This window comes from Gymnogyps californianus, chromosome 10 (assembly GCF_018139145.2).
Source record: "Gymnogyps californianus isolate 813 chromosome 10, ASM1813914v2, whole genome shotgun sequence".
NCBI classification, from domain to species: Eukaryota; Metazoa; Chordata; class Aves; order Accipitriformes; family Cathartidae; genus Gymnogyps; species Gymnogyps californianus.
Genome location: NC_059480.1, coordinates 28,525,861 through 28,670,039, shown reverse-complemented (window position 1 = coordinate 28,670,039; position 144,179 = coordinate 28,525,861). Strand labels below are relative to the sequence as shown.

Here is a 144,179-nt window from a genome sequence, read left to right as displayed (position 1 = left end):
TTTAAATTCTTCACAAAACAGAGTGCCTGTTCTCTAGTCAGGGAAACTTGGTCTGCCCAGCATCAGCAAGACTCAAGCGCTGAGGAAACGCTCCTGCCAGATCTCCTAAATTTTGGTTCTTTATCAGCAGGCCAGACAGGACGCTAACGGATGGGATACATACCAGGAAATAACATGTTTCAATGGAAGTGTGCCTGGAACACACGATTTCAGTGAAATCTTCTTGCATCCTAGTGATCTTTCACCAGAATTTATACAGTTCCATGAAATGTTTAAATTCCAGTGAACTGGCAAATTGCAATTATAAAAAATTTGACTGAAGTTTTTCCAAACAGCTAACACAACTGAACTGCTTATTCTTGGGTATGCATGCAGTGCACATAGGCTTGAAAAGTCTATAAATGAGACAGAGGAAAGGGGGCATACACGTATATACACAAAAAGTGATGCAAATTTTGGCTGTTCTTTCTACATAAAAGGTCACTTCAGATAGCCAATCCAGCTGGCCAAGTGCCACGTGAAGTATTGTAACAGGCAAGAGTAGGCAAGGAATGCAGCCAGCTTCCTCCACATAGCAGATGCCGAGCAGAACTTGCACAGCTGCCTCCGAGTTATTCTTTAAAGCATGCTGTCAAGTCACTAAAGATCCAAGAGGATGAGGAACTAAAGCCAACTCCCCCTACAACACCATCAACTGACACCAGCCAAAAACAGAGCACAACATATGTAAGAAAATCTGCAGCCTCATCATGTTCTGTAGGTAACAGTATTAGTGTTGTTGGGAGTTTTTCAAACTTAAGTATGGACGAGCTTCAGCTACAGCAATAATCCAGTTCACACTGATAACTTGTGTGAGATCACCTATGTTAGATGCTGTCATTGAGTAAGATCACATCAGCAAATGTAATTCATCTATGCTGAAGCATGATGTGCGCACAATTAAAAACATCAGTCATGATCTCTCTAAAATATCCACATTAGGCAAACTTTTAGGTATCAGTCTCTTGGGAGCAAAAACGCAGCAAGAACTATTTAACACTTCTATTTGGTGGGGGGAGGTCAGCAAAAGTACACCTCTAAGCACTGCAATCACGCAAGCACTTATCTGTTACTTGCACATCCAAGTAACCAAACATGAGCCGATAACCAGCCCATAACTGAACGCAGCTGTCCGTCAAAAGCTGGTAATTGTGGCCCATCCCGCTCCTCAGCTCAGTACAAAGAAACCACAAATCCTTGAACCTAGTGTAAACATAATTCCCCAAAGTGTTTCCAGTACAATATAAGTAAACTGATATCTGTCAACATTTGATTTAAAAACCAGAAGCAAGCAGAATGATACAAAAGTATCATCCCTTATCAATGAGGTGACTTATCAGTAAGAATTACTTTGGTACTCTGCATATACATTAAATCATCCATCAACTGATTACTTGACAACTGAGAACAACCTTTCCTTTGTAAATGGAAAATAGGAAAGCCTACTTTTATAGCATTTATTAGAAGCAACTCAATTGTATTTGCTTTAGTATTCCGGGTTTTTTAATTTGAGGCATTATCATAATACTACCAGTTCTTAAAAAGTGATGGTATTTTAACTGCGATTTATATAGGGTTTTCTGTAATTTGCAAGGGTATTCTAGGATCTTGTAAATGACCTGAATTGTTCAGGAAAATATCACCCTTTCAATATTTTGGGAATTGTGGAGAAACTATTTAAAAAATTGTTTTAAATTTATTCAAATGTATTATTAATTTGATATTAAAAATAAACAAGTAATAGTTTATTACTAGAATGAGCAGTAAGGTATCCTTTTAATCAGGCTAAGAGATTTATAAGACTAGGGTTATTACTGACGAAAATGGACAGCTACTAATTTCGTAATTCTTGCACTGTGACACTGTATATTCACATTAACATGCCCTATTTGTCAGCATATTTGAATCTCATTAGGAAGAGAGCCTAATTAATGCTTCATAAATAAAATATATTCTGTCAGATGAGCAGAGATCACTGAGACAAAAACTCCCACAAAAAAAGGGTCTGTCCCAGCTGTCATTGATTGAGTTTCCAAAACAAAACATATTTGGGCTCCAACATTTCAAAAACTTCTATGTGCTGACTTTTCATGGGGAACTGTCTCACTTGCTGACTGGGGTACTGCAGGTCAGCATGTACTTCAGACACGGATGGAGACACCCCATATGAGAAATTTAGCAACACCTTGCTCTAAAGACTTGATCCTGAACAAATGTCACTTTAAGACTAACGAGAATTCTGACCAAATAATGAATCTATGATTCAGCTCTGAGAATGGGGAAAAAAGATGACTGAATTCCTCTGTCAGAGAATGCAAAAACGTATCTAGGTACTCAATATCCATAGAGCATCAGCAATGACAAGGAAAATGCAAAGAACTGAACAAATAAAAATTAGATTTGTGGTAAGTTCTGAAACGAGTACTGCAGGGATAATAGAAACAGCAGGAACTACAGTGGTAATTCAGCAAAGGCCCAGAGGGATGTGAATTCTTCAGAAGAGACAAAGACAGGTGAGATGTGATAAAGTTACTCTCCATGTTAACAATGTGATATACTGCCAAGAAATGACAAATGATTACCAGACTCAGGTGAAATCAAAGTAACTTAGATGATGGATGGGAAAAGAGGTTTTGCTGCAATATGGCAATTGTCCCTCTGCAGTGCTGTGATCACCCACATTCAAGAACAACTAACTCCCATGGGAACACACGCAGAAGGGCTAATAGGATGGTCAGGTGCATGGAAAGCCTACTTTATGAATGATGACTAGAGAAGCTTGCCTTGCTAAGCCTACCAAGATTAAGGCTGAAATGAGGTATGATTGCTAAAATGCACATTAGAGGAACATGGTGCTAAATACTTCTCTATAAGATAAAAAAAGATGGAAGCACACAGACAAAGGAGTGAATTAAACTGTGTATAAATTTGTGTCAGAAGTTAGAAGGTTTGTAACTATTACAGCAATCAGCCTCTGGTTCTTGGAAGCTCTACAACAGTCTTTCATTCACTATGAGAGAATACAGGAATCAAAAAAGCTTTGCGGATTTTGAGACAAGGCTAGGTACGTTTGTGAAAGATATGACACGGTGCCTGTAAGAGCAGAGTACTGACCCACTTCTGAGCTCCTGTGAGGCATGCCATGTAACCTGTAGAAGCTGCATGTACACAATTCATTACAATACCCATGAACTGCAAGGACTAGAAGGCACTGCTCTCTGGATTCCACCAGAACCCTACGAAAAAGGTGTTAAGAAAACATATCATACTCTGCACGTGAACAGACAGTGGAAAAGCAGGACTATGCTTTGTATGCTAAAGTCATCAGTTGGCATGATCTTGCATCTTTTATTCATCTAAGGGGCTTCAAGGCAGTTCCACTTCTCTTACCGGGCAGAATACCAAGTCCTCAGTTAGCTTTCCAATGTCCTAAAAAAAGTCTGTGATGGAAAAATCCTGATTTCATTTGGCAAAAGTGACTTTTCTTCTATCTGATCACAAATCACATTATTTTGAAAGCCTGCTACTTCACTATCACAATATTTAGTGTTCACTTTCTTACTGATTTCAGTGGCAGAAGGACCAGGTGGTTATTTTTCATCTTGTTTTTATTCAGCTTTCACTATTAAATGCAATGATTTCTTTCATAAAAACATGAATTTTATTACAACAAAAAAACAAATCACAGAAAAATCTTATTAACTCTTCTGCGTTATGGAACATAACAGCTTAGCGAGAATACACATCTGCCTGAAAGTTCAGAAAGCAGTAGGTAAAGCAGATACGCTTGTATGAATAGCAGGTCCATTAGAACAATATCAGATATAATTTTATAAGTTTATTAAAAATATAATCCTATTCACTGGGCAATTCTGGTTAATTACATTTATTCATTAAAAACTCACATTAAATGTGTTCTGAAGTTGCATGTGTTTGCATACATAGCACTGAGCTTTGCCAAAAAAAAAAAAAAATCAGCTGTAAGGGATGCTCTTACAGTTATGAACCTAACAGGTATTACACTAGATCTGTTCTGACTTCCAAATTATAGCCATGTTTATTCTAATAAGCAGGAGCACATTAGAAACTTCCCACTGTATGAACAGTGTGCAAACAGACGAATATTTATTACAGCTAATACAGTCATCAAGAAAGACAAACAACCTTTGACAGATCACTGTCACAGTAACATCTACTTCCTCCCCCCGGAGACACTACCTTAATGTGTGATGTTGGAGGAGATGGATTAACACAATGAAAGTCCACAGCATCTGAAGTCATACAAGAAGTATTCTAGCAGAGACATTAAGAGTATCTTCGGGCTCAAGATGCCTCCCATGTGAGTTCATCAGATGATCAGAAATAAATGATTAATGGAACACTGGAAGAACTAACATTAGACTTTCAATTCTGATGTACAAGGGGCAGAAAATTTTCTGTGTGGGTTTTTTGGAGGGAAAGCAAGTGAAATATTGATAGCTTGAACTGGTTTATGTTCATTTTACAAGCAAGCTGTAAAAATAATCTAGTTACAAAGATAGGCTTGGCCCTCTTTTTCCCCAGAGAAAGCTTTTTTACAAACTCATTGTTTAATGAAAAAGGTATGCAATTTGGAAATTATTTTTGAGTCAAATGGAATATTATCTGAAAAGCACTGGCCCAGATTCAGTGCCAGCATGAAAAGAAGACTTACAAATCAATTTTCAAGCAGACAGCATTTTTGAAGTTATTTATCCGTCTACTAAAACAAGCTTGCTTCTGACCTTTCTCATACAGCCTAGCCTGGATGGAACCTAACTGTGAAAAATGATGCCATGAACTTTTAATTTAAAGATTAAAACAGCTGACGCAAAAAGCAAAATAGCTTCATTATTTGGGGACATAAATCATGAATAAATAAAAGATGAGAAAGTAAATCCAATCCTGAAACATTCCTGGCTTAATTCAGCATTTCTGTTTCTCCAGCAATAACTTACAGGAGAAAAAGAATGAGCAATGTCTGGGAATTACTATGTGCTCAGCATTTTGAAAGTCCAGTTACACATGCAGTCTCACTGGCCCTCCTAGGCAAAACGATGTCTGGAAAGATGAGTCATGTGGAAGTGATGGTGGTGGGGTCAAAAAAACTAATGTCAAGAGAAGATAATCCCCAAGTCTTCTCTCAGTGTAGAGTAAAATAAGGGAAGATAGGGTAGCGCTTTGAATTGGAGAGATCTGTTCACTGACATCACCAATCGGACTGTGTCCTGTAAGAACATGCCAGTCAATTATGGTGACATTTTCAGTGAAAATAGCTTGGCTGGGAACGATGACAGAAGGTGGCCCCCCCCGCATCCTTAGACCAGGCCAGAAGTCCCCTAGATCTGTGTCAGACTAAGGCTGCAGATGTAAAGATCATTCCAGTAAATCACAACTCATCACTAATTTTGGGGTGAATTTATTCAAAGATGGCAAATACTCGTAACTTTTACAGGCCAAGCCAAATATTTTGCCCAGATCCGCCATGGCTCTTGCGGTAACTCTGCCGCTCTGGCTGTGACTTTCACCCTGAATTTTCTGCCTTCTCTCAAATGCAGACTCCCCTACATTGTAAGTTCATCTTACACACAGAAGAGCAGAAGAAGGAGATGTACAGCAGGAAATGTTAGTAACAGAAATTCTAAGATAAAGCAAGCCGCCCCTTTTCGCAACAGTTTTTCCTTAAACTCACCCTGCTGCTATGCGTGAAAATTATAATCAATTTGTTCTTACAAGAAAAGCCAGTTGAAACCTTACAACATAAATCTTCTTAAAGCTAACATGAATCTTTTCTATCAGTTACAGTGGACTTTAGAATTACAGAAGTGTTGAACTAAGAATAGAACAGACGCTAGAATAATGCTACTTAGCTCTTACATCAGTATAGGAAAGGCATACCAAGTGACAGATTTTTACCTAAAAAAAGTGTGCTAGGTTTATTTAAACTAAAGTAAGAAACTGTTTGACCAATCTGCAAAGATCCACAGGAGTCAGCAGAACTGCAGTGATTAAAATCAGCAAAGGATCTGTCCCAGTTGTCGTGGTTTAACCCCAGCTGGCAACTAAACCCCAGACAGTCACTCGCTCCTTCCCCCCCAGTGGGATGGGGGAGAGAATCAGAAGGCTGAAAGTGAGAAAACTCATGGGTTGAGATCAAGACAGCTTAATAAGTAAAGCAAAAGCCGCGCCCGCCAGCAAAGCAAAACAAGGAATTCATTCACTGCTTCCCATCACAGGCAGGTGTTCAGCCATCTCCACGAAAGCAGGGCTCCATCACGCGTAACGGTGACTTGGGAAGACAAAACGCCGTAACTCTGAACGTCCCTTCTTCCTTCCCCAGCTTTATATGCTGAGCATGACGTCCTATGGTATGGAATGTCCCTTTGGGCAGTTGGGGTCAGCTGTCCCGGCTGTGTCCCCTCCCAACTCCTTGTGCACCCCCAGCCTGCTCGCTGGTGGGGTGGGGTGAGAAGCAGAAAAGGCCCTGACTCTGTGCAAGCCCTGCTCAGCAATAACGAAAACATGTCTGCATTATCAACACTGTTTTCAGCACAAATCCAAAACATAGCCCCATACTAGCTACTGTGAAGAAAATGAACTCTACCCCAGCCAAAACCAGCACACCAGTGTGTATGTGTGGTTGGGTGCACACATTTGAATGTTTGCTTACATGCCCACCCAAAAGATTTTATGTTCCTCATTGCACACCAAGCTGTGTTTTAGCAGGGAAGTTATCTATATGAAAGAGGAAGAGATGGAAACACAGAATTGTGGCTAAAATTGTTTTTAGGGTGTACCAGTATTATTTTAAGATCTACGAGCTAAGAAAGCTGCAGGACACAAGAAGGATACAACATTGCGCAATACACGCAGGTATCTGCTTTGTTTCATCTACTACCTTTTTTCTTCACAAAAACAATCCTTTAATAAAAGAACACAGAGAGAGCACAGCTCATGCACAGTGTTGCAGCTCTGCAAGTTGGGACTAGTTCTGGGGTCTTTAGTCAGACTGAAGACCTCAAAAGAACTCAGGATTAAATTAAATTTTCAGCAATGGCTCAATAACTTCTGCAGCCTTCTGAGAACAGCCTCTGAGAAGCCTTCTCAGAATCAAGCAGAAATACAGGGTTAGATTCTACCTTAAGCACATACCCAGAATAACTACGGAGAACCTGTTGCAGTTATTTCAGAATTACACCACGGCAAAATACAACTACATTCTGGCCTATCTGCAGTGCAATGGAGTATAAATTCAGCATTCAGCCATTTACGTAAAATGTCTGGTTCCTTCCTTGGCAGAACAATCTAATGAAGTACAAAATTAATGGATGACAGTAGCTCAAGTCCTGCCACTGGAGTTTATGCTGCCCACAGATTACTCAACATAATTACATCTCTAAGAATCACAGTTTATTTTCTGATGTAAAATTTCATGGTAAACTTATTCATAAGAGAGTGAAGCAGTCCTGAAGTAGATGCTGATAGCATCTGATGGGGTGATGAAGGGCCTTTCCCAACCCAAATTAATTGGTATTCTTTTATCTGTTACTTCCTTTTGATCTTAGTGCTGAGAAGCTGTGCACTATTCAAGCCTGAGCAAGGCACAGCTCAGTGCCCATCCACACATTATTTTCTCACTCAAATTTCACTGAAATTATTCTGAGTCATCAAACACACTCCTGGTACCAAAATCATCCATTCTGTTTTAACAGGTACTCCACTTTTCTTATTTAATACTTGTATTTAGGTAGCAATTCAAGGTCAAACAGGTCAAAATAAAGTTGTGCTCTGTGCTGCACTAATACAGTCATTCAGCAAAAGTGCTGGGCTGCAGTTTGGGCTTCAAAATTCATTGATAAAAAATACTTTATTGCTAGCTATTAGTAACTGGAGCAGTATCCCTGGGAATTAGCTATTTACTTACCATCCCTACAAAACAACATACAACAGCATATCTGAAGTGTGATTTGCCAGCAATAGGAAAGTATTAAGAACTCCTTCGGAGAGTACTCTCCAGACATTCTGCCCCCCAGCACTTTGCAGACACTCCTCAGTACCTTTCAGGTCTAACACTAAGCCTAGTGTTACTTGGCAATAAGAAGACCTAACAGCTTTATATATACTTGAGAGCTGCTGAAAGATTTTCATAATCCTTTCAGTGAAGTTGGTGAAGAAATAATGAAGATGGGCTGTGGCGCTGTGTGAGAGGTGAGGGATTTAAACACTGCGATAAAGTCTTCAAAAATATAGGCCATTCACACATAGTATTGGTACAAGCGATGTGATGCCTAAATACATAGAAAAAGTGTATTAGCAGGTCAAAGATATTAGGGTAAGATGGTGTATCTCTTACTACAGGAGAAGCAAGAGACAATTAGAGCTCATCCTGTGCCACCATAGAAGGCAGTCTGTCAATAACGTAATTCTTCAGTGTTTTTGATAGGAGTGTTACTGTGCTGCAAAGTATCTGCTGGGAAAAAGACATCAGAGGAGACTCTGTTCCAGTTTGTTTGTTGTTTTCATATACACAAAATAAATCCTAAAAAATCACAGGCACATTTGAAACTCTTCTTGTATAATTTCCGCAGTTGTTCTCTTCTTTTTTTGATCAATAGCTTTGAATATACTAAACACCCCAAAGCTCATACTAGCAAGTGTTTATACGCACACACAGCCATTGCAAAGCTGTCCCTCCCTGGCAAAACCAGCTGTAAAGATCATCATTACTGCCTCTGCTATCCCACGTTCTGGAAAAAATAGGCAGAAAATTAGAGGAGAATTGTCTCATGGGGAGAGGTGAGGTACAGGTGACATGCAGTCAGTCCCACAGTAACTGTGCATTTATATCATTCTTAATGGTCTTATATTGTTTGAATGCAATTACTACACAGTTTTAAGCAGGTCAAAGTGGCTTTTCCTTTAATACCATTCTTGAAAAGATCTGAGTCAGTAATTATCCTTCTAGAAGAGAATAATAATAATAGGGAAGGTTATTATTTTCATTTGTATAGAATAAGTGCTGTATAGACAGAGAAAGACAGCCTAAAATAAGAGTAAGATTTAACAGGCAGTTAGAATGAATGGGGTGCCAGGAAAGACGAGGCAGTTTCAGAGATACATTTTCATACAATCTACACGTACAGAGATTCTGTCCAAACACACAAGGAAATTCTCCCATTTTACACGCAATGAAAATGTGTCATCAAGAAAGTGTGCAAAAGACTTGAACTTTTGGCTCTATGCAGATGTACGAAAAATGGTTGATTCAATTGAATTTTCATTATTTCAAAGACAGCAAATTAACTCCAAACCCAGAAACTTTCCCTGAGAATAACTGTTTGTCATTGTTTTGCAAAGAAAATGAAGGTCAGAAAAAATGTGTTGGGATGTCATCCTTTATATTGTGTAATTACTGCAAGTATTTCCCAGCCAGGAGTTTTGGGGTAAGATTATCCCATGCCCTCCTTCTTTCCCTGTCTACAATGGGAAGAAATAGAATTTTCAGAGTAGCCAAAACAGAGTTACCTATTGTCATTTCAGAAGCTTTATGGATTTAAAAAAAAAGCGTTTATTTTATCAATAATAAGCTTGTACTACTCTAAAACAAGTCTGTCAATAAGAAAAAAGGGCAAGTTTTACTGCAATATTGGTGAAACATGCACCTTAATTGTATGATCACAGCAGCAACTTACTGTGGTGTAAGGCAACTATTGAATACAAGTGCAGTAACGCAGTCAGAAGCAGACAATAAATATTGGTCTATGTAAATGTTATGAAGATATTTAAGAGAAACAAGACATTCAAGAAGCAAAAAAGAAACAAAAGGACTAAGACAAATTCCAGAACCAACTATATCATAATTTGAAAGAATAAAAACTAGTGTATTTTCAAAGTCAGAGAAAATGGCAGATGTTTTCCCAAAGCAACTGGAAGTTGCAAAACAAGTCACAGTTAAAACAACAGAAGGAACATCTATAGTGAAAATGAACGAACACTTGTCTAACCTTAGGGCTTAAAGAAAACTCTTTGCCTGCTAGAAGAGTAATGATCCATCTTGTCTATTTAATGAAAGGCATATGCATCAGCATGATGTACATGTGAAAAGGATTGACATCAATGAGAAAGTCACACTGTTCCCTTGATAGCAGCTGTCTTAAGATCTGCACATTGTGAGGAAACTGCTGCACAGTCATGCTTCCCATCCTTACAGCCTGTACCCTTCCATCTCACTACCCAGAGTGAAAAATCAAATTTTCCTGAACATACTAAGAAAAAATGAAAGATCCTTCACTTATTTACTGTCTTCCTAGAAAAAAAAACCCTGCCTTTATAAAACTGCATTCTCCAAACCCAAGAATAAACTTACGATCCTTGTATCGTGGATAGGAAACACTGAAGTAATTATCATGGATATTTTTTCCTTTCCTCTTCTGTTCACAAGCTGTATGGGAGCAAATTGTATTGTCTCTTCCTAAATCACTACAAACACACAAAGTAGGGCTTATATCTGTGTAAGCATAATATGGGGGCACATTTTTACTTCTACTTAACTTTCTCCCCACTGATTTTCCCATATTGCCTCATTTTTTCTTATCTGTTTTGTAAGTAATAGGGCACTAAGATATTCCTGAATTCCAGAGCTTCCACCCACTTGGAATACAAATATTTGCAAAAATCAAATTATCATAATGCTTAGTAAAGCATGTCTCCTAAAAGGAGCTCAACACACATACACTTTTTGTATCTAAGAGAAAAGCAGGTACAAGGCCTCCTGAACTCCTTTATTGTTTTGGTGTGCTCCTGAGCACAAATACTCCCATTTACTAACACAGTAATTCCATTCAGAAAAGTACAATCAGAAAGATGTCTCCAGGGTTTTGCAGTACCTGGCTTTGCATAGTGCTGGTTACTGGTTGACACTAACCATTATTTACGCTAATAAACATTTATTTTAATTAAATCCCTTAATTTGCAGTTTATGGTAAGTTGTCTTTAGGAAAAAACCCAAAAGAATAGCACTGTTTTGACTTTGCTTCGCTAGGAAAAAAAATTACCACAGGTGCTTTGTGGTTCTACTGTAACAAAGCTACTTACACTGTCACCCTTCTGCCAAAGGGAGTCTGTCCTGGAAATTTTCTGCAAATAACCTGATATGCGAGAGGAGAGGGAACTGCAGAGCAGAGCAGAATGGCAACCTCTAACAACTGCTAAATGTGATGTATGTTCCAGATCATCTGACAGGGAGAGGCCGAAATGCGAAGAGACCCCTTCATGTCCTGCATTGCATCTGCACGCAGTCCAGAGATACACTTCATTCTACACTCTGTAAGACATCTTCACTGCTTTCAGTGTAGGGAGCACTTAGAGTATCATGTCTTCAGTCAGAAATGTACCTCCCAGAAGGGGTTTTACTGCAGTGTTTGGTAGCTGGTGCTTAGAACTGTTCTGAGAGGTTACTCTTCAAAGAATCACAGCACTTTTTTTTGAGAAGCATGCTTTTCAGATCTTCTGCAACCGACACTAAGCTCAGGAGCCTCCATCTATTAATAATCACTTAGTTTTCAGCCGGTAGAGTCTGATAAAATTATGTGAAGTTCATCAGCTTGTTCTGAACACAATCTTTAAAAGCATTAAGGAAAAATTCAGCTGTTCATTCCCAAAAGCCATCTTTTGAAAGCAGGCAATTCTTATCCTCACTTGGGAAAACATAGCTACAAAGAGTTAAACTGAATTTACACTTAAGGCTGCAAGAGTATGAGCTCCTACTAGAAAACACAAGCGATGCTAGCCTGTGTTAGCATCACAGTGCTCTTTTTCTGCAGGGTGGGCAAAACACAGTTGCAGAGTTGGTATTAGTTTTGTGACAAGGAGACAAAAGGTGTAATTTCCTACATCAGCTGAGTGTTAACAGCTGCTCCTCTACAGAATTCTTATTAGTCAATTTTACGTCTCAGTTTCTTCATTCTGGAATGAAACACAAAAATTTGAGAAGCTTCCAAAAAAAGTGGTTATAGAATCCACGAATCTACTGCTTGCTTTATTCAATGGGTAGGGATTGTCATGCAAAATGCAAGAAGGGTAGCAACTGAGAAGAAAGTGAGATGTCTGATTTTTTATGCTGAATAATCAGTAGCATCCCCCATGGTTTCCTACTTATGCCTTTGTCCCATTTGAGTTTTTATCCACCATGATGTTTGAACAATAGAAGTCAATGTGGACCTATATTACCACAGAGATAAAAGTTTCCACACATTAATTTTTGACATTTCTCCCACAATCCACCATTTACGCCAGAGAAGAAATCTAAGAAATATAATTTACATTATGCACAGTTTGCCGATCAAATGAGATCATTCCACTTTTTAGTACCAAGCAGAACATGCATCAATAAAAGCCATGCTATTACCCACTTCCTTGCTTCCCTCAAACGCCATGGGCAATGACTCACTGTTGATCTAAAAATAACTTTTCAACAAAACGTAGGAATCCAGCTGCTTATTTACATGCAACCCCATATTTTTCAGTTTCTGTTTGAATAAAAATGATATGCTGAGTGATCTAATAAAAAATTGTGTAGGACCTGAAACAAAGGAACCTTCCCAAACTCTCAAATCTTGGACCTTCAGTAACCACACAGACACACGGGTCTACAGCCTTGGTAACATGACAGTACTAGCTGCAGTCCTAGGTGTATTTCTCAGTTTAACTCACAGTTTCTTATCTTTTTTTTTTCTTCTGAGGTCTTACAAGGGAGAGACTGTATATTCACTATCCACTTCTCGCAGTGTGAAATACCTGTTGTTCCTGACAGTCATGCATTGCTTTTATGCAGACTATGTAAGGGTAATTAGAAGTGTCCTTTCTTTTTCTTATAAAATCAAGCCATAATCTGTTGCAAATTAGGTAGATTCATCAGCCAGTGAGACTTAGGCTATTTTATATACACATATGTAATCTCCTTCCCTGCAACTTTGGTTTTGGCTATTTGTGTATTGTGGATACACAATTCAGCTACAGTAAAAAGTTGGTAGCGGCATGAATGGTTTAAGTGAGCTGAGAGGAAAAGAAGAGCCAAACCTACACATAAAAGATCTGAGGTTTTGGACACAACTGGTTCCAATGCATTTGGTTAGTAATTTAAATCCTATTAACATACCAAAACATATTCAAGGCTAGCACAAGACCCTATCTTTTCCTCTCCTTTGCATTTCACAGCTGCTCTGCACTTCAAGGTAGAACCTTAAGGTCCTTTGAAAGAAACAGGACTGCTATATCCAGCTGCGTGGTCTCATTTGAAAACAACAATGACTGAAAGTACAAGGTCCCCTGCTCTATTATGCAGAAAGCTCTTGTGCCTTATGCACTAGGTACAAGTTGTATGGTACAGTTGGTTAACTGCATACATACAGGTGACAAATGCAGCTTACTCTCACATCCTTGTATCTGGTCTAGGTATACGGCTGCTAAATTCAGTTATTCCAATACTGTTTCCTACAGGAAACTAAGTGCTAAGCTTCTCATCAGCATCACTACAACATTATTTAATCCTATCTTTGACCCATTGATTTTATTAGTAAGAATAAACTAAAATCATACTGTGCAGAATTCTGTCTCCTTTGAATCCAATTTTAGAAGTTGTGGACCATCTGGAGGAATAAAACATGAATTCAGGTCCTTGAGTTTTAGAGAAACAATATGCCTCGTGTGTTCAACAGTGCAGCTAGAAAGAGGCAAGCAAGCAGTGTCCCCCAGTGTTCAAGAATGCAAAAACAAGGTGCAGAACAGCCACAACAGCTCAAGCAGCAGTCTCAAACTGAGGGTACACCATTGTTACTATCCTGTAACAGACAGCATCGGCTTCAGAGGGAAAACAAGGCTTGGGACGGCAAGGACAGCGAATGGCATGTTCTAGTGCCACTCAGAATGAAGGCAACAAATTGTAGAGCTGTCGTGCACATGTAGGCACTGCTACCAAGGAAAACAGACACAGACAGTATGGATAGTGGGTGACTAAAGCCACAGTTTCTGTAAAGAATCCCTTATAAAAGGAAACTGCGATCAAAAGTAAACATTTCAGGCTCAGTTCACTGAATGATAAAGCATTAAACACTTTCTCTCACCTCTGACAAGTCACACCTTTCTGCTCAATTCAGGAGACCTCACAGCACCTTAACAAGCATGAAACTTTCCCCCTATTAATGACAAGGACATAGCAAATGAAAAGAGTATTTGTGGTCTTCTCCTATAACGTAACTCATTTAGAAAGCCTCAGAACTGACTAAAGCTCGAAACTAGTATTCAGAATAAGCTGACTGTTCTACAATAGGACAACATGAATGAATTTTCATTACTTATTCTCATTCTCAAATCTATCTGAACATCTGTATTTTGTTGGGATTTCAAATGTGATTGTTCAGACAGGATTAGAGAAGAATTTACTGCATGTGAGAGGAGGTTCTGGTATGATAAAAGAAAGAAAATCAAAGCTTTACAGTGTCTCTTATGACGCCATTTAAGAATTTTAACTTTCATTCTACTCATACGCACCTTATTTGTTGCTTTTTATAACTGGCTCAGGGATGCATAGTTCATAGCTCTCTTCTCATTTTCACTTGTGTAAAATTTCACTGACTTCAGACAGCAAGGTTGATTTCATATGCTGAAAAGAAAGCCCAGTATATTTCTAAGTAGGGCTTAAAACAGAGCAATTAAAGAAACATTAATCTTCATCGCATACAGTTACCTCTATGCCAAAGAGCTGGAGATCACGTGAGAGTTAGATATAAGCATATTTTACTTCTGCTTTGTTCAGTCATGATCTATCTAGTTTAGTTTCTCTTGACAATACTGAGCAGTTTTGTTCTATTTTTATCTTCTCAAACATAGGATAATGTCCCTAAAAGCAGAGTGAGAACATCAAAACTTTTGTAGCCAAAGTTCACCCACTGGAATCAAGGAACCCGATCTTTGTAAAAAGCTCCTCAGTACATGCAGTAATGCCAGAAAATGGCTTTTAGACTTGCTATCTTGCAATACTAATGCATGAAGCAATCAATTAGAAACCTGTAACCTGTCAAGAGATATAATGCTGTTAAAAGATTTCAGGGAAGTGGAGCCACGATGCCTGAAGCCAAAGAAAGGTTTCCTCTCAGGAAACAGTTTGAGATATTCTTGAAATAATTATAACAGAATTTGGAAGAGGCAATGAGCTTTTTCAAAATAGGGAAATCCTTACTCCTTAAATTAAATGAATTTACTTAGGAAATTAAAAACCAGGCAAAAATTAAGGATGGACAGAAGAATTTGGCAAGTTGTCATTGGGAATACTGAAGGATTTTCCTTTATGAAGTGTAACCTTGAACTACTCTGGATTTTCTATTAAGCCATTACTCTTCTACAAGTTTTGGCACTACAGAGCTCTCTCTTTTCCAGCACAGGGAGAAGGGATACAGGTGAATGGTGTACATTCAGGACAGTGGCTGAGGTGTGAGAAGATGAACAACAGGCCATTTTTCAATTTGTTTCGACTGCTTTCCTAGTTTGGTAGCTGGTGAGCATCAGGTATTGCAACATTTGTCCTTTTCTTTACCCATTGCCAGGACTACTGGCACAGAATATGGGCTCATTTTCCAACCTGCTTTTCTGGTTTTTTTAATCTCCCTTAATTACCTGTAAATTTATACTGCCAATATAACTTTTCCACTCTAAATGTCTCTGAGTTCTGACTTAGCTGCTTTCAGCAGAAAGCCTGGCACCAGAAGTATGTTAGATAACTGCATGTACATAGAAAAATAAATAGATATGACTCACAAAACAAAACAGCTCTTGCTCACATGCCCTGTGCTAAAAAAGCCAAGTTCTGGTCTTAGTCACCCCTTCACAGGGGTGACAGAAACCCCAGCTAAGGTCTTATACCACCACTGGATACAATGGAGTTCACATCCATTTTCATGATTAAATGGTAACATTGGGCTGAACAGATCTGGCTAAGTAAGTGAAGAGTGAGAGTTAGGTGCATTTCTTCGCTAGAGACGGCTTTTTCTTAAATGAAATCCTCCAGCCATGACTGAGGTCTGAAGCTGGTAACTACCTTGGAAAACAAACGCTCCTAATAGTCACGTTAACAAAACATTCCTAATTGAGACATGTTAATTTTCCAAGCGAAGACTTCCAGTTGACCACAGTCATCTGACATCCTGAATGCAGTTCAATCTCTCCACTTAAAAAATCCTTTCACGTGATACAGCCAAGACAAATGGAACAACTGTCTGTGAAGTCATGTGAATGCCACAAAGCCTAGATGCATATTCAATGAAGAAGCTTTACTTCAAAGGGCTGAACAGTAGGAACGACTTTGAAAAATTACAAGTAGCAATTGAGCTAAAAAAGCTCCTCAGGTCAACTGGCTGGCCTAAACACATTGCTATTTCCACACAAACAATGCGATATGGATAAAAGCGACTTTCACATTGCACTGTGTAAGTTGTTGATGGGAAAATACAGAAACCCCCTCTCTCCGAAGGAGTGCAAAAAGTCGCACATGATGGATTAGTAAAAGTTGGCTGGAGAAAAGGTGATTTTACCACATACTTCTTGTCTTATGTTTGGCTTTATATAATGAAATAAAAATGACATTTTGACACAGTATGAGGTAAAATGCCTTCTTTCTCAGTGTCCACTCAATTTAAGTATTTCCTCTGTGCATTTTCCAGAGTGGGTGTTTGATCATGTTTTTCCTGCAGATTTTCCTGCTGTTTAACAGTGAATAATCAACTGGCATGCCACAAAAGTAGAGCAGCAATCACAGCAAAGACTAATGATGCTCTAAGGACTGCTAATAAATATACACAGTATGAAAAAACTGCTTTGAACTGGAAGAAACTAGGCTAAGTACTGATCAGTTCCTGTGGGTTTCAGACAACTATTTTTTTCAGATATAATGCCACCAGTATTCATGACAGGACACAGAGAAAGGGCCTGACAGCAGAATATTTTTTCTCATGTACCACCAGCAGCCATAATTCTTATTATGTTAGTGATAAAAACATGACAAAAAGTATCATCTTCATCACAGAGAAAGAGTATACAAGTATTTCTCACAAAATCATATCATCATTTCAATCTATGCATGTGAAAGAGAAGAAATTTAACATTTAACATAGAGGAATATAATTTCTATAAAAAACCAAGTTCATACTATGACTTAGAGCAGAAAAACACAGGCAAATAGGGAAAAAAGCTACAATAAAACCAAAAAGTTTCATGCAGAAACTTACATATTCCTTACAAGTGGTATTGACTTGAGCTTAAAACATTCAAGGGTGAAACTTAGTGTGCAAATTATTTTTGAAGCCTCAGAGAGGTTTAAATAAATGCCCCTAAATGTCAACATTAAGGGGCATTTTAAGAATAACTAGGCTTTTCTCCATAAGGGGAAAATGATCCTGGGAAAAAGATCCCCACTCTGTCCGTGGTTATTATTAATCAAATCCAGATTCTTTATGTGCTTAAAGTCAAGCACATGACAAAATCAAGCAGCATCTAGCTGCTTTGTTGGAACCATGCAGAATGCCCAGCACCTTTCGGCACGAAGTCCTCAAAAGTTTTATGGTTCTCGTAAGAGTACAGATTAAGCTCTGTACTCCGTGGAAAAGGAGGAATGGTAATTATAGGCAATTTTAACCTCACCAACACACTGAGTGAGCAAATGAGCAAAACTTTACTGGTTACTTCTGCAGTATGAGGGAGTAAAACTAGGGAAGTGAGTTCATAAAAACACAAGAAAACAGAAAGTACAAAAAGCATTAAAATTTTTTGCCCTAATGTTAATACAATTCAAATTCCATTTTAAGTTATTTTTAAAATTCTGTAAGCACTGTAGCACTGTACTAATTAACAATGAAGAGTGTGAACTCTTGGGTTCCAGTTCAGGAAGTCATGTAAGCAAGCTCATGAAAGCAACCTAAGTAAGTCAATGTATCTCTGAATGAGCTACATGTACATTTGTGGAATCAATGTCACAACCTCCAAACTTTTTGTTATTCAACTGCATTTGCATTGGATAGATGGAATTTATGAATTTTTCTTATCACTAGAGGGAGCTACTTTCCCATATTAATACACTAATAGCCAAATGCAAACACCTGATAGGAAAAATTGGATCATCTTTGCACAAATTGCAAGTCACGCTGTCTGGTTCACACGGTTCACCAGAGCCGGGGTTAACTTGCAAGTTCAAGGATAAAGTTTATGTTCACTGACTTTGAAAAGAGGCTTTAGGAAGGTAAAAGCTGTGGGGTTTTTTTTATGTCTCTCACATCTTTCCTGTTTAGTTTAGTTTAGCAGTGAGCAATGTACCATGGCTGTCTGTCCTTACGTGTCACAGATTATTCTCATGTGTGCTGTGCCCAGATACTACAGGGGACAGCATATAATGACAAAACGTAAAGAAATTGGCCAGTTATTTATTGCTAAACACATAAAACTACATCTTCCTAATTACTCTCATTTTCTGTAGCTCACAGTTTTGGGTTAGATTTCTCCCTTCCCTCTTGTACACAAGAACCATGCTTAAACTCAGATCCCTCTCCATGTCTATTGTAGCAAGAAGCCAAAGCAGCTAAGGGTGAATCATTGCTTTTCTACAGGCAATAATGAAATGCATTGGTGGTTTCCATCACTGCACACAGGAGAAGCAGCAAAACAAATACACAAGTTAAATTCAGCAAGGCTGTCATCCGCTGCTTTATTAAAGATGCTTTAACAGGGCATAGTTTCTTTGCCCAGGAAGATGCTTCTGTGACCTCCAAACATGTAATTAAGATGAGTGGCAAAAGAAAGAACTTCTATACTTATTTCTCAACCTGTAGCCTAAGGCCTGGCTCCAGCTGTTCTGATGTGGGTTACCCCTGAGGTCAGAGTCAGTTTGTCATCACCATATGGGGTTTAGTCCACATTGTGTGCATGCAGTATCTTCACTGATACGTTGATGACATTCAGACAATCACTGAACTTTACCCTTAACTCTCACTCCTGTACTTGAACTTTCAAAGCAACAAAAATCAAGCTTATACAAGGTGGGTATAGGGTGAAAAACTGATCTAATTCCTCAGAGCCTCATTATACAAAATTAGGTAGCAGGGAAAATCACTCAACATGGAATGGGAAGATTAGGGACCACACATAATGCTTTTTTTGAGGAGTCTAACGCTAGCCATTTTTTCATCTCGTTATAACAAGGATGAGTAACTGGAAGATGCAATGCCTATACCCTCCCTTTCAATTACTTTATCAGTAAAAATGTGACACTCAACATGTTCTCTGCATCCACAGATAAGCAGATCATCTATTCAGGTTCCAGCTCACCCAAGGAAATCAAGAGGAAAGGCTGAGTTACTTCCTATCCCCTACATCTCAGAGGTGATATTATGATACACTTATTGTGGTATATTTACTTAGATTGCAGGTTATCTTGAGTAATGGATCTCATGTTTTCTTTTACCTTATTTACAAAACAGACCAGCAGACTAGCTCTGCCTAGGCCCCGTGGTTGCGTGACATGGTGGTAAATTGCTGGGGAACCTACTAACTTAGGTTTTGTTTGCATCGCAACACATAACTTCCAGAAGTGTAGCAAGACTAAGTCTGGTGCTTGGCCCCTCTGTGCTTAGATCAGTGAACCACTTTCTGTCTCCCTAATCCTGCCAACAGTACGTATATATACTTCAGGGATCTGTGGAGTTACAACTTTTTTTCTCAGTTCTGGTGCTGCTACTGAGTTGGCTTGAGTGGGTTTGCAGGGCTGTGAGAGGAGAATTTGTCTGAAGGCATGTTTTCTTTTGTTTCATTGTGGCACTCTTACTGCTCACCCCATAGCAAGAGCAAAACAAAACCAATTTGTGAAGTCAATTCTTAAAAAATCATCTCTGCCAAATCAGAGATGCCTGTATTGTGCAAGTTCTGAAGGCAGTTGGGGGAGTTCAGCAATATAAAAAAGTATTTGTTTTAAATGCACTCCCCTTTGTTTCAAGAGAACAATGTCAATAAGGATCTCTCTTCCCTCCCCATCCACAAAGGCTCTGACAAGGGAAAGCAGCTTCTCATCGGCTTTGGGGCTCAGCAGGAGATCAGAGATGCCCAGGGGATGTATGTCTCAAATCAAGGTGTCCCAGAGATGTCTGTGAGACCACTTAAAGTCTTTCAGTTCCTAAAGCAAACTACAACTGCCAGAACTTCTAGATGGACTCCCTCCTCTTGGGAACCCAGAACAGAGGGTGTTTTGTGGCAAAATCAAGTATGAACAAGAACTGAAATAAGCCTGGATAGTACAAGAAATTTGTTTAACATCAACATTTTCTGTGCATTTTTTGTATGTTTCTCTTGGTGCGTTTTCATTCTTCTGGATAAGCAGATGGGAAAGGTAATTTTCTGGGCCTTTTTTCAGCAATACACTGATCTTTGTCTGATGGAGTCTCTTCTACCTTTTGGCACAATATCCACTATTTACTAGTATGTTTTTTTCTCATCTTTTTAGAGAAGCTTCACATGCTACAGGCATAAACCTTAAGCCTGAGCTGAACCTCTTGTGAGAATGGGAAGAAGAACGGAGAATGATAGCTTTTAAACCTGGATTTGCGTATTTCCTGGCCTTAAGGCTCTCAGGCATATCACATAGCTTCCTCTAGCTGCCTTTGTGCTCTTCTGAGTCCCAAGGAGGAATAAACACAACACTCTGGCCATCCCTGCTCCCACCTCCTGCCATGGTACTATAAAGAACCTCTCTGTGTGGTGGGATTAACACATGGGATACATAAAATGCTTGGATCCAGGTTGGATCTGGGGTCACAATTCTTGCTCTTAGAAGCTTACATTTTTTTAGGTTGGCGAGTTGTTGATGGCAATAGATAATAAGTGTTAACCATAAAACCATAACAGCAAGGAAATGGTGCCTAAAAGCAGAAGGTTTTTGGTTTGGATGTCCTGAAGCTTTCATTCAGAGATTGTCTTGTCTGACAGGTTAAATCTACTGACATGATCTCTATCAAAATATTTAACAGCTGTTTGCCTCATGTCACCTTTTCCTCACCAAAAGAGTACATGCTGTCACATTAAGATTCTTCCTAACGAAAACATCAGTTGCAAATTGCAGAAGTTAAAAGACACAACTGCAACACGAAAGTTAAAGGCAGATCAAATATCTTCCCTCTCAACACCACTTTGAATAGAGCAGAGCTTTTCCTGCCTCTTCTGTGATTACACAGGTAATTACTGATAATCCTGCTTGTGTCTTCATGTTCATTACAGAACATCAGATGCTATACATCATACATAAGTCTGCTGGTGTCTTTGTAGCCAGGAGATTTCCATGTGACCACCAACACTGAGAGATTTTTTTGACACAGCTAAATATGAATTAAATACTTTTCATATGGGAAGAAATCTAGATATTCTTACACTTTATCAGTCATGCAGGTAAAGACTGATAACCTCTATGAGGCCTTACATTCCATAACACATAGTAGTTTCTTATTGCATGGAAGGAACTGAATGCTGTCAGAAAGGACTCAGCATAAGCAGCAACATGGAGACAATGGTCTTAATAAGGAGGAGAAAACACACTTCTTTCTAAAATATCCCCTGACCTCTGGAGAGATGAAGTACTTCCCACTGTGATTCAGTCAGCATTTTTCTTGTCTAATCTCAACTTTATGAGCTTACATAGGCTTTCTTAATGATTCAGTGTGTTTATTATTTTTAACAAGGACTCTTATGGTCTCTCATCTACTTTTAGGCCACCATGTCACTTTTTTTACACTTCGTTATGGAAACAAGCAATTGTTTCTAATAAAACCCCGGAAATTTCTGCATGTGCTTTAACCTAGCCTTAAAAGAATGCTAAAGCACTGACAAGGACTAGAAGAGATTTAAAAGGACGACAAAAGATTCAAAGACTCTGCATCTTTGATCTCAAATGATATTCTAAGCCATGTTATTAAATTAAGTCTAACTTAAATGCCAAGTACATGAAATGCTTTAATTGGATCAAGGTTAATATATATGAAAAACATCTCCTAGAACTTTTTTTTAAACTGTGTGTTCTATCAGAAATAAATAAAATTCACCCAGACTCTAACTTAATAATTCTTCCTCATCTGCAGTAATCAATTAACAGTCAGTAAAGTTATCTAAATTCTTTGTAGACCATCAGTGGTTCATAGGCACTTCCAGGTGGTCTGTGGAGTTCTCTTGTCAAGTATTTGTCAGTCTTCAGTCAGTGTTTGCTGTAAAAAAGGCAATCCCTAAGAGCTTTCAGGAGTTTTTTGGAACACTTAAGATCTCCCTGCTTGTCTGCTCTACGTCCTTCTCTCTTGTGTATTTCTCACCTGGGAATTTAATTACAATAAAATTTGCTGTTGCAGAAGTAGCATTGCACAGAATAGTATCACTATGTACAGATGGGAGCAGCTGGAGCTGAAAACAGCAACAGAAGGACTCAGTGTTAATAAGCATAAATCCTGAAAGAAGAAATAAATAGCACAGACAGAATGTGTGGGAGAGAATACTGCACGCCCATAATTTCAGGCAGGAGCCAGCTTATTTTACTCCTTCTCTTTAAGGTCATGATCCATTGCAACTTAATACTATGTTGCCACCAGAAAGGGGAAAAGATAAAAAGCAGGAAAGTGCCACTTAAGGAGAGAAATATATATCCAAAATCCTTTCCCATTCTTGTCAGAATAGGAGGGACTGCAGTATAAAGGTTGCAGATAGCTTATGATCAGCATGATCATAGCATTGTAGTGAATTTTCCCTAGAGGGGCAGTCTTGTAAAAAAGAAATCTCAGGTGAATTTCCATGTGGAAATCGATTCAGGCATAAGGTGGACACGTCCAGAAAAGTGGCTGCTTTCCACTTCCTTCTTCACCTCACAATGTACAATAAATATATCCCTGCTCTTTCCTCAGTGTGCACTTGGGGGCTCCTCAGGTATACATACACTCACCTCTGCTGAACACAGCAGAAAGCAAAAGTGTAAGCAATTTTCAAAGCTGCTAAACTGAATTACATTCTCATGAAATTTAAACATAAACAAGTCTGGTAAGAATAACTTTTAACTATAACGCTAGTTCAAACAGTGACACCCCTTATACATTTTCCAGCACTTCATCCACACAAAGATCACTGCTGCCAGCTGTCTCAAAAAAAGAAGGAAAAAAACCCTTAGCCTGTCAGAGGGGTAAGGACAAACTTCTCATTCTCTCCAACAGTCCCAGCTACTCTTGGACTGCACAAACACATCCTTCAAATTGTCCACAACCTTGCAAAGGAGAAAGGAGATAAATCAAGCAGAGAGAAAGAGCAAACAGGGTTACACGCTATTGAAAGTGTATTTACCTCTGTATTTATATAGAGATCTATAATGGCATGTAAAGGCAAAATGTAAATGGAAAGGAGAATTGAGTAAGAAGGACCCAGCATGTGGGAGTCAGGAGGTGGCAGAAAGATGAACACAGATGAGAGACACTGCTGGAGAGACTATCATGGGAAACAGGAGAAGAAAAAACAGTTAACAGACAGATGGCAAGAGAAGAGGTAAGATGTGGCTGCAACATGTAACCAGTGAAGAGACAAAAGTAATGTCCCATTGCCAAATGTCATAACAGACACCTTACATTATGATCTGCAGTACCCTCCAGGATGAAAGCCTACCATTGTTGAGCGATGAGACAGGAAGCAGAGACGGCTGCTCATCTATGCATCTCTGCTAGTAGATGGTAACATGTCCACCATTGCGGCCGGGGGCTCTTTGATGCTCTAGCTGGATGGTTTCATTCACTTCCTTGCATTAATTCCCACAGCCCTTCTGGGTACTCGCAGGAGGTCCTAGTGACTAGGTGACATAATTATAATCCTTCTCTTCCACAGACATTTGCTGTACCAGCCAGAAAGTAAGATTTAATTCTCTTTTTGACCTCTCCAAAGACAGATTCTGCCTGTCTTTCATATGAGTTTCAAGCCCTAGTGTCTGAGGAATAAAAGTAACGTAAGCTGAGTGGTCAGTATTCCCTGAAATACCTTCATACTGTTTCATAGTGTCTCAAGAGTTACATGGACTTGCGTATTTAGGTTTAAACAGAACACATCTTTAACTGTGGTGCGTGCACACATTGTATCCCGAGTAATTTTCATGACAGAGTATCACTCGTTTTTTCTCACCGAATTCTGTGGGAGTCTGACTGAATCAGACATGAATAAGGACTGAATCAAAACCTCAGGACCTGGTTCACTGGAGACTTAAAATGCAGAAGTAGCATCCCCGAGTTCACTTCCAGGGTTCAAAAAAAATCTAAAATTAAACATTAACGCTTTCAGTGGAAGTTCACGCAACTGACTCACTCAAGTAGGTCTTCTCATCTTCCAGCATCCAAATTAGAAAAACTGTGGTGACTGCAGCCTACATAGAGACTGTTCCCCTGGCTTTGAAACAGTACTATTAGTCCTGTAAGTACAGCATCTTCAAACTCAGTGTGAATTGCAAAATCACCTGAGTCCCCAGACAGTCTGTCCAATTCACTGCAATTATCTCTACTAGCCATACCAAGGTCTACACTGTATCCATGTATGTTTAAATCAGTTGGAATCACAGGAATATTCTCAATTACATGACTTTTAATTTGATAGCTCTGGAAAATCTATTTGAAAACAAAAGCCCTGGTACCACGCTACAAAGAATCTCTGGATTGCTAGAACTCTGTCTTTCAAGACTGTATGTAACACCAGCTCATCTGAGAAAATGTCCTCAGATTCTAGTCATCTTTCATAGAACAGAATTTATGCTGATTGCCACTTCCCTGTAACTCTACAGGCATACCAATTAATATGTTAGCAGTTCAAATATGCAACTTCCATTTGCAGCAACATTACTGAAGATCTATGCTCCTGTACCTTTCCCATCAAAAGGTATCCCCACTGGATATCAGAACTTCCAGACATGAATTCATTCCTCTCTGTAAGGAAGAGAAAGCTTTATAATCCTCATCAATAGATGAGGAAACTGCTCCTCAGAATGATGATGAGGTCAGCGCAGCAGAGTGCAAACACAACCTGTAAGCTTGCAAGCAAGGACTGGATGCAATACTTCTAAAGTACTGTAGCTATTCTTTTGTAATGCCCCACTGCCATTACCATCCAAAATTTCTAAGGGGGAATAGTCCCATTTGGGACAGCTGGATGTGCATTTCTATAACAGGTAATAGGGAAGACAAGAAAGAATTGTTAGAAACCTCTTTAATCTTCACCCACCCATGAACATTGAGCTACATAAGGTTATTTTCCAATAGGGAATAAGAGCAGTGCTAGTCAACGTTGCTGCATTTTGAGTTGTCAATTTACAAAGATAGGAAAAATGTTGATGACAATTGTGTGTTATTTTCTGTTGTCTCATATTCTGATCAGCTTCAAACGGGGACAGACATGAGCCCAGATGACCTTAGCTGCACCCTAGACTACACTGCAGAGAGATCGTATCTCACAGCTATTTTTTGGTGGGATTCCAGCTAAGTACACCAAGGTCTACCCCACCTACAAATACATGCAAACTTACACCTAACATGCCCTTCTGATTCCCTTTCTGTGCAGACAGTGACTTAAAAGGAAACCCTCTGGCTCACTGTTACATAGACAAGGTCAGAGTTACACCATGTACTTGTTTCTGCACCTGGCAGCTTTGCAGGAATGAGAGCCAAGGAACTAGTGCAGACAGCTCTATCAGCAGCTATCCATACCATGAATGTCTCTGCACAAAGGTCGGAGTTAGGAGAAGGCACCTCAAGCTGCAATTTGACCCATTTATGTGTGGCCTAAGTGAGTACTGACTTCTTTGATTAAATATTCCATGCTGCTGCAAACTAATTCTACTTCAAACAGAGATTTCTTCAAGAATGTGTACATATGTGGGAGTTGGAGCGTAGGAGAATGTACGTGGATTTGAAAACAGGATGACTTGACTTTAGTTTTAATTCCAGCTCATCACAACCTGCCAGAAATCACTGTGCCTTAACAGCTGTTTCAGAGCCCAGATGAAAGAGCTGGCAATTTCAAGCCAGCCGATGTTGACAATGCTAACTGCCAATGTTACGGGCATGACCCTCACTGGCAGCTGCAGTGGATGCTCAAAAATCTTGTGTGTGGAAGTAGAGGCTACTGAATTTTTCACTCAAATACTAAACAAAAGAATTTCAGCTGATTTTGATCTTAGTCTGTTTGAGGAAGTTTGAGTAAAAGCTAAATAAGGACTTAAGGGCTGTGAACAGAGATTCCACACAGACTCACAATTCAAAGAGGCACGTTGACTGAATTGTGAGAGAAATACTCACCAAAGCTGTTCACTGTGTAAACAGAATTCTAATCTCCAGTGCTGTGAAATTAGCCTTTCATTAGCATCAAATCCTCTCCACTGTTTTCTAGAAGGGGGGAAAAAAGTGAAAGTTTGGGAATAACAAATTTGCAGTGAGTTCTGCTAGTGCAAGTGCTTCTCCATCAACCCTTCTTTTAAATGTTTCTAATAATGGGATGCACATTCTCACATCTGTTAAGTTACAGAGGTAATTTGCACCCACTTACAGTTCCATTTGGAAAGGTATAAAAATAGCCTGGTAACAGGAATCTGGCCCATTCCTTATAATGATTATTAGAAATATAACTAGAATAATTATTTTAGTTTCACTAATAACATGAAAATCAGGCAGAAATGTACCTTTGAACATTCTGTGACAATCTCTTTTGCTATTAGAGATATGAACATGGTTCCTGCAAAAGTTCCATTCACTCTTTCATACTACTCCTGTCCTCTTCAGCTGACCCTTTCAAAAGAATGGAATGATTTTGGAAGAAAGCAAAATCTCCCAAGATTGTTCCAAGACATCTCAAGACTCAAGTTCATGAAAATGACCATTTCAATTATGTTCTTGATGATAGAATCTGCATCTCTGCTATCACTGTTTCACAAGGATGTCAGTATACATTCTGTATGTTTTCTTCTATAGTTAATCTTGCTGTACACCGGCCTATAAACACAGAATATTATGGATGCAGTAATACAGCATTCAAAAGAAAGGGAACTGAATAGTAGTCTTCAGCATAAATAGGTCATTTGTATATGTCAATCCTAATTGGGTTACTGGATCACAGAAATAGTACTGATGCCTTTCACTTCTGTATTGCTTCCAAATAATGTCCCAGAATTTTGATTTCTGGAATCATCTAGTTTCTATTTAGGGAAAATTTATACTAAACATTTAATCCTAGAATTAGAGAGAGTTGTAAATTTTTGCTGTGCTATACAGTAGCTTTTCAGTATTTGCATCTATTTACTTAAAGATTTTTCTGGAGAAACCCAGAAAGAATTTGTATTATGTTAAAACCCAAATCAAACAATAATTTTTCATTTTTCTCTTTTTCTCAAAGATTTTGCAGAATGCTATGCAGACAGATAAATATCTTTGCAAAACTGAACCAGTAATGTCTGCTTATGGCTACCAACAAGAGCATCATGACATTTTGTGTGTAAATGCTTGCTTTATTTATGATACAAACACTGCAAAAATATACATCTTCATTAAAATCTTGTAAATCAACAAGTTCAAACTTTTCATAAAGAAATGCCATGGGGACAATAGATCTTTTCTGCAGGGATTCCTCCACATCCCTTTTGCAATACTCTGGAACAACGCTAGAATATTTGGGCAGTGGGAATGTTGCTCCATCTGTAAAATTCACTCCAAAATTTCTGTGACAGCTAATTGTGGAAGGTAAGCAGAAAAGATGACCTGAGATTGTCTGAATAGATTCAGGTGAGCAGGCAAATGAAAGGGTTTGAAGCCAAACCATTTGGATCATCGCTCTCTGCAGTTACACCTGTCATAGTCCACATGGCAGCTACAAGTTAAATTTCTTTCAGCTTGATTTGATCCTTGTGTGATAATCTATCAAATTCAACAGTCAGTACCATAATTATATCATAACTTCCCCTAAAATTCATGGAAATCACACTGTCTCAAATTCTTTTAAAAGAAACAGCATGAAATTTAAACTTTCCACAATCTTTGATTATTATTTTCAGTAAGAGTGCAACACCTCACTAAGCAAATGTGCATACTGGGGAAATGATATCCATACAAGCTGAGTTACAGCACTGTAGTTTTACTCACATCTTTTACCATGCCCCGAAATTTCCTTTTTTGCTCTCCTCATTAACCACTTCTTTCAGACACATCTGTATCTTTTGATGTCCCTCTGAAAGAAGTCCTCTCTTCAGGGTACGTCTGTAAAACAGCTAACAAATAATTGTGAAAATAGTAAGAGTGATTACTGTACTTCAGTGATAAATAATTTGCTTCTCTTTGCCAAACTATCTGTACTTCAAGAGTGCCATCAACGTATGCTAGAAGAATAGGAAGTTAGCAAAGAAAACCCATCAGGAGAAAGGAACATCAGAATTAAGTGTTTGCATGTAGATTGCTGTTTGTCTAGAAAGCAGAAATGCAGACTGTCCTCTACATACAGCAGCACTTAAAAACATGATAATGCAAGTGCAAGGCCTCACAGGAATCCAGCACTAAATAAGTTAAGACCTCAAATAAAAGATTTAAGCAGCATCTGCACTGCAGAAGAATGCAAACAGCAGTTAATCACAATTCTGGGCTAACTGGTATGGCAGTTATGTCACAGCCGAGACACTCGAGCCCACTGTGCTGTTTGCTCAATCTGCTGTGCTTGGCAGGGCCAGTAATACTCTGATTAAGGAGCATTCACAAGTGTTACTTTCAACCATAAGACTACTGCTGGTGGGCACTCACAAAGAACACAGTTAACCTTCACAGTTTTGTGAACACATCTCTGATTTTAAAATGTACTGTCGTGTAGAGGATTGGTTTAGTGGTTCTATCACAATCTCACTTCAGAAAAGTGGGTACACATTCGCAGAGAGGCCACACAACTTCCAATCCAATCTTGCTGTCACCTATATCTAAGCTAGCTCAGTTACACCCACATTTCATGAAGTCACAGTACAGGTACCCCCGGATCATATGGAGATGCACAAGACAAGGAAAAACAAGAAAACTTCTCCCTCGGCACTCCTTGTCAAGAGCCTCCACCCCAAGGATCCATGGATTTAGTCTGGGGCAGCTTACATATCCTGGGAGAAGACTGCACTTTCCTCCTGGGAAGAGCTACTAGCTCAGCTGGTTCCTTGTGGGAAGCATTTGAACCTCCCCACACTTAACTATTCAAGGCATCCTAAGTAATTTCCTTTGTTTACAATTAAGAGAACTTTATTACTTCTAAGCAAAGGGCTGCTGATGTTTGGCCAGAAGGTTGCCCTTATAGAGTACTTCATCCTTGGCACCTCTGGCAGGCATAACAGGGCACATGCCAACTGAGGCTACTACACCTCAGCCAGTCACCCCACCGTGGAGGAAATGTGCAGTGCTGGGAAGTGCTGAACATCTTAAAGGAACATGATGTTACCTGAGGTCAAATTCATGGGAGAAGGCACACGTTTCTCCTTAATCTTATGCATATTTTTGTGAATAAATCATTCCTATGTACTTTCTTCAGGTTCAGGCTGTCAGTCATGATACAATAGCAGTGCGTCAAATTAATCACAACCTTTCTTATCAACTTCTTTTTTGGGGGCTTCCACAATCACCACCCCTTTTCCTACTGTTCCATTCTCACCCCTCCTAGGACTTCTGGCTTCACCTGTTTACATCTGACATTACATTCTGAAATCTCAGTGAGTTAATCAAGAATCAAGCCTTCATGGAAAAAAGAAAAAAAAAAAAAAAAAAAAGCCTTGCTTCAACTCCAAAACCACCCAATATACAGTGGATGTGCCTACCTCTCTCCTTGACCTAAAACTAGAAGCAATGAAAACAAATCTAAATTAAGAATTTCGATTATTGAAAAGTATATGGGACAGTGTTGCATTACATGACCACTGCTACGATGCTTGATTTAGAAAAATGAAAAATTATTTCATCAAAATCCATTCTTCGTAATAATAAATATATGAGATAACTAAGGCCCATCAAACCAATTTATTCCCTTAAAATATCCCATTGCAGTGATGTAAACTAGTGGAAATATGGTCTTTTATTGCAGGACACACAAAAAATTTCTTAAAACTTTTTTACTTTTATTTTTTCTTTGTTCAGGGGTACATCAAATGCATCAGCTTCATCAGCCACAATTCAGTAAAATGGAAGTTGGAAGCATTATGCAAATCAAGATTAATTTTCTTGGCAATGGCAGAGAAGCAAATGTCCTGTCTGGACTTCTATAAGTATGTGGTGATAACAATTTATATACCATTTATTGTCATCCAATTGCCGTGAGATCATATTCCAGAATCTAGTTCTGTGTTGTATGCTGTGCATCATTCTAATATACATAAAACGTCTGGTTTAATAAATGCACTTCTTTAGTAGATCGTATCTGTGCCTTTCAGAGAAAGATCACTTTTCTGATGTGGAGGAGGAACCTCCCAAAGCAGACTGCCAGGGAACAATTTAATCTGAAAGAATTCCATCACATATTTAGCAAACAATCCAAAAAGAAAACCTACCCAGACTTTACTTTCTGCTTATACAGGTATAGATATAAAACCTGGAGATGGCATTTGAGGAAAATCTAAACTGCTATCAAAGTAAAAAATCCCATTTCTTATTGTCATGCAACATCTATTAGGTTTTGATAGAGATTTAATGCTTTTTAACATGAATGATTCTCATTCAGCAAATCTAAAACTCCCAAGATTTTTAAACCAAATGTTTCTAACTGGGTTGCTGTACTACAGGAGCAAGAAGAGTGTTCCGTCATTAGACTGTAATACACTTCAGAGGCTTTTTTTGGTACAGGAATGCAAAGATGCATCTCATTTCATTCACTCTGAGCTTTAGATCCAAATTCAGGTAAAAGCTTACAGCTATATTCAGTCAATTACTCAATCTAAAAATCACATCAGTTCTGCAAAAAATCTCAGTTTGGTTGCACAGTAGTACTGATATATAAAACCCTTCACTGAAGCCCGCTTAAGGTTCAGCTCAAGAACAGAAAAGATTTATGAAACTTCACAAAACTTTTATCAAGTGTGAGCTAAACACTGAGTTTTTGATAAAGTCTGAAAATAAGTCAGTGGAATACGACTTCAAGTCCTACTGTGTGTACTCTGGAAAGTCTGAGCTATTATTCCACAAGTCAGATGCTACTCATCTCCAGGATTTAAATGCATTAACAGAATTTTCTGAGAAAGTTTTTATAGAGCTCTCTATATTGCTATTAGCTATTTCCATTAGTCTTTCATTTCTATAGGAGCCAAGCATATCCAGTTAAAAGAAAAACAGTAACGAGTGAAAGTGAAAACCATTATTAAATTATTCTCTTTTTTAGTAACGGTGTAGCAAGAATCTTTCAATATTCAATTCTTATTGGATTTGTGGAGAAAATTTAACACTAAGCAGGGCCCAGCTTTACGCCCTGAACTCCCAACACAAGTGAAGTTTGGATGTGAACTGATTGGCCAAACAACGCAAACGCAGAGAGTAATTAAGGACATTTTCTGTTAGTCTCTCTATAAGGGAAAATTTCCCTTCCACACTTGTAACTCATCTTGATGTTCTATACAGGGAACTCATGTCACCTGTTCCTTTTTGAGACCTAAAAGGCAAACCTTATAAAAATAATCTTAATGCAAAATAAGTATTTATGATGCAGTTTTTATTTGGAAGAATTGAAAGATAGTTTTATACCTACAGATAGAAGATGTAAGAAAACATTATGATGGAAGTGAGGGACAGGACAGAGAATGTTTCTCCCACATCTATTTATCCTAACCTCAAATGCAGTGGTGAAGTCAGCGGCATTGTGCTGAAGAATCAAACAGAAAACTATTTTCTCTCCCCATTCTCCTTAAGCAGCTGAATGGAGTAAAACATCAAGAATGACCAAAAGTGTCTTCTCAGGTCACTGTGTTTGGGTACTAACTACGAGACTCAAAAATGTTTTGCAGGACAATAGAAGTGGGAATGTCATACATTCTGACTTCTATGGCAAGTTTATTTTGGGATTTTTTCCTCAAGAAAATTCAGGATCTGATGTTGCACCTTCTCCAGGTACAAAACTACTACTGATTTCAGCAGAATAGAGCTAGTGATAGCCCAAAGTTAGAATTTTAAAAAAAGAGGGAAAAAAAAGAAAGAAGAAAGCATTGGATTAACTTTAAGAAGAATGACAATATAATACCTGCTGAGCAATCTCCTTCAGCTTTTGGAAAAAGGTCTGCAATAGGTACAGACATCCATGTAGACAAACACATTGCTTATGACAGACGTGCAGCAGAGGGAAGCTGCATACCTGTTACTTAATGGCAGTGAAGGGGAGTATTTCACTCATAAGGGCTCAAGTTCTCTATTTATTGTTCAAATAAAGTAGAAGCAAGCATAATGTGATGCATCCTGAATTGCCTGCCAATGGCATCAACAATTACCCAAAATGGCTGGGCAGATCGTCAGTCAGTCTGCAGTTTAATTTTTGTCCTTCACACCCCAAATAGACTCAGGAGAGTATTTCTTTGTGCCTGAACTAAAGCAGAAGAGCGGCAAACTGTTGGTCAAAATAAAACAGCCCATAGCACTCTCAGAAAGTCAAACTTTTTGCAGTAGGTGTTACATAGTAGCTGACAGAAATGGCAAACGCACTGTTTATTACCCAGAAAATCTCCCATTCTCTCTTCAGCTGAACACCTCATACCTTTTTCCTGTATGGTGTGCAGCTCTGTACAAATTTTTTTCTTTCCTTTCTACATGTAAGATTTTTTAGTAAAATTATCCTTAAAACACACAGTGAAGCATTGTTGTTTGTCAAATTTCAAATACGTATGAAGAAAATTCTTAAATGTCCAGTTCATGCAAGTGCATATATTCCCTTTAAGTCCTTGGGTATAAAAATAATTTTACTTTACCAGTATATGAAACATTTATTTAAGCATTTTAAAATAGACTCTAGCGGTAACAAAATTATGGTCTTTGCCTCACTTCATTTTCAGGAGTTCATAAGAGCTTTCCCTCTGCAACACAAAAGAGCTGAAGTCCAGCTCCTTCATAAGCTGAGAAGTCTATAGTATGTGTAACTACCAGAGGATTAGGAACAAAATTTGACACTTCATCCACACTGCCCTTATCAAAGGGCTGATTCAAAGTTGCCTGAAACTCTGTTTCCAGTCTTTAATGGAGTTCCGATCAGATGCCAAAAATCCCCCCACAAACAAACAAACCAACAAACAACAGAAGAATAAGGCATGCACAGATGCTATAAATACTTTCTGCACTGAGTAGTCCCTGTACAGGTGGTACAATTTGCAGGACTCAGTCCAAACCTATATGCCCACAACAAAAATGACACAAGCACACAAGCCACTCTCCATTCCAACTGTCAGTGTGCTATTGCTTTGTAAGATGTCTTCTGAGACAACAGATGTGCCACATAGTGCATTATGCAACAGAAAAATTAAACATTCAAAGGTTTCTTTTCTAGACTGGCTGTGTCTCTTAATTCATTTAGCAGCAGTGATCTCCCAGGCTTCTCTTAGAAAAGTAAATGGGTTAAACTGATGAGGTATTTTTAATGTGTGTTGACAAAGGTCCAGAATGAATGCACAGTTACATCAGTTAAATTGGGGGCTACTCTGCTCATCCCCAGTAGAAATGTCTTCCTCTTTTATTATTTAAAGCTTCTATTTTTTTAACATTTTGTTATGTAGAAAGAAGTAGTACATCAAATGCTAATTCACTGGGAAAACATTTCTGCATTTTCTGCAAAATCACATTGGAGAAGCCATGGAAAAGGTATTTGTTTCATTTTCACGCTTCCTTTACACTTAATTTGTACACAATCTTCTTCCTTTTCTTTCTCTACTTTCATTGTAGGGTGCAAGAAAAGAGGAAAGAAAAATAACTTTTTGCCCTCCTGATTACTGAAAGCATTAGAGGAGGACCCTGACTGAGGACCCAGCCTAAGACATCTAAGTCACTACCTGTTTATGCCTCTTTCCACCCAGCTATAAACTTGAACTAAAAGACATCTCACAGATAACCATGTGCTGCATAGGAGATGAGCGTTACTAGGAATCTGGCACTCTGCTGTGGTATTTCCTGATGCCCTGACAACGTCTGCCTTGTTAGACACTAACACAAGATTTCTGAATTTGTGTTGTGTATGTAGCCCTCAAAGACGAGGCTATCCTACCCATATCCATTAGCAGCAAAGGAAGAGCTTCCAACGATTCACAGGAGCTACTGAAAACTAGTTTCCTCCTTGTGTTTCTCTGAGCTATAGAGAGAAAGCAACATTGGTTTTGCTGCCTCCTGCTAATAAAAATGACAACACTCTTCCACCTTTTTATTTGCATTTGCCTTATGTCAGAGTTTATGACATTTTGACATTTCTTGCCAGGCTGTGCCCTCTTGATCTCACCAAGGGCAGCGCAACTCCACAGACTGATAGGAATGAGGTAAGTGGGGCACTCTGGCTATGGCAACATGACAAGTTACTCCAAGGCAAGCTGGGCTGTCGTCGTCTTAGTTTATGTTAAACTTTTTAGTTTATGCTAAACTAAGTTGGACTAATTTAGCTATGTTGCAGTAACCTTTCATTTAAATCTTAGTCAGCCAGTTCTGAGTTTAACTACGGACCACCGAGCCAGTAAATTGCAAATCCTATCCAGAGTGTCAGAATATATGTAAGCCTATTCACAGGGCCTTTCATTTCAATATGTAATTGTCAATATATGCAAGCAGATATTGTTAGAGGTGGCTTTGCTCTTGGAACACCGCTTTCTAATGACTGAAGTCATGGAAGTGCAGATAACAGTCTCTCCAGTAAAGTAGCAAGGTTTTGTTAAAGAAATCAATACCATCTTGAAAAGCAGTTTGGACACAGTATTCATTTATGTCAATGATAAAAATCAGTGGCACCATTTTCAATCCCTGTGTTTTTAGTCCCCACAGTGACAAGCAGAGAAGTACAACCTAGAAGAAAAACTCAAATTGTGATCGTCCTCAGTGATAAATTGTCTATCTTCAGCTAAGAGTACAAGGTCACACGGATTTTGTATCTGGTACAGGAAAATAACAAAGTAATGCCTTACCAGTCTCACTGAGGAACTCAAGTGTTTTCTTAAGGTCAAAAGATGTTTAAAGGATCACATAATATTTTCAGACACCTAATGAACCCCCATTCCTTTTTAAAAACTTCTCAAAATGACATTTCATGTCCCACTGTCGTGTAGTGCTTTCACTGTGTTACTCTTTCACTACGTATCTGACTGCCTATTTTCCTTGGCTACAAATTGCAACTGTATTTTGAATGAATTGGGAGGCAACTGTGTTGTAACTTAGTGTGCCAACAGCATCACCTTTCTGGCGTGAAGGGATTTCGACTTTGACCACAGAACCTGGGCATAAGGAGGAATTCCATTTCAGTGACTTCAGTGGTTTTAAATTGTGACACCAAACACTGCCCAAAAACTCTGTCGGGAATACACAGGCACAGTGTAATGATTATGGAAAAAGAAATGCAGGGAAAAAAGTCACATGTTCTAGAAGCATTGCCAAAATATGATGGAGCCCAACATAACTTCCAGCATCTTTCTATAATCATGCTGCTTTCTTGAGGAGTGGGAAGAGGCAGAGAAAAAGAACCTGAATAGGCCTGACATCCCCCCTTCATACAGCACAAACAGTATGATTTTTATCAATGATAGCACCGATTATAACAATAGCTTCTCACAGAGTTTGCCAAATATAACTACTTCCTCTACAGCACACAAGGGGCCTCACTGGTCCATTAGGACAACCGTGCAGGCAAGCCTCTTTTGGTTTCCCCAACTCATCGGTACTCATCTGGTTTGATGTGTTGTCTCCTTCTGCTCTAGCCCATCTAGTCTTTGCTCAAGCCCCACACGTCTCAGACATCTTCCTCTAATAAGGTGATCTCAGCTGACTTGTCCAAAGATAACACTAATCAGACTCAGTTTGTCTCCTGGCAAGCTGCTCTGAAAGCATTTCTCATGCTAAACTGACACTAATAGGGTCTAACAACTCTTTTGCCCAGGAAGGTATGACATTATTCCAGCTCTTCCTCCTCTCAAAGAGAAAGGTGAAGAATGGCCTGGGCTTAAAGCATTAGACTGTGATTAAAAAGTTCAAAAGTGTTTGACTTCCCACATTGCAAGACCTTGCCCAAACAATCTTCTTTGAATTTCAGATTCCTTTACTGCATAACATAGAGATTTATTATTTGGGGTCATGATTAAGAAAAAATTATAAATAAATGAGAACTGAATGATATTATTGTCCATCTCTATTTATGAGTCTAAATAGTAAAAAAGAAAATATCTCTATCAGTGTTCCTGCTCGTAGCCTCCAAAACCCCAAATTTCCAAGCAGAAACACACTAAAACAAAGTTCCTGTCATCAACCACTTTTACCCTACTTGTTGCATCAGTTTTGCTTGGTTTTGTTTCCATTACTAATCAGTATTCTTTGAATTCCCACTCAAACTAACCTACCTTTCCAGCTCCTCACTAAGCTACAAAAAAAGAGGAGAGAAATTAAAAGAAAAAAGCGGGAATCTTTATTTGCATACCTTCACCACGGATTGAGTGTTTAGGTAAATAATGGAACATTTTTGCCAGTACAAAGACGACACATTGGCCATGATGTCATAACGATAAACTGACACTGCTCCTGCCTGTGCGTCCATGTATGCACTCATTGGAGTGGCAACTGGGGCAGGTCCCAGATAACTGTGTGTGTATGTGTGTGTGTACGCATGTATGCATGTGAGAAAGTGTGTGAAAGAGTGAGAGCAAAGCTCTTCCCAACACAGCCCAGTCCTTCCTTGGTCCACTTAATAAATTAAGCTTCAGTGTCACAACGTTTGGTGCTCCTTTTCTCCACAAACCTCTCCAGATAATCTGTGAATTTATTTTCCTTTTTCTACCCAGTCTCACTTAGAACACTGTCAGCATCCCTTCTCCAGCCAAACGCTAGTCATATTTTCTTCTTCCCCAAGTTCTTTAATTCCTCTGTCACTCCCTCAATCTCACAAGGACAGAGGCTGCAGTGCCTAGCTTTTAAACCTCTTCAGAGGATTTCTGGCCAAGTTCTGCCTTCCTTCACACACACACTCAGAACACTCATACACACTTATATCAGGGGAAAAAAAAAAAAAAGAAAAAAGTCAGTACACGGCTAAAACTCATACTTGGAACTGAATGATACAGTGTAATAAAACTGATAGTTCTCCTTCTGAAGTACAAAAACAATGCAAACTACAGCTCTAATAGTACCAGAACATGTGGCATCGTGTTTCAAATAACAATTGTTACATTCAGCTTTGAAGAAAACTTTTCAGCTTCTGAATTGGAACAGTTGTTCTGTTGACACTTCAGAGTTGTGGAGCCTGTAAGGTCTCTTCTTGAGAACAGGTCTCTTATGGTACCTAAATTACTCTGGATGTCAACAGGATGCTTCACTAGGCAAGGGAAGACTACACAAACCCAAACTGTCCTTTACATCAAATCTTCCTGCACTGTCCAGTCCTGAACTCTTTCTACAGGGAATTTCCTTCAACTAATTGAGGGCAGAATTCAGTGCTGACTATTTTTGATCAGATGGTGACCACGACACCAGGCTTGTGTACCAAGCTTGTGAGCAATCTGTGCACGTGTACGCAGGATTCACAAACGCTCAGGCCTGCTTGGTATGCTAGCTAAACTGCACATGACCTCCCTCTTTCAGTCAGCTTTAAAATAACCAGGTATTATTTCTGGTGAAGAACAGCAGTTTGGAGGCTTTTTAGGGAGACACAAATCCTTATAGCAACTGGGCTCAAAATTAGTTGCTGGAAACTGGCCCAGTGCCCTCACCTGTGAAGTTAACTTCCCAAGATTTTCCTGGGATTGCTAGCAACCAAAGGATTTTGGGATGTTTCCAGTATCTTTAAGCGAACAGGCAAATGGCTTAAGAAACAAAGTGGCACTCGCAAGTAGAGTAGGTAGACGGCTGATCCTGAGGAAATTTTTCTGCTTTTCATCATACATTTGTATTGTTTTCTTATTCTCCACCACCAGTGATGATAATTAAGACCTGACTGTGCCAAGAAGTGCATTTTTATTGCCTTTATTTGATTCTTTTTAGAAGCAGAAATGGCAGGTTAGAAAATAATGGCACAAAAGAAAGCAGAAAACCCCACTGTGTGAGCTTTGTGCTCTAGATTAGAGCACAGCCCTCATTCCTAACACAGGAATGTGAACAGTGAAAGCACAGCTAGAACTGTTACTGTTGTATAAGCTGTCTGTCCAGCAATACTCCACTCATCTTCTTGGGGAATCAGCAGAAATTGCTCAACCAGCTGGGAAGAAGAATCAAACAGTAAAAAGATTTGTTGGCACTTACCTTGTGTCCAGCATCATTCATGCCACTATTCTTTTCCATTTAAACAAGAAATGGAAAAGACAAGTAGAAGAGATTTCTCTTTTTCCAAAGTTACAAAAAAAAGAATAGACCTTTATGACCTTTCTCCTTTCATGGTAACATAAAAGCTAAAAGCACTACTACTGGGTTAGGCAGTGATGTCTCAGACAAGACTACACAATCTTTCCCCCTGAGGCTGAAGACTGACCTGCCTCAAATTCTGGGACGATGCTAAAAACTGTCAAAAAGATGCGATATATCATTATTATAAGAAACATACTGCATGCTTGCAATGACTGACAGCAAATAGAAGAGTTGGATGGCTGCTGAAGTTGTTAAAAGACATGAGGAGGCGGAATAGTTTTACTTTATTTATCATCAATCCTATTCAGAATTTATTGTTTCTGTTCATTTCAAGCTGATGTTATGTTCTCTGGTTCCTTAGTATATTCTTTGCTTGTTTCAATATAGACCTACGTTTGTGAAGCCAGAAGTGTTCCCTTTTAAGAGCACCCATTTCCATTTCCTGTATTGTTGAACTGAAACTCAGGTTAGTATGTGCTTTTATGTTAAAAAAAAAGCATTCCCAGATATCGAGCTGACTGCTGCTGAAAACACCTGGAAGTGCTAGGTTCCCATTAAAAATAATAAATCGGGGATTAATTCTCTATCACTTTTCCCTGTGTCCACACCACTTCACTGTTCTTCCCAGACAAAATCTGGCAGAGGGAAGAAGCAGTGTGACATTGCTAAGCTTGTTTTACCGCAAAATACGGCCCATCTACATGTATTAAAACACAAAGCTACAGATTTAATTCTGATCAGAAGGTCAATTCTTCTAGGTGGAAATTTCCTGGTGAAAGAATGCATCAGTCTTGTATTACAAACAGTCTGAACATAAACAGGTTTTACTGTTATTGCTTTAGATAAAATCTTTCTCCCCTTCCAAGGGTTTATATCATTTCACACTTACAGGAAAAAATCCCAAAAGTTTTTCAAATGGGATTCAGCCACAGCTGCTCTACAATAAATCTAGAAAATTAAAATGTGCAGTGAGACAGTTTGGCTAAACAACATCTTAATTTCCTTCACGTGAACCAGCTTGTATAAACATTAACAACAGCAGGGTTGGGGAACTTTTTCAGAATATGTAAATGGATAGAAAGAGACAGCAAAGGCAAGAGGAAATGTAGCAATAAAGGAGGCTAAAAGAGGAAGGCTGCAGGAGTACACAGGGAAGCCAATAATGAGAATTGACGACAAACAAATTCTCTGGAGCCAGAGAGCACTGGAGAAAGGAAGGGAGGGAGGAAGTACATTCCCCTCAGCCAGATAAAGTAAGATCACTGGTTGATGATAATGAGAAAAACCCACTGGAGCCACTGAAGATAACACTGGAAGTGGGAAGAAAGAGAGGTGCATAATCTGGCATCATCTGTGTAAATGAGAGAAGAATTTAAATTTTACAATCCAAGAAAAAAAGTTATAGTGATTACCTTGCAGTCTTCCCAAACAATTACTACACTATTCAAACACAATTCTCTCTCTCAAAGGGCCATTCCTGAATCCTGACTGAACTCTTCCATTTCTGACTATACACTTTTTCTGTAAGATACATATAAGCATCATGCCAGCCAACAGTGGATACTAGGTATAAGTGACTTTTCAACGTGTTACAGACTTTAGCAGGCACATCCATGAACTTTCTACAAACAACAGAGTCAGGATTAATATTAAAACCAAATGTAACATATACGCACATGGCATGCAAACTATTTCTTACTCTTGTACATCTAGCTAAACTGGCAACTGGCCATTCCTAATAAAAGTATCTAATAAAAAAAAAAAGAACCAAGAATCCTACAGGTCTTACCTCTCACTCGATTAATCAGAGGCACATAATGAAGATACTGTGGTTTGTTACAGGAAAAAAAAGTTATTCCTGATAGAAAACATGTTTTCTCCTGATACCAGCAACCAGATGGCAACTAAAAGATGAACTGTCAAAGGATACTGGCAAGAGTTTTCCTTCCTCCAGCTAATGTGGATATTAGGTTTGCATTGGCAATAATATCCAGTAATCAAGGTAAGCAGATTCAGGCAAGGAATAAACATAAAAATGAAGTAATCACAAGGCGCAGGAAACTACCATGATGACCTTCCCCGCCTATCAGTGACATGGATTCCCAGTGCAGAAGGTGTTATGTACTGTTCTAAGTAACACCACTGAGGTAGGTACTACTCTCTCCACCTATGTGAGATGCAAAGACAACCCAGGAAGGGAAATCCTTTAGCTTTATACCCAAGTACTAAGCCCAATTTCCAGTGGTGTCAATCACATACAACTACTCCTAATTGATGAGTGCACCTTGGAAAATCAGATCCAAATTCCATATTGAGTTGTTCAATAATCAGTACTGTTCTCTCTGCAGTTCTGTCACACAGAAGTATTGTTTCCTAAAGAACAGTATTATCCTGACACACAGCTAACACATGTCTTCATGCATCAGGTACCGCAGTGTAACTGCAGGCATGCCAGTCTTTCAGGTTGCTTCGTCGTAACATTGCCCCACAAAGCACAGCCCTACGGAGCTGGAAGGGAAGAACACTATTCTCTGTAGAACCTTATTTATAACAGCAACGGTTCTCTTTGTAATCTCCTGAACAAATAGCAAGATTGAGACTATTTCACAGCTACCCAAACTGGAAGGCTCTGGGACTCAGAGCTTTCCAGCTGCAGTGACACTTTGAAGGGACAGTTTCTCGGAGCCTTGGAAGAGTCGCTTTTATGTTAGCAATTTGCATGAAATTCTTTCCTGTCAGATCAAATACATTGATGATATCAGCTTGTGCAGGTATAATTTCAGGATTGTTCCTGTCCTTAATTTTAGATCTGGCATTTATATTCAAGTACTGCCGTAATTGGTGCATGTAGCTGGAATCTTAGAAGTCAGTTGTGTGTGTTTTCCTTCTCCACAATATCTCAAAAGCTTGGGAACTGAATGTCTCTCTCCAAGGGTGCCTGCTGAAACACAATCCACCTGTCAGCATCATTTTATCGGCCTCTACCTTCCTTTAGTTATTTCACAAAATTGCCTGCCAAGTTCAACTTCCAGAATATAACTAGGAACACAACACACACTTTGATGATATGCTCTGCTTTCCATGACGCATTACTCAGACCACACTCACCTACTGGCAAGGCACAACAGTGGAGCGTCTGCATTCAATTATGAATTCCATGGCCCACACATGAGCCACCTTTGTCTGCCAACACTGAAAAGCACTGCTCCACTGTGAACAACAAGGGTGATTAAATACTAACATACTCTACAGTCAGTTTGGCCACATCATTATTTCTCAGTGGCATATGCTATCAGGAAAAATAGGGTATGTAGGTTTACACTAACCACTTGCTCCTCCAAACTCCTGCTATTCAGCAGCCAAGTCCCACCAGAGTAATTTCCATGCTGGTCAAGGGCAGAAGGAAAAGGCCAAAGTGCGGATACCTTGAGTATGAGCTATGATTCACCTAACGGGTGAGTAGAAAGAAGTCTAAACATGCTGAATTCTGTTACCAAGAATGCTGCAGTTTACCTTGGCAAAGTGCACTGGATGACAGTAACTGTAACAGTAATAACAATAACAAAAAAAGTTGAGAGCAAAGAAAAATGGCCCAGCTTCAATCATATAATTACAGTGTAGGACACCTCCAGAGATAACATGACACCCAGCACAGACAGATCTATGTCTCTTTGGCTTTCCTTTTCTCCCAGGTAAGTCTCACTGTCTGGGAGAGTGTCTGCAGTTCATGTTCTATTTTTCTCACACAGCTCTTTCAGATTCCTCTTATATGCCTGATATATTATCATTTGATTTGCAATACCAACTAAAAACTACCAGGATCCATCCTTCCATTCATAGCTATATTCTATGCTGAACTCAGTCCAAAACAGCGTATCAATTCTTATGCTCCCATTTCTACATTGGCAAAATTAACTACCTCAACCTTGAACACTCTATTATGTTAGCTTTACTGGCCATACTTTGAGATACCAGTTAGGACAGACTATGCCTGTATTTTAAGAAAGCCAAGAAACCACAAACACCTATGCTAGTTCAGAGATTGACTGCCCTCCAATCACCAGAGTGAAAATCCCTGGGACACTCTGTATGTTAGAAATGTTTGGTTCTCAGACAAAATGTGTTTGGTTACAGGAACAGCATCACTGTTTCAATGCATCTCATCTGCCCTTGCTGCACTTTTCTCTCCCTATTTTTTCTTAGAAGGGGTCCAAGATGATCTGGTGAGATTTGTTGGCAGCTTGAGTTCAGTTTGGCTATAAAGGCACTAGGGACTTGTGGAACCAAGTCTCTATTGCTCCTTTGGGCTTTGTCACAGTCCCAGAGCATAAATACAGTCTAATTCCTGACTTTCCCACTGTCTCTGTTACTACGACCCAGCAAACATGAGCTGCAGAGAGTCAAACTCATCTGTAGGCATTCCTAAGAAAGGCTGTTTTAAGATAAAACAAAACAAAAGACTCCCTCCTTTTAAAACAGAGGCACAAGGTCCCAAGCAAAAACATGCACACAATTAATTTGATTTGTGCATGGAAATGTGGTGAGCACATGAAAATTCAGCATATTTCTGTGCAGCCTTGGGCTTCTGACTTTATGGAAACCCATCCCAATATATTAAAGTCTATTTTTCCTTTGAAAAACAAAAAAAACACCATCAACTAAATTGCACAAATTGCATAAATATGAGTGTCCCATATGTTGTGGTTTAACCCCAGTCAGCAATTAAGCACCACGCAGCCACTCCCTCACTCCCCGCCCCCGCAGTGGGATGGGGGAGAGAACTGGGGAAAAAAAAAGTAAAACCCAGCAGTATGAAAAGCTGAGAAGTCCTTGACTTAGTATAAACACTGCTTAGCAACAACTAAAAGATCAGCGTGTTATCAACATTATTCTCATCCTAAATCCAAAGCACAGCACTATACCAGCTATTAAGAAGAAAATTAACTTTATTCTAGCCGAAACCAGGACACCATACTAGCTGAAAATGGATTACCTATTTTTTTAAAAAAACTAGCACTGTGGTGTTCATATCCATTTTATTAATATAACTGCCTTCTCATCAGAAAAAAGGAAAAAGACCATGGAAGAATCTCTTATGTTGAGGTACAAATTAATCACCAAGTCACCAAGCAAAAGTCAATAATCCAAATGGGGTTCTACTTTTCAGACTAAAATGAGTATGAATAGCAATCCATATTCAGTGAGAAAATACCACTCCTGGGCTGAATTCAATCCAAAAGACCTATTAGCAGGTTGGTTCTTTAAATGAACAAAATAAACTTTCTGATGGAACAAGATTTCTAATAATGAGAATCTAGGAGTCTTTTTCCTTAGGGGTCAGTCACTGTAACTTCCCACAGTTGTGCCTCAGGGCCTATTTTGTGGAAATATTGGTTATATCAAACTAACAATCGCTCTTTTAAAAAGGAGTCATAAAACTTTCTAAACTGAAGGAGTGAGAGGACTAAGACAGACAAAATCCTGCAACCAATAGGGTTTTTGAAGCATTTGGGTCATGGTTCATTCTGCTACCTCTTCTGATTCAAGAGGAGTTTTATCACTGACTTCGGTGGGAGCCAGGTTATGCCAATACTGAACACTTTGAGAACCATAAACCCTAAGAAGGTTCATTCACAGAACCCATCAGTCTACTGTTCATTTTATTTACGAAGTATTTATCAAAACAAACACTTCTGTAAAAATGTTTCATCTAGAGAACTGATGCTGATTCTATTTTATACCTCATCCACCAGTCTTCTTTTCAATTTTCATAGATAATAAGGTTTAAGAAAATATTTGTTTTATTAATTCAGACAGCAGCATTACAGAATGCAGCCTGCACACATATTTGCTGAAATGCTTGTAACACTGATGTGTATCATTGTATAAGTATACTGCAGGGATCAAACCTTTATTCCTACTATGATGGTCTTCACTGAGACCAAACCACAAAGAACAGATGAATTCAAAGATCATCAGAATTAGTTCCTGACAAACAATAATGTCAATGAGATTCAAATCAAACACTAATGTTAAAGACAAATATATAAATTAGAGCAGGATGAAATAGTAATATTGAATTAGAAGCAAGCTTCTTGGGGTTATTCAATACACTCAGTGAAATACATAAATTGTGATATAATATTGTTTCACTGAAATATAATTCTGTCAGCTGGACACAGTAAAAAGTTGTCAATGCTTTGTTAGAAGGGCATATAATGTGTCTTTGGTGATAGTTCAGGGCAGAGAAATGTATACTTGCATGTTACAGTTGTGAACACATTCATGGAAGATGAAACTGCTAAAAATATCCATCACACATTCATTAGGACAGCTGTAAGGTGGTACTGCCTCATCAGTGGTTTGCTGGCCACTGCAGCTCAGCACATGACATTCAGCCATTGCTCTCATTCCACCATTTCCAAAGTCCCTCACAGGTCATGACAGGACATGTACTGTTGTGTGGTCCGCAGACGGACATCAGTTACATCCCCGTGTGTTCACGGTGAGGTGATAAAAGCAAATCCAGCCACGTGAGAAGGGCCGGGCGTGACTCACACCCTGCTGGGCATTCTTAAGGAACTTTGCCCACCCTAGAACCAAGGTTGGACACCACTGCTCTAGACAATAACCTAGCCACTGTGCTCAAGCATTTTGATACTGACACATGAACAAAGAGGACATGCTATGCCTTCTTCAATGTTTTAACAGAGAAGCAACAGAAGACCTGATAAAGACTTAGGTTTCAAATATTAAAAGCACAAAAATACCATAGTGAACCTATATTTCAATGCAAACTTGATTAAAATGCTAGCAGTGGGAAATGCTACAAGAAACCTTTCAGAATTGTAATACTCTGGGTGTTTGAAGCACTATCCTGGCAACTGATTAGGGCAAACAAATGTAAAGTATGTGTGCTGTATAAATTCAACACTTCCTTTCTCATTTATGGAGCATTGAGCCCTCTTACTGTTCCGAGTTCTGCATTAAGCATATGCTAACAAAGCAGAGCTGCCCATTCATGGCTACACAGATTTTGAAGCACCTAGAAAAAGGGCAAAGCATTTGCTTCCTTTTCCTGAATGATCACCCTGGTTAGCAACACTTCGACACCAGCTGCAGCTGTTCTATCTGGTGCAAATGGAAGGAATAAGGTTTCGTTTATTGCTTAACAGAAGATGTTCTGTTGTGACTGTATGTTTGGGGTCTGTGACAGTCCTGCTGCCAAACACCTGCATTTGTTCAGACACATGTCAAAAGAATTGTATTTTGTTATTCATATTTATGTTGTCAGATATCAACCACAACTACCTAACTAGTGAAAACTAACTGGGAACTCTGCTTCAGCATTGCATTTTAGAATTCTTCACACATTGTATAGCAAGTATGAATAACTGAGGAACAAAAGGCAATCCATTTAGCTCAATATTAGGGCAATTCTGAACTAGCTAATATATTGCAGAACGTATTGTGGGGGAATTCAGACACTGTTCAGTTTTGCTTTATCTTTTGTATTTTTCATGTCAGTTTTGACTTGCTTCCTTTTATCTGACTAGTGAGATTTGCCCCTTGGTTCGACTTGAAGTGGTGTATTTTATTTATTTATTTTATGATCGTAGATAACGTAATCCATATATGTAATTTAAGAAGTAAGACTTAATCTGATTTGTTCAGTTTAGATTGAAGCTATCTTATCAGCTGAAAAACTAATACAAGAATTTCTAAAGAGCAGTGTTGTGCCCTATACCTAGAAGAGTGGTGAGGTATAATTACCAGTTTACTTATGATGCCAGAAGATCTAAAGAAAAATTTCAGCATTGCCTTCTCAAGGTCTTATATACTAAAACATTTTCTTCAGTTACAGGAATAGAGATTAAGCACAGAAGTGAATCTGTATCTTAAGCTATTCTTTCCAGTAAAACTGGTAGAATAGCAGTTATGCTGAAGGTCATCATGTCCTTCAGCTTTTGAAATTCCAGTTGAGCTCTTCCATGGCAGTGACACCAAACACGTCTTTCCTTAAAACACATAAGATGCATAGCTGAGGTAGAAAAGCTGATGCAATGAACAATTCTTCCAACATATCTTAGTGCAACCTTGGAGCAGTGGTCATTAGTTGTAGCACGGTGGCCTACACAGGTGCATGAGTACCAGTCAGCTGTATTAAAACTGAGAGGCTGAGATTTTCTTCACAGCAAGAAGCCACAGCTAGTTAAACTGATACCACTGAGAACTGTTAAGACCTACTCCAACTAAATCACTCTTTTTCTATGGCACATGAAATTAGAAAACAACGCGAACAAGGAATGTAACTAGTTTAGGTTAGCCCTAAAAGAATTCTCTTACAGAGGCTTTGGCAGAGCCATTTAATCACTGCCATAAACCAAATTTGTACAAGCAACTCCAGGGCTCTTAATCTAGATTTATGATTTACTGTTACCAATTCCATAAAACATCTACAATCATTTGAGTGGCTGGATTAAAGTCAATTGTGTGGGAATGAATGCACATCTGTCAACTTCAATGAATGCATGTCCACCTTGCACTAATCCTGAATTTGACTCAAAATAAATAATTAGAACGTGAGTCAGGATACATAGTATATGGTACAGTTTCAGCTCTATTTTGGAAAACTGAATGACTCAGTTATACTCTCTTCTGATTTCTTTCAACTCTTGAAAGTTTTCTTGGTCTTCCTCACAGAAGATGAGTTTACACATCCTTTCCACAGAACATGCAGGCTGATGGCCATCTCGACTTTACACTGTCATTTTATTTAGAAGGCACAGTCCACTACCCAGTAACTCCCAAACAAGCTTGCTCTTAACAATCCAGACATGTGGCATCTGTTGCCCAAGTTGTATCACAGAGCTTTTCATCTATGTACATATATCTGTTCTGTTGCAACAGCTGCTTATGCTGAGATTCGTCTTCTCAAAACAGTTTTATTCTCCACAACAATCTAAATCGCTGGACCAACTAGAAAACGAAAGTGGCATACAACAAAATATGCTGTTTTTTAAGCTGAGGCCATAAAAAACAGAACACTCCTTGCAAAGAGCAGCGATGGACAGGATGTAATTTAAGACACTAACTTGCACCTTCAGTGCTGTAAGGAGCCGAGGTGACAGCTGTGGGAACATTTATCTTGCCAAACAACATCACCATGTCCACGATCAGAGGCAACTAGTGGGGAGGCTTCTCAGCTGCAAACTTTTTCACAGTGTACCTCTACCACTTGCATCAGGCATATATAATTCTCGGTCTTCCAGTGAGCCAATCTGCTAACATTCCCAGTAAACTGAACAGCCCAGGCACTTACAGAAGGATAGATGGAATACTAAAGGATTGATCGTAATCCAGTTTGTCACTAACTGGCTGGTGTGAAGACTGAAAGGTGTTCTGTACTAAAGCCGATTATACTTAACACTGATCGTGACAACTACGAGAGCTGTATCTTGTAAAGGTGAGTTCCAGGAACAATTACAACCATGTTATATTTGAATTTTTAGAGTTCTAAGGGTCACTGAGAAATATAAAAAGAAATTGAAGACCTTAAAATAACATCATTAGAAGTACCATGTTTCCTGACTCAAATATTAGACGGTATGTGACCAAAACATACAAGTGGTCCAGCATTTAATATTGCCTCTGTGAGGCTTCAAATAAATATACAATGTGGAGGGAACATCCACATATATTGGGAAAAAAGGAACATAACATCTTCAAAAAATATTACCTGCTGCCTGAATGGTTTACTACTAATTTTGCAGGCATGCTGATCCAAAGTGCATGACAAATTTAATTCATTACCTCATATGACCTGCCACAAAAGTATTGCTACCTATTATGTACACATAGAAATCACAAATACTATTAATGATGTGTAACTTCAGGTAGAAGTTTATTCACAGGGTTTTTTGTGCAATGTGCAAATGTCTTCCTTGTGTAAGCATTAACAAAATGGCTAATACATTAATACACTATAGTAAATGGGGCAGGTGGGCCATTTATGAAGACTCAAGCATGAAAGTCAAGGAAGATTTACTAGAAAAAGAAATGACAAAGGTATGTGAAGAATAGCTCTTTTGGCAAGATTGTTGAGGTGAGATAACAACAAACCATCAAGAAAAGGTAAGAAGGGAAGAACTTTATTTCTGAAAATTACAACAGTATCCAGTGCCACCAGACAAGCACACAAACCAGCTTGAAGCCAGCCCTTTCTGAACACTACACTGAACTGGCAACCAGACAGAACTGCTTACTAACTAACTGACTGGGTGGTTGTTTTTTTCTTTTAAAAATCACACTTCAAGTAACTGTGCACATGCTAACTGGGCTTTAGCTTTCATAAAAGACCCAGCTGAATTGCTGAAATGGCTTGTTGAATCTAGGTGTCAATTCACATCCCAAGGCCATCATCTCACAGACAAGAGTGCATAACTAAAAACATGGTGTCTCACACATAGGTGAAATAGGACTATCTGAACAGATTATGGCTTATGAGACTGACACATAGCACTCATGCATGCCAAGACTCTAAACACAGTCTGGTGACTAAACCACACGAGCCTGATGCATGGTAATTTAATACTGACTAGAGAAAGAACCCCCACCCCAAGCTGTGGGAATGAGGTCTGGCTCAGACTTTACAATGTCACCAAGATACACCCCTGGTTAGTAAGCATCATACACTCACACAGCTGGAATTCTGCTCCATGCTATTATGTCACCCATTGTATTAACGGGTTGAAGTTCAGCACATAGGTTGAAGTGCTGAACCTCCAGCAGTGAAAGCCTGAGCAACTATAGTGCAAGTCAAATGGCTGAGAACCATTAACCCGAGTTGTCAGAACTACAGGAGGAACAGTGCAGTCAAGAGGACACAGCCAGAGTATACACATAGCCTCCCAGCTTGGGGGGGGGGGGGGGGGGGGGGGGGGGGGCGGAGAAAAAAAGAAATGTTCATTTTTAAATGCAAGTACTTCAGCTCTATTTAGCAGTCACCTAGTATACAAACAACGTATATGGGTATTTTGTAATTATAATTGACTAAAAAACCCAAAGCTACTTCTGCAAGCTTTCAGATGACCTTGTCACCACTTAAAACATGCTAAGTATGACACAGACTAGTAAAGGAACAGAAAAGCAACATCCTCCCTATTACAAGGACACAACAGCAATCAAGTTGTATTCGCTCTCACTGAGCTCTGTTTCAGACACATTCATTTCAGTTTTGCTAAAGATTACCCTTATATTGCATCTCAAGCACTGACAAATTCAAACTATTCTGAACAAAACTGGGAGGTGAACATTAAAGTCTGCAGACATTTGTGTTTCAGATTTCAAAGTGTTCAACCTTAACAGCTTCCACTGATCGTATATGGGAGAGCTGGAACAGAGAAAGCCTCTAAGAAAAGGCTTTATGGGACAAATGCATTAATTTCCATTCAGAAACCAGTAGGGAGTAAGTCTTCCATTCACTTTGCCAATAAACTCCCAACTCCTCATTATCTGAGCAAGGAAGGGTGACAACACAGCCTGCCTTACTGCAGCCCAGGTGAGAAAGCCATGATCATGACAGGAAGGACTCATCTCTGGTACAATCTCTGATGCGCATCCGAAAGTCCTATCAGTCACAGACAATCAGATACAAAATCTTTTGCGAACTTTACAACTATGGATAAAGATTTTACAGCTGTCTACATTGTCAGTAGCTACTGACTTAAAATCAACAGTGCTTCAAAGCAGTCAACAGTCCAATCTCTGCAAAGGAGCTGGCAATTTCTACCAACAAGGCCCTCAGTTCCTTCCTGCACTACGAACTACAGTTCTCTAAAGTGACCAGAAAGAAGAGAGCTTTCATTCGCTCTGCGTACTGCCCAGCTTCCTTAGTCATGCAGTTTGTCTGAAACCAATGTACTACTTGGAGAATAATCATTAGGACATAAACTCATCTCAACAACTAAGCAGGGCAGTTAAGATTGCTAACTGGAGCACCCACTTCTAATGACACAAATACACTGATCCAAATATCTCTGCTACAAGAGTGGCAGAAGCAGAGGATTAATAACTGCAACTAAATCCTCTCCTCTGTGTAGGGAGAACATAGGGTATATGGCAGCCAAAAACTGTAGTCTGGGTCATTCTCCCAGGAACCACAAAATGCCACAGGAATATCCACCTCAAAAATGAAGTTGCTGTATCTTTTTGTCTCGCTTTCATGTGACAAAGTCATAGTAGTAATATCACATTTGACCATCAGATATTGAAAAAAGGGGATTGATTTACCATTTAACTTCACCTGTGTGCAATATGCTGGACAACTATAAGCAAGCTGCTGTGGTACCTTCAGTATAAATACCAACCAAACAAAATAATAAACCCCACAAAACTGTAGCAGCTGGGAGTGGAAGAGTTACTCTGCAATGCTCAAAAGAACACAAGGCACTGAAGGGGCAATGAGGTCATATTCCTTACACTAGAATGTGCACTGGGGGGGCGGGAAGTCAGAAATGCAGCTAGACAAAATCTCAGAAAGCCTGAACAAATTAGAAACGCTCTTGTGTGGCTGAATGAACACTTAGACAAAAGCCATCCCATTAGAGATGCTCCACAGAAACTTCAGCACAGGCTCCTCTCTCAGCCTTGTGACATTAGGAGATTACACAGCCACAAGAATCATTCCAGAATTTCCGTGCTGCCTCAGCACTACTTTTGGGTTTTTTAAGAGTTATTCCTTGCACTAAGAACAGTTTCAAATTGCTTGACACCTCCCCTTGGTTTGACAGAATTCAAGTATCTGCAAAACAACTTTCTGCAATCCTAGACCCAACGTCATCAGCTTTATGTAGTGTAATTTGTCAGATGGAAACAGAATACTGCAGAAAAACATAATACAACTACGTATCAAAACGAATAAAGCTCCTGATGGAGTTCTCCGAAGGAGAAGGATTCTATACTTGGCCTGTCTGGAGCCATAATGACCTGTACTTGTCATCTCAAGGGTAAACTGTCTGCCATGCTCCACTGAGAGGTAATCTGAAAAATGATGGAAGGGCATCAGAAGAAATTTTGACTTTCTATAACAGCATCAAGTATCTCTCATTTGGTTTAAGACTTTGAATTGTTTTTGAAGCCTGACATTGATTTTTCTAAAATCTTTGCATTCCACACTAGTAGTCAACAGCATCTGCACAACTGTGGTTTTTACTCTGTGACTTCCTCAGGTTTCTGAACTCTGATGCTCAATAGTTCATTAAGATTTTCACACACTTGCCATGTTAAGCCATTGTGACAATGAAAAGGATCGATGCTCTGATCTTTCATTAAGATTGACACGAAAAAGTTTCAAATCCACTTTGAGGAGCTGGTAAAAATCAGTTCAGCTTAATAATGGCCAGAAGAGCTCATTATTTCGTGCTTATTTGCCATTATTTACGCTCCTGTCAACATGGTTTATATTTAATCCTTGGAGACAATTTGGAACTCCCACATTTTTAAACACATCTTGGCCCCTGACATGAATTCCTGATTGCTCATTTGGGTTCCTACAGATACTGGAGCCAACATATATGCTGTAACAAAGGTGACTGAGAATGTACCACAGGAAGACAGAAGCATTTTGTTTTCTTCAGGAGACGTTTGCCTGAGTGCTGTGGATGCCTGACAGCTTTCTATTTTCTGTGTGGCTTGAAGCCTGTTATCAGAGCAAACACAGTCCTGCTCATTTATAAAGGGGGTTTGGAATTCTTTGATGGGTGCCAATACTGGCTATCACGCTTTGGATTTGTTTTCTGTGCACACTGTAATGCAATAGTATTTTGCTTAACTTCTATATAATACAGTATTTCTTTCTTTCCCCCACCATGTCCTAAAATAACACTTTTTATTCCCAATCCCTAACTGTCATTCTTGGGCAAAATGTGTGTGGAAAATTATTATGTCGGGAAGATGTATTTAAATGGTTGCCAAAAGTGCGCAATTCTAAAATAGTAAGAGCAAAAGCAAAGTACTGTGGCTTTTGGCCAGAAGAAATTTTCACTCTAAAAATCTTATTTCATATACACAATAATTTCCCCAAAGAAATAACGCTGTTCTTGTTTATGGGATGGAATGGATCTCCTTTGAACACTGGCACAAAATTTAAGATTAACTGACATGAAGCATAATTTAGCTTGAGTTCTCTTGATTAGGCATCCATTGGCAGCTTCTCCTGAACTATGAGGAAAACAATTAACTTCAGATGGAAATATGAAATCTAAATTACAGTTGCTAAACCTAAGAACAGCAAAGAGAAGATTCTATTATAATAAGATATATTCAAATTACATACACAGTACCTTTAATTTAGGAGAGTGGGCTCATTAGGAATGGCAGAGATGTGGATAGATTATGAAGTTTAGTATTTCTTTATATTCCTCAAACTTGATCATGAGCAACACAAGATTGTACCTTGTTTTCTCTCAAAGTTTATATACAGAAAATCTTAAACAGCTTCTCAACTGTATACGCATCTCTCCTATAGATACAACTTACCTCACGTTCCACTGGGCCTATTTTCCATCTAAAATCTTCCAAAAATTACTCACTCATCTCCTGGGGAGGAGACCAGGAACTTCAGTTTGAAGCAGTTGTGCTTCAAACTTCAACAGAGTAACACCTGATAACACAAGTAGCTTGGCAAGTGGGCCTATAGGTATGACAAAATATGACTGGCTTTTTATTTGCAATCTGGGGAGTACAATTCACTTACAGAGTATGGATCAGTGAGAGACAGATGCCAATACATCAATACACTGGTATAAAATACTTGAGACAAAGCAGTCAGTCTGTTAAGTGAAACTATTTGCAAAACATCTTTTCATTAGGAAATCTTATTCATTCTTATCCTGAGCGTAATTACTACCTGACGTATTGTCTCCCTAAAGTTCAGTTTACTTTCCCACCCACTTGCCCTAACATGGTCAAGCTAGAACTGAAAAGTGCTGAAAAAAAACCACACTGAAACATAGCCTTGCTAGATTTTCCTGTTTTAAAGGTTTTACTCAACTGACAGAACCTAAAGGCAAAGTTTCCTAGACATATTCCACCCTTGTAGTCTCTGTGAACTCCCCCAAAACTCAGATCAAAGCAAGTCACATTTAAGTGGACAGATGTTCTCTTCCAGCACACCCTGATCTAGCTCATCAAACAACCCAACTCTCCCTCTTGTGAGCACACCATCTTTTTCTCTTTTATAAAGATTGAAGTTTAACTACATTCAGATGTACCTGTTTCATCTCAGGAGGCACAGATGACATTCTCAACTCTCCCAAACCTCCTGCTGCTGTGCTGCACAGCGGGATTACTTCTACAGTCATCACTAGGACAGCACAGCTGAGAAAACTTCCCTTACTATAATGAACTGACCTATCCCCCCATCACATTTCTTCTTTGTAGGAGACATTAAGCAGTGAATTACCTTGAAAAGTTATTAGTGTAGCTACATCAGGACATCATCATTCTATATTCGCTGCTTTATCTGCATGGCAGTGTCCAGCTGCAGCCTACATTTCTACAAAAGCAGTTCCAAAAGTATGCCATTTTCTTCGCTAAGTAGATCAAAAGTACAAAATGGTTAAGTGGGTACCGCAGAGAATGAGATTTGAAGTTATTTTATCTATTAAAAATCTCAATTTATCGATACTGTTAAAGTGGTCCATATTAGGCACATAGCAAAAAGTGAAGAAAAAGTGTTACTTATCGCCTATGTGAGATAGTACTGAAACACTGGATGGTATTCAAACATATGTAAGTATAACCTTAGAAGGAGAAAGAATGGAAACACTCAAGTTAGATTTCCAAATCAGCCATTGTTTTGCTTTCTTCAGTTTCTTAACGTTCCACCTCTATGACAAGCAGCTTTACTCTGTTTAGTAACAACAATAAAGGGTTTTGAAAAGTATTCTCTTCATCTGGTGGAAGCTGCAATACAGAAATCACAGTTTACATATTTATTTTAAAATATGTTAACAGAAGAGCAGTTCCCAGGATTCCCTCCACCTTACTGAGGAAGGCTGTAACCTGCCGGACTAGAGTCATGCTTTCTCACCCTTTTTCCCCATGTAAACCTCGCATTTTTGTTTTTTAAACAACAGTACAGCTTGTTGCCTGAACAAAATTAAATGCACATAGGAAAATGTGCATAAATGAACATCAAGTAAGAAGTGATTAAGCAGATCCAAAGCCCAGAATCAAAAGAGACAGGCGGGTGTCACCCTGTGCACGTAGGATCTCTGATGAATGACCGAGCATGACTATGGGACAGAGAAAGCCACTCTGGTTTTCAGAAGTGGAAGGACCCTGCCTTCTGTTCAGCTCAGTGAGAGCTGCAGACACCAGCATCTCTTTAATGTTGAGCAGAACGATAGTGCAGAGCACTGGAGAGAAGGAAAACTGTTACGTTTGTGTGCTGGTCCTGCTCTGTGAGGGTTCTCAAACTGTCTGCTTTTTTGCAGGTAACAGAACAAATCTACTTCATCATCATGCTACAAGGAAAGAGTCAAGACAGGAAGTATTTTAACAGTCGTGTCTAGAGCACGCAGAAAAATCAGTAAAACTCCATCTCATTAATTCATCAACGGACTTCATGTAAGTAAGAGCTAATTCCTCAGTTTGTATTAGTTGACTTAAGACTCAGCTTTTAAGTCTTGGACCTCTTTTGGTCAGGAGCTGCATGACACACTTCCTGTCCCAAACCACTCTTCCTGCTTAAAAATTTATTAGATTTTTATTCTGAGATCAAGTTCTCACATTTTGAATCCAACTACGCCAGACACACTTTGAAGATACGCCTTTAATGGGCTTTATCCCAGACATGCTTTGAAGATATGCCATTAATGGGCTTGGGGCTGCTTCCCAGTCTTCATTCTTCTAACATTAAGTGACTTAGAATTTTACCACACCAGGATGTCCTTTAACAGATAGCCGTATTATTGTGGCAGTGCTCCATGTTTCAGAGCATCCGTTTAATCACAAGCATTGCTCTTGGACAGTTTCAAGTATCTTCCATTTATATTCAGACAATGACATTTCACTATTCCCTCACATATGGTCAACTCACATTCAGTTATAATATATCATTTCAGCAGGTCACACGGGAAATGGAGTAAACTAAATAAAAATCCCTAGTAAGAATGGCAGCTGATTGATAAAGAACCAGTATGTTCATAGCGCCCTAATTAAACCCATTTTCTGGTGCATTAAGGGGGAGGAAAGAATTTATAAGATAGACTACATTTTTTCCAAAAGCATGTAAATAATTTATGAATTCAAGTTCTAATGGAAAGCAGGTGGGACTTCTGCTATAAATGGCTCCAGCTCTAGAAAACAGAAATGTTCATTGAACATACCCTGTCAGGTAACCACAGAAAATTCTTTTTTAGAAAACACAAAATCCAGAAATGTTGGATTTTTTTGGCAGAGGATAATTATTGCATGTTAATTATTATTAATTGCATGTTAATTATTGCATGTTAATATGTTAAATTGCATCATCTTAAATAGCACCCAGAAACAAATGGTAGCAGTGTATCCTATGTTAGAAACTTCTATAAGATTTCAAACATTCTTGCACTGCTTCTTTTTACTGTAAAAAAGCAAACAGCCCAAGTGAGAATAACTTGGAAAAATGCAGCAGTATTGCAGAAATGTTCACATGCAGAGATAGAATCAAAGACAGGTTTTCAGACGTGTGTCATGCTGAATATGAAGGAAATACATTGAAACCCACTGTGACCAGTATTTTCAAACTTAGAAATTTAGTTTTCAGACTCCTGGGCACTCAGCTTCCAGCGACTTCAAGGATACCTCTGCCCACCTACCACTTATTTAGATATTTGGCAACTTAGCTTGTCTTCTGTGTTCTGTATTTATTATACAGTGCCCTTGCAGAATTTCACAAGAGCTAGAATGGCAAAAGGCTTCTTCTGGAAAGAGTAAAATATTAGCATTTCAAAACAAATTGTAACAATGACTGTATTTCCAAAAATGTACAAGCTTCCATTTGCTTCCAATTTGCATCTTATTTTGGCTATCATTCAGGAAGGCTATTAGTATTTAAAAGTGAAATGTGCCAGGAGCTCCTTTTAACACAGTATTCTTAAGTTATTCCTGAGAGATCATCTGATTAGCCCCAGGGAAGTCATGACTTCACAGCAGGGTATTAATGCAGTTTTCCATTAAAGCAGATACATACAAACAAAGCAGGTCACAGCTTAACAAAATGAATAGTATAATTACATTTGTAACTAAAGCATATATTATTACTGACATTTTCTATGTGAATTTTTTCAGCTGCAATAAATGCAATAAACATATTCATTAATTTTCTTTTAGCAAAACCTATTCATGGAAAGCCAGTGGTGTCATCTCCTCAGATGTTTGTTTATTTAATCAAGCTGTTCTTCTTACACCAGCAACTGAATTCCTTAAATTTAGCAAATGGTCCAGCAAGGTAAACTTTTAAAACTTCAGAACTTCTAAATCTTTTGAGTCTCAGCTGCGATTGTGTGCGGGACAAACACAGCTCGAAGAAGAGGAATAACAACACCAAACTACACCTGTTCCTGAGCCTTACCAACATTAGAGAAATATTCCATATCCACATATCTATATTCACCTCTTTTCATTGCTTTCTAAGCTTTCTGTGTATCTCAGCTCAAACAAATGAACTTCGGGTGCATTCTTATTTTATTAGAGCCTGATACAGAAGACTAGTTGTTGTTGTTATTATCATTATTATTATTATTCCTGATCTAGTGGAAGGTATCCCTGCCTATGGCTGATCTTTAAGGTCCCTTCCAACCCAAACCATTCTATGATTATGCTGGAAAACCTTACTGTGCTCTTCCACCACAGGATGAGAAGAAAATAAAACCAAAGTATCACTGCCATTATCTTTAAAATAACTAAAGCTGGAAACTCAGAATTCATCTTTAAAAAGCTATGAAAATCTTAACTGGATAGCAGCTGATTCAAATTTCTGATCTCCTAAAATGCTGCAAGGAAAAATGGTTAATTTTTAAATCCCAAACAAATGTGGATTATTCCCTCTAATCCCCATTACATCATATGAAAGATAATGAAAAACAATTTTGTTTTAATCATTATTAGCAAAAACATCTGAGAAATCTTATCCTTTAATTTCCACATAACTGAATTATTAAGATGACTATATCAGCAATGATTTTGCTAACCTGTCAAAAATCATGAGTCTTCCCAGATTTAAATATGCTGGCAATAGGGAAGCTGTAGCCAATGTCACCTTTATAGAATGTTTTAATGTTTATCTGAATGCTAGCAAGGTTTCTCCAGTGAGTACAAGCTCATCACAAAAGAAAAAAAAACAAAACCAAAACAAAACCCAAAATAGATCACATCACCACACGTTTAAGTCTTGTATTACACACACTTCAAATTTTAATCTCATTCTACCTAGTTGATCTTATAAAAGATACAGTACATTTTCATTTATCATCCGAGCAGAATCAACTATCTTTAATAGTCAGCTTCTTAAGAAACCAATATCCACATCAGACAAAGTCTAAAAAACCCCAAAACCCTCCCCTAAGATAAAAGGTAAAGTACCTTTTCTTTACCACTACCATCCCATATCAACTAAGATCATCATCCAAGATATCTAACGTTAAGCTATCCAAGATACACCAGGGTGTTTCAGTAGTGTTTCAGACATATGCAGATAAAATCTGGGAAAAAGTGGGAATAAATATTTACAAACATTCTTGTGAATTTTATTTTTGCTCAGCCATCTTTATCACAGCAGATTATTACTTACATAGTAAAAGCAAATTCCTATCTGTAACCAAAAATTAATAATCAGGGCAATAATGTATGCTGAGGACAAATAATTTTGTCTCAGGTGGAAACAAATGTAACTTAAAACATTAGAGCATCCAGTCAGCGAAAAACCATGAATAATGTCATACAGCATATCGCATAGTTTGAACTGATCTTCCCAAACATAAAGTAACAGCTGTAAATGATGCATAAGCAAATACAGTATTTACCTAAAACTGTCAAGAAAAGCTTGAATAAAATATAAGGTAAAAGAAACCTCTCTATGAAGAAATTGTACACTGTATATGGGAACAGTTGAAATCTCACAATGTAAAAAGAAGTCTATTTATGTTACATTTGAAATTAAAAAATGCATAGGGCAAGGCTAAGTCAGTGTAATTACACACCAGGCAAACACACTGCAAGAGGTTCTGAGGATGGTCAAGATCAGATGAACACAGAGATGCTGTAAATTCATTTTTCTTCTCTCACTAAGCTAAACACACCTTAAGTGCAATACATAGCCTGACAAGTTGAGACAGAAACAGGAGAGTCACAACTCAGAGGTACTGTTCTGTAAAATGAGAAGTCCGAACTGTCATTCAAGTGACAGATGCATTTTACACTACTGGGTACCAAAAAAACCAAAAAAGCACCAAACAAGTGAACTGCCTATGATGAAAGGCTAACATGGCTCTTATGTGCTATGGTCTTCCCCCTGGTTTTACTACCACTAGCAATGCTTTAAGTTCCATTGTGAACAAATTCACAAATGAGCTATCCTTCCTTTGCTGCCTGGGTGAGGTTGCATAGGACCTTCCCAAAGGGCAAATGTGGATTTCTACAGGAGAGCCTTTCAATGTTTGTGCTTGGTTGGGATCATCCACAGAAAGAATGGACTGCTGGAGAGATACACCATCCCTCTATCAAATAAAAGGAGGAAGACTAGCTAGAGAAAACTACTTTTGAAACTGTAGAAGGATTCAGAATGCTGTAAAACCATATACACAGAATAAGGAGAAACAAAGTGAAGCAAGCTAGCTATGCACTTAGTGAGGACTTGCACTATTTTATAACCACTACTTTGAACCATTTGCTTACATAAATCAAGAACAGCTTTGACAGAAATACTTCTTTAAACTATGAAAATAAGGAAAAGAATTATATTAGTTCTGAGCATTTCTGAATATTTTTCAGAGGAAGTCTTGCTGGAGTGAAGGTCAAATCATAATTAGAACAATATTCTAAGACAAGAAAAATTTAAAGGCCTAGGAAAACATGCGGAAATTACATCATCATTGTATTTCATCAGAATTTTCACAAAATAAATACTACAATTTCCACTCCTCAGAAATGAAGAATGGATGTCACAATTTTCACACAAAGAAATTTAAACAAGTGTGTTTTCTAGATCTTCACACATGGTGAGAAGGAAGCAAGAATCGCCATGCACCCAAAGTAGGTAAGTACTATTATCCCCTCTAAAAATAACTGTCAGAATTTGCTCTTATTAATGTTTAGTTTTCTCTATCCACAGGACCTCTGCTTGGCAAAGGCAGATACAGTGTCTACCATCGCCACCACCATCAGTGAAGAAACAGAGACCTAAATCTGTTAAGCTATTTCTCCATGTCTGCACCGTAAACCTGTGGCAGCCCCCAAAATAATGCAAAAGCATTTGCACAACTTTCTCTGTGTGTGCTTGGAGTGATTCCAGTTACCAACCTCACACTGCAAAGCAGGGGCTGTGGCAGAACTGGACTCAAGACTTCCCCTAAACTCCTTCAATACAGTTACAAGTCTCACTGGAGTTACTAGGGCCTTGTCATGGCGCAGCACTGAGAGCCATGCTTCAATTATCAACTCACTAGTTTTGCTCAGGCTATACCAGGCATCCTTCATCATCAGATACAGCACTTCATATTTGCTGTTCGCTGTTTCTTTTTGGATAGGAAGGGAATATATTTAACTGGTCAACAAACCAGGAGTCTTTTTTAATTTTAACATGGCATTCCCTGGGGTTACCTCACTGACTGAGAGAGAATAACACACTTTTGGAACGGGCTTGGTGCTTCAGCCAGATTCTCTCTTCTTGCTTCCGCCTGAGTCACTCTCTGATTCCCCAGGCTTCTCCACAGCTGGCTGTCAGATTATTTTGGCTGGGAGTTGTACTTGCACAGTTGGTACCACCTGCTGTAAATTCTTCAGTCTTTGTTATCTCTGTAGCAGCTCTTGGCCTTTCAAAAGCTAATTCAGTGAAGAAAGAGGAAGGGACAGTTTGTGCTTGATGTTTAAACTGCAAATTTGTTTTCCAGAAACTCTTCAGATTGATAGTTTTGATTATATTTTAAGAACTCAGAGCATGACACAATGAACTATCAACTCCTGCTGCTGCTATCATTTAAAGGCGGCCAAACTCTACGCTGTTAAGTTGGATGATCAGTGGTATAAATACAGTGTAATGCCAAAGACTGCAATGGAATTACTTAACCCACAGGTGACAGAGCTACTCCGAAGTTGCATAAGAGAATAAAAGTTCACTGTACCTCTTTATATAGATAGAAAACAAGCTATTAGGCACAAGGAAGACTCTAGTATTTTTCTGTTTATCCCACTACTCACAACAGTCAGCATTTTTAGAAACACGTGTTTTTAGTACTGAGGGTGCCATCAGCCAAGTAACGGGGGAGGTAATAGAGATAGTAGTTACAGAAACAGCTGAGTTTATATTCTTGTATTTAAACAAGACTTACTTAAACTCACTGTAGCTTCAAGACTTGAACATTCCACAGGAACAAATCGATTTAACATCAACAAGTGCATTCAGGCTGCTGCAGTCAGGAGATATGGGTATGGACCCAAACTAATCTGAGAGATACTGATATACATTACAGTTAAAAGAAAATCTGAATTTGAGCCTAGAGCCAAATTTCACAAGTCAAACCCACTGCTAATCCAAAAATAGATCTGAACAGGTCAAATTTAAAGACAGTTCTACACTCACTTTGCTGTACAGGTAAGCGGACTAATTGTTATTGCTGTGTGGTCTTTTTACAGAGTAGTCATTGAACAAAGAGAAGAAAGCTAATTATGTTTTGGGTATCTTTAACCTGGAAGAAAAAATAGCAGTTTTGTGCTACTATGAGAAAACTGACCATTTGTTTTCTGCCTTTCCTTTCCCTTACCCTCTGCCCTGTCCAAGATAAAAGCTTAATCCAAAGCACTGAGACATGGAGTAGGGGGAGGAAAGTATTTTTAGGTTATATGTATTTTGCCCTTCCTCTCTGGAAAGTAAACAACAACCGAAGTTCATACTTGTTCTCAGTTACGAGTAAGACTAAACTAGGACTCCATAATAAAATAACCTGGCATTTAACAGACACTATCTCATCTCCCCAAAAGACACAGAAAAATGTAATGCCGCAGAACCTTATAAATGGCAAACAGGTAGGATGAAAGCAAGTACTTCATGATTTTTTTAAACATAATTATGTATTCAAAGATCAGAAAGTAGCAGTAGTCACATATACCTACAGTATGATGCATACACAGTGCCTGGTTAATGTGTATTTTAGTATTCATGTCTTATCAAATACGTAAATACAAATTCTCAGAGAAAACACACATCATACTGTTTAAGCCAGCCATGTGTTACCAAGATAATTTTGAAAATCTATTTCTGCACTTCAAATTATAGAATCTTTAGAAACTTTTCCTTGTTCTCTGCAAAATAAGCATTTTTCCACTGCTCACCTCTCAGTTTTATGTGTATTTAGAGACGTCCTAGTTCAAAATCTTTCCCTGCCTAGATCAGCGGTGTCTTTAAAACTTCTTAAGGAATTTAATAGGTCTGGAAACTCTTAGTAGGCTACTAAATCCCCCTATAAATCCTGGCAAATTCCCAGACTGCCCATTCTCACAGGGATACATGGCCTAATTACAAATCCATTAAACGCTGTGAGTTCAAGGGTCTGCTTTAACCCTGAAATTATTTGATCCGCCTTAAACTAATAGCTTCAGTGAAACAGAGAAGAGTAAAAAAGGACAAAGCCAATAGGAAAGTGAAGTGAAAACAGGATCAGAGAGTAGGCAAACTAAAAACATGAGAAAAGTAAATGGCAATCGAAAAAGACTAAGCAGTAAGGGAAACAACACTCTTGAGATAAAGGGGAAGACTTTCAGCTAAAGGGGGAAAAAAGAATACTGCTTGCATTGTATAAGCTATCTCTTAGCCAAGTGTAAGTAAACTAAGAAAAGATGTTAAGATATTGATGTCATGCCACCTCTCTAGGTAACAAAGGTATGGGGCCAGCTCTGTCTCTGCTGTTCAGCAGGGGCCACAGTCAGTCGCCGCAATTGAGTAGGTATCACTGTAGAACTCCACCTGGCAGAAGCGTGATTATGCCTTTCAAGCCGAATGTAGAGCAGGTATTTGCTTTTATTATACGTGCTTAATTTTACGTGTGCTCAGACATCTGCAACTGTGCTTTATGCAACTAAATACCACACACAAGCACCTAACTAAATGGCCCGATTTCTCACGGCAGAAAGACGCCCTAGGTCTTGACCTCATTGATGAAGTTACTCGAAGCTTTGCTGGAGGCTCAAGTGAAGGCAGGACAAGTCCTCACTGAGACAATCAATAGAGATTTTCCCATTTTCAGATTCGTGCATACAGAAGCTTTGCCCTTTCATATTTTAAGGTAAAAAAAAATAATGTAAACCATTAGGAAAAACTATTAAGTTTTCTCTCCCAGATCTACTATTTGATGTGACCTAAGAAGGATGGTTTGGAACAGGACAACTCTCACTGTGTTCGGACAGTCCAGAGTCAGGGGTTTTTTTCTCCCCATTTTCTATACAGTACTAATGTTATGCAAGCCTTGTACTTTTGTCAGTCGGGATTAAGAAAAGACCAAAAAGAGACATTTAAGTCATGGACTTTGTTCAAATTATCTCATTGTCCAGGGACGTGGAGCCAGCTAATCTGTGACATTGAAACAGAACTTATTTTTCTTGCAGACTATTTGCTTATGTCATTTGGACGGTGAACAGAAACTCCGATCTAGGGTGCAAGCAGCAAGAAAGAACAGAAAAATGTGACTATTAGCTTGCCACTATGCCAGGCAAGGTGGTATTACTTACTGTTTTGTTAAGTTGTGGCTGACTGTTTTCCAGTGACCTAGACTTTACTTATGAATATTTTTAATCTGTCATCCTAAATTTAGACGTTTCTTTCCTCTCATTTTGAATACCTTCCAGCCTTAATAATCTTCTTGATTTTAACTGTACTCAACACTCACAGCAAACATGCCCTTTAGTGTTTATCACGTTTATTAGACTTGCAGTACGTCAATGGCTTGTTGTTTTAACAGAATATGACAATGAAAAGAATCACACCCTTCGGCATGGTATAACCTCATTACTGGCTGTACCAGTCTTGACATTTTTCCAACCTACTGAGAAAACACATACTTTAGGATCTGTTCTTCAAAGAGTTTGTCTCTCCTGATAAAGGCCTCCTCATCTATCAACAATCTCATGTGGTCAATACACAATGCAGATGTGCAGTATTTCATCAGAATGCTATCTTATACATAATCCCCACACAGCACTCCTATGCTTGACTATTTCTATTTAGTTAATAAATAATTTGTTTGATATTCTGAACAATAATTCAAAGTGTTGTTGGACAGGATGCTCACATTTGTGCGTGTGAGGTAAAGATATAGAAGGCAGGCATGTAAACGCAAAAAAAGTCTAATCACTTTAATCCACTGAAATAATTAATATTTATTCCCTTGCTTCTTTGCTGTACTTTTAATTTTCACACTAAGATACCTAGGAGGTGACACTCACTATATCTTTGGTTAAGTATTGATGACATTCATTATGAGCCTCTAGAGAAAGCAATGAGGCCCGTGTTTTTTCAAAGGTGCTGTGGCTCTATCAACTCAGCAACAGCTGTGGAGCCTACTGAAATATCTGGTCTCCAAACACATCCAGATAACTATCACACTAGAAGAAAAGTGGACCTTGAAGAGGCAACTCATATGAGAGCTCTTCTGGGTACAAGTTGGCACACTCAGTTCTGAAAGAGCATTTACACTGTACAGCACAGGAGTCATCAGCTTCTCAGGCATGCTCTATGCAAGCATCCACATTAGAAGAGCTCACATAAGACTTCACACAGTATCATCAAAAGTTCTAACACCAGGTGCAAGGCTAATTCTTGCCCGGTAACTTCACAGCACTCTCAGAATCTGTTCTGTTACTATGAAAAGAATTAGTCCATCTTGTCTCAGGTACCACAGGTAAGTTTTCTTCACCCATCAGTGCATTCAGCTACAGCTCTACACCTTGGTTCTGAAACAGAACAGTTTCAGCCAGTGCCAAGCCAGTACTTGGGTAAGTCACTCTGTGACCACAGTTATCACAAGAGGGACATTTTGGCAAGCACATACCTTTGTGAAGCGGTATCAGGGCTTGGAGAGAGGACTTTGGATGGACATCAATACTACCAGAACTTTCATGCAAGTCATGCCACCTTCCTGGAACCATGGCTGAAGCCTGTCTCATCGCCCAGGGAAACTGAGGCATATTTTTTTCTAGAGCAAGTTGCCTGTGCCATCTGGAGGCTGCTCCAGATCTGGGGCTAGGTGGCAAGGCATTTGACAAGTCAGGTGATAGTACATAGCTGCTTGACTTTTGTCATCTCTTTCTCCGTTCCATTCCTAACTAAGCCTCTGGGTGCTCTTTAACAGAATGGATCATCTGAGAGACCGCCTTTTTTCCACAGAAGTTCAGCAAAGCGTGACTTTTAATCTACACTTGATTGACGCTACCATGACCTCCAGAAAACATCTAGCTTCTATCTTAAATTTCTGAACTATTAATACTAAGAATTGAAATTTGCAGTGACCGGTTATTAGCACGATACCTATTGTACTCTTGCTCACATGACGGAGAAGTCAGAAACACAAAATAAAAGAGAGACAGGACAAGCACTCTCATGGGACACAGAGCCAGTTCTACTCCTTGCATTAGTGTTCATACCAACACTGGTGGCTCTGGGAACTATGCAACACACTCAGTTTGAACCTCGGAGGAATCCAAAATAGCCCTCTGTTTTGCATTTCAGTAGAAGTAATTATTTCCACAAATCTGCTCAAAATCATGTACCCTCCGTCAACAACAGGATAGGCCCTTTCATAAGCTCACTCCATGGCTTCCAGCCTGAAGTCCTCTGCAGAGCTGAGTAAGGCTGGTCAAATAATTCCTGGTCAGCTAAGTCATGTGTAAACTATCAAATAGATCCAAAAACCTGTGCTCCTTTATTTCTTGGTAACTTTAACTATCTTGTACAGACACACCAGGCATTACGATTCAGCTTCAAACAGTGCCACAGTCCAATGTATTCTTAGCCTTAATCTCATTATTTAGTAGGGTCTAGCTGCTATCATTTAGCCTGGAGAAATACAGAGCAAGCACATGCTTTACAAGTTCCTAATTCAAAATATTCTCCACATTCACGGTCCCCACGTATCTCCCTGCCCATGGTTCACTCTCTGGTCAGTACTGCTACTGACTCTCTTGGCATTTCCTGTAAAAAAGCAACTCCAAAACACATCCCACATTATCATCTGACCGCCACCGCACAGGCCCCTTTCCTGGCATATCACTCCACTTCCCAACCACAAGGCTCTTTGGCAACGTCAACTTCTGCAATAAAGGCAAATAGGAAATTACTAGCCCCAAGGCCTAAGAATAATACAGATGATGGCAATGCTAACAAAACATAAGCAAAATTTAAGCTTTCAAGATGACATAAGCAGCTAACTTCTCCAAAAGAGAAATACGTACATTTAAATGTGAACTACATTCTCATGAAAAAGCACAAATGGATAAGTATGGTTGATGGTCTTGCTAACAGCAGCAATGCCGCGATGACTACTAACGATGACCACTGAGGCACCACCCGCCACAGCCCTACAGGAGCTCACACGAAGGGCTCCCTGAGGCGGCGCAGGGCTCTGGCTGCGCCCGCGCCGCACCGAGCCCCCGCCGGGCCGCCGTTCTGCTGAGGGATGAGCCGCAGGCCCCCGCCCCTTCACCGGAGCGCCAAGTCACACCGGAACGGGGGCACTCCTCCAAAGGGGTAGAATTCACGACACGCACAACAATTACCGTGGTCGCTGCGGGCGCCCGGCTCCCTCCCCGGCTGCGCAAAACCCGCCTCAGCCGCCGCCGCCTCAGCCGCCGCCACACGCCTCCCCCCCCGCCCGGCGGGCGCCCCCTGGAGGCCCCACGCCGCCCCGCGCTTTCCAGAAGGTTCCGCGCGCAGCGCGGGCTCCCTGTGCTTCACAGGCTGAGGCGGGCGATGGCCTCTCCTCACGGCTGCTGAGCCACAGTCCGCTTATTCTCACTGAATACGCAACTAGACAGTCAGCTGGACAGCAGAATTACACGGTTCCCCACCTACGAAGCTAAGTCGCTAGCTCCAGTGTGAGAACCGCTCCTTGTGGGGGCATGCAAGCGGGTGAGTGTGGGCCAAAGGCCGCCTGAGGTGAGGCCGTGGGGAGCACGGCAGGAGCTTCACCCGCCGGGCAGCCGTGCTTCGGAGCCCCAGTGCAGACAGCTACGTGGAAACATGGTGGGGTGTTGACTCCTTATGTTTTGTGTGTTCCTTGTAGTTTCTGCTCCAGTTGTTGCTGGAGTAAAGGCCTCTGTGTGCTTGTGCTCATTTTTTTTTTCAACGCTGTGGTTTTAAAGTTAACCGGAAAAGTGTGACTAAGCTCTGCATAGTCATATTTGCGCTGTGCAGGAAACCTTGTAGTTAATTCATCTGAATTGTGTCTCTTGCTTGTGTGTTTACATTATTATCAACTTTTTTGCTGTCTGCATATGTCACATGCAGTTTTACCTCACTTCAGTTTTTACCCATTTCTTCCACAAAACCCACCCACCGTTTTCCCAGAAACACTTACAGCTATGATTGCCAGTATAGCTGCAGAGAAATTTCAGGACCCCAAAAAGCCTGTTAGCCTGCGTTAACTGAAGCACTGTGTGTGGCTTTTAGGCAACCTCAAAAACAGCCAAAAAAAAAAAAAAATGCAGCTTTTCAGCCAACCATTTTATCAGGCTTGCAAACACCTGCAAATCAGTTACACTACGAAGCCTGGTGACTAACAAAGACAAAGCTTTGTAATACAATACAATTAGACCTGAATAATTTAGGCACTGAAGCAAATATTTTGAGACCTAGGCTGTTTACTTTCCTGAATGAGAAATTACCCAGACTTGGATTCATTATAAACCTACCGACAAAAAAAAAGTTAGTAAACACTCAGTTAGACTTTACCATCTAAATTGACTCACAGTCCAACTGCACTGAACATGCACGGGGCCAAGGAGGGAAGGCAGGAGATTTTCCATTTTCTTCTTCTGCCTGTGACATAGGGCTTGACAGGGAGAAGAGATCAGCAGGATTAAGATGGGTGGTCAAAATCACACAGGCAGCATTAACGTTGGCAGCTGTTTGTTTCTTGAACATTGACTTTGTTACTTTGGGAAAGTGAGCTTTCCCAAAAGGAAATACAAGAAGTATCATCAACACTGTTTCATAGTAATGTAAATGAGTCCTAATTTCCTAAATGTCATCCAGAGGTCATATTGAGAATAAGGTCTTACTGTTGTCAGTTTGGACCAACTGGAGAAAACAATATTGAATGGGTTATTGGCTTTTCTTCACTTGATGAAGAATTCAAGTTGAGCTATTGTGACGCAGTTTGTTTTTCTGAAGGCTGGACAGTGCATCCATTTTTGTATGTTGTTCTGAAGTACCTGCGGGCACAGTTTTTGGAGAAGCATACTTCCCTAGCCACTGATTTTTAAGAGATAGTACTCCTGTCTCCTCTCAAATTAGTATTGAGCAGAAACTGTTATTTTTCAAGGACACTCCTTTAATGACAGCATGCTCTTTCATTAACTCTTTTTTCATTATCTGACTCTCTAAATCGTATGCTGAGTTTTATTTGGTTCTGTAAATTTACCGTGTATTTGTTTCAACCTGGTGGTTGCCCATCAGAAGTCCAGAGAATTGTCAGCAGTAGTGCCAGATCCCATTAAACTTACCCCTAAAGGATGAACCTGCAAACGCTTAATCCTGCTGTCTTTCTCACTGAAAGCAGTAAGATTACTTGAGCGTAAGACAACTCAGGAAGGTTGTAAGGACAAACTATTTATTCTGATCTCTAAATGTGAGGGGTTTGGTTTTTTTTTTTCAATTCTGGGGTGAACTTTCTGTTGTTGGTTTGCTTTTTTGTTTCTTATCTCAGCTTTGTGAAATTCCAGCACTAGAAAGATGTTTCATCTTGGCATTGGGTGTACACCTTATCAATGTGTAGGGCATTTCTGTTAATAGAATGAAGCTATAGGTCTCTTATTATCCCTAAAATTATAGGGCATAAAAATGACCAAATACTCTATTGATCTCATCTAGGAATTTGTAGAAGTTGTTCATATGTGAAACTTGAAGGTCAGTGAAAGAAGGAACTTCATGTGTATGCCACCTACTGAAAGCCCTCTGCTCAGCTGAGGCACGCTGGGGTGGGTGGCAGGAGGACAGCAGCGTGCCCGTCACACCCTCCCCGTGGGCTGAGGAAGCAGCCTGTGCTGGCAGAGACGTGTGAGCAGTGGGCAGCAGCAGGGCCGTGCTGCGGCAGTGGCGGGGCTGCGCTGACCGAAGAGTGTTTCGGCTATAGAATAGACCTAATACAATGTATTGTCTCCTACTACAAACCTTGCTTCTCCAGTTGTCCACAGGAGCGTCGATAATAGGTCTTTGCTTATTCTTAGGCAGGATATTACACTATTGACTTGATGGGAGTTTTCCCTAAGTAAGGCTCAAACAGGCATCTCAGCATTTGACTCACAGATCACACCTCTTGTAGCCTGCATGTATACAAATGTCTAATCCCTGTTTCCAAGCACAAGGTTCTACAAGAGTGGAAACTCTCACGCTGCCTGTCAGGCATGTTGGTCTTCTTTGGACTATTTACAGATTTCCAGTCGAGTTTCTCCCTTTTCTCTCTCTTGGTGGTGAATTAGGCAGCTACACTTTTTTGGTTCACCTAAAATTTTTGAAACAAGTCCTTTTTTGCCATTTTAGTTCAGTCTGTTCGCACACATCACCCTCTACTTTTCAAGCTTTGTTGTAGTTAAAGCTGTGCAATAGGCATCTAGTTACAAAATCACATGTATTTTTAATGACTGCTCTATTCTTATGTTGCTTGGTGAGATTTTCTGTTGTTTGTGTCGGGGTGTCTTTGAGGCACCAGGTAACGTCAGGACTGACCTGCAGGAGCAGACGGCTTGTTCTAGTAACCGGAATGGAACTACAAGAATTAATGCAGGAAAGGTTGAAAGTGAGATATTTATATTAATTTGAACACTGATTCTGGAAAGGATATAATCAGGATTTTCCCCACTCCTGCCTGTAAGAAAATGCAGTATTTTTGTTCTCTAGACTTTTTGAAATTTTTTTTTGCCTATTTTTGGTACTTCTATTGCCTTTTTGGTGAATAAAACCTTGTTTGTTCTTGTTCCTTCTTCAGATGTTCATTTTGCAGAAGCGCTTCATTTTTACAGCTAATGCTCTAGTTAATACCTTATCAGCCTCCCCTCTTCATTGCATCTGCTCTGCGGATCACTTGCTGTGCAGTTCCGTAAAGAAGTCAGTGTTCAGTTTCCACCTTTCTTAGAGAGAAGGGAGGTTGCCCCTCTCAAGCAGCAGACATTTTAGTGTGTGTAGCTGGTAATAAAAGATTTCAGAAATTTCGGCTGCCATTTCTGCCTCAGAGGTAATAAAGGTGCTTTTAGGAAGGCAGCAAAAGTGAGTGTGATATCTGATTTGAGCGAGAGGAATGACAGCAACTCATATTGCTTCTTCTGGTGTTTGCCGATTTATTAGTAAAAATGAAACAATGAAAATGAAACTTAGTGAAACAAATACCTTCTGGTATTTGGTTGGCAGGGAAATCTTATGACAGAGCTCGGAGCTGCCTCTCCATGCAAGAAGTCACAGCTGTCTCCCTCCTAAGAAGAAATCACTCAGGGAACAAGGATATAAGATCATGCAGAGCGTACGGGACTGCATTAATTTGACAAAGGCAACGAGTCTGCATGGAAACAAGCACCAAGCATTGCAGACATGCAGCTGCTAACCTTCCCTGTGCATCGTCTCTTTCCTTCTCTTGAACTGACTGGAAAGAAATGAAGAGCCGGAGAAAGAAGGCAGGTGCAGGCTGCTCTGGCACTCCAGCTCAGCTGTCGCTTTGCCTACGGCCTCGGTGCCTTCCACCCTCCTCCGCGGCAGGCAGAGGTGGCCTCCCGAGCCTGCGGTCCCGACTCGGGAATGGGGCCGCTCCATCGGACATAACGCTCATCCGCACCGCCTGTCTCCAGGCGGCAGCTCCTTCTCTCTCCTCTACCTAAGCGCTCGGGGAAGCTTTGCGAGGTGAAGAGCGTGGTTTGTCGCTGTCGGGGCGGGGGGGCTTGTTTGTTTGTTTCCTGCCCCATCACATTTTTATGACCGCGAAGAGGAAGAAGCCTTCAGGTCACCCGGAGAACTGCTCGTCCGGCAGCCCGCAGACAAGGGCTCCTTTGACTGCCAGCAGCTTTGCTCTGCGGCGGCAGCGGCGAGCAGCCGGCGCGGGGAGCAGGGAGCGCCCCGGGCTTTGATGTCCCGGCGATGCCGGCGCCCCGCGCCCCTGCCGCTGCCCGCGGGCGGGCCGGGCGCTGAGCCCCGCCGGCGGCCGCCCGGCGCCCCGCCAGCCTAGCCTGCGTGCCGCCTTCCCCCGGGACCCGCGGGCGCTGCCCCGCCGGCTCGGGGCGCCCCGCGCCGCCTCCGCCCGGCGCTGGTCGGGGATGCGTGTGGCGGCCCCGGGGCCGGACCCCTCCGAGCGCCAGCCGGTGAGTACGGGGGCCGGCGGGAGCGGGGCGGGCACGGCGGCGGGACGGACGGGTCCCCGGGCGGCTTCCCTGCCCCGGCCGTCCCTAAGTTAGGAGCCTCCCCAGCGTGCGTGCTCCGGGCACCGGGAAGTTGGGTCTCGGGGCGGCGCGCCGTCGGGGCGGGCTGCGGACCCGGCCGGGCTCGGCCGTGGGTCGTGCCTCCTCGAGCAGCGCCCCGAGCCCGCGGGATGCCTCGGCAGCCCGCCCCGGCACGGCGGGGCTGAACCTCCCGGCGCTCTGCAGCGGCGGCGGGAGCCGAGCGCCCTCCCCGCGCGGCCCGGCCGGCGGCAGCCCGCGGCGGCCCCGGCCCGGCCGCCCCTCCCCGCCCGGGGCGGCCCCGGCCCGCCTGGCGCGCGGCGCCACCCAGCGGCACCGGAGCCCGCGCTCGGGGTCGTTTTGAAACGGCAGCCGGCCGGTGCCGCCGAACGCCGGGTCAGGCTTAGCGCCGTCCCCTCCGTGGGGTCGGTACGGCGGGGGGAGAGGTGCTAGACCACGGATGGGGCTGACCGGCGTGATGCCCCGTGGCACTTCTCAGCCGTCCCTAACGGTTGTGTCTTGCTTTTACCGTGCCTGGCGGTAGCTCATCTGCACAGTGCATGCTACACAAGTTATTTAAAAAAAAAAAAAAGTATTCTTGTGACGTGCTACATTTTCTGTAGAGACTACACTGAGAACCAAGTAAGCCACAAGTCGATTTTTAACATACGCGTCCCAAAAAGAAAAGCTGGTGCATTAACTCCCAATGCCTCCTAGACCAGGATCAGTCAACATAATTTCAGCTGTCTGTTGTATCTAAGCTTTAGTAGGCAGAGTAGAGGGGATCACAGAAGCACTAAGAGAAATGTAAGAAAACCATAATACCTAGGCTTATGTCTGCTTAAATTATTCTTATACTTTTGCTGTGCTTGCAATTAGCACATAAAGAAGCTTTTACCTGGTGTTCGTTAATGCAGATGGGATAAGTTCTCTAAATAACTAGAAGTAAAAATTAGTCAGTGGGATGCCTTTAAACATGAGGAACACTCCTGCAGGAACAGAAAGATTAGCTCACTTGGAAAAACTTAGCTGACTGTAAGGAACATATTTGCACATGAAAGGTGCAGTGTTTCTTGCTGCTCTAATGAGCTGTGTTTTCAGTGCTCTAAAGACACCATCAGAGTCAGAAGATAAGCATCATTTCTTAAATTAGGTTCCAAATATTCAGAGGATTCTGGGGACTGGTCAGTATTTCGTCAATATAAATTACATCTTTTGCTGCTTAGTATGACTGGAAGTGAGAAAGGTATGGTTAATTTGCTTTTCTGTTATCTGTGAATTTATAGCTCACAGTTAATGCAGGGCAAATTTCTCTACATAGCTTGCTCTTTTACATGGTTCTGTGGGATTTCAGTCCTGTGTCTCAGAAACCACTTGCTGATTTGACCAAAAACCTACTCTACAGAGAAAAATAGTGGCTCTTGAGGAAAATGAAAGGAGTTGTAATGGTCCCTGTGGGTTTGGAAGACAGAGGTTGGGCAGACCTTGCAGGATTCCAGCCTCCTGAGCCATAGAAGACCTGTGATTCTGGCACTGCCAGTCACTTCATGCATCTTGATGTCCAGGGAGTAGTGACAAAAGGGGAGATGAGACACACTGAAATAAGAGAGAGATTTTTAGAGAAACAGTGTTAGTGTGATAGTATCCAAGGATCCACTGAGACAGGTATTGTGTAAACACGTGGAACACAAAATCTCTGTTTACTTAGGTCCATAATACTGAGTTATTTGACATCTTTATTTTATTAATAAACATACACCCGTTAGTGACATGTTTTTGCAGTGGAGGAGCTAGCATTCTAGCTGAGGTGGACATCAAAGAGAGGGAGAGATTATTGGAAAGTAAGGAACATGAATCGGGCAGAAACAGAAGGTCCAGAGGAAAAGCAAAGACTGGATATCTGAAAGATTGTAGCAGCTTGAGGAGACAAAGATGAATACAAGCCAGCAATACAGTTAAAACAGTTTAAAATAATTAAGTCTTAGACTTGAATGGACGCAGAAACTGGGAAGGGTTCCCTTACTGCTGTTACACTGACTTACAGAGTGGGGAAAAAAGGGTGTGATGAATAGAAGAGGACTCGAATGCCCTGACCTGCAGCACTGGTTGACCTGCTTGTGAGGGTCATTCTGGTGAATGTAGGTGCTTCCACTATTTATCCCAGTGGAACTCTCATATTTTTCCCCGTTGAATACAAAGGGTGTCTACTCTATCTGTGGATGTAAAGATCCCCAGGAAACGCTGTGAATAGAAACTGTTGAGTTTTCATTGTGAAATGCTGAGAAATACATTGCTGTATGTATAGGAATTTGAATCTGTGTCAGCAGGGGAAAGTCTGGCCCTAAATAAATGGGAGCAGATGAAGAGAGAGCAAAGAACTGTAGAACAGCAGTACTGCAAAAGGTGGCCAAGTTATCTCTAAAGAGCGACAGAAATACAATCTTAAAATCTACTATTGCATACATATTCCATGAGTGAGTGTGAGTCCACTCACACTCCTACCAGTTTTGCATGTATGTGTTGTAGTTACTTCTAATTTACAGTGTTCTAACCTCAAAAGAGAGGCTTGGTCGCACTTCTTTAAAAGTTACTGTGAAGACTCACTATCCTCAGTGTGAATTTGACAGGCTTCCAGTAGAGCCTGAATTTATTTTTTGTTTTAGAGACAGCTGTAAAGCTGTAGTCAAGAATTGCTTATGTAATATTTTAAGAAATGACAGCAAAGCACAATGGCATATCTTGACCTTTGGCATTAGATAAGTAATTGGCAGATTAAGTTAATTTTTATTCAAGCAGGGAGATTTCCTTTTTGCTTGCTTGTGAACTCCTGTACCATCATACAAGATTAAACCACACGGGTACGTTTTAAAAATAGGGTTTGGTTTATTGGTCTCCCTTTTCTATTTGGTGGCCTCTTCGTGTGAAGGAAGACCACTCTTCTGTTCTCTGTAAATGACAAGTAGCGCATGGTACGTACTTGTGTGTGTGTGTGTGCGCGTGCACGGGCACGCGTGAGAGAAGGAGAGAATTTTTAATTTCATGACTGACATTCTAGTAGTGTTACAAGTAATTTGAAAACTCACCCAGAAAACATCTTCGTTACTGTGCAGTTGAGGAGCTGTTTTCAAGACCTATGGTTCAGTGTAAGTCCTCCAGTGAATTTTCCCTTTTCCTTTTCAGACGCTGGGTTATGGGCAAGTCAGAAAGCCAGATGGATATAACTGAAATGAATACTCCAAAGCCAAAGAAGAAACTGCGATGGAGTGGCCTGGAAATAGGGCTAGCTGTTGTAGTGATTCTGCTAGCTATTGTAGCGATCACAATGATAGTTCTGTATGCAACATATGACGGTGAGTGCACTTAAACTGTCTTTGAATGTACAAATACATATGAATATAAAAGTATTTTAAGAAATTACGAAAAAATGCTTTAATAAACAGAATCTAGTTGTTAGTATGTAGTAAAAAAACCCCTGAAGTTGCACTATATTAAAATGTTATATTAGAAAAGACTGTGTTGCATGGTATATATAGCTGCACTACAGAAAACATTAAGAAAATAAAATAACGAGGTCAGCTCAGAATTATTTGCCCGATAATAGAAAATTGTACCTTACTCAGTGTATAAAATTAAGACGATTAATAGCTGCTACATCATAACCATATTTCGTATGTATGTCACTAGACAGTATGACACAATTATCTGAAATGTAAAGCTGCATCCACACTTTTTTCCAACAGGGACTCTATAAATTCATTTGTTCACACAAAGTTGTGGTAAACACAAAACATCTGCTTGTTCTGACTTAGCAATACTTCTGTTCATAATTAATGCTTCGGTAAGCAAAACACTCTACAAAATACAACACTGCTGAAGAAAACCAAACTACAGTGCTTCCTCCATATTCCTGTACATATATGAAAATCCTATTTTTTCCTTTTACAGGCTGTTGCAGCAAGGACTCTTAGTGAGTGTAGTCATACTGAGAGGTTTTGTGATTCAGCAGCCGTACCAAAATACTTGAAAATAATTCGATTCAGGGGTAAATGAATACCGTGATAATTTTTGGAAAAGATAATACGGAGAAGCTAAAATTTCCATTTGGGGTCAAACTAGAATGTTTCCTCACATTGGAAATGAAATGCCTTGTTTCATTTTAAAGTACTTAATAATTTTGTTTAAACTTTTTATTATAGTCTAGTTCAATTATGGAATGGAAAAATGCCATTCTGAAATGAAAAATAAAAAATGTTTTATTTCTACAGTCTCAAAAGGAAACATTTTCATGTTCCTGAACCTTGTATTTTGTTTTGAAGACTTCAGAGTGAATGTCTCAGAACTTTCAACTAATTCCTCCAAAATGTTTTTGTTATTGAAGGGTATTGCTAAATTCAAACTGACTTTGCAACTGCCTTCAGTCCGTGTGCTATTTTTCTCTAAATTTCTTCGTTATAAAAATAATATTTTGCCCACCTCTAGTTGATTGATAGAACATATTCCTCTGATGACTACAAAAATTCCACATGATGAGTGACTAGCACTGAATGATCCTAAAGGGATGAACATGATGGTATTTTTTAGAGCCTGATCCTATAAATATTCACTCACTGAGTATGAGGTGTCCATTCATCTTTATCTTACTGTACACTGCAATTAAATGCAATTCTAAAGTGAATGTCAATGAAAATAGTATTTACAGTAGGTTTTATTATATTGACATTCAGTAAAGAATTAAGAATATGATTGTATCCTCTTTTAGATGGGGTTTGCAAGACATCAGACTGTATAAAATCAGGTAAGAATGAAAATATATACCTTTTAAATTAATTTATATATTTTTAAACAAAATTACCACCATGTAATGTTCCCATGTAACTGCAGACAAGTATGGCATATTGAGGCATGGGATCTGCTAACCCAAATAAATTTCTTAGCATATTTCTTCGACCAATGTAAAATCTTGTGATGTGATATTGTCAGATCTTACAAAGTCATCAGGGTCTGGCTAGTTTAAGAATTAGAAACAGACTCTCCAAAGAATGCCTCCAGCTTCAGAAAATGCTTTAAGTCAATCAGAAGATGGCTCTTCCCCACACCCACCTCCAAGTCTGAATTCAAGCAGAGGCTGTGTCTCTGAAGAAGGTACGTAAAAAGAAATTCTTGATCATTGATAGCCATTGAAGATGCCATTCTGCTGGCTGAGGAGATACAATATTAATCTTCATATCCAGAAAAAAGTCCAAATTTTATAGTCTGACAAGCTAACTTTGTCCTTCAGTAAAAACTGCATAAAAAATTCTGAGTTTACAACCTGGTCTGAATTCTACTAGAAGGCTACTAAAATGCATCAGAGAAACGCTGAGTTCCACACTACATATCCTCTTGTAGTAGGTAAAATGATAGTTATCCATGCTCTCCCTTTCCCCTCACCTATAGTTCTCTTTCTTATCCTTTCTGTTTTCTCCGCCAGATTAATTAATGCTGGTTTCCCTTTTTTGCCGAATTTACTTCTAAATGTCCTCATTCTCTTTATAACACTTCCTCTACCTCATTAATACAGACTGATCCTAGGCTCGGAAGCAGTCTCCCTCTCTCATTCCTCAAAAGAAAGGAGCATTTAGCTGGCTATGCCAACATGTATTTCAGAGGGGCTCTATGCCAGCTCTGCCCTCCTTTCTCCTTTCATGTCATTTTCCATGGCCAAACAGTTGACAGTTCTTCATGCCCTTGCAGCAGTCTTCTCCAAGTCAGGAGGAGAGCCCTACATTGCCAATGTATAATCACCTTGTTATATCTGTACACCCATATAACAGGTCTCTTTTGATTATGTGTTTTTCTGGGAAGCTTCCGAAGATGGGACCCCTGAAATCACTCTTTTGGTGTTACTTTCTGGCAGGCATTCCTCTTTTGCTTTCTCCACCCCTGCAGAATAACTTGGCCACACAGTTCACAAAGGCTGTGGCCCAGTCACAGAGGGTGGCAAGAAATCTAAAACGGAAGCTCAGAACATGGATTGTTTCCCAGCACCCACACTGTGACCTCTCAGCTTACCAAGCAAACATCTTGCGTTTTGTTCAACCTTGGTAACCTCCCATGGAACAGCATCATAAACATTCTAATAGCTATGTGTTATCTTCATGTCAAGTGGAACTCATAACTTCTACGTAGATTCTGTACGTCATGACTGACCCCTCTGGAAGTTAAGAGAAAAGACAGCCCTAGGAGAAGCCAGAGACCCAGTATGTCAATAGGAGACACAGGAAAGGTGGTGAGGAGTCATAAAGGATTTGACAGTCAAGGAGTGTATGCATTTGCATACAAGCACATGCAAGAAAAATGTATGTGCTTGCTAGAAAAGTGTATGTAATTTAAGTACAGTTGTTAAGGAATCTGAGGTACAAAGCGCCCCATGGGAGGCTTCCAAAAGGTTTTGATTCGTAGGCCCCATTTAGACTTGCAGACATGCCAGAAACAGTGTAGAAAGGTCATTATATTGGTTTCCCTGCTTCCGTGGGACTACTCGTTTTAGGTCTCATTTTAGACAGTAGACAAAGTAGCTAGGGTAGTTGCCCCCACACCTCAGTCCTGCTGGAGTCATCCATTGGTGAAGCCCAATGCAGTCCATTGTCTCAATAACTGCATTTGTCATCAGCACAGTCTAAGTATCTTACAGGATTTATTTCAGGTAGTCATCACTGTCTTCTAGTTACACTTCCAAGGTGTTTTTCTGCCACCATGAAAGCTCATGCTGTGGTTCAAAAAATGATCAAATTAGTTATCTACTTGATTTTTTTTAATCTCTGAAGATGCTTATTTTCAGCTAAATACGCATATCTGTTAAAAAGAAGTTCAGATAGACTACATAATGATGAATGAACTCAAAAAGGAAGAGCAGTAGAAGGTTTGGAGAAATAAGGCGTAATGTAAACTGAAGATCTAGCAAGAAGTGGCTAACTGAATTAAGCAGAATAGTTTTACTCTTTTACGCTTCCATTAAAAGATTTAACAGCGTGCAAATATTTAAGGGAATAAATAAACATTCTTACTGAATGTTAGATTCTTAATACAGAAGTAAAATTGTGAAAGGATTACAGTAAGGACATTGATGGGGAAAAATGGCAGGCTTACAAAATTACGTAAAAGGGTGAAGAAGGAGCATTTTTTAAAAATATAAATTGCCTTAATTCAACAGAGATAATCATGAAAAACAGAATGAGAAAAAAGGGTAGACTAAAATGTCCCAAAAATAGAAATGTACAGTGTGGTTCTAATGGCATAGTCTCTTTTCATTTTTCATTACATACAGCTTTATTTTATTCACACATTTATCTTGTTTACTCACTATCATCTGCGCCGTATTCTACAAATTGTCTAGTTCAAACATTGAAAGAATACGTCCTAAAAAATGGTGAGAATTCAGTCTCAAAACATGTAAAATGCCAGGGTAATGCTATAAATGTATTCTATGAAAGTGTTTTCTACTGGCAGGAAAATGAGCTAATTGACATCATGGAGCTTTTCTGTAATCCACGTTCTGCTGTCCCTATATAGGACATGAAAACTGATCCACTGCAGACAAGGGCACTACTTTTGTCAGTAACTACTACTATGTGTGGAAGAACTGCACACTCCAGCCTGGAACACATAAAATTTACAACCGGGCAAAAGATAGCTTTTGTATTTTACCAGGTGTTAATACTTGTTATTTACATACCATACCGTAAGAGTCCTGGGAGGCAACCAGTGTATCTGATTAAATTATAAACTTTATAATTAAGTTTTAGGTGTGGGGCTATACCTCAAATAAGATCTAAACAGACACAAAAGCTATGTCAAACTGGAACACTTACTTCTGACCATATTATGATTTGTAGCATTAGTATGTGTTTCTGCCTAGCAAGGGTCAATTACCAGAAGCAGCTAAAAATCTGCATGGTCTAGTAGGCTGTTGTAGCAATGAAATCTTACAATGCAGGAAGCAGTTAGGATCAGGGAGCCCCCACATGAAATTTGGATATGTAGCCATTACAGAACTGTCAGTTCCAAATAGTGCATCTGTCTGTAAATGATTTAGAATGGATAGCCCTAAGCAAAGTTGGGAATGACCAGTTTGAATTTAAAATTGTTACTTATTAACTGAGCCAGGATTTCCATGTCTTGCCATGGTATAATGCATTTAAGGTAGAAATTGCTATAGAAGTGTTCGGCCTTCTCCACACTTATATGGCCATTAAATGAAATATAGTCAGATTATGAAAGGGGAGGCAAGTGTTGGTAAGGACATAATCACCTAGAAGACTTGTTCGATTAGGTGGTCAGTAGAGTGAGTGAGTTCTTGGCTCCAGAAGCAGAGCACTGTGAATCAGGAGCCCAGATTGGTTGGCTGGCATCTGCTCAGGCCTTCAGTGCTCCAAGAGCTTCAAAAATAGTTCAAAAAGTTTGTCAGAGTTGTATAATTTAATAACAAAATAAATTAATATTTAAAAAATGCAATGTAAAGTGCTTAAACTAGAGAAATAAACTGTATTATTGTTGTTTAATAATAATCTTACTGCGATTAATCTACAAGTTTAATATTACTTCAAATCAGGATTTCATTAACAATTCCATCTTTAATTTGGCTGCTTCTTCCAGACCATGTAGGATAACATACAGGAAAAGTTAGACAGATAGGTACAGATAGAAAGCAAGAACCATTAACTTTGGAAAATTTATTGTGGTCTTTCAAGAAATATAATTAGGAATAGACATTAAGTGAAATGGTAATGCCTTACACCAGAACTGACCGATACTGTGACAGTTTTTTGCAATGAAATTCGAAATTCTGCAATAGGTACAAGCCACTGAAAAAGAATAAAGTGAAGATACTGACAGAATTTATAGTACATTTAACAGAAGAGCTTCAAATAAATGACCAGAAGAAAAAATGTAATGAAAACTCAATTGGTTATACACAGGGTAAAATATCAGTAACTGCATGATAATGTTATCAAGGTTTGTGAAATCCTTGCAGTCGCACATGAAGATACCATGTAATTTGTACATTTGAGCATTTTTTGAATAAGTTGACATACTCTCTGCTAATTTTCCTGAGCTCAGACAGCACAGACTGATGAGAACAGGGAATTTTGATCTCTCTAATACCAATTTCACTTAGGTAAGCATATTATGTTTCTCCTATATCCTCCCAAGGTCACTGGTTGTTATGTCAGCTTATATTACTTTATTTGTAAGCTATTAAAGCAACAACTGGCAATCAGGAGTACTACAATAAAATTAATCATTAAAAGTAGTTCAGATACGGGTCTACAATTTTCAGTGACAGTTAGGAAATTGAATAAACAAGTGAGAATTAGGAACAAACCCAAACACTGGTTCATCAAAGCAATACTGAGGACTAACGAAAAGTATACCATGTATTATCTGTATTTGTATATGTATAAATTAACCTGTATTAGAATGAAAATAACAAAATATTCATCAGTCTCACACTTACTGTTTCCAAAGCAAAAATGTCTCAGTGTGTATAGCCATGAACTTACCATAAAGCTTCTTTGGGCACAAGTATCAACTTGTAAATAACTTAGAGCATGTTTAGGATTCTGGCCAGCCTAATTGGTCCCATTGACTTTGAAGGGGCAATTCATGTGTCATTATGCTTCTGGGCTTGGTTGATAACAAAATCACATTTCATTGATTTTAATATATCCATGGTATCAGCCAAATAATGAATGGTTATCTTGGGGTTCAGATGTGCAAATTACACTCCTGATGAGAGTATTCTTCAGGAGAATACTTAATACATGTATTTTGCAAGAAGCCCTAAGCGAAAGACTACAGTTCCCATGACTGAGCTCTTTGTGTTATGTTTGCAGTATTTAAACTTCAAGTGTTGATAGAAGTTGATTAGCTAATATTGGCTAGCCTGGACTTTACAGCAGAACAGTTACGATAGGTGATTATTTTTGTGTGACAGTAGTAGGCAAGGAAGATTAAACAGATGCTGACTACAAATATAGCAACCTGATTCCACAGTTAAAGCAAGGTTTGATATTACATAGACTTAATGATTTCTCAGATTTACGCAAGATGTGGATTTCTCCTGCATTTTGTTGGGAGGTTTTTTTTTTTTTTTGCAAAAGTGACAAGACAGTGGATAAGAGCTATCTTTTCTGGTGTCAGAAGATTTCTCTATCCTACCATTACTTTTTGGCAGGGCTGGCACACTGCTCTGAATGAGCCAGCTTTGATGTCCGGTCCTGGCTATTAAAGGCTTTGTTGCTGGACTAACACATGCCGAGATAATCCAAGGGACAGTGTTGCCCTGCAGATGCTGCTCCAGCGTAGCAGAGAGATTCATAAGGATACCCTTAAAACAGGAGATGTTAGTAATAATTAGCAATCTTCCTCTTTTACAGCACATAGATGGAGCTAGGGCAGGAATAAAGTGCACCATTCAAAACATTCCCCTGCCCCTAAATGAAATATGACAAACTAGATAGAAACAAGTACCAGAGTTTACACAATCACAGAATAGTTGGGGTTGGAAGCAACCTCTGGAGATCACAGAGTCCAACGGCCCTGCTTAAAGCAGGGTCAGCTAGAGAAAGTTGCTCAGGATCTTGTCCAGTCAGGTTTTGATTATTTCCCAGATGGAGACTTCGCAGCTTCCCTGGCAACCCATTCCAGTGTTTGACCACCCTTACAGTAAGAAGTTTTTTCTTAAGTTCAAAAGGATATTTTTTTTTCTTATTTCTGTATGTGCCCATTGCCTCTTGTCCAAGTTTACAGGCAGAGGGGAAATTCCTTGCTCTAATAGACTGGACAGTAGGACTGGATGCTTGGCTTTCTCAAGAATGGGTAAAAAGCAAGTGTCAAACTTAGTAAAAAGATGACTGAATTTCACAATCTCTGGCTGTTGGCATGATCCTGTATCCTTTCAAATTGAAGTCAGCCTGCCATTGACTTCAGAAGGGGAAGAATCAGGTGTTAGGCATTGTACCTATTTTCCGCAGTGGTTTTTGTGCTACTTAAGCAGTCTGAAATTGAAAATGCGTGGGTTCATGGCTTTTTCCATCTTCCAAGCACTGGAACATTGTAAAACCATCAGATGTTGGCCTAAAATATAACACTCTTAAGCCAACTGAAGATCCCGAGAAAAACGGGAGGGAGGCAAGTCAACATAAATACTATAGCCTGTCTATCCACCTCTCATTTCCACCAGCATAAGAGACATGGAAAATATTGAAAGTACTGGAGAAATAACTATAAATATTTGACTTACCCATGTGGGAGGAATGAACACTTGAAATCACAAGCCTCACCATTTACTAAAAATAATGTCTGAAAAATGGGAAGGATATTCAGTATCCTGGGAAATTCAGAGGTATCACTAGCTTGACTCCTAGCATCTCTCCTTTCTGTGAGAGACTTTGTGCTAGCATACTAGTGGTGAAACCAGTCTAGGTGGAAGAGGAATACAAAAAAGAAAAAGCACAGAAGGTTTATGAACAGCAGCTGGGAAACTGTCATCAAGGAATCAGATTTCGCTAGAGAATAACATGTCACAATCAGTCAGTGACCAGTTAGTCTTTGACGAGCCACTTCAAGAGGGTCAACAGGGATAGCAAGAGGCAGTATCAATTCTAGAATAAAATGTGGAGTAGGTCTAAAATATCAGTGTAGATTCAGGAAAGCATTAATAGGAAAACTTTCCTGACAAGAACTTAAACAGTACAACAAAGTCATTATTTTATTGAAATAGATTGGATTCAGCTAAGCCTACATCATACTTAATTACTTAAATTACATTACAGTGGATACTTAACCTCTGATATGTCTTGTGCTTTTAATTTCTCTTTTCACCACATTTCAGTACAAAGAAGTGTAAGTCAGTAAATGAAACATCTTACATTTTATTCAGAAAAGTATATAAGTTATGTGCAGTAAAGGAATAGTAATTCATTGTTCACGAACTAGTACTTTGGTCTAGAACATTCAAGTAGGCTTGAGCCTATTCTAAACTAAAGGAAATATATTTATTGCTTCCCTCTTCAGAGCAAACAAATGTATTAATTTATTTTCTCTGAAGATTCTTTATGCCTTGATTTGTCTCGTATTACAGCAGCCCGAATCCTTGAGAACATGGACACCACTGCAGAGCCTTGTAATGATTTTTACCAATATGCCTGTGGAGGATGGCTTAAGAGGAACGTCATTCCAGAAACCAGCTCCCGTTATAGTAACTTTGACATTTTAAGAGACGAACTAGAAGTTGTTCTAAAAGGTCAGTGAGGTTTATGTTTATGGACTATATAAAGTTTCTTCTTTGGCTTACATGTTATCGTAATAAGATGTGGTTGTCTAGCAAAGCTTAAAATACTACCAGATATTTCAGTTTCTTTGTGTTCGGTTCAGGACAAATCTACCACAAACTGTTTGCTTGGAGAATGCTGTGAAGTTATGCTGTTGTGTCTGACACTGGAGCGGAGTTGACCAGACCTGACCTTTCTGGTATCTGGACTCTGTGTGCTCATCTGCATATTATAACAACTGAAATCCATATCATTACCCTCATGCACTAACAATAGCAGCCAAGCTAGGTGAAGAAGAGGTCTGCCTATGTCCAAGTCAGCTGAAATGCTGGAAGTTGCTCTCTGGCAGCCCTGTGTCCTGCATATCTGTATTCCATCAGCTAAATCCCAAAGAGCAGGCAAGCAATTTTCTAACTAGTCACATCATAAACTTACAAATACTCCTTTTTCCACAAAATGTAATGGTGTCAAATTGTCCATATTCCCCTTTTTCAGATGAAAATAACAGAGTCAAAGAAGTCAGTTTATACTCATGAAACATTCTCCAAACCACTCTCTCCAGACTGAGTATCCTTTTTTAACTTTGCATATGTCATGGTTTAACCCCAGTCAGCAGCCAAGCACCACGCAGCCACTCCCTCACTCCCTGCCCCCACCCCTGCTCCCAGTGGGATGGGGAGGAGAATCAGGAAAGAAGGTAGAACTCGTGGGTTGAGATAAGAACAGTTTAATAACTGAAGTAAAATGTAATACTAACAATAATAATAATGAAATAATAATAGTAATGAAAAGGAATATAACAAAAAAAAAGAAGAGGGGAAAAAAAGGGAAAAAAACCCAGTGATGCACAATGCAGTTGCTCACCACCCACTGACCAATGCCAGAGCCGCGATCCGCACCTCCCAGCCAGCTCCCCCCTGTTTACATAGTGGGCATGACATTCTATGGTATGGAATATCCCTTTGGCTAGTTCGGGTCAGCTGTCCTGGCCGTGCTCCCTCCCAGCTTCTTGCGCACCTGCTTGCTGGCAGAGCATGGGAAACTGAAAAGTCCTTGGCTTAAGATAAGCGCTACTTAGCAACAACTAAAACATCAGCGTGTTATCAACATCATTCTCACACTAAATCCAAAACACAGCACTGTACCAGCTACTAAGAAGAGAGTTAACTCTGTCCCAGCCGAAACCAGGACAGCATATCTTCTGGTTTTGCCAAGTTTGCAGTTTATGGATGCCATGGTGTTCTTTAGGCTTCAGTTTCTGTGGAGCAAAGCAATTGTAAAGTAGTAATTGGAGTAATTGTAAAGTAGTGGCAAGGTACAAGGCAAGGTCCAGCATACCTGCAAGAGCGTGGGCAAGGACCATGGGCAAGGGGCTGACCTGGACTGCTGTTCCTGAGCCAACAGGCATAGGGTGCACCAGATGAGGCTTCTTACAGCTCTTTCTTACTATGTAGGTGTTTTCACAGAAGTATGATCCATGGTCACACAGCTGCACCATACCAAAGCAGACCTTGAAAACAAACAGCTAAACTCCTGGCTGCAGTGAAGAGATTGCAGGTTAGAATTACAGGAAAAGACGGTTACAGGCTGGTCAGTGCAGTTAGAGCCTGCTGGTACACTTAGGGCCCTGACAGCAATTTTTGCCAAGGGTGATCCACAGAGTGTCTACCTGACTCCTTTATGCTCAACATACTAACACAGACTGATGTAATTGCAAGCCATATAATCTCCAGAGCTTTTTCCCCTCAACGTTTAAAAGGCAAAGCTTCCCTGGAATTTGAGATGGGCATGGAGTACTTATTGTCCACCTTCTGGTCCTCAGGATGGCATCCACTATGGTTCCTTCAGTATCTTTCCAATAAAGATCAGATATTAAGATATATTTGCTGTCTCTGTGTTTCAGATGTCCTCGACACACCAAGCAGTAATGATATAACAGCAGTGCAGAAGGCAAAAACTCTGTACAGATCGTGCATAAATGAAAGTAAGTGTCTCCTGAATTTATTGCATATAGGATATATAAATATTGTTCAAAGAATCCCATCTTCACGGTCAGCTATACCTATATCATCCTAGTTTCTGTGCATACTTTTTCAGAAATTCTTCGTGAAAACTAAAATGTATCCTTTCTATAGAGTCAAATAAGAATGTCAATAGTAAAATTAGTATTGTATCTCCTGTTTTACTAGCTTTGATATATTTGGTAAGATTACATTACTCTTCAGTTACCAGTTTGCTGCAGATATTTAAACTCAGATCCTTTCAGTCAAATGTGAGTTAACTTCTTTTGTAGAAATTATCAGGGATGAGGTGAAAAATAACTGGCATACCAGGCTTCTAGAAAGACAAGGAGATCATTTATTTCAAGAGTTTGAGCTAGATGCTGCCACTAGAATGAGGAGCAGTAAACCAGTTAGCAGTGCTTTCTAAATCACATGTTTTTATAGTTTCTATAATGTTATTAATAATTCTCAAAGCTATTATTTCAAGCTATCTGCAGAGTGAAAATACAGTTCTTCAACATCATGGTCGCGTGGATTTGCATATGCTGTTTGCAGTCATAACTGAAACGTTTTTTAAATTAAATGTTAAAGCACAGTCATACATCAGAGCATACTCCTATTGTGATGGTGACAACGTATTTCTCAGCTTCATTATTCTGAACTCATTATAACAGTATAACATTTGTGTGTTTTAAAATGTCATGGTAACTCATTTCATTTTTTCCAAAAGCTGCCATTGATAGCAGAGGTGGAAGGCCTTTAATCAGTTTATTGCCAAATGTATCTGACTGGCCTGTAGCAACAACTAACTGGGAGTCTTCCTATGGTAAGATAATTTGTGTTTATTTCCTTTTCAGTTAAAATTTCTAAATTATTGTACTTTTCATGGCTTACCAAAAGTAGAGACTGAGTATACCTTTCGTTTGCTTAGGTACTGCTTGGACGGCTGAGACAGCTATTGCACAGCTGAACTCCAGATATGGAAAAAAGGTCCTTATTAATTTTTTTGTTGGCACAGATGATAAAAATTCCACAGCACATATCATTCATGTAAGTCTCACTGGGTGGGATTGCCTTGTTGATCGTAAAAGTGCAGCAAAATAACTAGAAGCATAGACATCAATGTTAACCAAGAGAGACGTTAGTGATTTGAATTTTACCAGAGTAAGTTGTAGATGAATTTGTGAATCTACGTAGTTTTCAAACTTAAATTATGAGTTTCACAGTGCACTGTCCGTTCTCAAAGTTAACATCTTTATTCTGTGCACTCATACACTGTTATTCTCAGTGAGATGAGAATAATGGAGACATATATAGACATACAGACACAATTTATGTGTACAGTGGACAGAAGACAGACATGATCTACTTACATATGCATGCAAGCAAATAAGTAAACATGATTTCCTTACCATGTACTTCAGGCAGAAAGCTCTGTCACTGAAAACCTGGGCTACGGTCCCAATGGCAGAAAGCCTACAAAGGGCATTGTGCTTTTACAAGGTGTTCAGATGCCAAAGTACTAATGGGACCTGCTGGCACAGATATGAAAGTGGCTGAGGACATTTGCGTAAGGAGTATGTCGAGAGTGCCCTGCCTGTAAATGTAAGATGAGCTCTGAAAATGGAAAATCCAGAGGAAGACAGTATTACGTATGGTCAGTCTTCACCAGCTGCTCCTGAGACGCAATAGTTACAAGAGCAAAGGTCTAATCTTTCTTGTCAATGGGTAGATAGATCCTTGACTACTTCGCATGTGTGAATTTCAAAGATGCAGTAACTGCCGTGCTTGTCTGTGGACTGTTTTGTGTTGTGTACATCCACTGTTTTCACACTGGTTACGCGTAGCCTGCATTGTTCAGCAACAGAACAAAAAGACTGAAGAGAAACACAAAAGGTGTAAGGAGAATGAAAAGAATTAAAGGAGGGCAACAGGATGAGAGAGAAACTCTCCTTTGGCCAGAAGATAATTTGGCAAGAGTGAAGCATCAGCGACCTGTAATTGACAAAAGAATAATACAATGCTATGCCATTTTGTCCTTAAGCACTTTGTAATTTTTATTTGAATTTATAGATTGATCAGCCTGGGCTTGGCCTCCCTTCTCGTGACTACTACGAATGCACTGGTGCATACAGAGAGGTAAGATGAAGCTGACAGATCACTGACTACATTTTAGAAGTTGTAGCCTATGTTTTCAAGGCAGGCGTAGCCTCAAGAGTGGGGATAGGCAAAGAGCAGGAACAGTCCTTCCCCAAAGAGATTCCAGTACTGCTCCTGGGAAACATCACTGGGAGAATTGGGGAAAGTGGAATAGAAAGGTAATAATGATGAGCATTTAAACAAGGTTGATCTGCAGGTGAGAATAGCATGTGTGACAGACTGGAGAAAGAAGTTCTAACATGGATAAGTATGCAAGAAGGCAAGAGAGCCAAAAGGGAAATGAAGAGGATACAGAGAAATGATATTAAGGACAAGTAGAAATAAGTTAGCTAAGAATGGGAGGGAGTGTAACAAGTGTCCTGGAGATGAGGTGTTATAATATTATGCCATAAATGTTAGTGACCTAGTTTGATCTTCCTGGCAGCACTAGGAGCCAAGGGTTTTTTGTCTAGGCTCCAGTGGCCAGTACATACCAATTGTCTCTGCACTGGATGAGAAGACTGCACATTCCTCTGGCATCACTGCACCCCGGACGTCCCAACCTGTCTCCCTTCCTGTGTCCCCCTCCCTTCTCTTCCATTCCTCTTGTAATCACTGAACATATACGTGGAAGAAAAGTAGTAGGTTTTCCACACAATTCCTGTATGATCATGCAAGTCAGAAGAGGAACAGCTACTTGATTCTTTAGGTCCTCTTGGAAGGAAATAAACATGAAACAATTTAGCTTTTTTACACAGCTTCTGCCAGGCTTCACAGCTGAATCAAGAGGTACCTCATAACTGTCAAAATTGTATTAAGATAGAATGAGTGCTTATGGATCACCCCGTTCTGTCACTACAAAAAGGATGCCATTTCTGAACTATGATCCATTGGCATCGATTAGCAAGTGCTGCAGATGCCAGCGGAGTCCAGGTGGACTAGTCACATCACTAATAGACTTAGAAAGAAATTAAAAAAGAACCATTCAGAACCAAAGACACACTTTTCTGCATGAAAGATCTGAAAAGATCACAGTCCCCTAAGTCAACTGCTGAACGAAAATGCAGCAGCTAAAGTATGTGATATCATAGAAATTGCTTCAGATACCTAAAATCTCATATGGTCTTCTTTAATTGATGTTTACTTTTTCGTATGCATTTTCATTAACCTGTTAGCACTGGCGCTGTGTATCCCTCGTTGCTAATCTTGGATGTGCTTTAAGTCCTTGAGAGCTGAAGTATATGTATTTGCTGAAGTCATGTAGCTGAAACCGCTACCACAGTAACCTTTAATTAGCCAGTTTTCTTCTGTGTAATTAAATGCAGAAGCGATGAGAAAGCATACAAAACATTTTGGGTTTGTAGGTATTTTGCTGACATGCTAACAGTTAATACTCTAATACTGATTACATTTAATTACAGATCATATGCTAGTAAAGACAATCATTACCATATTAACTGTTCAGTTACGTTATCATCACATGTTATAGCCTCTAGGAGCTGGCTCCTATCACAGTTTGCTCCCTTCCTTGTATTACATCGACTGCAGCACTAAAAGACAATTCCTGTTCTAATATCTGACCTACCTGAAAGTATCATACTGCTTTCCACTGCAGGAAAGCAGAGGAAGTGTTTTTAAAAAAACAGAGATTTATTACTGAAAGGCAGATTCATAATACTCTTACAAGCATGAATACTTCAAGCAAGAGACGTTCCTCCTTTCAATCCCTGCACTCTGATAGCAGCCTTTTCTTGGCTCTGTTTCCTGCTGTGTCATTCTACTCTTTGAGGTGTACGTGGCAAACAAGGTATCTGCCTCCTGCACTTTAACCTCTGGCTTTGTCAGGACTTCCACCACAAAGCTACCAGTGAATCTGTGAACAAGCTATTTTAAAAACCTTTTTCGCTTGTAAGATATATGACTCCTCTGCTCATACAGGAGTTATTCTGACATCTAAGTTCCCACTAAAATATCTGAGAGTATTTATACAGTCCATCTGAAATTAGCTTAGTTCTTTGCTACCTGACCATGCAATGATATGCACTTTAGGCCAAAAATAAAGCCCATTGATTGGTACCTGAAGATCTCTGTTGACTTACCGGTTTGGGGTAATGTCTGTATTGGATTTTTATGAATTGTATTTGGATATTTTAAAATGGTATTTACAGGCTTGGCATGCGCTCTCTTTTGTGACTTGTTGTAGCTGTCAGTGGTTTCATGGGCTTTTCTCCTTCTCGTAAAATAATCTGTCTGGATTAAAAATAACACTGAGAGTTCAGTCCTTCAAGGTGCTGTGAGCCACCTGTCTTTTTGAAGTCTGCTGTCAGTACTTCTCATGAGCTGCTCAGAGTTTTCCGGCGCACACAGCTTGTTATCGCACAGCATTGTTGATGGGTAGGGGAGGCTGACAGGAGATGGGTGGCAAGGAAGGTAGTTACCAGAATGTCTGTATAAATGTAGCATTCATTAAAGGGGTGCGTCCTGCTGCCTTAGGAGCTGAACATACCAACATATTTCTATTAATAAAGTTGATGACATGCACACCTTATTAGTCCTAGGTTTTATCACTGTTTTAGTAGAGTACGCTATTTTGCATAAAATAGATTTATTATTAGATAGCTAATCTAATATTATGTATTTTTATTTGCATTTAAAAAGCATATTGAAAACAGCATTTCTGTTGATAGAAAAATGAGTGTGGCTTATCAGAGGAATTAGAATAATATTAAGTTCCATAAAATATAATGAGATCTGTAGATATTTGACAGTGTAACATTTAAGAGAATATACTTCCATATTTACATTCTTATCCTTGGTGAATTTGTTTATGTTAAATTTAATATATACTATATTGTCTATAGTATATCCAGCTGTACTAAATTTAGGTACAGCAACATGATTTCTAAATGTTCCAGAAGCAATAGAGGAGGTACACTGCTTCTGGGAGTAATTTTCCCACAATGCTAATTCAACACAGTCCATCAGCATTTGTCTCAGTTTTATGTTTCTGGGAACATTGCTCTTTGGAAGCGGTATTTTTGGAAGTTGTACTTAAAATGAGCTAGAAAAAACATGGGTGATGGTTTGAATATGGACATACAAATGTCACATTTTAAATAATGAAAACACAGTGGAGTAGTTGAGAGTGTTTAGCTTTGAACAGTGCTACAAATTATACAGCAATTTTCCATGAGGGAATTTTCAAAGTTTATTTGTGATCTAACAGTATTTCAGAATAAATTACTATTAAACTGTTTAAGAAAGGGATGAAGAACTGTAGTTCATAAAAATGAAGATGAAATCTTAAAGATAATCAAGGTATGCTATACTTTAAAGAGTTTTGTCCTTAAAATGTTTGTATTTTTTCCTGCAGGCATGTTCTGCCTATGTTGATTTCATGATTTCTGTAGCTAAACTAATCCTACAAGAAAGAAATATTTCTTTCAGTGAGAGCGAGATTTCTGAACAGATGAAAAGAGTTATGGACCTGGAGAAAGAGATTGCCAATGTAAGAAAAACATTTTTAAAGTATCCTTTAAATAACTGACTTTTTTCTTAATACCTAAGAAAGCTAACTGTAAACTGAGTTGTTAAGTTACTTGCTAATGTTACTTTGTGGGACCAAAAGCTGACCAAAAATGTATGGGGCCTGGAACACCTTAGAGGAACACATAATAAGACAGACATGCCTTCTAACAAGCAAGGGAATATATTGGAGTTAGCTGTTTTCCAAATAGCAAAATGTTTTATCCTAATCTGTTCACAGAAGCCCTTCAAGAGAAGAGAAAGAGAGAGAGAGAGAGAGAGAGAGACTTGGTTTCTGTTTAGTCTGTTTTAGAAAGTGAGTTCTGGGAGATGCTTTCGGGCCTGTTCTCCCTTTGTCCTGTTTTCCCTGTGGGCTGTTTGGTTATCAGAGCAGTAGATTCCCAACCCTTGGCCTGCCATGCAACACAAAGTAATGTTTGTCCTGCACAAGCTGCTCCACAATGCTGATTGTTCCAAGTGCATTTTTAATCAAACACTGTTCTCCATTAAAGTATGGCTTGGAGAAATAGCTAGAATTTGAACTTGCATGGAGAAAAACAAATGGAAATTCAAGCATTCATGAGCAAAAACATGGGTTATGATTATTAAACACTTCAGAAGGACCCGAAGCTGAGGATGACTGTAAAACAAGCTAAATACAAATTCTCTAGCTTCAGCTATTTTTCAAGTTACACTGATAGTAGGGGCACGTGTTTGGGAGAGGAAGACCTTTCCCCCCCATTTGTATAAACTAAAACCATCTGATTTTTATTTTCTTCACATTTTCCTGAGAAACACACTTCTGGGCTTAGATCAGAGATGGAAAATTATTACAAGAAAAGGAATTCATTGGGGAAGGATTTAAAGGGTAGTACAAAAGGAAACCACAACTGAAATGTCTCTACAGCAGTTGCTGCTGATAGAGAGTAGAGTTGGTGGTGGGTAAGCTGCTGTTGCGTCGGGTTTTAACCTCTTTCATTGAAAACTCAGCACCAGCCTGAATGTTACTGGAAGAGAGCTGGCATTGTGCTCTTGCGAATTTGTTAAAGAAAACACAGAAAAAAATACTGAATGCACAATAGATTAGGAAAGAGGAAGCGGAAGAGAAATCTTTTTTAAAAAAGGAGACAGACATAAAATCAGACTTGGCATGACTGATTTTTCAAAACAGTTTAAATGGGTAAAATCTACTATTCTCGCTCCTGACTGAGTCAGTTAAGAGTACTCAAGGCAGTAGTGATGTAGGTTCTCCCGTGAATTACTCTCATGGATCACAAGATCACTCTTTTCCCATAGTCATTTGTGTACCTGCATTTTCTCTCTTTGCCATCAAAAAAGTGGAAGTTAAAAGGGGGTGGAGTACGAGGGGAGCAAGCGCTGATGCTGTCCCAAGGTACTTCTGCATGAGAGCAAAGGTATGAAAGAGGATACAAGAATGCACTTCAGAAACCTGCAAAAGCATCCTAGCAAGGGACACACTAGTGTTTGAGGAAAAGAACAGAAAGATATCCAAGAGAGTATTCAGAGACCAAGGGAGTAGTTACCATTAGGTGCTGGTTTTGTCTCCTCTCAGTCTACATTGTCTGCAGCCTAATTCCAGAGACCTCCCTGCTGACATTTGCTGTCTAGAGACTCCCGTGATTAACTTGCCTCATAAAGCACCACCACAGACACAGGTCTCTGGCAGTCAGGCAGTTTTATTGTCTATAAGAAATGGCCCTAATACAGTCGTGCCATTAAGGTGTTAATGTATGCACATTTTTAACACACTGGTGCAAAACCACATTGCCTAGGCTAATACAAAGCTTATTTGAGTTATGACTCCCTTTCTGTACAGTCGTTCCAGAAAGAATGTATCAGATACCACATGCATCCTGATCAGAATGCTCACACTGCACTCCTACCACAGCACACTGGTCACCCTGTACTCAAGAAATACATCTCCTTTATTCCCTTCTCCCAAGATTTAGCGCCTTGCATCATCCCATGAATATCATGAGCACATTCTTGTGTTGAGTGTGTCTATTGGTAACACTGTCTACTCAGTGCTTTGAGTGGTGTGGATCTATGTTCCAATCAGTGTTCCTGCATAGCCTGAGCTGTTGATGCTCTAACACAAAACAAATCCAAAAAGTAAAGCTCCATTTACTGTCAGAAATCTAGTTTATTTAATCTGTCCTTTTATATGCTTTGTATCTATAGAACGCTGTCCATATTTACATGTAAAGTACTTTACAGTTGATGCAAACTTATGTTTTAAGCCAGAAGTACTGATTTTCTTTCTTTTTACTTCCACTTACCAAAATTCCTGTGAACTGACTCAATGTAGTTAGTAATTTTCTCACGATTAACTTTGATAGGCAACAACAAAATCTGAAGACAGAAATGATCCACTTTTGCTGTACAATAAAATGACCTTGGCAGAACTCCAAAACAACTTCTCATTGGAAATCAATCATAAGGTGAGTGATGAATAATCTGATATTTTAACCTCTAATTTACAACTGATGAGATTAAACAATGAAGCCTGACAATTTTTTCTTTTAAAGACATTTCTTTCTTGAGCTGAGACATATTTGAAATCGAACAGGATACCTGACATGCACACTGTCTTACCTAAACGTCTGATGACATTAAACTATATGTAAAAGACTGTGCTTCTGTACCCACTCTTTCTCCTAACTTGAAGGCAGATCTTGCCCTCTGCTTCAACATAAAGAGATGGAAAAGGACAAAGGAAAAAAAAATACCATGAGTTTGGCTTACCCTCATGGATTCAGGATGGTGAATCTTGCAAAACTTGCACATACATAACGCTTGCTGCAAATCAGGAGAGTATCCTTTGCAGAGTACAAATAAATTCCCTTCCTATAATTACCATAGCAGCTCCAGAGGGCCCAGGACAAAAGTTCAGGCTGTAGCCACCAATTGATGCAAATATGTTGTAGTGTGACTGTTCAGGCCCTCTCTGTTTATCCAGAGCTGCAGATTCAGAGCAAAAAGTCCTGTTTCTCCAACATTCCCTCAGTAAGATGGGCTCCCAAAGCAAGCAGAAAAGAGCCCAGGAAGTCCTGACTATGAATCAGGAAAATTCTCCCCATTCCTCCCACTGTAGCTCCCCCAGGATGTTTCCGTTCTGCCTTTTCTCCTACCCTGAGCCATGTGCCATTTGTGCAGTGTAACCTTTAATTCGTGGCACCACAAAGTCCAGCTAAAGAATAGCCAAAGATCTGATAACATAGGTGTGCCTCCTCAGTAACATCATGTCTTACTAGACATGGATATTTTTTATCATAAATGACTTCTACTTCAGTATCTTGCACAACAGGCAAGCAGGTTCACTAATGCGTCACATGGAAAGCACTGTGGTCTGACTGGCAGGAGCGCATTATTGAGTCTTTTGAGGCCAGTAAGGTACTATGAAATACTATTATTCCTACCACAGTTTCGTAATCACTGCTATTTTTATTGACTTTAAATTCTTCAACTTTAAATTATATGACACTTCACTTCTGCCTAGCTTAATTTGTTTCATGATTTACCTTCTCCCACAGGTCTTAGTTGAACAGTTACCATTACAGTCATAATGTCAGAAACTAACTTGCCACAGAATGGTATTGCCCTGGTTATTTTTAGTTCCTGGGGAGTGCTGCAGATCGGCAGTAATCATCTGCTCTAAATTTATCCAAAAATGCTCAAAAGACACATAATGGGAGTTGGTAGCATTGTTGTAATGGTCTAAGGATAGAACAGCAATTATTCCTAAGATTAGCTTAAAGTTTGCTGCTTCCCTTTCAAACCTGAAGTGATTCTATTCCTGAAAGTTTATGTGCTTTCCTCAGCTACATTAGTTTGATGAAAGACGTTACCTCTTCCAGTAAAACTTTCCTCTCAAAAGCTAAAGACTGGGAAAAATCACCAATACTTTCCAAAGTGATAGGCATAACAAAAATTTTAAAAATTAACAAAAAAAAAGTACAAAGATTATTTGCTTTTCTTAAATGTGACACCTTCCTTTTCATTACTAAAATGCGTACCTACCCAGTGTGGTAAAGGCACTGAGAAGCTCTAGAGTTTTGATGATGATTTTCAGCTCCTGCTCTGAATCATTTTCTCCGTCAAACAGTGGTCCACAGAGGCCATGGATTAGGAAACCTTGGGCCAACATGGAGAATTTGAAGCAGTGTATATAGAGTTAGCTGTAACATCAGTGTCATTTACTAAAAAAAGTGAATGGAGAAATTGGAGGAATATCTAACACTGTACAATCTACAGTATTCCAAACAGAAGGATCTGTCTCTCTCAGCTGGTATCATGGAGAGGAAGACAAATAACACAGTCAATACTTGTGTAAATACTTCGCTTGACATCAGCTGCAGGTGTGAACTTCCTGGGTGGGGGAAGGCGGCTGTAACCTCCCATTAATGCTACTCTGTTGCTCTGGGTTATGTGATGGAGGAACAGCAACGTGGCTGCACGCAGTCTGGCTTCTTTGCCCACTTACAGCACGGCCGCATGGCTCAGATCCCAGTGCTGTGCAGCTGAGCAGTGACCACAGCCTGCGTTCTCTTAGTAGGCAAGAGAATGACACTGTGTTCTCCAGTCAGTCCTTTGACCCATCTACTGTCTGAGGCACATGATATTGCTAACCAAAGACTTATCAAAGGGAAATTATTTTTCTTATCAGCAAACTAGTAAGAGTTTCCGGTTGAGAGCGCCCACGCACTAAAATAATGCTCTGTTCAGACTAGATGGACACTACAGAATGAAAACTTAACAGAAAATAATTTTCATAGGTACTGGGTCATGAAAGTTATGTGCGCCTCTTGCAAAGGTGAATACCAGCATAAAGAAAATGGGGGTTTAGGACCAGAGAGGCAGAAAACGAACAAGAACTCTAACCTTTGTCTGAGATTTGTCTATCACAGCATGCTACAGGCTGATCTATCAAATCAGTTGCTTCTCCAGTATCTAGTACTGTGGCACGCAGAGGAAGATTCATTATAGATAGTGGATTTAGCGTGTCTGTTTTAAAGCCTATTAAAATAAATCCTTTTATGGACTTCAGTGTACTTCAGAACAAGTCCTTACCATATGCTTCTGAATGGATTGTCAAGTATACCACGAATCTTATTGCCTCATAGATACAGAGACATACTGTAATGAAAATTGGGCTTTTAGTCATGCTTTGATTTGAAAGTTCTTAGCTAAATATAGCAAAAAGGCAACTGAAAATTTTACTTAATATACCATTTCTGCTTTTCCAGGGTAAAAGGAAGGGATCATAACATTTTTAATTGTGTTAGTCTGAAATCAAAACAATGTCTCGACACTTTCTGCTAAATACCACCCTATTTTAATAAGATTTTAGAGCACAGAGGATATAAATTATCTCAGATACGACTCCATTTACAAGTAGTGCAGCTATTAGGAAAACTGAAGGCAGAGCATTTGTGTTATGCAAACATATTTAAACTGGAAAAAACAGCTAAATATTGTTTCTTTTTGATTTAACCATATAATAATGCATATTGATTTTCCAGGTATTCAGCTGGTCAAAATTCATAAATGATATAATGTCAACTGTACAAATTAACGTTGAGAACACCGAACATGTAATTGTTTATGATCCAGAATACCTTATCAGGCTGAAGTCTATTCTTAATAAATACACTCCCAGGTAAGTATGTTAGGTATTTTTGTAATTTGCATTTTATTTCCAATAAACTTAAAAAGCCTAAAAACATTACCAGCTTACTCTTGTTGTTTTGTTAAACAGAGACCTTCAAAATTACATGATCTGGCGATTCGTAATGGATCTTGTCAACAGCCTAAGCCGTAACTACAAGGACACACGGAATGCTTTTCGTAAGGTGCAGAAATTAATCTCTTTTTAAGTTGTAAAGATGACTTTTGTGAACGATAAAAGATAATTTTTTAATGTACTTGTAGTATATAAAAATTTAATGTATTTTGAATTTTGCACACAGAAGCTAGATGTGTTTGCTGAAGCTTCTGCTGGAGTGTACACATAATTTACATGATATATGCTTGATAGCTGTAGTGGATCTGAAAAGCACTGTTCTGGTACTTGGTCTCCATGTTTTTCTGAATCTAAATTAACTCCCATTTTGATAACAGAACAGTCCCATTTATTTGCAAATGATTACTCCACAGTTCCGATTGATTTCTTACAAACTCCTCAGCATCCAAAGTAATACATTCAAAGTCAGACATGGGCCCAATCTTGTTTTTCGATCATTTGATGCTACATATATTTTAGTGCTTTTAAGGAAACGCTGAGCAATTTCACAAACAGATTGGAGATGGAAGTCCTTTGTATTTCCACAGTAGAACTTTCTACTTTCTAAGTTTGCTCAGCTCCATTAAAAAAGGTTAAGGCCATTTTGTTGTATCTGTTAGTGACACAAGAAATACTTTCACACACATATGCAGCTTTTTAAGGCGATTCTGCTTGTTACAGAAAAAGATAATAATTACTGGAGGGAGTCAAGGAACAGTCAGTTTGGTCGGTTCTATATATCTGAACAGGGCAGTCTTATTCATTGATTATTTGGCTTTTCCCCCTACTCTTTGAAGTATGAAACTATTTTAATATAAAGCTTCCTATTTGCTTAGTCTGCACTATCAGGGAATACTATGTTTTGCACTCTGTAAAAGTCATCCCCCACTACATCTTAAGACTTCACTCAGGAATTTTCATTTAGAAAAATGTCAAAGTTTGAAAGAACAACAGGAAAAGATTTTACCATAGTCTATGTATAAAAACATACAATTGTGTGCTAATTAATAATACATGATATAGTATAGCTGGAGCTTCTCACACTAAATGCAGTGGAAATAAACTAGCATTTGTCTTGTTAAGTTTGCTTTCAGATATAAATGTTAGGACAGTTATGGCATTCCATCAATCTCCCATACCATTTTTTTCCTGGGTTGTGTGGCTAATTGGTCACTTATTCATTCAAAACTCCATTTGCTTTAAATACAGATTGCTTAAAATGTGCTACAGAAAGTGCCAGAGTCCTAGCAGAAAGATCATTGGGTCTGCAACCACTTCCTTAAGAAATCAGCAAAAAGATCTCAACAGATGACTAGACTGCACGTGCAGATGGGCCTGTATGTGTTACTGAGGGGCTATGCTGTCACTCTAAATCCCTTATGTGTGGTCCTCCATCTCAAGGTCAAATTGTCAGTTTTCACTGTAACATTTGTTCAAAATTGTGCCCTTCCAGCAGATCTACTACCAAGAAGCCCAGATGCAGGGGTGGAAGAGCATGCAGGGTACTATCATGACACTAGTTTAGTACTACAGCTACTGGAACTGTATCCTCAGGATACAATTGCTCCCACCAAAGAAACACATCAGTATCTTTCTTTTTCCCAAGATTTATTTAGAGAGAAAAAAACTGTGTTCCCTACAATGTTGTAGTTGAGAATTTATGCCCCATGAGATCAGGAGGTGTAATTTCAGATGCATCAGCACTGTACATGTACGAATTCACAGTAATGCATTTTAATTGCATGTTATTTTTATTAATAAGCAGGTAAGTTTCTGTTGCTGTAGAACGCACCACTTTTTGTTTTTTCTTGTGCACCTCTGGTGACACTAGGCTTACTTAAAAAAGAGTCTAACTCAGGGTTCCTGTGAAGGGCAGTCCTGGTCTGATGCAAGTCCACCATGGTCTCAAGCAGCCCTCTACCCAAGTGAACCATGATTGACTAGGATAAGCTTGAGCAGCACAAAGTGACCTACCAGAATCTTCATTGCATAGTCATTCTGAATTAGTTACTATTTCAGTTAAGCTCAGTACTGCTAATGTTTATTACTGGTTTTGCTTTCAGTTCTCGGGGAGAGGGGTTGTATTTACTTTTCCTATATAAGCTTTTGCTATACAAGCAAATGACTACTGATGCAGCCTGTTTGTGTGCAGGGAGCATCTAAGAAAGAAATGGATTAAGGACAGACAGATTTTCTAGTCTGTTCAGCTGTTTGTCAGTAATGAGTTATAAAAAGCTCCAACATCACAGGCTCTTCAGGGAGACCTGCAGTAGACACCTCTGTGCTGTGTTGTACTGGTAACATTTTCAGAAGACCATTTCTGTGTCCCTGATGCTTTAGGGTGAAAAGTAACATTATTTTCCTAGTAATTCACTTCAAGGTGTAGCAGTTACAGAGCTTTTAACACCAGAAGGCATTGATCTGTACCTCTGAAGAGATGGGTAGCTGTTTCATTATGGAATATAAATTTCATTATAGAATGTGATTTCAGAGAGTTGCCCTATAATGACACTGTCTGCTATATTCCTTGCATTTAGGTGTCATACCATTATATTATCCACTCAGCTTTATCAGATAGTTATACATTATCATGACAAAATCCTTGCATACCGTGTAGCAACATCACATAGAGTAAACGAGCTTCGACTTTGCAAGCTCCCAAAGGTGGGAGTCTGACAGAAGCTGCTGGTTGGGTAGAAAACACAATCTTAACCACTCCAGAAGTGAATTTGCTGCATAATCACAATGGCCCTGTCACAGCTGGAACTGCAGTACAGATCCCTGTTAACAGTGAAAGCTTTGTGTCAGGGTATTCCTCTTTAACCTCTCCCATTCTTAGCTTTCAGAGTAGTTTTCTTCTCTCTACCTTTCATGTTTTGAAAGGATAAAGAATATTGCTAATGATTCTCGTATTTCCTCAGCCTGTGACATATGTTCCCACTACAGAGTGAGTCCACCTAACTGCCATAAACACAAATGTGAATTAAATGCATGTATTTAAGGTTGACTAGACTCCTCTGAAACGCATCTGCCAGTCAGTCACAATTCTCCTTCACCTTATATGGGCCCAAATGTCACTGTTTTACCTAATTTTTATGTTTCACAGGCACTTTACGGCACAACATCAGAAGCTGCTGTTTGGCGTCGTTGCGCAAACTATGTCAATGGCAACATGGAGAACGCAGTGGGACGATTATATGTAGAGGAAGCATTTGCTGGAGACAGTAAACATGTGGTAAAGCTTTTAGCAAACTTAGCCTGTGTGCCATCTAAGCGTCACTTAATCGTCACTTACCACGCAGTTCTTTACACAGCTTTGATTACACTTTTTATTAACCTTTTCTATATAGCAGGTCACCTTCTAAAAAACCTAACCTTCAGATTTGCTTCTCAATCAGTGTACCACTGAGGAGTAACAAAAACATATGTGCTAGGAGAGTCATTCCTTTGCACCTAAGTACTTCTGCATTACTTGTCTTGAGCTGGCCTGCTTTCCAAGCAAATGACCACAGTGTGAAGTAATGTGTGAAATATGGAGATTACGTGTGCATGCTTGGAAGGAGAGAGGCATCTGCCTGCTCCACTTGTTCTATGAGCCAGTCTTGAGCCTAAAGCACCACTGGCACATTAGCGATGGACCGTGCACAAGCCAATACGCACGCCCAAGGAACAACACTTACTGAAATGAACAGTCACTGCTTGTTCTTTGAGACTGACGCTAGTTCACATCCTGCCAACATGGGGCGTAGGGACAATTGGTTATTTCTGTTTGTCTTCAGTCACACAGAAAATTGCTGAAAATTAACCTGAAGTTAAGCCTTAGTTGACTCCTATCACTCCTACTGTAATCCAGGCTTAAGATACACCATTTTTTGTGGTTGACATATACACAATAATTTGATCAGATGCACAACATCCAGCAGATGGATATCTGACAGATTTTTTTATAACCTGAATAACTAAATTGCATTGCCTTGTGAGCTTATGCCCATTCCCTTTCTTCCCACAGTACAGGTTAAAAGTACTGTTTAACTTGAGCTCCAGATTTGGAGTGTGGCCCGTAAACAGCATACACGCAAGGAGTTAGTGCAGGAGAAACAAGTCTGTAATAAACACGCTATGACTGTGGAAAAATAATTGGATCGTTTTATGTGGATTTGTAACATAGTGATGTTTTTTCCAAGGTTGAGGAAATGATTGCAGATATACGTGATGTTTTTATAAAAACCTTAGATGAACTTACCTGGATGGATGCAGACACCAAAAAGCGAGCAGAACAAAAAGTAAGTTAAATATTGGTAATGTTATGTATTTCTATAAAAATTGTATTTCAATTGTTTTTCCTGAAAAAAAAAGCAGTAACATCTATCACTATTTTATATGTACAAAACCACATATATTTGTGTTTATATAGGCACAGCAGCTTACAGACTTCCTGTATCAGATCCAGATTACAGGGGAAGAGGCCTCTGTGGAGATAGGTGAACAAAATAGGAGGAATCTATACACAAGATTAAGACTTTCCAGGCAAATCAGTGATTAAGGGGCTAGATAATGAATATCTACAAGAAAGTAATACTGAAAATGAGAAGGAATGATTTATGGTGATTTGACCAGCTATTAGGAGTGACAGGACAGAAACAAAAAGTCAAACCACAGGCTGGACATCATCAGTGAGTTCTCTTTTAAGGGAAGACGTAGCTTCAGACAGTTCATGTAAGTCTGAAGTAACAGAAATCAGTTGTAGAGAGCCCTGAATTGGGAATGAAGGAATCGAAAGAACTATTTATTACATCTCTGTTTTGTTATACTGTAGAGATAATAAAAAATCTTCAATTTTTCATTTTTAATGATAATTTATTATTAAAATTTAATTTTAAAAAAGCTTGAAAAATATAATGGTTTTATTAATTATAGAGCGGGACCTGGCATTTTCCTCCAGAATTTTGTGTTAGAAAATCTTGGAAAAAAACATTTAAAATCACTATCAAAATATTACTGGTTTATCAAACAACTCTAGACTGTAAAGTCCGCAAAAAGCTATGATTGCAACAGATAGCTAAGACAGTCATGGCATCCAGTGAGCTTACACTGATTTTGATGTGATCAGACAGTAAAGATGCAGTTATATGAACTGGTGCTTATGTACATTCCTGGTGTTATTTCCATAGCTACACATATTGAGAACTTACAACCACACAGTAACTTCAAATCAGGAATGGCAGTGTAAGTCAGGTAGTAAACTGAAAATCCTAAATCAATTCTGTACTATGATTAGACATAGACAGTATATGTACAAAGTCTATCAAATATTTCCACTGTTATGAAAATTTATTGGACAAAATGAGATGCAAACTGTCTGAAAAGTTAGGATCAGAACCCCCCCACCACCACATGTTGCTTATAATGTTCACTTGTTTTTGGGAATAGCCTGCATCAGAACATTATTTGTATAAATGTGATTTTACTGCTAAATTTATTAAGATATATTTATATGGAAATAATAGAAAGAATTGCTAAAGAATCATTTGTTCTTTGTTTTTTTTAATTACTCCTGACATTGCCATCAAATACAAATCAATACTTGGCTAGCAAAAGAAACTGAGTAAGGTTTGGGTTAAAAAACTTTGTTCAGCACTTCAAATTGTCAAAATTTGGGAACATTTAAAGAAATTATTTCACTCCAGTGTAGGTGTGGGAGTTGGTTAAGAAATATGGATACAGACCGAAACTGAGTCAAACTGTACAAATTACTGGAAATTTGTAAATGTGTTTTCCTATAATGTACTGAAGTTAAAAAGTCTAGTTATTAATTTTATTTCTCTTTTAAATGCTGTAAAATATGTCAAATATTTCAGGATTTCTACTATTTGTTTAAACCAGCCTTTCAACTCAAAAGCATAGCTGAAGTATGTTTGGCTGTCTTGTGCACATTTCTGTAAGTTTACTTACAAAGGAAGGAACAGAACATACTTTCTAGAGTTTTCCATTGTTATAATTAACCATAAACTTTACAGTGCTTTCAATGAATAAAAAAATGTAAACAAAAACTATATATAATTAAAATCCTGGGTTTTCTGCAGTTGCTTCCATATTGCATTTATTATATAATTTATGATCAATTTAAAAATATGGCTGGATTTGCTATGGATATCAAATTATCTTGTCCCTAGGCAAAAGCAATTAGAGAGAGAATTGGTTATCCAGATGAGATCGTGACTGATGACAATAAGCTGAACAGCGAGTACCAGGAGGTAAGTGTCTGCAATAGGCGGTATAATTAGAAAAGGGTCTGAGGAGAAAAAATGGTGAATTTGCCTTCATAGCCAAGCTGAACCACATGCATCTGCACAGACTGACTCAATCTCGTGCTCAGTTGCACAGGTGTAAACAAGGATGTATTAAAAGCCAGTGTAGTACAGCTGATCCAGTACAGCTGGTGATAAGTTTTTGATGGTATTTCAAGGGAATGTATAAATTCTAGAGGAATTATGCTAGAATAAAACATGGAGCCAATGGTGTTCAGTCCAGTATTTCTAAATGTGCCATGGATTGACATAACACTGGTTGAAGTGGATGCAAGTACACATAACTTAGTAACTGTGCCCGTTTAGCCATGGATTGGAATTAGTCCCTGAAGTACGACATTGGACGACCTGTATAATTTAAACTGCATCTGAGCTTTTTCACTGCAAAATGTGACCTCAGTATTCTTTTACCTTGTAGGTTCATTTGTAAGAATAACCTCATTAATGTCTTTAGTATACATGTATGTTCAGGCAGAATGTGTCTTAGAAGTCAAAGTTTTATATATATATAACTAAAGTATGCTTTTTAAAACACCATTTGAGCCTCATTCATGTGTTCTTTCTAAGGTGGAATTGCAGCTTACCAAGATGGTAGCCACTGGTTTCAAGTGGGCAACTCCCAGAGGTTAGGGTCAAAACCAACAAATGCTGAACTCCACTCAAAATATATATATATAAAGAGGGAATAAAGATCTCTGGAAAAAATTACACAGCTGCTAACATATATCCAGCTACAATATCAACTCTGTGATGTAGCAGAGCATTGCAAACCAAGTTCTAATTGTAGATCCAAAAATACTCTTAAAAATGTGTTGCTTAGCTCATCGTGCTTAAGAGTAGATTTTCCAGATCCATGGTCTTTTATTGCAAGTCAGTAACACCACCACTAAGTACTTTTCCCTCTTTCTTTTTAGTTGAACTACAAAGAAGAAGAATACTTTGAAAACATTATTCAAAATTTAGTATTTACGCAGAAGAAAAGGTTGAAAAAGCTTAGAGAAAAGGTGGACAAAGAGGAGTAAGTATTTAAAAATACTGTGTATAGTCTTTCATCTAGTTTCCACAGGAGGAGGTACTTGGAGGGTAATCAGTGATGATTTAATGACATTCCTTCTGCACTTTTTCCTCCATCAAGAGGGCAGGTAAGTGGGCATTGCTCATTTCTCAAAGGCTGGACCTACATAAGCAAGTAGGGCAAAGAAATTGGGAGATGGTGTAGAAGGTTAACTATTCTGGAGTAGGTCTCGTCTCGTGCCTTAGCGCCCAGAGTGGATTAAGTGGACTCCTGGAGAGCAGCTTTTCAGTTAAGTTCATCTGAATTTCATCCCTGAGAATTTCATTTCTCTTGCTCAGAGACTGCATGAGAAAAGAGAAAGCATGATTAAATGAGGATGAGCAGGAATTTACTTCAGAAATGTACTCCTGCTCTGAATTAAAGTATTAATGTAGAATGTAGATGTACCAAAAGACTGACACGGCACATTGCCTAGCTGTACTGGCTACTCTTCCTGTCTCAGCTCTGACCCATTGGGAAGTTAATTTAAACGAAATCAGAACAGTGACTGTGGTCACCATAGGCCATGCTAACTTTGCAAGCCTGTTCATTGGAATCAGGGCTGCAGAGCTGGATTTATGTTGAGGAGAGGATAAGAGAACTAGCTTTGTACAGTCTAAAAAAGAAACAGCTAAGAGGGGGTCTTCTTGCTGTCTTCAGCTACCTAATGGGAGGCGATATAGAGAAGCCCGACCCTTCTTGGAGATGCACAGTGGAGATGACAAGTGGGAAGAGACACAGGCTGGAACATGCAAATTCTGACTAGATGTTAGGAAAAACTTTTCACCATGTGGGTGGCCAAACAAGACCCAGAGAGGTTGTGAGATCTCCGTATCTCCATCCATGGAGATACTCAAATCTTGAATGGACAAGCCTCTAAGCAACCTGATCTAGTTAGCTTCACATGGGGCCATATGACTTCTAAAGGTCCTTTTGACCTAAATTATTCTATGATTCTGTGTTTCTATTTTTAATTACTTTATCATTTTCATAGTGCTGTTCCAGACTTCTTTTTTAAGGGGGAAAAAAAAAAAAAATCAGTCATCTTGCATCTTCAAACTCTCACCTTTTCAAAAGATGAAGTATATACTTCACACCTCTGGAATGACCACTATGAATTTTCCAAATACTGTGTCATAGCTTTTCAGAACTAAGTCATTATTGTGGATAAATAGTTCCAACTGTTGCTTTTGCTGTTCTGTATTTACATATCATTAACTGAAAATTTATGTTCCACCTAACAGCCACCTCATTTCCGCTCTATTTTAACTTCAAGCTGTGTTTGGGCTTGGCTTGTTCAATTGCTTCAGCTTGATTTAACACTACTCCTATTTTGTTCTCACAAGTGTATATTAGTTACGAGTAACCACCATAAGTTTAATTGCATTCAAAGATTACCTAAAGTGAGCCTGGAAGTATCAACCACAATTGATTATCCTCTGATAGTTATAATTTATTCTGCAAATTAATTTTCACTTAATCAAGCAATAGCCGCTGTTAGAATACTTTGCATTGCTTATGATTGGCATATGCAATACAGTTATCAAATAGATCATTTATCATAGAAATTAATTTCACTCAGAGAGCACGGAGCCAGGAAGTACAACTTCAGTTGTGTAAGGCCCAGCTATTTTATTTTGTAGAACTGTTATCTCATTTTCTCTGACATCTTTTCTGAAATATTATTAAATGTGTACAATAATGACCCACATCAAAACACTAGCCCTGCTTGTGATTCTAGGAATTTCATTAGATGATCACTGATGAAAGCCAGTAAAATTTTAAAACTAGAAAAAAAGAGTTAAACTCATTATTTCCCGTGTGCCGAGATGGACTCAAAAGTAATGCTGAGGGGCTTCATCAAGGAAAGTAGGTATTATTTAAATTAAACCATAGGACTGTGAATCACGCCGTGCCCCTGCCACAAGAGCTCATGATGATCTTTGCAGGTACCTTCATTCCTTAAGAAATTGTGTTAAGGAAAAAATTATAATAGTCTCAAATCTGATACTCATAATGTACTGGTATTTGAGATAGCTGGATATATGACAATGACAGGTGACAGAAATCCTTTTAAGTAAGCAGTCTTAAAAAAAGTTCCATTATCCCCAAATGTTTAGATACCTTTATAACCTCAGGTTCTGTGTTTCAGTTTCTTTATATGGGAAATTTTGCCTGTGCAATGCTGCAGGATGAGCGGAAACAGAAACAAAAACTAAGTATCCTTGTTACCAGTTTGGATAACGAAGGGAAAGGGCTACTAAAACGATTGAGAGATTGGAGTGTCTGACATATGATGAGAGGCTGAGCGCACTGAGGCGTTGAACTTGACAATCTCCACGAGTACCTTCCAACCTCAATTATTCTGTGATTCTGCTACTCAATTTCTAGGTTTGTTCCAGTAGTCATTAGCTCTGCCATTAAGAAGTGAAATTCTAACATTTATTCTTCTGTTGTTACCAGGTGGATAAGTGGAGCTGCTGTTGTCAATGCTTTTTATTCAGCAAGTAGAAATCAGATAGGTAAGGTTTACCAACTTATTAACTGGATACAGATTTAATGGCCCAATTATTTTTATATATATATGTATGTATTTTTAAAATCAAGAAGTGAAACAATCTTAATATTATGGGGGTTGCAGAAGGGCCTCAGTGCAGCAAAATCAGAGGTTTCATTCATAGTGTTTTCATCTCCTCCTGTTTTGAATTGCCTTTGTGCAGAACAAGGACAGAGGCTTGGGATTCAGCCATGACAACAGTAGCAGTGTGGAGTGGCTAGAAGTTTAATGACCAAGTAAATTTGGTGGCCCCAGCCTTTTTTTTTTTTTTAAGAGATGAACAGGGAGTACAGTACCACTTTTACCTGAAGTAAACACTGACTAAAAGTAAGTCGCGGAGCTTCCTGCCATAGAGTCCACGTGGCTTCCGTTCCTTATAGCCCCTTCACAGTCCCTTTGTACAAGCTTATTTAGTATGGCTTTGGGAAGGATGTTGAATTTCATCCTGCTGGTTAATGAATATAGTGGTTCATTAACTGAACTGCGAGCTATCTTAAATGCAAAGTCCTAACGTACATTCTTTTACATATGGCTTAAGAAAAGTTTAAGGAATTTTGAGGCATCCTTAATTGCTGTTCTTAAGATTTAAAATCTGCCAGATGACTTCAAGTTCACTGTCTGATGTGTCATTTAATTCTACTTCCTTTGTGTTGGAAAAATGAAAATGGAAACCTGGTGGATTAAACCAAGGAAAAAGTCAAATTTAAAAAGTAAGAGAAAAGTTCAGTACAATGAAATAGTTTTCATAATGCTTTTGAGTATAAACATTCCTAATGTCAGCCTACCCAAAACCATCCGTGGTTAAAAATAACTTACAATAGAAGAGAGAGCATTAAAATGCTTTTAAAGAAATAAAAAAAAATACCCATTATAGCTAAAGATTTGAACCACTTGGAAGCACTGAGGTTTCTCATCTTGTGAACCGTACCAGCTCTCTTCACAGTGGTGCAGTCTTCCAAGAGTCACAAAACATTTTACAACATGAATTATGCCTCACAATATTTCTGTCATACCTGTTCTGCAACTGTTGTTATTAGCCACATCTCATAAATTGCAGTGTCCTTTCTAAGCCATTAGTCAGGTACTATGATCCACGTATAACTCCTGAAAACAAGTCTCTAAAAAATGAAAAAACCCTTGTCCTGCAGGGCTCTGCACAGAAATGAAACAATATTATTTCTTGTTTATTTATGAAGGCTTCCAAAGAACATATTTGGGGGAGACATTATTTTCATTGCCAGGGATGAAATTACCACTTCTTTCCAGTCTTCAGTAATGGCTTTCGATATAGTCCCACTTCTTTTATCAAACAAACCATTAAATCAAGGTGAACAATGTCAGGTACTCTCTTCCACTGGGCTCTTAGAATACTAGTGTCAAAAATAATGTCACTGATCTGCAAGACTGCCACGACCAGCAGGACTTCAGTAGCACCAGAGGTAATCTGAAGTTTTACTTTGGGACCAAGTATCATACTTTATTACATGGCAAAAAGTAGTCCCTGCTGTTCAGTCTGCAAGCGCAGCTGCACTAAGCCAAATGGATGCAGTTTTCTTCCAGTTTTTACAGGGTATGTTTAATACAGCATACTAACATTTTCACAGTCAGTGTTTTCTGCGCGAAAAAATAAAGTTCATTTAGCACCCCTGATCACATCAGTCTTGATTCTGCGAGTGCAGGTTTAAAGGAATAGCATCAGGTTTATAATGGGAGAAATCAACAAACTAAGCCAAGCTTTCCAAAGGATTTTTCCTTTTTAATTATTTCTGTCCCCACTGAAGAATTGAAGAAGATAAAGTACTGCAGTCCTAGATTTTCAGATTTTACTGAGTCAGGTGATCTGTTAAGCAGACTTCTGCAGATATGATCCTGACTTCTCCTGCTAGTCACCTGTGTCTTTGCAATAGCTTGCACCTTCAGAATCACAGAGAGTACTGTTTTGGGCACAGTGGGACTGCGGCATTGGCAGCCTCAACATCACACAGGCAAGAATGAGGAGGCATGGAGAAAACTCCTTGTATTGGTGCAGTCATAAACAGGACAAGAGAATACAGCCCACTACAAATGGTGCTGTTTGCACAGGAATTCAGCAGCTACAATACTCACCTATTGTTAAGTTTCATGTCCTAGTCAGACCTTTGGTAATAGTTGCCAAGGTTCATGAACTTTTCCAGTTAACCCAGACTGTTCTGCCTTTGCAGTGGGTTCTAAAGGTAAAACATGAAATAAGCATTGTGAAATCCAAGATAGACTTCAGAGAGACAAAACTGTGTTGACTTAACTGACCAGCACTGCTTGGTTAAGGATGGGAAGACAGTGCAGTCAGTTTGGCAGGTGGTAAAGCTAGGTGAGCATTTAGCTCATTACTGAACATTTAGCATAAAAACCTGCTCAGGCGGCTTTGTTTAAAATAGCTTTGTTCAGTAATTCATAGAAAAGGAATCATGATTTGGAAGACTGAAACTGGTGACTGGCAGTTAATGAGCCATAAATTCTTACCTCATCCTTTAGCTATGGCATGCCACAGGATAATTAAAGTAGTCTGATCTTTAGAGTGATGTCTGAATTAGCTTAGTATTATGATTTAAAAAAAAACCCAAAACCTCTAAAGAGGAGTTCTGTGCATGTGTAGGAAATCTAGAGCTCTGTTACTACATTTTAATATGGTCTGATCTTCACTGTTCCATCAGCAGCACTGATCATAAGGAAGCCACTCAACCTCAAAAAAAATCAGCTGAGCTGCTGCTAGTAAGGTAGCCCACCATATGTTCCTTTAGGTACCAGCTTTAGGTACCAGCTACCTCAAAACATTGGGATATTTAATTCCATGTCGCACTTACAATGTGATAGAATTACTGTGACAGTAGGCAGCAGTTTGCCAGGACAGCAGAAATAGGTTTTTTTCTAACCTGTTTATTATTTTTCAATTTTCCCATGGTGCTTTCTCCTCTTGAAAGAAACTGCTAGAACTGTACTGGATTTATGCTGAAAAGCAAGAAGTATCTGTTTTCTTTCTTTTGTTGTGCGAAAACTGTCATCCAATTCCTCTTTTTTGTTGAAGTTTTGTACGGTTACATACATCTCGTTCACAGTGAGAATTAATACTTTATATTGCTGCAACAGGCTGAAGTATAGGAAAAAGGCCTGCATGAGATATAAAGTGTAACTGGATATTTTATAGACTTTTTTTTAATTCTTCATTTATAAAAAGATCACAATTGCAACATGATTTCTTTTTTACTAATTTGTTTCTTAAAAGCCTAGAAAATTGAGCACAGAAGTGCATGAAAAGAACCTCTCTGTTCCAGTTTTTTCATTGCCAGCTTGGCCTATTTTTATTGATTCTAGTGGGATTTACTGATATTTTTCAGTGAAAGAATAAATTTCTCTCTCTGAGATGGATTTGTGGTGGGGGCAATGATCAAATAATTTATTCTTCTAGGGGAACACCCTCCCACTTTTCATGATGTGAGGTTTATTTAATAATGATACAGGAGTCTGAGAATGCTAAGTGCTGTAAATTGGAAAAGTAAACTGCTTTTTTGCAAAGTAAAATAGTAACAAAGACAAAGTAAAAGCTGATCATGATTTTGCAAGTGTCTGAAGAGGGGAGTGGTCCTGCTGATTTGTTCCTACTATCCTACAGCCATTACCAGGTGTCAATTCACTTATTGTTGCTGGTAAATCTGAGGAAACAGCATGATGTTAGTTGAAGCCCATAAAAATGGTTTGTTCACACTGCACACAGAGGATAATGAGGCAGGGCGTTAACTGTGTTGTGGTTTTTTTTGCAGTCTTCCCTGCTGGCATTTTGCAGCCCCCTTTCTTCAGTGCATCCCAGCCCAAATCTCTGAATTATGGTGGCATAGGCATGGTCATCGGTCATGAAATCACACATGGTTTTGATGACAATGGTAAGGCACTGAGTTTCTAGTTACAAAACTTACAATGCACAGAAAGTTTTACATGCTTTAGTGCTTAATTGTTCCAGAGGGCAGATAAAATGAAGATAAAGTTTCCATATATAAGACCAAATCTGGATTTCTGAGGCTTTACAGTATTGTTCCCCACGATGATTCCCAAAAGCACGATCCAAAGAATCCCACAGACACTCCTGTAGCTGCTAGGCCGCAGCAACAGCCCGGGATGTGGGCCTGCAGTGCACAAGGGCTTTTAATATAGTTGCTGGTCACTTGCTTTTCCCAAAGGCCACATCAAAAACCATCATAAACTACACATAATTGTGAACAGAGTGTGTCACTAGGCCGGCACAGGTGTGAACTCAAGGGTCTAGCTATCAGACCTGCTGCCCAGCCACATTGTTCATTTCTAGACCCGCACTATGATCCATCCAGCATTGAGTCACAGGTCAGAACCATACCAGGCTTCCTAAGAGAGCCTTAATCCCATCTTCTGATTCAGTCTGAATTCGTTTGTTTTTCTCCTCCGCTGAAATATAGCCCTCTTAGCAAAAAAAAAAAAGAAAAAAAAAAGAGCATCATCTGTATGACTGCCTCGTTACAGAGATTTTTTTGCATGAGCAACTATACTCACTTGCTACCTTTCTTACTGCATCAAAAACCTCTTTTCCTGTATGTATAATTCTGTTAACATATTATTACAGGCAGAAATTTTAATGAGGATGGAGACCTTGTAGACTGGTGGACTGAAGAATCAGCACGCAATTTTAAGGAGCTGTCCCAGTGTATGGTGTACCAGTATGGAAACTTTTCATGGGACCTAGCAGGTGGACAGCATGTATGTCTCATTTATTTGTAACTACCAATGTTATTTTTAATGAGGAAGCACAAAATCTTACGTCCTAAACATGCAAACCCTTATTTACATGAATGCTCTCTTAGCTTTCGGCTAACACTGTCGCCCCTACACCAGAAAAAAAAAAAGGCAAAAGAGATTCTTAAAATTGAAGATAGTGATAATAACTCCACACATAAACTGACTGTTCTGAAAGAGGCAGGATTTATGTTCTGAATGAGCGGCCGTCCTAGAAGCCTTTGCCCTAGGAGCCTTTTTGGGCCCTCAAAGGCTCTTTTTTAATTCAACCAAAGAACAGGAAAAAAAATTTGGAAGTTTGAAATTCATTTCCCCAATGCTTGATGCACAAATAATATATATCCCCATCAAAACAAATCCTGCCTGCTGCTTTCCTTCACTCAACAGTTTCTTGCTCTTTCCCCCAGAGAAACATCTGGACTACAGAGCTAAAAGGTCTGAGAAGAATCAGGGTACAGCAGGAGAGGAAAAGATGATCTGCAGATTTAGGAGAGGCAGGCAATCTAAATGTGACTGCATTTATAGCATTCTGCACAGTTAAAATTATTAGGCATTCAGTGTAGCGTCTGTGTGTGGAAGCCCTGATTTCATAAGAACAGTTAGCAGGATCAGGTCTGTTCTGTGTCCCAACAAGATCAATATTCCATTAACTCACAGAAACACGTGACAGTGATATTACAGTAACTCATACTGAACAGGAGACCAGTCCTTTTCCTATTCAATGCAAGCTGCAAAACTGCCGCTGGCAGGAGACAGCGCTGTATACGTAACACAGCACTTCACAGCACGTCATTTCAGGGGTGACCAAATGCTCTGCTAATGCACCTGCATTGTCTCTAGTGCACAACGCAGCTTTAACCATCTAGAGACAGTTTAATCATCTTCACAGTGCTCCCACCCTGCTGCCGTGGGGACTTTACCGTCCCAGGCTGGCAGTGCACGTACTTCAAAGCTACAGATAGCAGATTTCAACCACCGTTACTAGCTGAGCTGCCATCATTCTGGCAGCCAAGGTACATACTGCACCAGTCCAGGGTTTAGTTCACAGTCCTGCATCTTCCACACAGCGAGTGACGTGACAAGTGAGCGTCAGCCGCTGGGTCGTTGCTGCGCAGTAAAGAAAGGAAAGCAGTTTACTACAGGAGCACTCAGTTGTGTTGCATTGTGGAAGACCACTTACTTTTAACATCCACCTTGTTTATTTTGGACTTCACTGGATAACCACATGTGGCACTGAACTGTGCCACCACCTGTTTTTCTGTAAGGAACAAAATTTCTCTTGGATGGGACCTCCTACAGTTAAGTGGCGAATGAGAAGACACTTACAAGAAGCTATTTCTCCGACTGTCTGGTTTTCTAGAGGCTGACAATATATTCTATCATACAGAATAGGGAAAAGATAAAACTTCCAGCTCTGAGGTTTTCCTCATCTGTGTATTAAACTGTTGGGACTCACAGAGAGGCCATTAAAAATAGAGAAGAATATTTCAATGTATTTTTCTGCCATTTTTTTCACACATTAAATTCAATCTAATGATGATTCTAAGTTTTGCAGCTTTGCATATCATAGCCCAATATCTTGGGCTAAAGGTTGAAAAGATAATTTTTTAAAAATAGAATTACAGATTCTCCATGACCAAAGCTTCATCATCTTTAGTGATACTTCACTGACTTACGAATACTATACCAGCTGAATAGGTATCTTCTATGTATCTTGCTGCCAAAGAGCTACCTAACTTGCCTAATATGCAGGAAAATACTTACTTTCTAGCAGATTTGCTGCTGTCTGTTAACTGATAATTTCAACTATTTGGAGTTTGGATTTTAACTTGTTTTGTAGACTATACGGACAGATTCTCCCCACTTCTGCTAATTGGAACTGTAGTAAGAAGCTGAGGGTTAAAGACATAGAGAAAATAGGAAGAATGAATGAACAATGACTAAGCATCAGAAAATCTGGGTAAAAGCGATATGAGAGGCTAGAAAGCTGTCTGTAAGGGAAGGAAAAGGATTAGGGAAAACTATAGTATTCACAGGGATTTTGAGACAAGGGAGGCAAAGACTTTTCAGAGACGTTAACATAATCTTCTGCTAAAACTTCAGATTTTAAGGGAATTCTCGCCTTTAAAAAGTGAAAAACGCTAAGTTTGACATTACAGGTCCTGGATAAGCTCTTTTTTTCAGAAAACTATACTTTTCCTTTCTATTTTACAGCTGAGTGGAATCAACACACTAGGAGAAAACATTGCTGATAATGGGGGTGTTAGACAAGCATACAAGGTAAGAAATACCCATTTTTCTATTTTAGCTGAAACGGTCATAGATTAAGAAAATTAATTTCAGAGCCCTTGAAGAAGAAACATTATTTTTGTGTTAGGGCCAGGACCATACCTACGGCATCATCAAGGCATGGTTTAAAACTATTGACCGGCTGTTGTATTTCTTTTATCCTGTTAATTATTTCCTGATACATATTATCTGTTCCTAGTGCACTCTTTTTCAGCTGACCTCTTTCCCTCGTTTTTTTTTTTTATTTTTTCCTATTGTGAGTAGGGAATTTATAGAATGAAAACATTTAATGAATCACACTTGGACCATCACCTAACTAAACTGATGATACTGAGCAGCAGTCTGCCTCTGTCTTCACCAGCTTTTTTATGCCAGGAAGGAGGGACAGAATGACTTTCTTCTAAGCTCTACCCATAAACAGTCTCTGCCTACATGGAACACTGTTCAAAAAACTGTTCAAAATATCATCTTGCACAAGTGACTTGGGTCCCCTGTACCGGTATCCAAAGATGTCAGTGACATCTGGACTCCTTGCGCTAAGCCTTCCATGGGAGCTTGTATGCTTTTTGGCTTTCCTTCCATTCTCTTCCTGAAACAGATACTTAAGTCCTTAGATTGGCCAACTTTAAGACTGAAAGTAAAAGAAGCAGAGGTCTTCTCTTTGTGAATGCGGGTTGGGAGGTGAGAAGCAAGTCAGCTTCTCTATGAACTTTTCTTGTTACTTGCAAATCTGATGGTTGCAGGCGTTAATAACATGATCCTCCCTCTCCTTCCCTGCACACCTTGTTCTATGGCAAAACATTCAACACTTGACAACTGGAGTGCTGTCATTCCTCAGCAAAGTGCCCACTGGGATGCATGGGCCAACTCATCCTTCTCAGAGTTATCATCATAGCTTCTGCAAAGCAAGCCATCAGCAACACTTACTTCACTAGAAATACACATGTTTGAGGGCAAATACAATTATTAATGAGAGTTTCAAGAATGATTTGGAAGCCTAAGAGAGGCGTCAGTATGGCATATTAGATTAGTCTGATCTTCAGTTACTGGAACATTTGTGCATTTAAAAAAAAAAACCAGTACAAACCCACGAAAGAGGATACTCTTTCTGAAAGGAATGGGAGTAGCCAGAGAAAAATTAGAAGTTCAGAAGTATTACAAAAAAAGACTTAGATATTTATAATTATTATGACATCATATAGATAGTAAAAAAAGGTCCAAAAGGAATCGTGAGAGGTCATCTAGTCCACCCCCCCACCTCCTAGCAGGCAGAATCAACGATTTCTGTATCATTCAAACATACCATAAGAGCAGTTCCCCTACCTCCTTGCTGCAGTTCGAGTGCCATCATGCCTTTGCTTTCAACAGTGGAAACAGAGAGCAATCTGCTCCTTTCTTTTCTGCGACCTTTTATGTATTTGAAGACTGTTACATACTTGAAGGGCCAGACTTCTCTTCTTTAGACTAAACAAACCCAATTCTTTCAATCTTTCCTCATAGGTCATGTTTGCTAGACCTCTGCTCATTCTTGCTGCTTTCTTCTGGACTCTCTCCAGTTGGTCCACATCTTTCTTGAAGCGCAGTGCCCAAAACTGGACAGAGTGCTCCAGCTGAGACCTGGCCAGCGCCAAGTAGAGTAGAAGGATTACTTCATGTATCTTATATAAGACGCTCCTGTTTATAGATCCCAGTATGACACTTGCCTTTTTTGCAGTACTGTGGCACTCTTGGCTCTTGCTCAGCTTGTTATCCACTAAAATCTCCGGAGCCTTTTCAGTAGACCTGTTAACCGCTCATTCCTCAACTTGCACTTGTGCAGTTGATTGGCTTTACTTGTGCGGTAGCTTGGCACTGACTTTAGTCAGAACATTTCTCCAATTTGCCAGCATCTTTCTAGCAGTAATGATACACTAACCACACATTGTTTGACACATGGTCTCCATAAGAAATATGAAAGCAGCTGTTCTTGGTATGGAAAGGTTTTAAAGTCTCCTGCGATTTGCTTTAAAAAAAAAAATAAAAAAGAACAAAACCACAATGAAAAAATCTACTTTTCGTAATGCAACATTAGATAATTGATAAAATTAATGTCTTCTCCCTGCAGAATCAGTTTTGTGCTAGTAAAATTGGATCCTGGAACTCTGCATGGTATACAGGGAAAGCATATCTTACTATAAGTGTGGTATTTAGACTCTAACCCAATAGTTGGCAAAAAAATATGAAATACATTGATGTGATAAACATTTGAGAGAAACACAAACTGTAAACAGGACAGCAAATACATGTGTGCTGTAGAATCAGAGAGAAGAATGATTTTTTGCCACAGCTGAAGCTTTTTACCCCACACCTCAAGTCTAATGGAAAGAAGAAGGGGAAGAGGAGAAGGTGAACAAATGGGGGAGGAACGAATCCTCTGGTCACATCTTGATTGTCTTGGAGATCATTTGTGCCTCCTTGAGCAGAGGCAGGCTGGGTTGCCCAGCCCAGTCATTTAGCCAGGGATCCACGCACAGGGAATCCCCAAATCATGTGAGACACCTCAGGTATGCTCGTTTTGGGACTGCCTTAGAAAGCAGCGCAGCAGCATGCTTTTCCATGTGGATCTTTACTATGCAAGGTACATATTGAGGGTAACTGACAGTAATGCCTGACCCAGAGAACCTTCAGGAGACGGAGCTGCTGCGGGTGAATCTTCATACAGACAGCTCTGAACCCCGACAGTTTGGAGGCTGGTTTAGCACAGAGCTTGCTGATGCCTCACTACACCTACCCCTCAGTTGATGTCAGAGAAACTCACAGACATTTCCGTTACAGAACATATTCTACTTTGTTAACACAGAACCACCTTGCTTTATGCAGTCATTAATTAACCCTGTGAAAGGATTTGCTAGGTAAATATGTAACAGTCCGATGGAATTTAATACATTAATTATTATAAAGCTTGCTGAAGAATAGTACTAACTCTCTGTAGCTACTGTATTTCAGAACACAACTGTCCTTTGCATTCTTAATTGCTTCCCCTGTAAAAAGATGCATAGTTATACAAAAATCTTGTTATCTGCGTGTACTCATCTTACTGAAATTATTCCATTAGCCTTGACTTCTTTTTGCTACAATAAATTGCCTTCTTTAAGCCTGTTTCTCTTACCCTTTATTCCAATATAATTTGGGCAGCTTCACTAAACCTGGTGTAAAACAGTATTGTAAGGCCCATTCAGTGAGAAAACTGTCTTGATTCAGTCAGGCCACTGGTATCACAGTACTAAGAAATGGCCCCGTCGTCTTCTGCCTAAAGGTGGCATGTGGTAAGATGGATGGCCAAGGTAGTCCATGATTAATTATGTCAAAGAATCCATGTTCCTCCTTGTCATCATTTCATTTTGACTGTCTGGGCTGGAAGTTGTAACATTTCTACTCAATTCATTCTACAGGCCTATGCAAACTTTGTGAAAAAGCATGGAACAGAAAAACTTCTTCCTGGTCTTGAAATGAACCATAAACAGCTGTTTTTTCTGAACTTCGCACAGGTATTCTATACTTCTTGACTGAAGGCTTTGAAAATCACTTGAAGTTACGGTTTAACAGTAAGTCAGAAAGAGTAGGCTGACTTTCACAGTTTTACTAAGAGCTGGCAGAGTTGCTAAGCTGAGCAGTGTTCACTACAAAGTAGTGAAAATAAAGTCTTGTTAGGTAATTTTTATCTTCCCTAAATAAATGAATTCAGCCACGAGTAAGTCTGGTAGCTTCTTGTGCCCAAGTACCTTTGTCTGAGGACAACACTATACTTTTTTTTTTTTTTTTAACAAAATACACATTTTTTTCTCTATGTTCTAATGTGAAATTTATTCTCACGACATTAAGTATTTCATAGCGAAATGACAGCAGGTCTCTTCCTGGACAATCTTACGGCTAACAAATGCTTTTCTTTCTTACGTGTGTAGGTATGGTGTGGAACACACAGACCAGAATATGCTGTGAACTCCATCAAAACTGACGTGCACAGCCCAGGCAAATTCAGGTCAGCATGTATAATAATCTTCAGTGCAGTTCCTAGGTGCAACACAGCTTTTAGCTATAGAATTTTAAGAACTCTACACAAAAGGCTAGGTTGCGCCTACCAGGGTAGATTCAGGCATATATACATATATAGGCATAGCACACTGAAGATGGTTAAGACAGAGAAAGCCAGACTGTCCCTCTAGATCTCCCAGCCCTAGCGTAGCTCTGTGCTGACAGGAACAGGCACAGTCCTTCCCAGGAAGCTCCACAGGCAGAATAAGGCTGTGGGGGAGTTGTCCTCACCCTTGGGACGATACAACTTAATTCTGTCCACACTATCGAGAAGCTTTGAACAGTCGTCATCACAGGACACAAAGACCATCACCTGGCTGTTACCAAATGTGCACGATTGTTACAGCAGAGTCCCAGTGACTGTGTCTGGAATCCAGTGCTCTTCCCAAAGTCCCCTGGCTCCCATGATAGCTCCTGATAGGGTTCTCATAAAGACCAAAGGCTACGGATGGACTTCTGTCCTCCACTAAAGTCACAGGTAAAATCTCCAGTTAATCTGTGGAGTGCAAGGATTTTACTCTTCCAAGCATGGAGAAGAATTCATCTTCTTTTAAATGGTAATACTGACATGAGAGAGAGAAATGACCTTCTGTCGATAGCCTTTGCTGTCATTAGAATGAGGAATGCCGTCGCCTTCTAGAACTAGAAGGACGTTCTTCTGTTCCAACAGAGTGGATTGGCCCATCTTCGCTGTTACGTTAACAGCGTGACTGGTAATGCCTGCAGCCCAGAACTGGGGCTCCGCTGTGTCCCAGATGTTATACAAGGTCACTATTTGTTCTCTCTTGCAAGAGTAACAGAAGGGAGTTTTAGGTGGAAAATCACTGCCCCTCAATCAGTAACAAACCTGTATGCTGTGGTGCGATAAGCAAATTTGTGTTTTGTGCCTTGTGTACTCAGTCAGCCTTCCCAAGAATAGGTGGGCTTGAAATCAGTAGAGTCATGCAGGAAACTTGGCTGTTCAGGGTGGAAGTCTTTGGGCCGGACTAGGATCTTTTCTTTTTAACTTAAGTCAGAGCAACCTATTTGTCAGTAGTGTAACAATGGTTTTGCTCTAATCAATCTGTTTGGTCAAATGCCATGACATAAGTAGTAATGTAGACATCACAACATCTCCGTTAGCTTTGAAAGGCTGTGTCATCTCCAGGATTCACATAGCCAACAGCTGATTTCTCTCCTGATACAATTCAGTACATTAATTGCAGTATCTTTCTTTCAACGGCTTTTCACCAAAGAATTATTTTGTTTATCCCACATACTCAAATATTTAGTGAAAGCAGTGAGTGTTCCTTCAATTGCTACTTGACTGGCCTTGCACCGTGGGTGGTTTTTGTGCTATCTGCAGATCTCTCCCAGAGGCAGTTTATGCATCAAGCCCTACAGTCAGCCGCATTTGGTCACAATGCTAATGAGGCTCTGCAGCAGTTCTTCAGAACTGTGCCTCCTCTTTGCATATCTAATTTGTGTGAGTCACGAGTCCTTTGAAGTTCACTAGTTCAGCATCTTTGTGTAATTGTATTTATGTACGTCTTGGATATATTACATCATGTATTGTGCTGTTTTTACATCAGTATGAAAGGCTATAAACTTTATATGGAATTACATAAGTATTAATGAGAAACCATACTAACATTTTTAGAATGTGAAGTAGTTTTCAGGATGAGGCCCCCCTAAGAGCTCTAAAATAGAAAGCATTTCAGTACACGAGACATACCCACAAAATTACTGCACAATGACATACTATTAAACTGTCACAATGGCTCCCAATGTGCCTTTTTTTAATTATTTGGGGGGAGTGGGGTTTTTTGTCCTTTCTTTGTTTTAACGTCTGCTACACCGACTGCAGGCTATTTCTCCTTACAGGTAGGACAGGCAGCTCTGCATAAAAACTGTTAATTGCATAGTACAATTTTAGTTTATGGGCTCACAGCTCTGAGTACTGGACAGGTAGAATCTTTTGTCCACTAGAAAAATAAGAAGTTAACAGAAATATGCCTTAGATCAGGTAATTGTCAAAGGCAGGCGAAAGAGAATCTGTATCTGAGTGTTAACATGCAAAATTAAAACATAGCAATAACAATAACAGGCACAGGTCAAGCCCTGCTTATGTACCAAATCCCTGTAGTTCTGGGGATATTAGTAAATGAAGCAGGATTCTTATCCCACTGCTGTTTTATCTGTTTTTTGATAACAAATGCAAGTGGAGTTTTATTACACCCAAAATACTTCTTGCTCTGTTTCTGGCAAAATCCCATTTTAGCAGTTCTAGTCCTCAAGAGCAATGAAGCACTGCTAGATCACTTAAATGCATGACTTTTTTGGTAATCATTTCTCTGTGCCATCTCCTGTTCTGCTGCTGGCTCCTGAGACCAGTTAGCAAGTCGTCTCGCTTTTGATCTTGTAGAGACAGTCAAATTGTTGCAGATGTCAGCTGCTGAACTTCACCTCAGCTTCTGTGGACGCTTCCTGGTTCTGTTGAATCTAATGATTAAGAGCATTCACAGAACAATCACAAATTACTCAAAGAAACAGTTCTTCAAATAATTCCTGGTCCACAATCAATGTGCATCAGTATCTATATTTGACATTTGAAGCTGAAGTTGTTTTCCCGCATAGGTTCGTGCTTGCTGTATTTCCATTCCTGAAGGAATGAGCAACTCCTAGCAGATCTATTCACATATGTTCACAATTACACATATAAAAACTGCTTTAGCTGGAATGTCCTCATATTCACTTGAAAGCTGTTCTTTGTATGAGTCTTTTTTTCCAGGAAACTCATTCACTGGAACATTTGTGGAGAATGCCCAGAGAAGCAGTGTGGTCTCAGTTAAAACTTGATTGGTGTAGAAATGTAAATGAACATTCACTGAAAAGTTACACTGCAGTCCTCTACCTCAGGGTCTCGCTTTCCCTTTACCAAGAAACTTGTCAGCAAAACGTAGCTGAAAAAATTCTCAGTGAAAACTAACGACAAGCGATAAACCTGTTCCTAGTGAAATAAACGGAAGTTTTGTGAGAGCCAGCAATGACGAAGGGACAGGTCCTGTATTTTGGGGGGTTGCAATAGGGACCGTACAAACTGAAAAGAGAAAATACAGCCACTACTTGAGGTGAAAGGGAAGCAAATAGTCGGAGTTCAGAAATACGGGCGTTTCCCACAGTATTTTGAGGTGACACAAAAAAAGAAGTTACAAAATGTGGGCTGTCTTCTTTGTTTTAATCAAAGGCAAGCAACAATGACAAGATGATGTTGTTTTATTTTAAAGGGTCATAGGATCACTGCAAAACTCTCCAGAGTTTTCTGAAGCCTTTTCATGCACCAAGACAAACTACATGGATCCTGCTAAAAAGTGCCGAGTTTGGTGATGGAACTGTCAACCTTGCATCTCAAGAAGCTTTCCAGAAAAAGAGAAATTTTGAACTAATTTTGAGAAGGGGAGGAGGGAAGAAAACTGAGGGGAATACACTAGAGTAGTCACTGTAATTCTTAGTAAACAGGCAAAACCAAAAAGAAAAAAAAAAAAAATCACACCTCAAAACACCAAATGAAGGACTGATGCCAACGCGGCCATTAGCTGCTCTAGCTGATTGGCTGCTTTTCCTCTCGCTGAACCCTGTAGAATCTAAATGGCTTGATGGTGTACAGTAACTTGTCACTTGTAGCTAATCCTGTTCCCCACTGGCCAATGGCTTCTTGGATTTATTTTAAAATGTCATATAACACATTAACACATGATCTCCCACTGGTCGGTGAACGCGTATTTCTGATCAAGCGGAGGAAGGAAATAGTAACACACAGTTTTAGACATCATAACATGATAATGAGACAACAGTTGATATCCTAAGTGTCAGACTTTGTACCCTCTGCTGTTATGATAAATCTGTCCTACCAAATGTTTTCATTTTTACTTGAAACCATTTATACAAGAGGAGTCCAAAGACCTGCTGTACTTAAGTAACTTCTCACTAATTATTCCAGTATGTATTATCTGAAGTCACTATTTACAACAGTTTATTTACTGCTATCCAGCCAAACTGAAATTGTAGGTAATTTATTAATTTTTGAACATATAATCTGTAAGATCGTGATCAAAGACCCTTTCACAGTTTTCTAAGCTTTTTCTTGCTTCTCTAAAGTTGGTCTTTTTTAAAGTTTCTAGTAATGTATAAATCATAGTTTTTATATTTAAATCTGAGCTACACTTTTGACTTGAAGTATTGTAATATATTTTATCAGTGGCTGCACAGAACTGGGAAATTTGAGTAAAGCACGGTATCGGGCAATAAGATAAAGTCTACCAAACTGAGTTCTCCAGTGGAGTATACCAATATTCAAGTTTTCAGGCTGACTTTCTGAGTGTTTCGGGGCTGATCCTGTACATAATTTGTACATGTTCTGATTGGTGTCAGTCTTCACGTCAGCAAAGCTGCACAGCTGATTGCAAGAATCAGAAGGAACTTGAAGTAAGAAGGTAAAAGGCTTTAAATCTGCAATGATATGTATTAAACATCCTCATGCAGATTGCAAAGGAACTTACTGCTTTGTATATCAAAGCAAACACATTTCCAAAAATAAGCACCAGATACCTCAGATGACTGCTACAATAGGTATATTTAAAAACCTATGTTCCTGTTAGCTTTCTGAGCTTGTCATCTGATAAAAACATTTTGATAATAAACTGAAATTATGAGCCAAATGCAATGTGTGTTCTTTATAGGAAATATAAAAGTGAAAAAAAAAAAAAATTCTCTGCAAATAAATTTCTGTACTTGCCCCTGAGCACCGCAGCTCAACATATGTAACAACTGACAAAAGGAGAATGCAAATCATTTTGTTCTGGTTTAAAAGCCGATGTCAACAGGTTATTTAGTATCTAAGGAAAGCACACCAAAACTGCCTGCAGAAAACTTCCTCTTCCAGGACTCTTCCCCAAGGGTATGATAAAGAGAGCAGAAAACAGAATCCTTCTCATGAATTCCCAGCTGGAGGAGTCACGCTTAACGCAGGAGCGATAGCGAAGGCAGCCAGTAGCAGCCAGTACAGCTCCATTGCTGCTGGAGGGACGGTAGCTGTCCCTGCAGTTCCTGAGCAGCAAGGGAAGGATCTTTGCTTGCCGTGCGCCCGCCCGATCCCGCGGCCAGAGGCAGCCACAAAGCACGTTCCCACAGACCCTTCTGAAGGCGCGTGGTGTGCAGGGCACAGAGGGGACCTGCGGGGCCTTGCACCTACACCGCCGTTCTGTGTCTAGTCACTGCTGCCGGTAAGGCCCTCCTGCCCACAAAAGGGAAGCAAAGAGTGAACAACAGTAGATACTAGAGAAAAGCACTAGAAACCCAAAAAGTTGTGTTAACGGGGTTTTTACCTCTCTGCTGGGCCCCTTTCTTCACTCCTCTCCATGTATTTGTCAGAGATCTTTTTACACTCTTTATCATTAACCTGATGCATCCAAATGAAACTCAATCCTTTACAAATTCAGGCCCATAAAACTATGAATCAGGAAGTACCGTTGTCCCCGTTGTACAGCTAGACATGGTAACACTCATCAAGGATAGAAAAGAAATTCTGAAGGTCACTCAATAAACCAGTGGGTCACTAAATACAGAATAAATCGTATTAAATGTAACAATAAATACAGAATCACTAATGATTAGTGAATAGAATAGCAAAAAAACCCCACATGAATAAGTCGATACAGGTAGATCAGTTGTAACGTCTGTTCAGCTGTGAATCAGCAAGCTTTTCTGATACACCTCATGTTTCATTTGCCTGCTAGACAGACAAAAAACTAGAAGAGCGTATTTATTGTTGGAGCTACAGATTCCTCCCTGGGATTGTCAGCTGCAGGCATACGACACAGCGAAGGTTTTTTCACTCCTGAGCGACCTATACACACATCAAAATAGTCGCATCTTGATTCACGCTAGCTCCTGATGGAGCAGGGAAGGTGAATTCATACATACTGCCAAGGACACGGTCATTTCTTTCACCGTAAGAAATAAAGCTGCCCTCGTGGAAAGTGTCCAGCAACGCTCTGGCCAGAGCAGCAACAGATACTCTTTAAGGAAACAAAACATCGACACATTTGACAGCTGGCTTTAGACATGTCATCGAACTCAGCTTTTACATTCATGAGTTATGAGACGCTCTTCCCAAAACCCCCATTTCATCACTGCTTCCCCCTCCCATCTATTTCATTACAGACAATCCAGCTGTAGCAATGAGCTAGGAGTTTGGAAAGAAGTGTGTGAAATATAAACCAAACATGATGCATATGACCAGAAGAAAGGCAAAGTTTCACTAGTCATTGCTGACTGCACAAAGGGCCAGAAAATCCTCCTTCCGTTACATGACACCATGAAATCAAGCGACTGGACGTCTAGAAAACAGCCTACAAACACTCCATGATTTGATACAAGTGAGTGAGAAAGGTTTAAAGAAAAAGGACCTGGTCAATGTAGGAACCTAAATAGTCAAACTGTTTGTAAAAGTCATGTTTACATATGCCCGTGCATCTGTATCGCTTCCAGAAACATCGCCCCCAAGAGACGCCCTCCTTCCTTCCTTCCTTCCTTCCCACAACCAACCCAAACTGTTCTATGATTCCATACGGGCTACACGAACCACAGGCTCAAGCCTGTAGGTGCAAATGAGGCTGCTCATTTCCTTACTCCCCCTTCGGAGTAGGTGGGAAAATAAATGAAGGGTTGGCTTTACTCCTGGCTAAAGCAGCTGAATCAGAACTGCACGGGTAGCTGTGACTACTGGAACAAGCCCTAGTAGGAAATGACTACATGTCAGAACCAAGAGAAAACAAAGAAATCATCTGCAGTACAGATCTGAATCTCAATGTCTCCTGATACCAATCCTAGGGCTAGGCACATCACACACTGCCTCTCATCCATTTAGTCTTCTCCAGAAGTCACTTGGCACATCAGCTAAGTGCAAGAAAGCCTTGTATTAGCATTTAACAGAAAACTAAAACATAAAATACGTGTCTTAGAAACCAAACTTTAACCAGTAGCAATTATGATTTCCTCACTCATGCAAAAGTGAAATTCAGGTCTTCATAAAAGAAACACAGCACCGATCATTCACATGTGAGAAATCTGACTGTAAACAAGCGGTGACAATCAGAATATACCTTTCATCACAGCTTGCAAACTAATTAGTGCCAGCGAGGATTTTCCTTCTCAGAGCGTCAATATGTCAGGGAAGTATTTATAGACATGCTGTGGAAAGCATTTACCAAAGGCCTCAAAAACAACAAACAAGACTGAAGGACATGTCACTCAGTGCAGCATTCATATTTTACTGCTTCTTCAGTTCCACATTTAAACACTCTAAGATTTCACAGCAGGAGTTCAAGTTGTGTGCAAAATGCACTGGTCCTTTCTAGCATTCCCATGAGCTTGGCATGAGGCACCTGTAAATTCAGTAAATTGCCAGATTTACTGCCAAAAGTTATAAAAACAGTAAACGTGGTAACACTAACACAAACACTGTGTTGCTAAAGTGCATTTTCTGTAAATTTTACCTGCCTTGGCTACATTGCCTAAGGAAATGTGTTTCTGTTTTACTGAAAAGATGCTTAGAATCAAGTTGGCACGAACACCTGAGATACAAAGAAATTGTGACAGTATGTAGGAAAAAAAATTAAATAGTGCCCTATGAAGTGTGCATCAGTGCGTGTTTGTTAAAGTTCAAAACCAGAAAGAGTCAAATAAAGCAAAAAAGAGCAAAAACACCATCAGTATTACCTCAATGGAAGGCAAGGAATTTCTGGGCGAGGAGAGTATTCCATACCTAAAAGAAAGAAAGAAATGTGTTAATACCTGATGAGAATTTAAATTATCTTGATTTGTGGATGAATGAGGGCTATCTCCTCCTTGTTAGATTCCTCTAATTCCCTCGCCCTTGATAGTTTCATTCTTGGTTTTTGTTTTCCAGCTACTTAAGTCACCTTCCATCTGTATTCTCTTAGAGAAATCAGTTCCTTGCAAATAACCACACAATCACATAGTCCATCTGCCGTGTTTTTCCTCATTTCCTGCCCATTTAAGCTCCAACTTCTCCTTCCACTGTATTTTCCTTTACATACATTCATACAAATTTTGGCACTCTCTTCTTTGGTACAAAAAGCAGTTTTGGAGCCTGCCGCTGTGTAGGTCTACTCTTAAATCCAACATCTTACGAGTTATAACATAGCAGGAACATCTGCTCCTATCTGTCTACTACCGGCAGATTGACCTGCAGTTACAAATATCTGAGCAAGCACTAGCCAAGCAAAAGCTAAGGCAGTATGGTACAAACACTCGCTGTGTAAACAGTTAATACTGCCCAAATATTGGTTACACCTATTACCTTCGTTTCCTAACCGTCAGAGAAAAAAGGGATGAAAAAATATCTAAATTGATTATATAAAATAACTGCTGTTCACTTGCACCCCGGCTTTGCAGAGCCATTGCCAGTATTTGTCTGCATGAAGGCTGCTGCAAGTCCAGCAGGATTTACAGGCGTCAGTCTCGGGGCTAGAAGAGGTCGCCTAAGGAGTACTACAGTCCCTTGCCCCGAAAGCTTGGTCAGGCTGCCATCGTCAAATCCTGCCTACGCTTCTAAATGCTCTGAAGTTCTGCGGAGAGCATCGAAACGTGAAGGGAAAAGCTGGAGGGAGCACGATCTCTTTCTCATGATACATTTCACATTTTTTCATTTTGGCTGAAACGTCAGTTCAGCTTTTTGCTTTATCACAGTATCCTTGTTAACACCAATGAAATGTACAGAAAAAAAACATTTACAGGTATGAAAAAAGTATTTAACAGCTTTCGCTGATCTACTTCAGTGCAAGAAAGGACAGAGTTAAACTCAAAAATAAGTTTAATAAGCAGTGAGACTGAGATACAGCAGGATCCAATGGGCAGACAGCTGCATTTGTTTGTACTTCTGGGGGAAAAAAACCACTCAATTTTACCTAAAAAAAAAAATATTATAAACAACTTACAGTATCACTGTCCGCTTCAGTAAAATCTAAGGGTTAGTCACTATAGTTCTATAGATGTCTTTTGATTGTTTCAGTTGACTTGACTCTCCATAGAGGCAGGCTGACAAAACTTTAGGGACTATATAAAATACACATAAATACTGACACTGGTCAATTAATTGCCAATGCATTAATGAAACAGCTGCCAAACACACATAACACACACCCATCACTAAATAATTCATCTAAGTACTGCTGAGATGCTGCGATTCACAGTCAAACGGCTTCACTCCTGCTGCCCAGGGACTCGGGGCCCCAGGCTCACGACGAGGTCTCGACGTGGTCGTGCAGGTCTCCGACGAGGCCGTGCAGACAGGACTGCACCACCCCGAGAGGCGCTGGGCGACCCTTGAGCCGCTGACCAACGTCTGGACTCGGAGCCCATCGGAAAGCTCCAACGGTGAAGATGCCACTGATAATGACCCTTAGGGACTTTTTCTTCTGGACAAGTGACTCCTTAACCACTACCTCTTCTTAACCAGGTGTTACTTACTTTCCTACGTATGCTACATTTACTTTTTTTTCCCTTTTTGAACCTATCAGTTTTAGATATTGAATCATGGGCCTTTAAATTAACTCCAAAATATAAAAGACCTGAGTTTTGTCCATCTTTTGTAACGCCCAGTGGAAAATCACAATACAGCAAAAAATAAATAAGATATGGCACATACTGTGTCCAGAGGAGCCATAATGGATTCACACTCTTCTATAACATTGCTAGGAGAGCTTTTTACCCAAATGGCTAATGAGTAATAATTGCCCAAGAAATTATTTTCCCCAACATTGTGCTTAATCACAAAGAAAAACGTCAGCAGACTTAAGAGGAAACCTGAAGTGATTCAACCCCACAACCTACAGGCTGTGTTGGAACTGAAGTCGGAGATGCTCTGGCACTCAGTCCTGTCCCTTGATCAGTCAGAGCAGGCTGTGCGCTGCGCTTCACTCCCTGCCTGCGCCCCAAGGTTTCCTTCCAATACAAAACAAGGCACGAAGGCAGCAACACGCAGCTGGAACCCACCCTGGTACCTTAGTTCCTTCCCTCAAAGAGCATTACTAGCTAACCGTGGTCAGTACAGCCTTTTGTTCCTTCCAGACCCGAGCACTGCCACATCCTAAACTAGTTCACAGTTTAAGCGAGGACACATTCTGATTCAAAGGCCACCATACCCTTGTTTCAGTTCTCACAGGGATGGAGTGTCTTGATGTTAGTCCTTTATCTTGAAAATCACGCTTCCTTCATGGCAAATTCAGATGAAAGCAAGAAGATAACCAAAAAAACCCACAGGACACAGGATGAAAGGTTTATCAAACACAGATGTCCAGAAATGAAACTAACTAAGGCTAGACTGTCATGGAACTGAGATTAATTTTTTTCCCCACTGCATAGTTCAGCTACTGACCCAGAGGATGCTTCAGTCTTCCCAGCACAACAGCAACCTTTGCACGGCCGGACTGCCCTCCCAGGAAAAGCCTAGCACTGGGGAGCTCTTTCTCTGGGATTTATTCAGAGTCCAAATTCCTTGTTCTTCTTTCCCCCTTCTCCTGGACTTCTTACTTTTTAACTCAACACAGGGAAAGTTCTGATGTTACTGTAATATATCACGGTATTTGTTAATTTTCCTTTGGATGTGCCCCAGTACTTGTCTTACTTGAGCAGCTGCTGACAGACTGCGACGTACAGTATTCATTTTCTTAGCTAAACCATCAAGGAATTCTTACTCCACAATGAGGCAAAAATCTTTCCAGCTGCTTTGGGATGTGTTCTCTCCAAGTGAAGCCCCTCTGTACACCGATCATTATTACTTTACATCCACACAGAAATGGACAATTGTATTTCACACAGACATGCCCATGAGCTCAGTGCACGTGGCTAATTACTGCTGTTTCACTAAAATCAGTGGGTCATTTTATTGCTCTGTCACTTACGGGTCTTACTGACATTGTAAGAAAGACAATGAAGAAGACAGCTACAGGAACACAGCCCACTTATAGTGTCTACAGTACTAAAGAAGTACAGAAAAATAATTTAAGAGCTCTTTAAAATAAATTCTGAAGCTGTAATATTCATAGAAGGAGATTAAATTATCTCAAAGTTTATCTGAGAATTAAATCCTCCCACTAACCTAAAAAAAAGTCCAAAAATTATTTTATCAGGAGGCACTGGAATAAATTCTCCTCAAGAAGAATCAAAGATGCACATATTGGGTCAGTCACACTGTGAGTGAGCATAGCAGAATTTGGAATTACTTTATATAATACAACCAACTTTACACTACTGGAGCAATGTTGCCCAGAATGGAAAGCAGTCAGTTCAGAAAACAAATGAAAGTGGCAACAATGATCATAAAAAAAAATATACCGAGTTTTGACAGCAGGCAGATTTTTCCCAAATTATTCAGATTCCATGTGTCTCGATGTCTCCTTTGGTCTGCATTAACTCAAGCTGTTCTCGTCACATCACACATCAAGATACCAGAACCAAGTATGGGAGGAAGTGATGGTGGTGACTCAAGACAGAAAAAAAAATTTTCCTCATAAAATCAGTGTTTAATAGAAATGAGTCCTAATGAGCCCACTCAGTAACGAGCAGAAGGCTGGAGCTGTGCCCTGGAGTCTTACTCACCTCCTCTTTTATGAAATTGTATCCATTCCCCCATGCAGGCTCAGCTGGCTGTTGTGTTGCCTGGGTCTCTGCTGTGTAACAGCAGTTTAGTACACTTCGTACCGAACGCGATTACCTCTGGTAAGGGAACTGTTTCCTGCATCCAGGAAAGGAATATGTGCACTGACTTCCAAACAATGCAACCCCCTTAGAGCCTTTACAGGTACCATCTAAAATCTTAGGAACATAGCAGAATCTATCAATCATATATTTGGGAGAAAATTTCTCATGCTGACACTATTCAGACTTCCCATTCGCAGCTTCAGTTTTACACTGATCTCCTGGCGACAACAGTACCATTCAGTATGTTCTCCACTGTCCATGCAGACTGTCACGTAGCAATTAGATATTACACTAATAGGAACAACAGAAAACAAGAAAATAGTTTGGAGTAATCCTTTGTTAGGTTACACATTTAAGGCTACTAAGTAGACCATTTTATTGTTCTAAGGCTTCCTTCCTTATATGGGGATTTTACTGATGAAGTTTCAAAATTATCTGAGAAGACTCTGATCTATTTCCACTTGATTGCTACCAAATGTCCCATCTCTATTCCAAGTCTTGTATCTCAACCATGACACACCAGCCGAATCGTAACGAGAATAAGCTTGCTATTGTTCTCCTCACTACAATAGCGGACACACCAGACAGCATCCACTTTCATTTAGTTATTATATACAAGCATTGCTATATATATTCATGTTGGAGAAGACATGGTCAAAGATGCAAGTATGGTGCACACAGAAAATTGTATGGTATGGTTTCTGTTGGACCTTAGAAGTCAGAATTCGATCCAGAGTTGAACCAGCTCCTGAGAAAGATCCTCCTCCTGCACAGGTCACCTTCTGGTAGTTACACAGTGCTTCAAAAATAGGTTTGTCAATTATATTCTTCATCCAGAATTGTTTAGATATTCTGGTACTGTTTCAGCTACAGCCTTGAATGTAAGGACTGACACCGGCAACTTGATTTAGGATTTTATGAGAAGCTAATGTAGGGGCAGAAGACCGTTATCCTGCTGGTGTTGAGACCTCCTACACTAGGCTGGACTTTCTTACAGACTGGGCTTCATGCCCACATGAATTACGTGCCTGTCATCCAGCTACGAGGCAATGAAGTGAGGCAAAGTCATTAATTGCCATGATGAGGTATGGTAACCTAGACAAAATGGATGGCAGAAAGCATAATTCACAACTGCTGTTATGGAAGAGCTTGTGTCAGCGAGGAAGCCAGCAGTAACTCCCAGGCTCTTCCCTAAATAAACCAGTTATCCAGTGCATCTTCAACCAGATGCAACTACAGAAGGCTACAAACTCACCAAAATGTTTTCACCGGTTTAGAAGAAACACTTCCTACCTTTGCTGAGGACAGCTTTCAGGGCTGGACTCAGTAAACCTGGCTGTCTTGGTCAGCCCTACATTCCTAATTCTAGTTAACTGTTGTTCTCCAGGAGGGGATCTTATCCAAGTACTGAGCTTCTCTGGTGACCTTCTCCCTCCCTTACCACCCAGAATAAGATACTTATACATAGCACTAGTAGCTAGCGTTTGATTATTAAATCAATAAGCTATTACATCAGTTTTAAATAGTTCAGACTGAGGCACACAATATTGGCAGAGTAACTCTTCGTCCTGTTAAGACTATCTCCAATGACCACAGCTATCTTGATATACAAGAAGTTACAATCATTAATTAAATCATACAACTTCATAAGTAACACCAGAAAAGGCTATCATAGGTGTGAAGCCTATTTGCCCTCTAGCCTGTCGTTACACCTCAACTCATAAATCACTAGTACTGAAACCGTCGCTGACTACGCTTCCTTACATAGCACCAGGCTCAAGAGGCTGCGATCTGGAGGGCCTCGTAGCACTGCGGCTGTAAAAACGTTAAACACCGACGCATTTTAATCAACATGCTGTGACTGCAAACAGGTACAAGCTGACCCCTCTGCAAACGACTGAGGAGCTGCAACCCTCTTTCTAGACAAAGGAAACAGAGTAAGGACTCTGAAAAGATGGTTGGAGATGAAGGATGGGTCCCACCCCTCAGAGGGATCCTTCGTCCTGCTCTCCAGCAAGCGCTGCTTGCTCACCGCACCCAGCTCCCGCATGAACATCAAGAGCAAGAGACTGCTGCCAAGTCTGACCCGCTGATGGCTACCGGCAATATGAAGCACCCGTTTGGGATGTGCCCATGCAGCTGCACACAGAGGTCGGCCCCTTTGACCTGGATCAGTGCGAGGATGGATTCATCTCCAGCTCCTACAGCTGGTGAAGCACAATAACGTCCTGCAAATCAGTTGACCTCAACAGGCCACCAGTTCCCCAGGGTCAGTTTCTTAAATGTCAGTAAACAAAAACCGCAACAAACAAAAAGCAATCTTGCTACATAACTGGGAGTATTTGCTTGGAACAGAAACCAGCCTCTCACAAAAAGGGAAAAACTTAGAAGTCCTCTATTTTCACACAGGAACCAATGTTCTCTGCAGCTTTGTACAAGAAAAGCATTTCTAAAAGCAAATGTAGTTAATCATGTGCTACTAACCGTAGTAAAGGAACACGGCTGCAAAGCCTCCACTGCACTTTCAGATGGAAGCCAGGAACGGGTCTGCAAACATAGGTAGGATCTGAGTTAGGCCTGGATTTCTACACGCAGGAAGAAATACCATTACCTTTGTACTTGAAGTATCTCAGTTTCACGCCCCGCAGGTTTGATGCACTCCTGTTACAAGACGGTTAAGGAGTCAGCCAGCTACATTCAGCATTAACAGCCCTGCCTGCACCCAGGCCCACACGACTGCCCTGCCAGGCCCTGCCCCTCAGTGCCCCTCCACAGCTCCACCCCTTCCAGAAGGTTCCCCAGGCCCTGCCCCTCAGTAGCCCCACCCCCTTCCAGAAGGTTCCCCAGGCCCCACCCCCAGTGCCCCTCCACAGCTCCACCCCCCTCCAGAAGGTTCCCCAGGCCCTGCCCCTCAGTAGCTCCACCCCCTTCCAGAAGGTTCCCCAGGCCCCACCCCCAGTGCCCCTCCACAGCTCCACCCCCTCCAGAAGGTTCCCCTGGCCCCACCCCTCAGTGCCCCTCCACAGCTCCACCCCCTTCCAGAAGGTTCCCCAGGCCCTGCCCCTCAGTAGCTCCACCCCCTTCCAGAAGGTTCCCCAGGCCCCACCCATCAGTGCCCCTCCACAGCTCCACCCCCTTCCAGAAGGTTCCCCAGGCCCTGCCCCTCAGTAGCTCTACCCCCTTCCAGAAAGTTCCCCTGACCCCACCCCTCAGTGCCCCTCCACAGCTCCACCCCCTTCCAGAAGGTTCCCCAGGCCCTGCCCCTCAGTAGCTCCACCCCCTTCCAGAAAGTTCCCCTGACCCCACCCTCAGTGCCCCTCCACAGCTCCACCCCTTCCAGAAGGTTCCCCAGGCCCTGCCCCTCAGTAGCTCCACCCCCTTCCAGAAAGTTCCCCTGACCCCACCCCTCAGTGCCCCTCCACAGCTCCACCCCCTTCCAGAAGGTTCCCGGGTGCCACAGCGCAACTTGAAGCGGCGCAGCGCCACGGCCTGCCTCGTTTCCTGGGCGAGGGTCCCCTCCAGGCTGTCTCCCGCGGGGCAGGGAGGCCTCCCAGCCCAGCCCCAGCAGCACGACCACCGTGCTGGGATGAGCAGGCGGCCGTCCCCCCGCCCAGCAGCGCAGAGGGACGCTGTTCCCAGCGCGAGCGCAGAGGGCTGCGCACGCCCGCCCGCCGGGATGGCGGTTGGACGGACCCGGGAAGCCTCCGGGAGATCCTGGACCGGGACTGCCGCGTCAGAGAGGAGCAGGCAGGACTGACTGTGTGTTTTTCCTCTTTCCACTTCAACCAAGAGAAGGAAAAGGCGCCCACTCTAAACGCGTGCAGGCCACCTTTGCTCATCGAGAGCCGGATCTCAGGTGATGCGATACAGCTCTTCAGACCTCAAGGGCATTACACTGTAACGAAACCGGAGTCCTCTCCAGTGTCGTAACAACGCAAACGTTCTCCGTACTGGCATGGTGACAGAAAAACTGAAGCTATCACCACACTTTAATAGCAATGCACTTGAATTGTGGAAGAAATCTGACTCTGTATGTTTTCTTCTCCTAAATCACTAGCATCCCTCCATTTGAGAGGAAAAAGCATCCAAGTACTCGTTTTATTTTTCAAGAAGGAAAAAACCCAAACCTTTTGTTACCCACTACACCCCTGCAAGCGTGGGAAGCTTCAGCAGTGCATTGTATAGTTTCATTATGAAAAGACACCCGAGTGGGTTGTCCTGAAGGTGGTTGCAAAAGGCCACTTTGCAGAGTGGTCAGTGCACTTTAAACAGCGTGTGGGTTGCATATTTTCTTGGAATAATCCTCCTTTTATTACTCTACAAAACTGGCAGGAACTTCCTTTGTATATAGCAAGTCAGCTTGACAATATTGAAGCCAACCTAGAAAGTTATTTTGTTTTGCTCTGCCAAATCAGATCCTTCTGCTCTCAAAAACTAGGTACAGCTAAAACATACTGTAATGTTTATATTTTAGCTCTGTAACATTTTAATTTGAGACACTCGATTTCAAATGTTGTTATCGACACCTGAAAAAGCCGCTTGGGTCAGCTGGATCTTTCAGAACCATTTTCATCAGTGCCTGGTAAATAAACTGAAATGTAAAAATACATATGCGGTCACTATGAAGTCACTCTGTGCCTCCTTGCCCTGGCAGCGGCCGTGGCCGGGCAGCTTGCGGGCAGCTCGCACGGCCACCCTGCGGTGCCGTCCGCGGGGCGCGCTGCAGCTGCACCGGCCAGAGCCCAGATCAATGCTGCGAGGCAGCTGCGAAGGAGCTGCTGCTGGCGTGATGCAAACCAGATACAGCTGACAAGTCGTGCAGGGTGAGGAACCCCCCATTTGCTTTGTCCACTCGCAAAAGGAAGAACGAGCTCGTAAGACAAGACATAGACTGGGACTTTGTATAATGGCAATCACTTAATTTCTCAGCACAGGGTTTTCTGGGAGACTTTTAACAACACCAGAGAATTGAACTACATGTGGACCTACCTCTGTCTTCACGGAGCCTCCCTGTTGTCTAGAGTTCAGACAGAGCGAGCTAGTATCAGTCTGGATGGTCTCTGTCTTGGAAAATGAGGCATTGGTCCTTAAAATGAGACAATGAGGTATCTGCTTGAAGTACATGCTTAAACCAGCCTCTTAGCTTACATAGCCTACGTGTACGAGTGAGTTAGAATGGATGTTCTCATCTGGAAGTGACTAGAGGACAGTCGGTGATGCTGGAGGTCCTCACATGGAAGCAGCAGCTGCTGCAGAGATTGGGAATCTCCAGCTCTCCAAGAGACGGCACGGTTTATCCCCTCCCTTTCAGGACATTTGACGAAACAGGATTGCCCCTTTGCCCTCGGTTCATTCACACGCAAAGTAACTTGGTGTTCAGACAATTCCCAAAACTGAATGTCACGCTTCAGTGTTTCTGCTAATAGCTGCTGGAGTTGCAAAAGAATTTTCATGGTTGCACTACGGTCAAATATATTTCTTTTTTGTTTCCATTCCTAAAGGATAACAGACTCTGACCACAGATGGAGACAGGATGTCGGACTGATGTGCCTTCCTCACGTTCTCAAAATTATACAAATTGCATGAGCAGGAGTCAAAAAAATAGTTTCTTTCTCTATCTAACCCCATCAAGGGTCATTACGATTTATTAGACATTTCCTTAAACATACATCTTGCTAGGATCTTCAAGACATGCCTCCCACAATCAGTTCTCTACTTTAACTAGGGACTGAATTATTAATGATTTAGTCTTTTGAGAACTGAAACTTTTTAGTACAAAAATCTTCGAGCTCAAAAGCTCAAAGCTGTCTGTGAAAATGCAGTGGCTCAGATTATCTGATGATCATTTCTGATTTAAATGACCAGGGTCACTGGAAGGTCTCAAGGCGCATTATCTAGCTGGCGAATATAATCTCCAATTATAATTAAAAAAGGCAAAACTCCGCATACAAGATAATCAGGAGGCCACAGTGAGTCTGAGCCACAATTCTGGACGCGCTATGCTGTACAACAGACCTCTCGAGCTTAAATAAGTCTGATGTTTTCTTTTTGAAGGACGTACATGTTTCTGTTTCATAACAATAGATTCCAAGAAATTTTCCCCATAAAAAGGCTAAAAATACTTCCCCAGGCCTCACGAGAAATTAACTCTTGCCTGTTTCTAAAAAGTTTGAAGTTCCTTAGCTGGTAGCAGCTATTTAAAAAGTTTGATATTCAGCGATGTGTCACGTAAGGCCAAGTTTCTAAAGAAAGGCATAAGAATACTGTACCAAGGCTGATTCAGGCAACACTACAATATCTTCAGACGACTGCAAGGGAAACAGTTCAGTATACTACGTTTTGGTACGCCATGCAATACCTACCAGCGCTTGTGTGGTACAGCCTCTCTCACCTAAAGGCCTGTGATCCTCTCAGCTTCTGCCCTTGTTTGGTAGGTGAGTCTGAACTGCCTCGGTAGCTGCACGTGAGCGCGCTGACAGTAGAGCACGAAAACTGGGAAATTCAGAGAATCGGCCCACCTGCCCCTTGGATCAAACTAAAGAAACGGTTCTCTCATGCCTCTTCCGCTCTTAATGACTCAGGAAACATCCAGGAGGTTTTAAGAACATATGAAGTTAAGGCATTAAATATGTGACGGAAGGCTCAGCCCTTTCTGCTACGTAGTCCACAGTTAGATGGAGACGACTGATGTGCAATGCATTCATTTGAACATTAACCTCCATGGTCAGTCTCGCTGCTCTAACAGCACTGCTGCCTTTTCTTTACATGGCTCTACCTGTGCACCGCATGTGTGATCTGCAGCTCACCTCCTAGTCTATGTTATACAGACTTTTCCTAACGCTGCAACCAGTATTAAAATGTTTTCCTTGTATGCCAAAAAGCCGAATGCTGGCAGTAGTACTTGTCTGTTGTTACCATCAGTCGGCTCGCTCTCTTCTCTGCAAACAGTCCCGCAGAATTTCATGGCAGTACTAACAGTCATGGAGACCCGTGCGTGAGGAGATGTCAAATAGTTGCCCTCAGGCACCAAGGCAGGACTCCTGCAGCGTCCATCTGTTCTAAAAGGCCTCCAGTAATCAACAATAATATTGATTAGTATGCCTAAAAATTTCTTCCAGTACTTCTGTGCCTTTACTGTCAGGACAGCCTGAATCTTACTTGCTAGTTCTTCATTACTTCTTGCCCTGCGTATCACCAAGAAGAGATTATTCCCTTCCTCTTTCAAAAAGTCTGATATGTTTAAGACTTACATTTTCTTCAGTCTGCTCTTTTCTAGGCTGAACCACTCCAGCGTGCTCATTTTCTCACTGGTTAAGCATGCCAAACCTCAGTTCCCTCTTGCTGCTCTCCCCTCCGTTCCTTCCCATCGGCCCACAACTGGTTCCTGTGGTGCCCAAGCCAGCCGCAGCAGGCTAGGGAGGCCTTACCGTTGCTGGTCGAGCAGGGGGTGATTTCATGCATCTCTCAGGCCATTTTTCTGGTATTTGTCCCAGGACAATGTTTCACTTTTCACACCAACGTCATGACGTTGCTGACCCGAATTCAGGTTGTGATACATGGCAATTCCCAGGCTCTTTTCTGAAAATTGCTATCCAGCCAGCAGTTCCCTGTCCCGTATTTGTGCCTTTTAACAGTTCCTGCGGGGTATAGAAATTGAATTTTCACCTATTGCATTGTGTTTTTTCCTGACTAGTTATTTAGTTTCATTTTGAATTCCAGCTTTGTTCTCCAATTTCCCTGGATTGCACTCTGGCTGGTGCCAGCAGAGGGGGGCTGCCGGCATGCCAGAAAATAGGGCTGGAATTCCACATGGTCTCGATCCAGTTCAGTGCCTGCCGAGTCCAGCGGCATTTAATTTGACAAGAACTGGATTGGTTGCCAATGAAAAAATACAAAATTGGGCCCTGAACATAATGTAAACAGAAGAGACCAGCAGTTCATTTGGTATTTATCTACATACTATTAAATAAAAATCAAATGTTTTAGGATTTGGAAATTCCAAGTCATACATTTTAGGATGCATTGCTTCCAGGTAACTTTCCCTGTCTGCTTTTCATTTTCTAAAGGACTTTTTTTGATTTATGTATTAGTATGCTTGTACAACTGTGTGTTTGCTTTTTTAAAAAAGGAAGTTAATATAGTTTCAGAAAATTTATTTAGACACTAACACTTCAGATCTTGGGACAGGGAGAGTGTACCACCACAATATTTTCAATGTAATAATTTATTTTTTACTACAAAACTTAAAAAATTGTCTTAACTCACTTAAAACTTTCCCAAATACTGCTCTCCCAGCTCGGCACATCTCACAAATGAGCTTAACTCACTTTTTTGTCCACCACTGCATCACTAACCCTGGGAATACCGTTTCCAAAACTGCTTAAGTTCAAGGCGGCAACAAGAAAGCAGGCTGCAGAACAGGCAGGTATCTGACCTACCACGGGACTCCACAAACTACTCACTCAATTACAAACCATTTGAAAACTGGGAAATTGGTTTAATGATTCTTCCTAATGCTCTAATTAGCATTTCAAACCTTTGTTGTAGATGAAAAGTGTACACCATGTTTACAGTGTTGATATTAAAAGTAACTCATTTTATACATATTGTAGTCATTAGAAATTTCAATTTAACTTCCAGGTTCTTCTAATCAACATAACTGTAAATTCTTCTGTCCTGTAAAACAAAGAAAATTACATTTTAAAAGGTGGCAGTGCAAACCAAAGAAAGCACGGATGATATATGATACTGTACAAGTCACTTACTTCTATCAAGAGAAGACAATGTAAACCATTACTGCACAACCCACTATCCAGCCAACTGCAAGGAGTATAGGTACGACGAGACGTGAAAGTGGGACTTGGGCTGAAAGAGGAAAGATGGTCTTTTTCAGAAAGGCCACATTACGTTGACGCTGAATCCACTAAATCAAACACATCAAAACCACAATTATCACAGAGCAAAAAGATACCTGTGAGCTTGGGCCACATTATCTGTGACCGCTATTTTTAGCATGGAGTCACTGTATCTTGGCAGGCCTTCTAATGAGAATACATAGCAAAAGCCCAAAGAGATTTCCACGCTACGGTCTCTGCAATCAGATAGGTACAAGGCTTAGCACTTCCAAAAGCAGCAGGGTACAGGGAGGAGACAGAAGCACGGTTCTGTCCTTGGTCTCCGTAGGTCATCAGGAGAACACCTGTACTGGACTTTATTGATAGCAACTGTCCCGGCAGATTCAGGATTCAATCCCTGACACGTACAGCACCTTCTAGAAGTCTCATTAGGTTGGCAACAGTAGATCAAAAATACAGTGATTATTTAACATTGCACCCATTTAAGATCAGCGTGCCTGGGGCTGCAATGAGGGGATGCTGTATGAGTTCCCGAACCCCAAAGGGAGCTTTGCCAGCGGCCGTGCATCAGGGATTTATAGCTCATCTCTGTGCTTTCTGTGCACGGTGCCCGACTTAGCCCTCTCCTATCCTGTCACTACAGCGATACGGGCTAGTTAAGGTTGATGTAAGAAAGTAAGAGTTTCCAATGTGAATGTACCACCTGCCTGGCGGAGTTGGGCCAGGCACAAACACGTGACGCCTTGCCTGTATTGCCCACTAGTACTACAATAAGCTAAAAAATTACATGGAGACGTGGAGTCCAATGCAGGCGATGGTTCTTCAAGGAGCATGCAGAAAGCAGGACTAGCGCTTTGTATGTTTCTGTACAGCACCAGAATTTCAAAGACCCTTCTATCAGTTTCCTGCAAATACCAGAAGCTTGCTAGAAAGCAGCATATCAACCTTTGGGATCATATTACCAATATATTACAACATTTTAAAGCATGTCTTTCTGCAGTTAAAAGATTTCCAGGTTTTTGAAGGGATTAATAATAAATAATGTAGAACTATTCACAACACCTTGCACAGTCTAGATCATGGAGACAGACTTTGGAGGGATGCTCAATAATTTAAGGTTTTCCACATTGCTCTTTTAAAGCTATGCACAACACAAACACATCTCACCATGACATTGCATGGTGTATCTACCGAGAGGGAAAGAGAGAACACATAGATAGAAAATCTGCATGTGCTGCCATAAAATATTAAACGGATAAGCAACCACACAGCAAAAAGATAAAATCCTGCTCTGAAACTGGGTGTCCTTTTGCCCCGGGGGAGTCCCTTACCTGTTTCATTTAAAGACTGTTATTCCTTTGACACTTTGTAAGGTAAAGCTACTTCTGTTGGGAATCATTTCTCTTTACTTGCCATTTTTTCTAAAGGTCCTATTACAAATAAAGGGCTGGGTCCTACTGGGGTACATGGAAGAGTTTTGACCGAGCTCTGCTGAGTTGCCGTTGTGTCTACTACATATGGTGTTTTGTTATATGAGATCCAGTTTAAATGCAGTAAGATAAGAGAGGCAGGCAAGTCCTGATGGGTCAGCAGGAATGCTGTGCCCAGCATTTGTCATGAGGCAGTAAGCAGCTGGCTCCGAGCGATAGAGTTTCATGGGAGCCATTGGGAGTACTTGTGTTTCATAGTTTGAGATCATTTGCTCTGATCTCCTATATGTCACAGCACAGATCCCCCAAGACTTGAGTTAGAGTAAAGCAACTGCTTGGAAGACTATATTTTATGACAGGAGCAGGAGAGACTGAAGTGTGAGATATGCACAAGGGTAGGGCTTGGCCGGGTGAGACGTGCGAGCAGGTAACCCCTTCGTAAGGCCTCAGAAGAAGGTGACAAACTCCAAAGTCCCAGTATTTGGTCCAAGGGAAAACTATCCCGTGTCTAAACCTGAGAATCGGTATTACCCTCGCCATGGAGCAAGGCTGTGCGCACCAAAAGCCAGAAAGAGAGCATCTGCAGTGTCTGCTTTCTAGCCTGAGGTGGAGACGGGGTGTGGAGGGACTAGCAGCAGAGCAACAGAACACTTCTAAGCAACTGTGTTCTGGAAAGAAAGAAATCTTTACTGACACCTGCAGGTAACCAGCTAAAACCCTAAAACATGAGGTTTCATTATAATCACCATTTAAATGAATGCACATGAAAGCAGAATACCGAGGGAAACGTGGGTTATTGCAGTCACAAGTATTGCTTTCAAACAGAGCAAGGAAACAAACCCTGGCTTCTGGGGTTTGAGCCAGAGCCTGCTGAAATAAAAAGGCCAATTCTGGGTGGCAGTGAGAATAAATAAAGGAATCTTACTGTGACCTGCGTATGTAAGCTGGCGTTCTAGCTACAAATTACTTTCTTTTTCCCCTATTATAGTAATTTTTCTCTACTTCTAACACGAATGTATCTCAAAATAAACAGAGAGAGGCTGGTCAAAGCAGCAAACACAGCGCACTTCTGCTGTGCTACAGCAGGGTTCCTCTGCATGTGATAAACAGACTCCCGAGCTCTGCGGTTCTGCAGGTCGGAAGCCCTGGGAATTGCCCACCATGAGATGCCCAAGTACCACAGTGAAGCCAAGGATCCCTCAGCTACAGGATACAGCAGCACAGGCTTCTGAGCTAAATACAGCCTAAATACACTGATAAACTTCATCTGATCGCTATCTTTTTTTTTTCTGGGATTTACCTTTTATCCAGAACCCTAAGTTGGCTTGGTTTTGCCGTCTGTAGTTGGTCAAAACTCCTACCAGCTACCATGAGAAAAATGACGCCTGTGGTCTCGCTGAGCTGCCTACACCCCTGAAATGTCTGGGCCCAACTGCACTGACAAGGGCACCCCAAGACACCAGGCGGAAAAACTCCCTCTTACTTTAACCTGGCAGAGGCTTGGCAGGTAAAGAAGGGAACGTTTCCCTGCCCGAACCTGTCAAGCTCAAACTCGCAGTCTTATGTTCCCTACTCCAAAATGCCTCAGAATTTCGCCCAAGTTTTCTCGGTATTTTATCTCATATAGGCTACACATGCACACACACAGCCAAACACTAACTCATCACTGGGATGGCAGTTTGAACCCCACACTGGTTAGCAGACTAGGAGGGAGTGTGTGGGGATGCCTAGAGGGCCATGTCTCCTGCACGTCTCCCAGCTGCCAGCCCCAGACAAGTTTTTCCCTGTTCCTTATGTGCTGCCAATAGAGGCTGCGGTGCTCCGAAATCTAATTTAACCACAGAACTGTTGTGGACAGGCTTTTGTGTTGATGGCATTTGCCAGCTTCATATTTAAAAATCGTGCAAACCCTGCACTGCTCTTTTCAGCAAGGTTGCCCATCCGTTTCTGATCTGCTCCCTGATGTTTCCAGGCAGGCGTCTGTCCCCCTGCGCAGGGCGTGCAGGGGCCAGGCTGGAGGTGTGCGGCAGGAGGCAGGCAAGCCCAGCCGCCAGGCGCTGCGACTCCCGCTGCCGCCCAAGGGCTGGTGCCAGCCCGGTCCGTCCGAGTGATTATGGCCACGTTGCCTTTTTTTTTTTAAAAAAAAAAAAAAACCTAAACACAAATAACAATACACATCCTACCAATGCAAAATATGGTTAAGTACTAATTCCTGGTGGAATACCAGTATCAGTGTAATTTCTGCGGATATCAATGAAAACTAAAATTAAGAAACAGCATTCAGCATCCTGTTGTATCTGAGTTTAGTAGAATTCCACTATCCTTCTTAGATACCAGTGGCAATGGTGCAAAAAAAGGGAGAGGGAAGTCTTTAAAAACTTATAATATAGCTATGAAGATGTATTAAAAAGTTACTTTTTTTAATACTTTTTTTATAAAAAAGTTACAAGGAAAAGTACTACCTGAATAACTGTGTACACAGCTAACGCTGTATTTAAACTTACAGTCGTTTCACCATCCAAACCTCTGACAGTGAAGTAAATAGAAAATGACAATGAATATAAAATGCATTTTTATAAAATGCCTTTTCTCCTTGGAGAAAGTGGAAATGTGCTTACAACGAAAAGGTCATTATTAAAATTTCATTTTGCTCTGCCACTTAGGCTTTGTAGGGTTAAAATTTAAATTATATGTTCACCTAGCATTACACTCAGATTTCAGCTACACAGACAGCACATTTAAAACACTGTCAAACATAATTCATTTTACACAGTTCCGTTTAATGATGTTAGTCAAGTTAAAATTACAACTACAAAAAAACTAATGAAAAAAAAACTGGTAGGATTCAGAAATACAGGAGGAAGCCAAGCTACCTTAAACTCATTGCTGTTAATAGAATTAGCTTTTAAACTGATTACACATTCTTACTGAAAAGTAAAATATAGTGTATCATACAAGAATACAAATAGCTGAGTATTTTCACATTACATTGCTCAGATTTATGAATTTTAAGAATACATTGTTACATTCACATTTAACTGTGCATCTTACCTGGTTCTGCCATTCCCCCCTCTGCTAGTTTTATTGGCAAGTTTTAAGGTTTGTCTCTGCAGTTGTTCTTGTGAGCCTTGGGATGCTTTAAATAGAGCAATATTTGGAATGTGCTGCAGCTGCCTTGCTCCCTGGTGCCAGTTTTTGGCTATATGCATTCAATTGTCTAAAAAGGCAGGAGTTGAAGGGATTCAAGGTTACCTCTTCCTAGTCCTACAACTGCACATCTGTTTCAGAGAAAACAGAATAAAGAGGGGTCATTTTTTGAAGAGGGAGAGAAACAAGGGTGAAACTGCTTTATGGTCTCTTTATAGCCATGAAACACCACATGGTAAGTTCATGTAATATTTATGTGCATCCACATATTTAGAGCATGACAGGGATACAGTTCATTCTTAAGTCTCCCACATCTTCTCTCATCCATCTCCTATCAAAAAAACCAAGCCAAGTCCTATTCAGTAATACTTGTGTATGTATTTCTATAGTTATTAGTTAATTGCTAAGCATCACCAGGTATCTTGTACTCCACAAAGCACAGAGGCACATTTAGCGTCTTCCCTCTGGAAGGCTACAGTGCACAGTCACAAGTTCTCATTACTCCTGTGGGTACTGGGTGACAAAATGCAAGGGAGGAACATTCCTAAAATAATCTGAGAATG

General features: G+C 40.0%; 2 protein-coding genes and 1 long non-coding RNA gene across 5 annotated transcripts; 1 reads left to right on the top strand and 2 right to left on the bottom strand.

Annotated features, from left to right (window-relative positions):
* The first annotated feature begins 71,451 nt into the window (after nt 1-71,451).
* MME (membrane metalloendopeptidase) lies at nt 71,452-123,105 on the top strand. The gene is made up of 23 exons (XM_050902800.1): nt 71,452-71,489; nt 74,745-74,914; nt 76,324-76,359; nt 83,689-83,850; nt 85,782-85,862; nt 86,612-86,707; nt 86,813-86,931; nt 87,955-88,020; nt 91,394-91,528; nt 93,906-94,007; nt 97,089-97,225; nt 97,325-97,418; nt 100,455-100,583; nt 101,533-101,631; nt 103,522-103,602; nt 104,571-104,674; nt 107,174-107,232; nt 111,062-111,181; nt 111,892-112,025; nt 114,276-114,341; nt 117,782-117,877; nt 118,292-118,368; nt 121,688-123,105. Exons 2-23 carry the CDS (start codon nt 74,755-74,757, stop codon nt 121,785-121,787), a joined length of 2,253 nt encoding a protein of 750 aa, XP_050758757.1. The 5' UTR covers nt 71,452-71,489; nt 74,745-74,754; the 3' UTR covers nt 121,788-123,105.
* LOC127020289 (uncharacterized) lies at nt 120,594-132,893 on the bottom strand. 2 transcript variants are annotated; one of them, XR_007767051.1, is made up of 3 exons: nt 132,669-132,893; nt 126,180-126,225; nt 120,594-120,902 (listed from the first exon to the last, which is right to left on the bottom strand). It is a non-coding gene; the product is annotated as an uncharacterized LOC127020289 (long non-coding RNA). The 2 variants fall into 2 exon arrangements; XR_007767052.1 differs by lacking the exon at nt 120,594-120,902 and adding an exon at nt 125,760-125,845.
* A 5,773-nt stretch (nt 132,894-138,666) lies between these two features.
* Nucleotides 138,667-143,632, bottom strand: STRIT1 (small transmembrane regulator of ion transport 1). Of its 2 annotated transcripts, none has more exons than XM_050902865.1 (3): nt 143,521-143,632; nt 138,950-139,049; nt 138,667-138,860 (listed from the first exon to the last, which is right to left on the bottom strand). In XM_050902865.1, the coding sequence occupies exons 1-2, from the start codon at nt 143,531-143,533 to the stop codon at nt 138,955-138,957; spliced, it is 108 nt and encodes a 35-aa protein (XP_050758822.1). In that variant the 5' UTR covers nt 143,534-143,632; the 3' UTR covers nt 138,667-138,860; nt 138,950-138,954. The 2 variants fall into 2 exon arrangements, with proteins under 2 accessions (XP_050758822.1, XP_050758821.1); XM_050902864.1 differs by lacking the exon at nt 143,521-143,632 and adding an exon at nt 139,156-139,204.
* Nucleotides 143,633-144,179: the final 547 nt, after the last annotated feature.

Bases quoted from the DNA above. Each gene is read 5' to 3' on its own strand.
- MME (XM_050902800.1), top strand. From the start codon at position 74,755: ATGGGCAAGTCAGAAAGCCAGATGGATATAACTGAAATGAATACTCCA. The intron at 83,851-85,781 runs GTCAGTGAGGTT...TCTGTGTTTCAG, and splicing joins ACTAGAAGTTGTTCTAAAAG to ATGTCCTCGACACACCAAGC. The intron at 107,233-111,061 runs GTAAGGTTTACC...TTTTTTTTGCAG, and splicing joins AGCAAGTAGAAATCAGATAG to TCTTCCCTGCTGGCATTTTG.